The sequence below is a fragment of the Myxocyprinus asiaticus genome, chromosome 5 (genome assembly GCF_019703515.2).
Source record: "Myxocyprinus asiaticus isolate MX2 ecotype Aquarium Trade chromosome 5, UBuf_Myxa_2, whole genome shotgun sequence".
Taxonomy (NCBI): Eukaryota; Metazoa; Chordata; class Actinopteri; order Cypriniformes; family Catostomidae; genus Myxocyprinus; species Myxocyprinus asiaticus.
In genome coordinates this window covers 40,909,473-41,032,396 of record NC_059348.1, presented here as the reverse complement: position 1 = coordinate 41,032,396, position 122,924 = coordinate 40,909,473, and the positions used below count along the sequence as shown (strand labels likewise).

Sequence of the window (122,924 nt, the reverse complement as noted above, 5' to 3'; positions counted from 1 at the left end):
GAAGTGTTTTTGTGGCCGTGAAAGTTAATTCAGGTGAAGAGGCTTTTTGTGAGATGCCTCAGAAATTTGCATAAAGGGGAAAATTGCACTTCAGCTACAGACTGTTGGACAAAAGTATAGGGAATTTTAATTTCCCAGTCTGCTGGCGTCCATTGTATTTATGTAGTTGTACAGAAAGCTTCTCTGGGGCTTAAGCACTCATTTTATTACAAACCTTAACTTTCCTTAGAACATCAGTGATTCGGTATTTAGCGATTCAGAGACGGGATTTTTTTTCTTTTTTTAAAAGAAAACTTTAACCAAAACATATTGCCCTTATGAGATTTACTGTGTGGATCTTAGAGTGGGACTATAACTAGAGACCATACCCACTTACAAGGGAAGAACAAATTATAAATGAATGTGCCATTGTGTACATGTTCATTAAAAAAAAACAAAATTAGCTGCTTTGTCATCTAGCCCACATACCTCTCATTTCATGCTAATACCAGGCTGGCCAGTTGAAATATGGTTCAGCTCCCTTTCAGTTAAATGTAAATGTATTGCATCCATTTTTTTCCTCTTCTGTCTGGGAGATGCAGGGTTGGGAGGGTTACTTTTGAAATGTATTCCACTACATATTACAGAATACATGCTGTAATTTGCAACATTCCGTTAGATTACTCAAGGTCAGTAACTTATTCTAAATACTTTGGATTACTTCAGCACTGGTAGATTATTTATTTTCCCCACTTGTTTTGACTATTAAAAACTGCCAGTACAGTAAGACACATGTGAATACATTCTCTGAAAAACCTAAATATCTTATGCAGTGTTGTTTCTAAAACAAGATATCAAATTGATCTTAAGGATTTTTAGATATTTTTACAGGAAAACAACACAAAAAATTATCAAGAATACGATTTTTGCCCTAATATCAAAGGTCTTACTAGGAAACAAAAATGATCCAACGTGATGTTTCTTGATAAAATATGATAGTGCCTAGTAACGTGCATGTAAAATGGCTAGAAATAGCATTTTATCTTAGCGTAAAGCTGACAATTTACACAAGGTTTATTTCTATTTCTTCTGCTCCAATCTACTCTGTCTGCTTGCATGAATGTAACTCAACTTGTTTCACCGCTGTTCAAATGCACTTTGAATCACATCATTTATATGGATAAATATTTTCCCTATAAAAGGACTAAATATTAAATGAAACAAATGACAATAAAATGCAAAGCAATCTCTACAGTAATCAAAAATTTTTTTGAATGTAACTGTATTCTAATTACCAATTATTTAAGTTGTAACTGTAGTGGAATAGTTACTTATATTTTGTATTTTAAATACGTATTCCCGTTACATGTATTCCGTTACTCTCCAACCCTGGGGAGATGGTATATGGGAGATGGTATATGGAACCTTGGGTCCCAGCACTTTTACTGTTCTTATTGTATTTTGGCCTGTGTGCCCTAGGCGAGATCCGATGTGGTGCCCCCTTAACTTCGCAATCTTACAAAGCTGGGGGAGGGGTGGCACAATTTGGGGCACCTTTCTCCCATCGCGAGCCAGGGGCGGGATGGCACAATACGGGGCACCATGCGATCTCTGTGCAGGGGCGTTCGATCAGGTACCCTGTCCTGCCGCTCTAGGCGCCTGCCTATGACAGGCTACTCGCTACTGTGTATGTATTTCTAATGTAGTGTATGTATTTGTTATTGAGACTTTCATCAATGAAAACGTTCTACCCCCTGTGGGATAGACGAAGTGTTTTGAACTAAAATGAATAATAATTAAAAAAATATAATTATTTGAAATGTGATTATTCCTCTCTTTCATTCTTGTTTGCAACCTCCATTTGCTTGTACTGTTATAATGACCCAGAGTAAGACGCAAACGTAAACAAAGACAAAATATGCCCTCCTCAACCTTTTAGTTAAACATTCATTAAACTTCCTGTCATCAACTCCTTTCGCAAGTTTCCGCTATGCATTGTTTGTGGCGCCATCTACTGGCGGCTGTATTCAGTGACACCTAAACTCGCGATCGAATCTGCTAGATGTTCGAAACTGTTTGGGTACGTCACCCTATCTTCGAAAAACATACCGTTTGTTAAATTAAATAATTTGTACTAAGAAAGACGATACATATATATTTTGTTTCACCACGGAGCATGCAGCAGTTTGCTTAACATGAATTAGCATGAAACAACTGTAGATTTTGTAATGTGACGTGTCATTAGTTCCAGTATTAACCGTCTTTCGTTGATTAGTATCATCGTTTAATACTAGCTGGCTATTTTAGTCGCTCTGCTTTCTCTTACAGTGGTAAAATGGAGTGGCTTCACTGTAACAACTGTTTTCAGAGAGATGGAAAGACATTCGTAGTGTCCAGCTGTGGCCATATATTTTGTGAGAAGTGCATAAATACAAGTGAGTGCGAGATACACTGAACAATTTGGTGTTGTGATTTCCTCTCAGTTATATTTGAGTTGTGGCTAAGAAATTTATCTAAGAAAATGTATTGTCCTAAAGGTCAGTGCCGAGTCTGTCATGTCAGCTGTGACTACCTCCCAATATCCGACAAGGTAAGTCCGAAATGGGCTGAGTAGCAAACACCGGTTGTCAGTCCTGTTTGGAGAGCTAAATACGGTTCTGTCCATTCATACACAGTTCAGTTATGAAAGAGAGTGACAGCCGCATTCTATACAGCGACTACCTGAAAAATATTGGAGCTTGTTCCGTTTGTGTGGTGCGTAAACATAACTGCAGTCGACAAAGTGCTTTTCATGTTATTTATTTAGCTATCAATCAATAAACAACTATCAGCCACTCTAAGGTTATGCAAAATGGCACAAAATAGACATATGGTTGAAGTCAGAAGTTTACATACACCTTAGACAAATTCATTTAAACTCAGTTTTTCACAATTCCTGACATTTAATCGTAGAAAACATTCCTTGTCTTAGGTCAGTTAGGATCACTATTTTAAGAATGTGAAATATCCGAATAAAAGCAGAGAGAATTATTTCAGCTTTTATTTCTTTCATCACATTCCCAGTGGGTCAGAAGTTTACATACACTTTGTTAGTATTTGGTAGCATTGCCTTTAAATTGTTTAACTTAATATTTTGGGTAGCCTTCCACAAGCTTCTCACAGTAAGTTGCTGTAATTTTGGCCCATTCCTCCAGACATAACTGGTGTAACCGAGTCAGGTTTGTAGGCCTCCTCGCTCGCACACGCTTTTTCAGTTCTCCCCACAAATTTTCTACCAGATTGAGGTCAGGGCTTTGTGATGGCCACTCCAATACCTTGACTTTGTTGTGCTTTAGCCATTTTGCCACAACTTTGGAGGTATGCTTGGTGTCATTGTCCATTTGGAAGACCCATTTGCGACTGAGCTTTAACTTCCTGTCTGATGTCTTGAAATGTTGCTTCAATATATCCACATGATTTTCCTTCCTCATGATTCCATCTATTTTGTGAAGTGCACCAGTCCCTCCTGCAGCAAAGCACCCCCACAACATGATGCTGCTACCCCCATGCTTCACATTGGGATGGTGTTCTACGGCTTGCAAGACTCGCCCTTTTTCCTCCAAACATAACGATGGTCATTATGGCCAAACAGTTACATCTTTGTTTCATTAGATCAGAGGACATTTCTCCAAAAAGTAAGATCTTTGTCCCCATGTGCACTTGCAAACTGTAATCTGGCTTTTTTATGGCAGTTTTGGAGCAGTGGCTTCTTCCTTGCTGAGCAGCCTTTCAGGTTATGACAATATAGGACTCGATTTACTGTGGATATAGATACTTGTCTACCTGTTTCCTCCAGCATCTTCACAAAGTCCTTTGCTGTTATTCTGGGATTGATTTGCACTTTTCATACCAAACTACGTTCATCTCTAGGAGACAGAATGCATCTCCTTCCTGAACGGTATGAAGGCTGCGTGGTCCCATGGTGTTTATACTTGCGTACTATTGTTTGTACGTATAAACGTGGTACCTTAAGGCATTTGGAAATTGCTCCCAAGGATTAACTAGACTTATAGAAGTCCACAATTTTATTTCTGAGGTCTTGACTGATTTCTTTTGATTTTCCCATGATGTCAAGCAAAGAGGCACTGAGTTTGAAGGTAGGCCTTAAAATACATCCACAGGTACACCTCCAATTCAGTACATCTCCTATCAGAAGCTAATTGTCTAAAGGCTTGACATAATTTTCTGGAATTTTCCAAGCTGCTTAAAGGCACAGTTAACTTAGTGTATGTAAACTTCTGACCCACTGGAATTGTGATAGTCAATTAAAAGTGAAACAATCTGTCTGTAAACAATTGTTGGAAAAATTACTTGTCATGCACAAAGTAGATATCCTAAACGACTTTCCAAAACTATAGTTTGCTTCTATTAAATCTGTGGAGTGGTTAAAAAAAATTAGTTTTAATGACTTCAACCTAAGTGTATGTAAACTTCTGACTTCAATTGTATAATGCAAAGTTTGTGCTAATTCCTGTGAGAAGCAGTGGGAGATGCCTGAAATGGTTTCGAAAATAAGTTAAAACCCTAAAGGTGCAATGCAAATGATTGATATTTACTTAATGAAAACACATATTTTTATATGCCATAATGGTTACTGGAATAACTGTGGTTATGAGAATTGACTTTGGTTACATGTCCATACACAACAATATTTAATTTGCTTTTGTGTTCTGTTGTAGGCTATGATGAATAGGACAATTTCAGAATCACACCTAGTAAAAACGGTTGGCAATCTTGGTTCACCCAAAAATAATTCTCTCATCATTTACTCACCCTTGTGTCATCTCAAACATGTTATTTTTTTCATGGATCAATCCTAAAGTAGAAAACCTTGTCATATTCACTAATTTGAGTACATTTCAATGGTGAATAAAGTAAATTTTCCTTAAAGGGATAGCTCACCCAAAATTGAAAATTCTCTCATTATTTACTCACCCTCATGCCATCCCAGATGTGTACGACTTTCTTCTGCAGAACACAAATTAAGATTTTTAGAAGAATATTTCTTTTCTGTTGGTCCATACAATGCAAGTGAATGTGTGTGAAAATTGATGCTCCACAAAGCACATCGAGGCATCATAAAAGTAATCCATATGACTCCAGTGTTTTAATTCATATCTTCAGAAGTGATATGATAGGTGTTGTTGAGAAACAGATCAATATTTAAGTTATTTTTTGCTAGAAATTCTTCTCCTTGCCCAGTAGGGGGCGATAATCATGAAAAATGTGAATCACCAAAAACACAAGAAGAATTTGAAAGTTAAAGTGGAGATTGACTTAGTAGGGAGAAGAATTTAGAGTAAAAAAAGGACTTAAATATTGATCTGTTTCTCACCCACACCTATCATATTGCTTCTGAAGTCATAGATTTAACCACTGGAGTTTTATAGCTTACTTTTATACTGACTTATGTGATTTTTGAAGCTTCAATATTTTGGCACCAATTCACTTGCATTGTATGGACCAAAAGAGCTGAGCAGTTCTTCTAAAAATCTTGATTTGAGTTCAGCAGATGAAAGTCATATGTCTGGGATGGCATACGGGTGAGTAAATGAGAGAATTTTCATTTTTGGGTGAACTATTCCTTTAAGTTAAATTTACTCTCTCCAATCAATATTAAGTCATGAAATTAAGTATATTTTACTTAATTTTATATCTTTTAAAAAATGTGTTCAAAAACTTTGCTTAAATTAAAATTACTTGCGTATATATAATTTACTTGTGGAAGTAAATCTTACTCACCAATTTTTTTCCAGTGTGTCTTCTGAAGCACTCTAATTGACTTTTGGTGAGAACAGACCAAAATATAACTCCTTTTCATGATAAATGTTGACATCAGCAGTCTCTTTGGCAATAATTTCCTAGCGTCATCTAGCTCTCTGCCCATGTGTCAAGTGAAAGAAGGTCATACGAGTTTGCGATGACTTCTCTTTTTTGGGTGAACTATTCCTTAACACTGTGTGAACGTAGCCATTGTGTACTCTTTGTTTTTATGGTCCCATCAACTATTTTTCTTCTCACCTCTGTCTTTCCTACATATTCCTTTTATTTATTAATTTTTTGAAGATGAAACCTCAGGAAAAGATGTTTTTCGAAGATCCGATGAAACTAATTCAGACTCGGCTGGAACACATTGTGCAGGTCTCAGTCATATTCTGCATTTGAAATGCATTTTATCAGTCCCAATAAATTTGATCAACTAAACATGCTTTTGAACATTATTATTTGTAGGCTATTGTGAAAAAAAAAAAAAAAAACATTTGCTGGGGACTTATATGAAATCATGTCAAAGTGACATCAAGCCCTAAGCAAATGCAATTCTGCCAATTATAACTTTTAGGAGATGTTTGTTTCAGATTGCCATTTTTCAGAAAAGGCAGAAGGATCGAGCAATAGCTTTCTATAGAAGCAAGTCTATGGAGCTAGAACGAAGACTGAAAGAAGTCCGTGATCAATGCACCAGGTGGTCATTTGTAGCTCAAATTAGACACTTTTTTTTTTTTCCTACAAATGGGCTTTTTAGCTATTTGTGTCCTATTCAAGGCAAGTGTCTGAGCTCAAAAGAGAGAACGAAGAACTCAAGAAACCACTTTCTCAGAGAAGGGTGAGTTTCTTTGAAATTATGACCCACTATTGCCTTCTAAATTACATTTCTCTTTAATGTATTGCATTTCTCCCCCTGCACAGACGTCTCCTGGGACATATCAGATTAATGGGTAAATATAGACAATTGTCTTTGTGTGCATAGATGTGTGCCATAATACATTGTTTTATTTAATATTATAAGTTAACAGAACGCTCTTTCCATACACAGAGGTACTCCAAGAATGACACTTCCTGTGGCTGTCACATCACCAGGTACAAAGTTTTGTAGCTTGAGAATGGAATGCTGTAAAACTACACTGCCTGGCCAAAAAAAAAAAATTGCATACTCTAGTTGGACAGCCTTTAGCTGTGATTACGGCACGGACAAAACAATTGTCATTGTTTTGACAACCTTATGCAATGTCGCAAAATGTATTTCTGTCCAGAGTTGCATTAATTTTTGCCCAAGATCTTGTATTGACGACGGGAGAGTTGAACCACTCATCCCAAAGACTTTCAATGGGGTTAAGGTCAGGACTCTGTGGCAGCCAAATCATGTGTGAAAATGATTCCTCATACTCCCTGAACCACTCTATCACAATTTGAGCGCGATGAATCTTGGCATTGTCGTCCTGGAATATGCCTGTGCCGTCAGGGAAGAAAAAAATCCATTGATGGTATAATCTGGTCATTCAGGTAGTCAGCTGACTTCATTTCATTGCTGCATAATGTTGCTGAGCCTAGACCTGACCAATTGAAGCAACACCAGATCATAAAACTGCCTTAAATCCAAACGTCGACTTTTTTTTTTTTTTTGGCCAGGCAGTGTATACACTGTTTAATGTGTTCTCATATTTCCCATCATATTTCCACAGTCACACCTCGCTCTAGACCTGTCAGGTAAATGGTATTTCCTAATCCAAGTAATTTTACACAGTATAATTGCCATTACTGCACTGTTCATAATATTATTTATTTTTGCTCTCCTTTGTCACAAGTTCGAGTGATACTTTGGAGAGGTTTAGACATACCAGACTCGGCATGGCAGTGAGTTGGCTTCTCTACCATACTATTTATGTAGTTGGTGTTTATTTGTCAGTTGCAAAACCATATAGAATTAAGCAGTTCTTCTGTGACTCTGTGGTACCATTTGTATTTCCTAGACTCCACCAGGTTCATCTGTCTCTATGTCAAGCCCAAGTTCAGTACGCGAACATAATTTCCGTAAGTGACGTAGTAGTGACAGTTTATCTCTCAGATATCATTATTTTCTTTCATAAAGTAACCATGGTGTTATTCAAGGTGGATAACGATCACTGATTTTTAGAGACATTATATGCTTATTATGTTCTCCTTATCTTAAGGAACACCCAGCTCAGTTAACACCCCCACAAGGTAACTTGTCAATGTGTTTATCAAAATGAAAACAATCATTTCTAATGTCTCAAATTAGAAGTGCTAAGACATTTGGCTGTTTATCTTCCCTTCTCGTGATTTTAGGTCCCAACATACAACCCCAAACTTTCGGTTCCAGCTTTTGACTATACCTACACTCCAGTCACCACGATCAAGAAATGTTCAATAGTCATTTGTAGCTGTTTAATTCAGGGCATTAGAAAGCCACTATACAATCACTAATACATCAAAGGAACCCACATTACCCAATAGATGACAGGCTATTGCATCTTTTTTTAAATGGGTACAATTTTATTGCCATTATTTTTTATTTTATTCTTTTTGAAAAATGTTTATATCAGTTGATGCAAATTAAAGGCAATATGAGTCATAAATGTTTGTCATTTACTTTGCTGTCCTCCCCCTTCCCAACATTTTTACACATGCAATAGCTTTAATGCCTTTTGCTCATTCTCTTTGATGCTAGTTAGGCTATTCCTAGAGTTTCAAGTACACAAGCATAACAAGTAACCTGGTTTTATCTGGCTCACTTCAAAATGGAATTGAAAAAAGATTAAATGTGATAAAAAAAAAAATCTAAATTTTTATGATTGAGCCTCTCATGTGGCACAACAGAAAGGATGTCCAAAATAAATGAGATCTAATTAAAGTTTATTTTTTCGAATGTATTATTTAAAAGAAAAACTAGAACTTGAGAGACACTTTGAAAAAAAAAATGAGGAAGCGGAACATGCCTTTACAAATAACACATTAATTCACTGTATAATTAGATGGCTGTATTGTGCTCCCTTCTTTATTAGTGGAGTTTTATCAAAAAACTAAGACAAAAGAGATTGTATAATTCTACAAATCACGTGAAATCCTTCAGAGCTCGTTCAATACTTTGGATTTATGAAAATGATTTAAAGTCCAAGCAGTTTAATACCACATTCATTTCTAACAGTTCAAGGAATAGTTCACCCAAAAATGAAAAATCTGTAATTTACTCACCCTTGTGTTCTTTTAAACCATATTACTTTCTTATGGGAAGCACAAAAGGATATGTTAAATAGAATGTTAGTTTCAGTCACCATTCACTTTCATTAGTTATTTTTTCCTTAAGATGAAAATGAATGGTGACTGAGACTAACATTCTGTTTAACATTCCATTTGTGTTCCATGGAGTGAGTAAATGACAATATTCATTTTTGGGTGAACTATCCCTTCAATAAGACGTCATTTATAATGTTAAAATAGGTTATTCTGACAGTATGTAACTGAATACAGAATGTTATGATTTTTAATGCACAGATTTCTCCTCGCTATAACTAAAAGTTTACAGACTATATGGCGCACAGTTTTACAAAAAACTATAGCCTTTATTGTTAAATGCTGAGCACATTTGCAGTTGAGTAGGAAGGTTTTCAAATAAAATGTTTATTCACAATGAAGTAGCAAGATTAAAGAAATGCATCCATTAAAAACTAACTTTAAATGCAGAATGTTTAGGAAAAATAATTGGAGGGAAAAAGTATTTTGTAAACTTTATAACGTTAATTAGTTTGAGAGGGAAGTTGTTACACAGGGCCACATGGATCGCCTATGGATTAAAACACTAAAAATGCTTACTCTTTAGTAAGTGGTCCAAACAACTAAAACTATAGTATTTAATGAAGAACTGACCAAAGTTTCTGGAAAAATAACCTGTTTGAGCATTATGTCAGTTCTAAGAAGCAGCAATTAAAGCTCTAGAAGATTTGACTATTACAACAAAAACATAAGAAGTGGAGAAACAGCCAGTGTTTACAACTCACCTAACAGCGCAAGAACAATATTTGGTAGTGAATGTAGTCAAGTAGTTTGTAATCAACAAAAATACATTTTAGAACATCTGCATTTTTAATACTGCCTTTGTAACAGATCGAATTTAGCCTGCTTTTTAACATAGTAGTGGAAAAGGAATTGCATGAAACTGTAGTAATTTTATACTGTGCCTCAAAAAGAGTCTTTTGCATTTTCTCCAACCCCTGAAGATTATAGAAGTCACAGCAGGTTAACAGACAAACTACACGAGTACAAACAAGCTTTTCACTATATTATCAGTCAATAACATTGAGCTCTATGTCCAGTGTATTACTGTCCTTTGCAGCAAACCAATCTCGCACCTGTTGGTAGCTCATTTTTGACTTTCGGCAAAGACTATCAAGGTCCTTCTCTTGCAGTAGACCTGTCTGTCGATAATACAGCTCCAGAGGACCGATGTCTGTAGAATCTGTTGCTGACTTCTGCGTCTTTGGTATACTGTTCCCTTGTGACTTGCGTTTTTTGCTTCCTTCACTTCCTGGGGTTCCACTGGAGCCACTGCCATCACTTTGCAATACAATCTCTGCAAGAACTTGGTCTCGTGCATTAGCGTGCACCCAGCGCACATGACCATTTTTTACAGCATAGCGCGTGTCCCCAAACCACTGGATAATATCAGCACGAGGCAAAGATGTTACTTCCACTAGCTCCGTGTACACCTCACTCTTTGGCCACGGGCAGCGCTGGAAGTATTCCTTTAGGATTGCCAACTGCTCCTTTGTTTTCCTTTGTCGCCCAGCAGCTGTTAATACTGAAGGTGAAGAGTGGTCGGAAAGGTGTGGGGAGTTGGCCAAGGTGTTTGTTTTGACAGAGCGTGCAGATTTCAATGACTGTGGCTTGGCTGAGTGTTTTTTTGATGGGGTGATGCATGGAGAGGAGGAAGTGGGTGCAACTGGTGCACAATGTCCTTCACTGTCCAGTTCACTTCCAACGTCATCATTAATCTGAATCTCACCTAAACATTTTTCCTCATCCAATCCTGATGCTCCGTCTTCAAATGCCTCAAGAGTGTTAGACAGGAAATTCTGGAAAAATTCAGTGTCTTTTGACTGATTTTTTCGTGCACCTTTCGCACGAGCATTTTTCCTGCCTTGGCCATCAGTGTTCTGCATAGTTTTCAGTTTTTTAGTGGTGAGAGAAAGAGGTTGAATCTCCTCAGTCTGAGATAATAAATTGGACATAGATTCATTTTTTTCTCCTTCAGTAGCAGGCATGGGTGTTGAGGCTGATAACCCCCTACCATTTCGTAGCTGGTACCGACTGTCACTAAACCATTTTCGAATATCATTACGAGTTAGTCCCGTCTCCTCTTGAAGGCGTTGGAGCTCTGTCTCATCAGGCCAATTCTCCTGCAGAAAACTCTTACGCAAAGCAGCTAACTGGGCTTTGGACTTTTTGTAGCGGCTATGCCGAGGCTGCTCAGATCCAACAGGAGACTCCGTAGAAGTAGGTGATGTAGCTGCTTGAGGCATTTCTGCCATTTCTACTGGATGGCGGTAGTAGTACGAGTCCTGAGGCGGGGGGAGAGATGATCGGAAACGTGAAGCAGCTGGAGAGAGCTTTGCTGGTTCTTTACTTTCATTTTTATGTCTTTTGTGAGGCAAATGTGTGTGCCCTAGGCCTTCTACGTTATCTTCATGCTTCCTCTCTGCTTCCATTAAATCATCAAATCCATTTTTCCTCTTGGTCTTGCTCTCCTTTTGTTCCATCTCACTTATATGCACAGGCCTGGCCAGTTTGAGCCGTGTCTCTTCTATGTCCTCCGATGCCCAACTGATTCCATACTTGATGCGCTGCACCATGAACCAGACTTTGATTTTATCCAGTGGAAGAGCACAGATGCGGGCCAGGGTGCTGACCTCTTGAGATGTTGGGTAGGGAAAGACGTTGAAGGCCTGCACCAGTTCAGGAATAGTATCAAGCTCACGTGTTTGATCTGACTGGGTCCACACTAGCTTCAGTCCTTCAGATACCAGAGGAAGACATACTACAGAGTTATGATTAGTGCTGAAGCTTACTGAAGCACTGCTGTTGCTCTCTCGCTGCCTGCTCACATGTTCCTTTCCAGTGGAGTTGCGGCGGTGGGGTGACTTTTGCCGTAAGTTTCCATCTTGTCTCTTTGACGGCACCCCTTTTGGAGAGATAACCTTCAAGTCATGGTCACTGTTCGTTGCCATCAGAGATGTCACAACTCTATTACTGCAGAGACTGTAAGGACAACAAACATAATTGAGACAAACATCCCCATAAAAGTACGTTTTGCATAAAAAAAAAAATATTGGGCATTTTCATGTTTTTTCTAAGTGTATCTGTGTACAACAGTTGAAGTTGGAAGTTTATTGACCAGGTAAAATGGGTCAAAATATGATAGAGAGGGGGGCCAATGGGAAATGGCAGGAGTCGAATTTGAACTCCTGTTGCCGCATAAGTGCCAACGCACAACATATTGGAGCATGTGCGATACATGCCAGGCCACCTCTCTGACAATTTTTTGCCTTTTGAATAGTGTTTTATTATCCTGCTCGTTGTTTGTCAGCTGGATTTGCGAAGAGCAAAGAGGTTGGAATGCTGGGGGGTGGTGAGCTGTTGCTGTTTGTTGGCCGCTTGGATGGTGTTGTGGGGAGGGGGGTTAATGGGTGGGGTTCTGGTCAGTCTTTGGTTGATCAAATCTAAAATAGAATTTATTCAGATCATAAGCAATCTGTGGTGGAATTAACCCCAGGAATCGATGGTGTTATTCTTGGCTATCACAAAATGGACCAGAGACTCACAGTTAATGTTACTTTCTAAGGAGTGCATTCAACTCTCTGAAAGTCATTATACTGCTACTTTACAGCCAAATCAACAGTCTAGCCATTGACTTTCCTCTCAAGTTGAAAGAAGGACAGATGTCACCCCTACCCCCTGCCTTTTCTCTTCCACACATTAGCCTTTTATTAAAGCCTGTCATATACTCTACACCAGTGCACACCCAACCCCCACTATGGCAAACTTGGGCAAAAGAGGGAGCATGCCCTTCACAGTCCCTTTCCAGTGCACATAATGGTCCACTTCCCCCGTTTGTCTAAGCCTGTAGTCCGGTTAAACTTCCAACAGATGGCGAAGAGACAGTAGGAGCCCATCTCTGTTAAATCAAGATGACAAATGTTAGTGCAATTCGTCAAGCTGATTTGCTTGTCAGTTTCGCATTTTGCATACACAGCAGTCTGCAAAGCACATATTGGTCTTAAAGTACTCTTAAAATTACTAATGCCTAAATGCAGTGATGGGCAGTAGCTTCACTACAAATAGTGAAGCTATTAGCTTAACTACATTTCTGAGTAGCGAGGTGATAGCTTCGCTAGTTTTTAAATCAAGCAGCTTTTCAGTAGGGAAGCTATATTTTTGACTAGGCAGCAGCGTAGCGTTGAGAAAAGCTACACCAATACATAATGCCTTGTACCCGGTGTTTACTATCGCCAGTTTTAAATAAAAACTAAAGATGTCCAATCACAAATTAATCGCTCATCTGGGTCGGTTCTTTAAAATGAACTGGTCACGTGATGGGAAAGCAGTTTGAATCGGTTTGCGATTCAGTCTGAATGCCTCAAAGCTTGCGCGCATGCTGCTGAATCATTTGTGCACGCTCTCATTTGCCAATAAGCTCACGGAGAATTTTATAACACAGAAAATAAAGATAACGCTGGTTGCAATAGATCTACAATCAATGGAAATGAACCCTGCAAATGCGTACTATCGTTTACCAGTGATGAAGAAGGTCTTTATAAAGTTCAACACGTTTGCAGCTTGTAAACGACTTCTGCAGGTAAATACATTTTCCAACCAAAAGAGTATCAAAACACGTATTAGCCTAAACGAAAACACATAAGTACCATGCATTACCATGTTTTTTGGACATGTACCATTACCTGGATGCACTGTTAATACAATGGTAGGCTATATGAATATGGTAATCATATAATGAAGTACAATGGTATTTTTTTAATTACCGTGAAGCACCATGGAAATACAATAGTATAAGAATATGGTAATCATATATCAATTTACCATGGTAATAACATGGTATTCTTTGAAGTACTTTGAAGCACCATGCAAATACGGAATGGTACATAAATATGGTAATTGTATATCAAAGTACCATGGTATTACCATCTGATACCATCAGATATCACATTGTTATTGCCCAGATGTGCTCTCTAGCTGCTGTATTTCTGTATTGTATAGATGAATATATAGATGAATAGTATACTATATGTACGCAGAGTTTTTATATAGGAATGTGCAAATGAAATTGTTTAAATGGGTATGGGTTTGTAGAGGTAGTAGTCTAAATCTGAAAAATAAAATGTAAAAATAGTGATTTTTCATATTGAATGTGTTTCTAGAGGTAGTAGTATAAATATGAAAAATAACATTTAGAAAAAGTGACTTTAAATGTTGAACACATGGGTTTGTATAAGTAGCATGTCTAAATATGAATTTACATGTGCACATACCGGTACGTATTGCACTAAACTGTAGTATACTGTATCAGACTTTGATAAACATCATGTGAATAAGTCTTTTAGATGCTTTGTCTATGACGGTATGCTCCTTGCATCTGCAGTTGAAAAAAAAAAAATGAAGTAGCTTAAATGTTGCAAGCTACTTTTGGCGTGTAGCTTGTAGTGTAACTTGCTACTTTCTCTGAAGTGTAGCTTTTAGCTCAACTACTTTTTCTGTTGAGTAGTTTATAGCTTAGCTTGCTACATTTTTTGAGTAGCTTGCCCAACACTGCCTAAATGGCTACTAGACTTGCTTAAGTATTTTATTTTCAGAACTAATCACAAAATTGAGCCCATTTACATGCACACCAATATGCTGATTACTCCAAAAATCAGCGTATTTAAAAAACTGACAAAGAAATCCGCATTTACATGACATTTTAAATAATCCCATTATTCTATGTTTTTGATGCAAATCCACGTCTCCACGTGACAGTGAATCAGAGAGAGAGTCTCCATTATACCATTCTTAATCGGCAAGTGTGTCATACCTCCAACTGAAGAGAGCGAGGTCTCAGCAAAACAGTGTGCATTTGTGGCCCCCTCGGCCAAAATCGAGTGGTTTTGAGTCTGCTAGTGACACTGGCTTTGCTTGAGAGGCACCCTAGGAGTCCCCACTGAACTGTAAACATTAGAAATAAATATTGCCAATAGTCTATTTAGTTGGTGAAACAGGCCTACGTGAGCACACTGTTTGCCAATATAAGCAATTTAGGCCTACCACTACATGCAATAAGCTGGCCAGTCATCTACAAAATAAGTTGGAGGCGAACTTGATGGGATAAATTCCTGACCGTGTGTGGTGACCTCATGTATCAGATGATGACTTAGAATGACTCGACTGAGCGTAAAGTCCCTTGAAGTCTGGGTAGCCATTTCATCATACCAACAGTGGTAATGTAGGTACTATTTACAGTACATATTACAAATAAATGTAATTACAATAGCTACAACAGTAATAATGTGTGTAATTACAAAGTGTTCCAGACCAAACATTAGGCTACAAAATAACAAAAACTCCATAGCGCTTAACAAACTTGGCTAGACTTTTTGCAAAATTGCGTCAATGCCACGATGTTTGTCCATGGCCTCCTATAATCAGCTTATCTGGAGAACTTTTGACGAAGGTCGAAGGATGTGTGAGATCACAACTGTACATCCCACAAAAAAACAACACTAAGCATGTGTGAGGGGTCTATCATCACATGAATGCTTAAATAAACAAAGGTTTATCCATAACAATTTCCATAACCATGCAACAGCGTTTACATTAGCTTTTATTTGCTTTTTTTGTGGCGCATGAACTGCACAGGCGCACTCACTCGGACACGCATCAGTAACACATATAAACAAACTCCGGGTGTTAAATGGCCACACTATTGTCCCATTAAAACGTACATTTTCCAGTGAATCTTCTTCAAACTCAGTGCTTAAAATAATGTTAACAAGCGATACGAAGCAAAACAACATTGCCTGACCTCTTATGTTGCCAATAACGAGCTTCGGAAAGGAAGCATTAACTCAGTTTCGGCTCGAGCCTCGAATTAATTTTTGGACCGCTTTTAAAAACTTTACGGTTTTAAACTGTATATCAGTCCACGTGGAACATTTCAAACAACTCACCGCTATAATTTCCCACAAGGTTGTGTGTGGATACGCCACTTCAGCTGCTACGTGTTGTCCGTTGTCGCTTTTGTTCTGGAAATCCCGAAGTGTTTTTCGCCTGTCCGGTCAGACGTAGAGAGAGAGGATCAGGAAACTCCCGGACCAGCCCCCTCTTTCTCATGCAATGACGGTGCCGTGGCTGTGTAGGTCCAATCCGGGAAGGAGAGGGATGGGAGGAGGAGCACCGTTGAAACTCAACCGTGAATGCACTTCCCATCTAGAATGTGATTACCATGTGCATTGTACCACATGGTAAGTTGTAGGAGTCTCCAGGTAAGAATGCAAATATTTTTCTTTGAGTAAAAGTAAAAACACGTGAGAGATGGATCTCGGAGTGATCTAGTTAAAGGCATATTCCAGGGTCAATAAAAGTTAAAGGAACAGTTCACCCAAAAATGAAAATTCTCTCATTTACTCACCCACATGCCATACCAGATGTGTCTGACTTTCTTTCTTCTGCTGAACACAAACGAAGAGTTTTAGAAGAATATATCCACTCTGTTGGTTCAAGTGAATGGTGGCCACCAGAATGTGAAAGTGAAAGTGTAGATTTGCAGTTGAAAAAGGACTTAAATATTGATCTGTTTCTCACCCACGCCATCATATCGCATCAGAAGATATGGATTTAACCATTGGAGTCTTGTGGATTACTTTTATACTGCCTTTTGGGCCTTCAAAGTTCTGACCTCCATTCACTTGCAATGTGAGGACCAACAGAGCTGAAATATACTCCTAAAAATTCTACATAAAAAATTTAGTAATCAGCTGGTCATGTTATCCTAACATGGCTGCTCCCATGAGGGCGGCCCACCCCATGTAGAATAAAAGAGCTTTTATAAGGTGACATGATTGAGCTCTTCATCTCACATGAGTAGTCATGATTTCATACATTTATTTCAATATTACTATTGATTTCTTTAGATGTAAAACTTTTCAAATGAGGAAAAAGTTACTGAGTGCAACTTTAAGTCCTTTTTTACAAGAAACCTCGACTTTCACATTCTTTATTGGCATTTTGGAGCATCAATATTTTGGTCACCATTTACTGGCATTGTGTGGACCTACAGAGCTGAGATTTTCTTTTGAAAATCTTAATTTGTGTTCTGCAGAAGTCATACACCACTGGAATGGTATGAGATAATGAGAGGATTTTCATTTTTGGGTAACTGTTCCAATATACTCAGTCGACAGCATTTGCGGCATAATGTTGATTACCACAAAAAATAATTTTCACTTGTCCCTCCTTTTCTTAAAAAAAAAAAATAAAAAAGAGAAAAAATTCTGGGTAACAGTGAGGCACTTAGAATGGAAGTGAATGGGGCCAATCTGTAAATGTTAAAATACTCACCGTTTCAAGACGTAAACAATATGCATGTTATCATGATTCTAGTGTGATAAAAAATGCTTACAAAATTTTTCTGTGTAAAGTTATCCAATTTTACAACTTTGTTGCCATGACGATGTAATGAGAGGATTTTCAGAAAACGGAATGGGTTTTATCAACATAAATGTGCTCGTTAAGTTTGCAGCAACTACCCTGATACTCTTCCAACTGCATATATTTTGGTAGCATAGTAGATATTTTCAAAATTGTAAAGACTGACATTTACATGGCATACCTTTATTGACAAATGCTTAAAATTACAGAATACATGAACTGTACTTATGTTAAATCATACTATAGCCTTGTTCCTTGAACCGCTTAAAAATCCTCATCCAAATTTGCAATATAGCCTGTCTTTTTAATTACTGCATATCAAGTATGACAAGATTACAAAAAAAGAGAGACAAAAATCTTCCTTAGGCATCGTCTCTGCACTGAGGCATGTCAGAATTTGCCACTTGCAAGACTCAGCACGAAGTGAGGCATTCTGATGAATGAGGGAGTGATTATGGATAGCCAGGACATATAGGGTACCTGGGAAAGGATGAACTTCAGAGAGCTGTAGTCTCCTACACTGCGGCCTGGAAAGACAAGGAGTGTGTCAAAGACAAGTTGTAAAGGTTTTCATTTTGTAATGTTAAGGAACATCTACATTTATAGATCCACAAAATGCTTAAACATCTATCACTGTACCATCCACATCTTTTAATCTGTTGCGTCGAACCAGGTCACAAGTCATCAACACTTTCCCATTCATTGACATCAGATTTTTATCTGTTTATCAACATGAAACAGAAAATGACCCATCAGCAAACAGAGCATCCAAACAATTTATTTTCATTTATTTGGAATACATTTTCACCAATTCTCACAAAAACTACTTTATTTATTACCATGTTAACATAACTTAATCACTCAATCTTAAATATTCCTGGTTCAATAAAATTTAAGGACAGTTGACAGCATTTGTGGCATAATGTTGGTTATCACAAATTTATTTTGACTCGTCCCTCCCTTACTTTAAAATAAAGCAAAAATGTATGGTGCTTACAATGGAAGTGGAAGAAACTTTTATTTTAACTCGTCCCTCCTTTTCTACAATGGAATATTTTTTTGATTTTCTCCCCAATTTAGCATGCCCAATTCCCAATGCGCTCTAAGTCCTTGTGGTGGCGTAGTGACTCGCCTCAATCCGGGTGGCAGAGGACGAATCCCAGTTGCCTCCGCTTCTGAATCAGTCAATCCGCGCATCTTATCACATGGCTTGTTGAGCGCATTACTGCAGAGACCTAGCGTGTGTGGAGGCTCACACTATTCTCTGCGGCAACCACGCTCAACTCACCATGCGCCACGTGCCCCACCAAGAGCGAGAACCACATTATAGCAACTATGAGGAGGTTAACCCAATGTGACTCTACCCACCCTAGCAACAGGGCCAATTGGTTGCTTAGGAAGCCTAACTGGAGTCACTCAGCATGCCTGGATTCGAACTTGCGACTCAGGTGTGGTAGTCAGCGTCTTTACTTGCTGAGCTACCCAGGCCCTCCACATTTTTGTGGTAATCATCATTATGCCACAAATGCTGTCGATTTGAGCTTAGCTTGTATTAAACCTGGAATATTTATTTAAGAAATCCTACCTTTTGGCCAGCTCAGCTATGCATCTCCCACTAAGCTCCGTTGTCTCACCATTCTCGAAAATGTCCTTGAACTAAGAAAGACACATACTGTATTTATCAGGATGTATTTTGATATATTACAATCATATCTGCTTTTCATGCACTTGGTAAATGAAGGCTGAGACAAATAAGAATGGCCTGAGATACAAACTGAGAAATTACCTCAGTCTGAACTGCCCCTGGCCAAAGACTTATAGAAGCTACACCTCTCTTGTTCAGCTCTACTGCTCTATCTGCAGCCATTCTGTCACACTGAAGAACGCCCCCCAAAGAAGTTGAAGCATCTATTTTATGCTTTGAGAATAAAGAACAAGTACTCTTCAAACAGCAAATGGAACATTTATTGTAACAGAAGGTGTGGATTTTTGATTTTTTTTTAAATTTTATTAATTTACATAAGCAGTACAGAAAGGTTTGGATCCACTGTTTGTCATATATTGAATAGTACAGCAAATATAGAAATATAGAATTTACTGGTGTCACCAGTATAGCCTGTATCAAATACATACCTCCCACTCTCTAGTTATCCGTATTAACCATTGAAATACCAATATCAGTGATGTTTTGTGCATTGACTCACTGCAGCCTTAGCTACATTAAAAAGATAGCAGAGACCACCCATGGACGATATGAATACAATCAAGCCTTTGCCCTGAGCCACCATCAATCTTGCAGCATATACTGAGCAGAAATAGTGACCCCTAAAAACACAGTGATAATGACTTCAGATATGGCTAAATTATATTTGTGTCTTATCCATTGTTTATTTTTTTAGTAAAAAAAAAAAAAGTTATAAGCAACTGGTCTTGTTTAAAACAATTAATCTGTGAATCCCCAACCATTTAAACCTACTCAAAGGGCAGTTTCATGAGACTCGTTATATTTCAAATAACCATCACTATTAACACCAAACATCTGCTGGTGTTAATAGATGCGCAACTGCCAGTGTAAATGAAATGAGGATTTTTGTCAAGCTTGTGTCTGCTACACCATTTTATGACTATACAGTGCAGTCATAACTTTAAACCGGCAGTTGCACATCAGTTCTTATCTAAAGGTGAACAACATCAAACAAGTCTCGTCACATCGCTGGTTTCCACCCACATATTTGTATGTGAATTTTGGGATATCACATAAAAATTGTGGCAATGTTTTTCGCTGTCTCCTTCTGCATATCGCGCCACCTTTCATCATATCGCGGCTCTGTTTCGCAGCCAGCCCACCAAGAAAAGTCCTGGTTCTCCCGATGGCCAGTCTGCCTCTGCTTTCGGGCCTCCAATCTCTCCCCGGGCCCCAGTGTGGCTGCACACTCTGCACTGCCTGTAATTGCACCACTGATCATCAATCATTGCATTGCATCTGAAATGTTGCTCTGATTATTCTGAAAAACCAGAGCTAAAGCCTTTCATCAAAATGGCTAATATTTAGGCTTGGGAATGATGCCTGATTATCGATCTATATCAGCATTTTTTCCAGATATAAATAGGAACACTAGAAAATGTGAAGTTCGTCAGAGTTATGTCTGCGCTCTCTAAACCTCAAGTAATTCATTACATTTATTAAAAGGGCCACAGTGGCTTCAACTTCCATTTTCCTTTCTATTATGCGCCAATTTCACTTCTGGGGAAAGTGTTTTTGTGATATTCCGATTTTGCTCATACATTAAATTTGTAACTTGAATGGAAACATATCCACTGTGGTGAGGTGTGGTCAGGTGTCATCATAACTGACAATACCTCTTTAATAACTGTCAAATTTGTCCAGATTTATTCGAGAGGTTTATTCACATCTATTTATTCTTCCATCAATATTTAAATGACTTGTTCACCACTAAATCTGTACACTACCTGAGTCCTTTGTTGTTGATAGTATCCCAAATACCTGGATCCACTTCCCAGAACTTCTTTTCCATGTTGTCAAAAATAGCCTACGCACACAGAGAAAAACACAACACAATAGTGAATGTTATGAAACAATCAAGAGAGAGACTAAAATGTTTAAAAAAAAACAAAAAAAACACATAATTAAATATGCAAAAATAAATATAATACATCAATAAAAAAGAACTGCCACATGTTTGGTACTTTCGTAAACTGCAACTGACCTGTACACCAGCATAAGCATTGTTAACCAAGATGTCAAGCCTTCCATTTTGCTCGCGCAAGAGTCACAGGCCACTGGCAGACATTTGCCACCTCTCTCTGTCACCTGTGATCAAGACAATGAAAGGAGTATGTAACATAGACATACAATTCTTAAGACACAAGTTTTTTCAAATATTTGTTATCTAGTGATCAGAATCTAAGTGCAAATATCACTTTTTAAATATTCTGTATATTTATTAAATATATATTATATATTAATAATATATGATTCTGTATTATTATTATTATTAAAGAATAGGTCACCCAAAAATGAAAATTCTCATCATTTATTCACCTTATTGCCATCCTAGATGTGTATGACTTTCTTTCTTCTGCTGAACACAAAGATTTTTAGAGGAATATTTCAGCTCTGTTAGTCCATACAATGCAAGTGAATGGTGACCAGAACAGAAAAATCACAAAGTCAGCATAAAGTAATCCATATGACTCCAGTGGTTAAATCCATGTCTTCAGAAGCAAAATTATAGGTGTGGGTGAGAAACAGATAAATATTTCACATTTCACGTTGTTCTTTTGTTTTTTGGCGATTTGCAATCTTTGTGCATATTGCCACTTACTGGTCAGGGCTGATCAAAGATGGAGATTTATAGTAAAAAAGGACTTAAATATTTATCTGTTTCTCACCCACACCTATTGCATTGCCTCTGAAGACATGGATTTAACCAATGGATTCTTATGTATTACTTTTATGCTGACTTTATGTGCTTTTTTTTTTTTAACCTTAGAAACCTAAAAATCTTAATTTGTGTTCTGCAGAAGAAAGAAATTCACACATCTGGGCTGGCATGAGGGTGAGTAAATTATGAGACATTTTTTATTTTTGAAGTGAACTATCCCTTTAACTGTTGAAGAAACAAGTGGTCCGCTCCAAATATCAGCAGCTGCCTGCTTTAGAGTTAATTCCTGTCGACCAGTGATGTACACAGTGGCGCCAGCCTCAGATAACTGAAGGGCAATGCCTCTTCCAATTACTCTGGAAGCACCAGTCACCACACAAACCCATCCAGACAGTGCCATGTGACAAACACACAGAGAATCATCTAATGTCAGTATCTAAAGCCCGCCACCCTCTGGTCACATGTATGCATTGCACCCCTCTGCCTCGGCACATTTAATTCACCTGGAACGAAAGTTATGCAACAGTGATGCAGCATTCTCTTAAAAAAAATTACACAAATTCACCGAAAAGTCGCGCATATGCAAACATAAACTATAATATGCCACATCTTCAGCTGGTCTGTAACGCGCTGTGATGGATGCAAGCTGTATCCTAGCTGTAGGAGCCTAGTATGTATGGAGGACGAGGACTGCCGTTATTAAAAATAAATAAATATATAAATACATTTGCAAATAATTGTAAAAAATGAAAAGTGTTTATATAAATACATTAATAAATGTTAAAATCTGACATAAATTACATAAGCATTTATACTTTTTTCCTTATGTATAATTTTATTAATTGATTTACACAAATTATTTTCCACATTTATTTATTCGCTTATTTATTTCTACATTTATTTATTTTAATATATATTTATTTCTACATTTCTTTTTCCGTATGGTAATGAGGGGGGCATGCTTTATCCCTGAGGCACAGCAGTAGAACTCAGAGTGCTCCAGAGTGGAGCTTGGAGGCCACAGTGACATTTTGTGGTTGACAAAATTAAATACAATTGAAACATAGTCACAGATGGGTGTGGGCATGCATTAAGAGATTGTAAAATGTACCAGGCTGTGAGTTGAGCGAGTTGAACGGGAAATGAATATCTGTATTGAATGACTTGGAGGTCTTAAATTAAAATCTTATATCACTACTGTTTAACAAAATGTATATCTCTGTACAGACTCTATAAAAATTCCTGCAGGGATTTCTCAACTGACCGGGACTCTGCTGAGAATTTTGGCCGACAATCTGAACAAAAACTGCGACTGTAACAAATCTGATAACAGACACTTTTTACACTTTTTATTCTTTGTGATCATAGGTCAACATTTGAAATATTTTCATAAAAAAAAAAAATTCATAGAGAAATACAGTGGCTCCAGTATTTTGACACTTAAGCCACACTGTATAGATGTACACTGGTGGCCAAAAGTTTGAAATAATGTACAGATTTTGCTCTTATGGAAAGAAATTGGTACTTTCATTACCATTGGTACTTTTCAGTTGAAAGTGGCATTCAACTGATCACAATGTATAGTCAGAACATTAATAATGTGAAAAATTACTATTACAATTTGAAAAAATTAAACTACTTCAAAGAGTTCTTATAAAAAAAATCCTCCACGTGCAGCAATGAGAGCTTTTCAGATCCTTGGCATTCTGTCAGTTTGTCCAGATACTCAGGTGACATTTCACCCCACGCTTCCTGTAGCACTTGCCATAGATGTGGCTGTCTTGCGGGGTACTTCTCACGCACCTTACAGTCTAGCAGATCCCACAAAAGCTCAATTTGGTTAAGATCCATAACACTCTTTTCCAATTATCTGTTGTCCAATGCCTGTTTCTTTGCCTACTCTAACCTTTTCTTTTTGGTTTTCTGTTTCAAAAGTGGCTTTTTCTTTGCAATTCTTCCCATAAGGCCTGCACCCCTGAGTCTTCTCTTTACTGTTGTACATAAAACTGGTGTTGAGCAGGTAGAATTCAATGAAGCTGTCAGCTGAGGACATGTGAGACGTCTATTTCTCAAATGAGAAACTTTAGTTGTACTTTAGAAGACTGTAGTGTACACCTTTGTATGAAATCTTCAGTTTTTTTGGCAATTTCAAATATTGTATAGCCTTCATTCCTCAAAACAATGATTGACTGATGAGTTTCTAGAGAAAGCTGTTTCTTTTTTGCCATTTTTGACCTAATATTGACCTTAAGACATGCCAGTCTATTGCACGCTGTGGCAACTCAAAAACAAACACAAAGACAATGTTAAGCTTCATTTAACGAACCAAATAGCTTTCAGCAATGTTTGATTTAATGGCTAGTGATTTTCTAGTACCAAATTAGCAATTTAGCATGATTACTCAATGATAAGGTGTTGGAGTGATGGCTGCTGGAAATGGGGCCTGTCTAGAATTGATCGAAAATGACTTTTTTCAAATAGTGATGGTGCTGTTTTTTACATCAGTAATGTCCTGACTACACTTTGTGATCAGTTGAATGCCACTTAGGTGAATTAAAGTACCAGTTTCCTTCCGAAACAGCAAAATCTGTACATTATTCCAAATTTCCAATTTAATATCTAATTGTATTAGATAACAGCATATCAAAATGAAAGATAGACCAATTATACTTTTAAGCAAAAATTTCACAAAAAACAATATGTTCAAAATGAGGACAAAAAGTACTTGGACACTTAGTGGAACATGTCCATAGTTAATGTGATGAACTGCACCTGTGGTTACTCTGCTAGGAAATTAAGGTGAACAAGACAATACAGACTTCCTAAATTCACTAAAACTTGGGACCAGTTGGTTAAAAGTAAATGGGAAAAAAAGAAAAATGGTAAGAAAAGTGAAATTAGTTCTGAAAAAAGTTCTAGCATTATATGTTTGCAGATGCCACTTGGTTTGATATTTTGTTATCTACTTTCGTACATTTCTAAGTGTGGCTTAAGTGTCCAAATACTTTTTGGAGACACATTTAGTAAACTGACACCATGTTGCTTGTGATATAGGCTTTATGTACATCTGTCATCTGCCAAATCTGGTCTTTTTTGTAAAGTATTTAAGGTGTTTGCAAACAGACAGAATCCATGCTGATCCAAACAGATTTATTATATTACAAATGGTTGAAAATTTCTATCATACACTAGTGTGATTTACCATGCAGTCTTAGACATTCTCCAGAAGATTATTGACCTACAGGAGATGGAAGTTAATGCATACACTGAGAAAGACAGCACAAAGATTGCAAGTGTGTTCCAACATTCTGCTTTTTAACTTGAAAGCCTTCTTTAAATTTTTAGTTTACTGTATATACATTTCGTTCTTTAACCATCAACAGGGCTGGAAAAGTGCCAGAAGGATGCAGAAAAAGATCTAGTGGAAATTAAGAATTTTTTTTCAAGAAATGTTAAAATTTTAGAACGTGCAGGAACATGTGATGGAGCAATACCTCAATGGCATTGAATTTTAATCCAGTTGCTTAATTCTTGACCCTAGCAACTTAAAGGGACAGTTCACCCAAAAATGAAAATTGTCATCATTTACTCAAGTGAATGGGGCCAATTTTGTTAATGTTAAAATACTCACATTTGCAAAAGTATAGCCACAAGACACAAACAATATGTGCGTAAACATGATTTTAATGTGATAAAATTGCTTGCTAACCTTTTCTGTGTAAAGTTACAGCCAATTTTACAACTTCATTGCCTTGACCATGTAATGTCAACAAACTCTAAAACGACCGCTCAAATTGGACAACTTTACAGCTCAAATAATACATGAGTTTTAACAGAAGAATTAATGTAAGTGCTTTTATGAAAATGTAAGCTTCACATTTCTGCCTTTAATCCCTACAAATATTGGCCACATTCACTTCCTTTGTAAGTGCCTCATAACCTCGATTTTTGCTTTTTAAAAAGAAAAGGAGGGACAAATTGAAATTTTTTTTTTTTTTTTTTGTGGTAATAAACATTATGCCACAAATGCTATCGATTGAGCTTAACTTGTATTGAACCCGAGAAAGTCCTTTTAAGTATGATTTTGGAACACGAAAGGAGATGTTAGGCAGAATGTTAGGGACTGAAAGACTCAGTCACCATTCACTGTCATTGTATGGAATAAAAGGATGCAATCAAAGAGAAAGGTGACTGAAGCAGTCAAACCCTGGAAGAAATGGAAGAAAGTCATTCAGGTTTAAAATGACATGAGGGTGAGTAAATGATGACAGAATTTCCATCCCATTAAAGTAATTTTTATTTTTTCTGATGTAGGATCAACGATAGCTCAGGCTTTGAAAAGCAATAAGGCAGAATCATCTCCTCTCACTGGTATGTATATATGACAAAGTCAGGCTTACATAGATTTTTCAACTTTTGATTTATATGATCTCATATGCTTAAATTTCTATCAAATCGTAGGTTTATATGATTTACGTGAACTTAGTCCAACTGCGTTAAACTGTATCAGCAATAAATTTGTATGTAAATGATGATGTATCAATGTTACAGCATACTTTACAGTGAGTTGTGCACATGCTGTCTATCAATTTGCATCTAATCTACAGAATTAAAGAAATACTTGGAAGACAAGATCAAACAACCAGGGTGAGTTTAATGAGAATGAGAGCAATACAGCTTTTAGAATTGCATGAGGAGTACATTTTCTGATTGAGGATAATTGTGTCACTGCAGCATTGCAATATGATCTGATAGAGTTGAATTCATATAAAAGACTATAAAAGAATGGATTTTTTATTTATTTATTTTTTATTACAGATTGTTGCATTGCAAATTGAAGCAACGGAACGGTTGGAATATGTATCTGATAAATATAAGACACAAGCACAGATTGATAGTGAGTGTTCATTCTTTGATGTTCACAAAATATACAGTTGTTTCAGCACCAGTGTAACGGGTAAGGATGGGCAAGGAGGAGGCGGGAACCGGCTGAGCAGTCAATATAACTTTAATGACAAAAGAACTGAAACATAAAAAACACACTGACGTGCGTGCACACACACAGCGGCCGTGTGTGTCTCTCTCTCTCGAACTGATGTCCCCGGCTCCTCTTTATCCCTCTCCCGGCTGATTGGGCTAATTCAGCGCCGGGCGTCCATTGTTACGGCCCGACCACGCCCCCCTCCTCGTCACAATCTGATTTTTTTTTTTTATATCTTTAATAGTGTATTTTGATATCTGCTATATAATAGTGTCACCTTGAGCAGCATTTGTTGTATGAGAGGTGCTACACAAAGTTTATTTTATTTAAAAAATGAATATTATAACAGTCTATGTCTGTTTTGTGTTGTCATCTTTCTCTCAGTGCTGAAAATCATGGCCCTCCAGTCTGATGTAACCTGGATAAGGAAAATGCTTAAAACTGTGACCTACCAGGCTGAGATCCAGAAAACTGTATTGTGAAAATACTCTTACCTTTGAAGAGCTTAAAACAGTGCATTTCTTAATATTCCTTTTATCTAATAAATACATTAAGTGTCACACACAGAGAGATTGTAACCATTCAGGGTTGGATCATTGTTATAATACCACTGATTTCTGACAGAGCTTCAAAAGAAACTGAGCGACAAGGAGCAGATTAAAAAACAAAAGTGCTGGCAGCTACAAACAGTGATGTCAGTCAACTTAATGATTGTGAATGTTTTGTACAGTACAATCATCTTTTAGTTTTGAGAGGCTCGTTCATAGAACATGAGCAGAACCCAGTGTAACTGGATACTCAATTTTAAACATATTTTTCAAAAGTACTATTCATTTCTTTGGGGATAAAACCAGTTTAATGAGAAAAAATGATGTAAAGTGCACTTTAAAAAAAAGTTATATGAGAGCTAAACGTCAATTGAATGGGAATCTTAACTGTTCAAAAAAATGCTTTATTTGCAGAGAAAGAGATTACTGTTCTCAAGAAAGTGTCAATGCTGAAAATACAAATAGACAAAGCTCAAAAGAGGGCAAAGCAGAAAATTAAAGGTTCTACTCACCTTTTTCTCATCTATTTCATCAGTACCTGAGAGCAATTTTATCAACTGTGCTTTGTCACTGAGACTCCATGGATTCATTTTCAGTCTCTAGGGTGTTCTGAGTCATAGTCAATGTTTTTGTATCTAAATTATTCATTTAAACAATGCAATTTTCGTCTCTGTTTCAGATCTTGAAGAACAACTAAAAATGAATAATGGGGCACTGAATGACGCAACTAAAGAATTGAAAGAGAAGGATGCCAAAATAGCATCACAAAGTAAGTGGACAAGCACTGAAAAATACATTTGTCCAATTTGCCAATAATTAATTTGCCCAATTAGAAAACTGTCTGGTTGGATAACACATGCATTTGTGATCAATCAGAACTTCAGATCTTTGCTGTATAATTCTTTAACCTGATTTCCCTGCAGTAATGAAGATCAACAATCTCACTGACGAGGTGAGCATCATGAAACAGCAAGTCCAAGAAAACGAAGCACTAGTAAATGCCAGAATAGCAAGTGAGGTTTGTTCCATGCATCTGAACCATCCATCCATCCATCCATCCATATATACATACATACAAACATACATACAAAATGCTGAACAAAACTAAATGCCATTGTTCTTTCTAGAACTTGAAGACAACTTGAAGTTCGAATCCAGGGTGTGCTGAGTGACTCCATCCAGGTCTCCTAAGCAACCAAATTGGCCCGTTTGCTAGGGAGGGTAGAGTCACATGGGGTAACCTTCTTGTGGTCGCGATTAGGGGTTCTTGCTCTCAATGGGGTGCGTGGTAAGTTGTGCGTGGGTCGCAGGGAGTAGCATTAGCCTCCTATGCTGTGAGTCTCTGCGGTGTCATGCACAGTGAGCCACGTGATAAAATGCATGGATTGGCGTCTCAGAAACTGAGACTGAGGCAACTGAGACTCGTCCTCTGCCACCCGGATTGAGGTGAGTAACCGCGCCACCACGAGGACCTACAAAGTAGTGGGAATTGGGCATTCCAGATTGGGAGAAAAAAAGGGGATAAAAAAAAAGAAGAGAGAATTCAGCACATAGAAGGCTTAACTCATAACATCAGGACAGTTGTGTAAACAGGATATTTGCTGGCTGTGTGTTACAGAAATACAGGCTGAATATGACGATACAGTTTCTAAACTGAGCAATACCATCCTTCAGAAAGGTGAGTAAGACGCTGGTTTGTAACTGAATTTATGATGCCTTTCAACAACAACAAAATCATGTCAATTCATTTTTATTTGTATGCCGCTTTTCACAATACACTTTGATCAAAGTGGCTTTACCAAAAATATATTGACGATATATTGTCGAGTATTTTTTCTATTTAATGGTTTTTTTTTAATCATTAAAAGTCTAATTGATGAAGTGGAGGCCCTGGACATGTAAATTACAACAGGAGGCTCAGATAGCGAAGGTGCATGTCTATTGATTCTGACACTGAGTCGTGACTGATAGTACCATCGTGGGTCATTTGTAACGGAGCTGTATACAGGAGCTGATATTATGTGTTTGTGACACTTTTAGACTTAAAAACAAATTCGAACAAATACAGTTGTTTTATAAAAAAAATTAAAAAAAAACATATTGACAAGGGCACATAAATCTGCAGGGGCCATGTGGGAGTAAGGCTTTCCATAACATAACTTTTATGAATGCAACCAAAAATATCTCAAATAGAAAAAAAAAAAAAAAAATCTAATTCAGAAATAACATTTTCATTCCCCTATCAACAGTTGACTGTTATGGTGCTCACAATATCTAAAACAAAAAAATGTTAGTGACATTCACTAATTTGCTTTTTTCTTTATTTATCATAAAGCCACATACAAATAAGAATAATACAATCAAAAGAGTTTAATCCAAGGGCGAAAACAATGCAAGTAGTAAACGATCAACTAGTATAAGTTTCTTTATGCTTTTGTCCATTTCTGTTTATCTGCTTCTCAGCATTAATGGACAAATTAGAAGAAAATAAACAAGAACTGGAGGAGGCAGAGCAAAAATTTAAAGCCGAGGGATCAGTTTCAACCAAAAGTTAGTGCAGCACCATTTTGCAGAAAAACAATTTGTGAAGAGAGAAAATTGCTCACTTTCACATTGGTTTGTTATAGCTCTAGACGTATTTAACTTGCTAACTGAGATATGGAAAGTACAAGAGGATCCAAATGAAGAGAATTTAGCAAGGATTCGCCATGAGTTTAAACTTATCCATATGTACTCTTAATTTGGGTGAGTAATTGTACTCAGAGTTGCAAAACTCTGGCGAGCAGGGACTTGAACTGAGTGAGTTAAATTTCCATTTGACTGACATAACACTAAATAACCTGTGTACATGACAGTAAAACCTTGTTTCAAGTCGATCAGGGTCAACCAACAGAGAAATGACATTAGTTACAAAGTTTGCAGTACTTATGTTAGTTTGTTCAAGTAATGTTGTGTGATTAAATGATCTGTTATCTGTTTCTTGTGAATCTGTACAGCCTTGAATATGATTTATATAAAGGAATCAATGGCCAGACTAAAACAAAGCACAAGAGAAAATGCAAGAGGAATATACTAAAGAAAGCAATGGTATGACACATCGTAAATGTATTAATATTTTGCCTCTAAATCTGAAGAATGCTGGTTATTGAATGGAGTAAACGTACAAAGGCCAAACACATGATTTTTTTGTTTGTTTGTCAGGTCTAAATAAGGAAATAGAAGACAAGGAAAATTAGATTATGGTGTTGAAGGGTAACTGTGAACAGTCAGCTGAGCTAAGTAGCATTGCTTAAAGCTAAAGCTGTACTTTTTTTCTCAGTTTTTCAAAGCTGTACTTTTTTTGAGACAGTTAACTGTCTCAGTTAAATATGCAGAGACTACTATAACAAAGAAATATCTTGGTTGAAAGAGTGTGAACACTTTGTGGCACTAAACACTGCTGTTTGTTTGAACATCAAGACCAGCCTGACACAGCAACATTGGCTCAACCAATGGTGTGAGTTTGGGGTGGGACTATCTGTTTGACCAACCCATAGAAAAAAGGGGGGTGTTCTGAAAACCTGTTTGAAAACAGTCATTATTGTATACCATTTGATTTTGAAAGTGTCATCAAGTGTATTATAATTTAAGACCTCAAGTCCCCCATTCTCTTTTATATTACAAATGACCTCCTTTTTTAAATAATGTGGCTTTTTTTCTCCAAATGAAGTCATAAAGTATCTTGTCTAAATCCTTAATCACCTTAGGAGGCACATCTAATGACAAGGAAATATACACAGATCTAGATATTCCTTCCATCTTTGACAACAATACCCTATCAAATATTGATATACACTATATTGCCAAAAGTATTCGCTCATCTGCCTTTAGACGCATATGAACTTAAGTGACATCCCATTCTTAATCCATAGGGTTTAATATGACGTCAACCCACACTTTGCAGCTATAACAGCTTCAACTCTTCTGGGAAGGATTTCCACAAGGTTTAGGAGTGTGTTTATGGGAATTTTTGACCATTCTTCCAGAAGCGCATTTGTGAGGTCAGACACTGATGTTGGACGAGAAGGCCTGGCTCGCAGTCTTCGCTCTAATTCATCCCAAAGGTGCTCTATCGGGTTGAGGTCAGGACTCTGTGCAGGCCAGTCAAGTTCTTCCACACCAAACTCGCTCATCCATGTCTTTATGGACCTTGCTTTGTGCACTGGTGCGCAGTCATGTTGGAACAGGAAGAGGCCATCCCCAAACTGTTCCCACAAAGTTGGGAGCATGGAATTGTCCAAAATCTCTTGGTATGCTGAAGCATTCAGAGTTCCTTTCACTGGAACTAAGGGGCCAAGCTCAGCTCCTGAAAAACAACCCCACACCATAATCCCCCCTCCACCAAACTTCACAGTTGGCACAATGCAGTCAGACAAGTACCGTTCTCCTGGCAACCGCCAAACCCAGACTCGTCCATCAGATTGCCAGATGGAGAAGCGTGATTCGTCACTCCAGAGAATGCGTCTCCACTGCTCTAGAGTCCAGTGGCGGTGTGCTTTACACCACTGCATCTGACGCTTTGCATTGCACTTGATGTATGGCTTGGATGCAGCTGCTCGGCCATGGAAAGCCATTCCATGAAGCTCTCTACGCACTGTTCTTGAGCTAATCTGAAGGCCACATGAACTTTGGAGGTCTGTAGCGATTGACTCTGCAGAAAGTTGGTGACCTCTGCGCACTATGCGCCTCAGCATCCGCTGACACCGCTCTGTCATTTTACGTGGCCTACCACTTCGTGGCTGAGTTGCTGTCATTCCCAATCGCTTCCACTTTGTTATAATACCACTGACAGTTGACTGTGGAATATTTAGTAGTGAGGAAATTTCACGACTGGACTTGTTGCACAGGTGGCATCCTATCACAGTACCACGCTGGAATTCACTGAGCTCCTGAGAGCGGCCCATTCTTTCACAGATGTTTGTAGAAGCAGTCTGCATGCCTAGGTGCTTCATTTTATACACCTGTGGCCATGGAAGTGATTGGAACACCTGAATTCAATTATTTGGATGGGTGAGCGAATACTTTTGGCAATATAGTGTATCTCTCATTAACCACAAATTAAATTTATTTTTTATTTTTTCAATAATTGGATCAAAATGTAATTGGTTCCTTTGCTTTCCATTTTTACAAATTATTATACCAAGATATGTTAATTTTTGTTTAACTGGAATACTTTCTATTTCTGTAAAAGAACATTCTTTAAGGGGAAATAATACAGATTTATCCAAATTCATTTTTAGGCCTGAAACAGCAGTAAATGTCTCTAGATATCTAATTACATTTGGTACCTCAAATTTGTTTTTTAAGAATATTGCAGTGTCATCAGTAAACTGGCATATAAATTATTAATTTAAATTCTGTACCTAAAGCTGCGATACCACTAAAGTGATTTTTCTTTATATGCATTGCCAAAACTTGAGTGACTAACAGAAATAAAAAAGGAGAGAGAGGGCATCCTTGTCTATTACCTTGATTTATATCAAACCTTTAAGTACCGTAAACAAGTTTGACCGAACTATTACATCCACTGTATAATGTTTTAACTACTTTCAAAAACATATCTCCAAAACCTAATAACTTGATAGCTTTGAACATAAAATCATGATTCACTGTATCCAAAAGCTTTATAAAAATCAATAAATAAAATAAAACTATCTTCAATAAAATTATTATAACCAATAATATCTAAAACCAGTCTAATATTATTCCTAATATGACGGCCTTGCATAAAACCAGACTGTTCTTCATCAATTATTTTATCTAGACCTTGCTTCATTCGTCTAGCTAAAATCATTGCAAACAACTTACTGTCATTATTAAGCAAACTAATGTTCCTCCAATTTTCAATAAATAATTTGTCCTTATTAGGTTTGGGAATCAATGTTATAACTCCTAGGCGTTGAGAGGGTCCTCGCTGCAGACTGTAGCACGATGACGTAGTGGATCTCATCCTCTGTGTTGTGGATATTGGTGACGTGGTAGATGTTTTGGATTTTATGCATTACAGTGAATATATTTACTTAGTATTAAAGTATTACACTGAGACATTTGTTTAGCATAGCTTTTAAAAATGGTCATAACCATAGATTTCGTAAATTACTTTTCTGTGAGTGAAGAGGAAAAACAAGGAAAACAAATATCTGAATTAAGCAATACACTCATACTACTCACTATAATGTGCTCCTCAGCTGTACATAAATGCCATGGGGTGAATTATTTGTATTTTTATATTAACATGTAGTGGTCAAACATACTTGGAAGTATGCAAAAGTGAAATTAAAGTGAATCTGGAATGCTTTAAAAATGACGCGCTTAGCACACAGAACCGAATGGAGCTCATCTGTTACTCTGAGCACGAGATGGAGTTGTGGAGCACAGAACCACTCTGAATACACTGTAATAATGTTTATACACAATACAGACAGGACAGAGCAGCGTGCATAGACTTTGAGGTGAACTGCTTGATTTATTTATTAATTTAATTAAATCATCTTAGCCCTTTTTGGTTTAATAATCGCACAATATCTTATCTTGATTTTATTTTAATTATGCAGTCCTAATATATAAATGTGTGTGTGTGTGTTATATGAATATATACTTGTGAGGAGGAGGAGGGCGGGGCCCCCAATCGGGCTAATCAGTGGAGGAGAGGGATAAGGCCGAGCTAGATGCGCAGTTCGGGAGAGAGAGAGCTACGAGCAGCTGCCGTGTTTGTTTTATGTCTTTTTAAGCTTTCATTAAACATTATTTTGACTGTTCAGCCGGTTCCTGCCTCCACCTATATTAATAATCATTAAGTACGCTACAGTAATAAAACAAAACATTAAAATGTGAATACGCATGCGCATTAAAACATCCACTACGTCACTAAAATCTAAAATGCATCATCATGCTACAGTCTATGAGCAGTAGGGATAGGCGATACCATTTACTTTCTTTTCGATCCAATACCAAGTACTTTTAGGCCAATATCGCCGATATCGATACAATACCTCTATTAAATTGAATTTTTATGAATTCTTTGGATAAAATTAGTAACTTTATTATTAAATCTTTTTATATATTTATGGGCCTAAACAGAAAATTATTAGGCTGCTTTGTTTACCCTTTAAAAATGAGTTAGTATAAGCCACATATAAAATCTCAAATAACCATAGATATTATTAAATGGTTACTATTACTAAAACCAAGTTACCATATGGATACTACAGTAATGCTGTAGTAAAACCATAGTTAATTGTAACCTTGGTTACTGTCAAAAAAAAAAAACGTGGTTACTATGGTTAATACAATATTACTGCAGTAAATCCATTGTAAGTTTTCATAAGGGTATCATTTTTTTAACGAGGATTAAAGGTCATTATTAATGTTTTAACAACTCTGAATTTAAATAAACCTGTAAAAATTGTCACAAGCTCATAATAAATGCCACGTCTAGGTTTGTCATTATTTAGTGTGAATAATTTCAGATGCTGTTTTCCTGTCATTACCTCAGGAAAGCACTGCTCCCTCTTTGAACTAGCGCTATGACTGAAAGGATGAGCGTTTAGCATTTCTGTGCGTCAAGATGAGCGGAAGAAAAAATAGTTCCGGTGCCATGCAACTATTAGCTAATATAATTATTTTTTTCCACTTCGAAGCTTATGAGATGCATTAATATTCATGTAATCTAAATAAGATAAATTGTTAAACAAACAAACAAACAAAAAAACTTCAGAATCGATATTTTATGTGAGGATCGATATTCTTAATACCACATCAGTATCGGAAGTATCGATCCGCCCATCCCTAGCGAGGAGTACTTGGGAGGCGTTAGAGATTTCAGGCGTTGTGGTCCGCAAGAGCTACAGAACGAGCGAGAGGAATCAAGATGGCGGACCTCGAAGACGTTACGCTGAACGGGAGGCCGCTCCATTCGTTCCGAGTGGCGGATTTGAAAGCCGCACTGGAAGAGAGAGGGCTTCCGAAGAGCGGCCAGAAGAATGCTCTTATCAAGAGGCTCGAGGGGGTGAGTGGGAGCTGGTGTTTTCTCGGCCGTGCGTAATCCGAGGGCCGTGATTCGGAGGCCGAGGGTCGGTGGTCTCGCGTTAGCTGCTAGCGCGCACTAGCTGGGTTGCTCGTGCAGTTTATTGTGTCATCAAATCCACTCACTATGGCTTGTCTAATTGTGTTTGAGAGATGTGGAGGAGCCCCATGTAATTTCTGTGCATCTTTGTTTTTTGTGAGGGCAGGCTCCGCATTGAGTTCGGGGCGATGCGGTTGTGTTTACATGTCTCTGGGTGACTGTGAACTGAGGTTTTTTTTTAAGTTGTCGGCGGGTTCGCGCTTTGTTAGTGCATAAGGTGTTTGGAGGTAGGGGTAATGAGACGGGGACGAGCTTACCAACAAGTCTTTTAAATAAAAGGCTTCCGATAGATCAAATACCTGTTACCGAAACTGGTCGCTTAAATTCCTAGTGCTTTTTGAAATAAACACTGAAGTCGCATCGCAGTCGCTTTGCGTCGTTGTAAGGATTTGATTGATTGATGTGCAGAGCGCTTTGAAGTTTGAACTGAAGTTACTGATGCGAACAGATGTAAACAAATGTCTGTCGGTCTGCCTTTTAAGGGTCATCACTCTGCTATTTGAAATCGACTTATTAAAACAAGTTGCCAGAACATGATTTCTTTTGGAGTTACGTTGTCTGAAATATTAATTAATGGAAATCTCGTGTCTCTTTTTGCTTTCTCTATTTGCCTCTAATTAAACAACTTGAAACTGTTAAAGCGCTCGTGGCTTGCAGCACTGTTGTCCAGTTCAATACTTTGTTTTTAAAAAAAATTTTTTTTTACGTGTTTCAGTGGCAACCCTTTGCTAAAGTGAGTGTTAACACAAGCAAAAGCTGTTTTTCTCATTTGTATTTGCTTAGTATAAAAGCATGTGCTGAATAAATACATGTGAATCGAAGTACAACATTAGTGCATTTAATGAAATGTGTCTTTTACTCTGCATGGGCAACAGGCACTCATGTTGGAAAACCTTCAAAGAACCTCCACGCATCACATTGGCTTGCAGCCAAACTCCCGGGTGAGCTGAACTGTGAAGTATTTTTCGTAGAAACGAGCATGGTACTATTTGTTCTTGTTAGCAAAGCTTTCCTGCACTAAAACAACCATTCCATTTTGGCTTACACGTGTGTTTAGATCGGCGAGGAGATGAGTCAGAACAGCTTTATTAAACAGTACCTGGCCAAACAGCAAGAGCTCCTCAGGCAGCGCTTGGAGAGAGAGGCACGAGAGGCTGCAGAAACTGATGGTGAGTACATAGTATTTGGGCATCTTAGATGATAACTGTCCAAACGCCACGACTTGCCTCCCTTTAACCTACTAGCTGAAGCTGTATAGCAGGGCTGCTCAACACGTGGTCCTCGAGCGATCTTTTGCGGCCCGCGTTACGATATAATCATTAGAAATATATTTCTCAGCAGCCTATCAAATCTGTATGAATTGTGAGGTGTCCATTATAATGAGGGTTTACGCTAGTTATCTACATTGCTAAATCACGCTAGAGAGGGATTTCAACTGCAAGAGGATGTTACACAAATAAATAACAAATAATATCTGAGCATGGCTGATGTTATGAGAGCGGCGGTTGGTCTGCGCGCACGTTCAAATACGGTACATATGCGCTCACTTGCGGTCTGTCAGTCAAACATGCGCGCTCACAATCTCCCTTGAGAGTTATTCAACACTGCACGAATCTGTCCAATCTCTTGAATAGCTCATCAGAGACATGTACTCGTCATGATAGCAGTGTTTACAGAAAAAAAATAAGTTTTTCCTGCAGTGACAGCGTTAAGACGCCTTTTGGTGCTAATTTTGGATATATCGCTCTTGTTTTTGAACATATTTCTGGTGTATGTGATGTTGAACACTCATGGTGTTTGTTAGTTGGCAATCACAGTGACAACAGAACTGATCTATATCAGAAAATCGAACTGTTAAACCCCTTATGATTTAAAATAATTACTAAAAGGGCTAGTTCACCCCAAAAAAATGACAGTTCTCTCACCATTAACTCACCTTCATGCCATCCCAGATGTGTGCAGTTGTGCTCAAAAGTTTGCATACCCTTGGAAAATTGGTAATATATGTACCATTTTTAAAGAAAACATGAGTGAGCAGGCAAAACACATTTCTTTTATCTCTTATGGGATTCATATTCAGCTGTAGATTATAACAGAATGGCACAATCATAAAACAAAACATGGCAACAAAGAAAAAAATGAAATGACCCCTGTTCAAAAGTCTGCATACCCTTAGTTCTTAATACTGTGTATTGCCCCCTTTAGCATCAATGACAGCGTGCAGTCTTTTGTAATAGTTGTCTATGAGGCCCCAAATTCTTGCAGGTGTTATAGCTGCCCATTCATCTTGGCAAAATGCCTCCAGGTCATGCAAAGTCTTTGGTCGTCTTGCATGAACCGCACGTTTGAGATCTCCCCAGAGTGGCTCGATGATATTAAGGTCAGGAGACTGTGATGGCCACTCCAGAACCTTCACCTTTTTCTGCTGTAACCACTGGAGGGTCAACTTGGCCTTGTGCTTAGGGTTATTGTCGTGCTGGAAAGTCCAAGAGCATCCCATGCGCAGCTTTCGTGCAGAAGAATGCAAATTGTCTGCCAGTATTTTCTGATAACATGCTGCATTCATCTTGCCATCAGTTTTCACAAGATTTCCCGTGCCTTCAGAGCTCACACACCCCCAAAACATCAGTGAGCCACCACCATGCTTCACAGTGGGGATGGTATTCTTTTCACTATAGGCCTTGTTGACCCCTCTCCAAACATAGCGCTTATGGTTGTGACCATAAAGCTCCATTTTGGTCTCGTCACTCCAAATTACATTGTGCCAGAAGCTGTGAGGCGTGTCAAGGTGTTGTCGGGCAAATTGTAACTGGGCTTTTTTGTGGCATTGGCGCAGTAAAGGCTTCTTTCTGGCAACTCGACCATGCAGCTCATTTTTGTTCAAGAATCGTCGTATTGTACTCCTTGAAACAACCACACCGTCTTTTTCCAGAGCAGCCTGTATTTCTCCTGAGGTTACCTGTGGGTTTTTCTTTGTATCCCGAACAATTCTTCTGGCCGTTGTGGCTGAAACCTTTCTTGGTCTACCTGACCTTGGCTTGGTATCAAGAGATCCCCGAATTTTCCACTTCATAATAAGTGATTGAACAGTACTGACTGGCATTTTCAAGGCTTTGGCATTTAAACCTGTGTGTGTCACCTTGTGTGTCTGTAACAAGGCCAAACATTCAAGGGTATGTAAACTTTTGATCAGGGCCATTTGGGTGATTTCTGTTATCATTATGATTTAAAAAGGAGCCAAACAACTATGTGATGATAAATGGCTTCATATGATCACTATCCTTAAATAAAAGACAGTTTTTTGCATGATTAGTCATATTTTCAAAATCAATGCCAAAAATTTCACAGTTTCTGCCAGGGTATGCATACTTTTGAGCACAACTGTATTTTTATCTTCCTTTGAAAAGCTGTGAAAGTGCAATCGTTTGATATTTTCTTTTGCTGTTTTTGGAGCAAACGGGTGAGTAGAAATTACATTGGTTTTGGTCTCCCATTCATCGCCATTTAAGTTTACCAAACTATGATTCTACTTTCGCTCTGCAAACCCGGATATTTGGTCCATTTTAAGCACTAAATAAAGTTTCATGTGTGCTTGTATATTGTCCAGTAGGTCCCATTTAGACCATAAATGGTTGAGATTAGTGGTCGACCGATATATCGCCGATATTCTGACTTTTTTAATTATCTGCATCGGCTGATACATTTTCCCGTTTGGCCCATTTTTTTAATTTAATTTTTTTTCTTGAGGGTGCTGAAAATGGCCTGCTTACATGTGAAGCAGCTGAGACTTGTAAATGACCTGTCACGGTTCGTTTTGTTGTTACGTGCCATTGTGTTACAACAAAAATAGACCGGTGTGCAACACAGTGTCATTTAAACGGTCCACATATCAGAGCTGCGGCAGACACGTTTGAGCTCATAATGTTAAAGTGCTCGCCTGTTTCATTCTCCCTCTCTCTCTTCAACAGTTCCCTGTAACATTTAACTGTCTTGTCTAATGATAAAAAGCAAATATCAATAAAACTATTATCTTATACCTGCAAATATGCACTTATTTAGTTTAAACAGATGTAATAAAACAACCTCACACAACGTCAGCTGATCCAGCATCCTGTGGAGCACTCATTTATTTACCTCTAAAGCACATATTCTAACAGTCTCTCCTCAACAGTTCCCTGTAACTTTTCTAATGATAAAAGGCAAATATCAATAAAACTTCTATTAAATACCATTTGCAAATATGCAGATAAATCGTTTAAACAGATGTCATTCACAAACCTCATGAAAATCCAGCGTTTTCTTCCCATCGAGCGCTTATCTAATATCTTCCTCCTGAAATGCGTATTCTGTCAACCAGAATAAAAGACTTCAGGATCAAAAGTTCCCCTCATTCACAAATCATGACAGTCACTCCATAACAATCCAAGCAGGCGATCCAGGCTGTTTAAACTGCCAGGAGATTGAGGCTCGCACTGGATCTGCATGAGCGTTTGAGTGCAACTTCAAGGCTGCATCCGAAACCAGGAAAATGCTGCCTCCGGAGGCTGTATACGGAGGTACGATGAAAATAAGGTGCTTTTCAAATTGTTTGGAGACCAGTTTCCTTAAGAGTTCCATTCATTCAAAACAGCTGTCAGTTAAGCCATTAACTGATTAGGTAGCAAGTCAGCTGCCTACATTTTCAGATGCAGCCCAAGGTGAAAGTGCTGCATGTGTGCTATAAGTAAATGTCTTATTCACTATGCACTGTTTGTGCAATTGGTTTGATTCCGTATTTTTTGAGAAAATGCAATTGCTAACGTGGACATGCCATCCATGGTTGCTGGACTACTGTGTGTACTGTTATTTTCGTCTTCCTAATATATTAACAATTTCTTCATGTGCAAATAAATTGCTAAAATTTTATGACTAAACAGAAATCTGAAGAAACTGCTGTCTACCATTTAAAATACAATATTTTTTAGTTTTTTGTGAAATTGAGTAAATATAGTGCTAAATAAGAGTTTATTTTTTTTTTAGCAATTATGTTTATTTACTATATTTACTTATTTACTATCGGCCACCCTGCTTGCTGGATATCGGCATCGCCATTAAAAACCCCATATCAGTCGACCACTAGTTGATATTTTGTCTTATGATTAGTTTGACTACTTTTGCCTTTCTTAGGAACAGACCCGGAAGACCATACAGAGGCCAATGACAGCACAATGTCTCCTGCCCCTAACCAGGTTAGAAATATCATTAATAAACCTTTGCTTCCATAGTTTTTGTTCAGATTTAGGGTAAACCATGTGTGGTTGAAAATATGTAGGCTGTCTTTTTTTTGGATTTTTCCCCTTTTTCTCCCAATTTGGAATGCCCAATTCCCAATGTGCTTTTAAGTCCTCGTGGTCGCGTAGTGATTTGCCTCGGTCCGGGTGGCGGAGAACGAATCCCAGTTGCCTCCGTGTTGGAGACCGTCAACCCACGCATCTTATCACGTGGCTTGTTGAGCGCGTTGCCACGGAGACATAGCGCATGTAGAGGCTTCACGCCATCCACCGCGGCAACTACTCTCAACTCGCCACACGCCCCACTGAGAACGAACCACATTATAGCGACCACGAGGAGGTTACCCCATGTGACTCTACCCTCCCTAGCAACCGGGCCAATTTGGTTGCTTAGGTGACCTGGCTGGAGTCACTCAGCACGCAATGTAGGCTGTCTTTAAGTAATTTATTTGGCATCATTTAGTGCATGCTTTAGATTGTGTTAACTTTGAATCAAAAGAGACATTTTTGGTCCTGAATATTTCCTTCCTAGTCCAACACATTTCTCTCTCTACTAGGATGCTGCATCCTCATTAGTTGACCAACACAAACCTCTCACCACAGCAAGTGAGGGTGATGAGCTCAGAAAAGAGAAAGAGATGTCTGGGCAGCCATCCCACTCTGTGCCTGCCCCGCCTGCTGCAATAGCCTCTTTGTTAGTGCGGGTTGTTGGTGAAAGTGGGCCGACCTTAAGCCATGTACCGGTCGATAGCGACGATGACAGCAAAGGCGGCGGCGGCGACGACAATGATGATGAGTGGAAAAGAAAAGAAATCAGCCAAGACCTCAGAAAAAAAATCGTGGACCTCCACAAGTCTGGTTCATCCTTGGGAGCAATTTCCAAACGCCTGAAGGTACCACGTTCATCTGTACAAACAATAGTACGCAAGTATAAACACCATGGGACCACGCAGCCATCATACCGCTCAGGAAGGAGACGCATTCTGTCTCCTACAGATGAACGTAATTTAGTGCAAAAAGTGCAGATCAATCCCAGAACAACAGCAAAGGACCTTGTGAAGATGCTGGAGGAAACGGGTAGACAAGTATCTATATCCACAGTAAAACGAGTCCTATATCGACAACCTGTAAGTCTGCTCATCAAGGAAGAAGCCACTGTTCCAAAACCACCATAAAAAAAGCCAGACTGCAGTTTGCAAGTGCACATGGGGACAAAGATTGTACTTTTTGGAGAAATGCCCTCTGGTCTGATAAAACAAAAATGTAACTGTTTGGCCATAATGATCATTGTTATGTTTGAAGGAAAAAGGGTGAGGCTTGCAAGCCGATGAACACCATCCCAACTATGCATGGGGATGGCAGCATCATGTTGTGGGGGTGCTTTGCTGCAGGAGGGACTGGTGCACTTCACAAAATAGATGGAATCATGAGAAAGGAAAATTGTGTATATATTGAAGCTACATCTCAAGACATCAGTCAGGAAGTTAAAGCTCGGTCGCAAATGGGTCTTCTAAATGGACAATGGCTCCAAGCATACCTCCAAAGTTGTGGCAAAATGGCTTAAGGACAACAAAGTCAAGGTGTTGGAGTGGCCATCACAAAGCCCTGACCTCAATCCGATAGAAAATTTGTGGGCCGAACTGAAAAAGCATGTGCAAGCAAGGAGGCCTACAAACTTGTCTCAGTTACACCAGTTCTGTCTAGAGTAATGGGCCAAAATTCCAGCAACTTATAGTGAGAAGCTTGTGGAAGGCTACCCAAAACGTTTGACACAAGTTAAACAATTTAAAGGCAATTCTACCAAATATTAAAAGTATGTAAAATTCTGACCCACTGGAAATGTGATGAAAGTAATAAAAGATGAAATTATTCTCTCTACTATTATTCTGACATTTCACATTCTTAAAGTAGTGATCCTAACTGACCTAAGACAGGAGGTTTTCTACGATTAAATGTCAGGAAATGTGAAAACCGCATTTGGTACGTAAAAAAGTTTAAATGTATTTGGCTAAGGTGTATGTTAACTTCAACTGTCAACTGTACTTACATTAAATGTAGATGAATGAACTTTGAAATTACAAAAATCAAAAAGGCAGAATAAAAGTATTCCTCCAGTAAGACTCCAGTGTTTAAATATATGTCCTCAGAAGCAATCACTTTAACACCTGAATGGGAAACTAAACAGGTGCTGCTTAGGAAAGTGAAAGTGGAGATTTATAGTAAGCAGCTTAAACATTGATCTGTTCCTCACACACACCTATCATAACACATCTGAGGATATAGATTTATCCACTGGAGTTGTATGGATTACTTTTATGCAGACTTTGTGCTTTTTGACACTTTAAAGTTCTGGCCACCATTCACTTGCATTGTGTAGACCAACAGAGCTAAGATATTCTTCCAAATATCTTCATTTGTGTTCAGCAGAAGAAAGTTATGCACATCTGGGATGGCATGAGGGTGAGTAAATGATGAGAGAATTTTCATTTTTGGTGAACTATCCCTTTAAGGTAACCTTTTCCATTTTAGTAGTGTAGTCGGATAACTTTTAAAGCAAACCTCACCAAGCAAGGCATCACAGACATGCGCTCTCATGCTTAATGTGTTTCCTGTGTCCACATATACTGGGAAGGGCAGACGAGGCGAGCTCCAGGGCATTTATTCAGATGCCTTGTGTCCAGGATTTTGCAGTTGGTCTAGCATGTAATGCAAAAGTGCTAATGAGTGACATGTTATTGTATTTGTAAAGAAAATGCTTCTCGAACTGTGCCACCTTAATAATCTGGACTGTCGACATTTTTAAATTGTTTCAATTTCTGTGAGCCACTTGTACATTTTTTTACCTGTAGAAAAGATTTGGCAACTGTGGTGCCTTCCCTTTTAAATATGCTTTGTAATACATTTATTAAATATTCTACTGTGTTATAATGTTGTGAATAGATGGGTAATGGAAGATTTGATTGATGTAAAGATTTCATTTTACTTAAATTGCTTGCTAAAAAATAATGTAATTTACCCTCAGATTTCAAACTTATGACTTGCCTTAATTTGTTACATGTTAGGCAGGATGTAAGTCTGTCAGCATTCATTAAAGGAGAAAAATATGCATTATAGGTGAATTTTGATTGAGACTACATTTCTTAACATCTCATTTTGTGTTCCAAAGAGAATGTCATTAGTTTGGAAAACACGAGGGTGAGCAATTGATGATAAAATGCATACGTTTTAGGGTAAACTATCCATTCAACATTATTAATGCATGGGACAAAACTGTGAGCTTAGGTTAAAACAATTTTTTTAAACATTTCTCAGTAAATCATTGGCTTTTATGTAATTTACACATTCACCTCACTGAGTGTAGTTACATCTCGTTTTGATATGTTGCTTTCCAACTTGATACTAATTATTAATATTTAATATCAACCAAGTCTCCAGGTATATGCTTAAGGTTTTTCAGTTGTGTGACAAAAATATTACAACCTAATTGCTTTAATGAAATACCATCAACGTGTGCACATATGGCAAAAGATACAACTTCAGTGTTCAAACTGAGTTGCATTAGACAAACACACAAATCACGATTAATTTTTAATCGCTGTTTTTAATAGGGATTTCCGCCTACTTGCGGCATAAGCTCCACCCACTTGGAAGTCTTCGGTCTGCAGCTATACATGGTCATTTGACGTCTAAATATATCAATCACGGGAGTTGCCGGAATATGGCTGGGTGGGTGGGAAATAACGCCTGTAGCGCGATGACGTAGTGGATTTCATCTTCTGCGTTGTGGATATTGGTGACGTACTGGATGTTTTGGATTTTATGCATTACATTGAGTATATTTACTTAGTATTAAAGTATTACATTGAGACATTTGTTTAGCTTAGCTTTTAAAATGGTCATAACCATAGATTTCGTAAATTACTTTTCTGTGAGTGAAGAGGAAAAACAAGGAAAACAAATACCTGAATTAAGCAATATACTCGTACTATTCACTATAATGTGTTCCTCAGCTGTACATAAATGCCATGGGGTGAATTATTTGTATATTAACATGTAGTGGTCAAACATACTTGGAAGTATGCAAAAGTGAAATTAAAGTGAATCTGGAACGCTTTAAAAATGATGCGTTTAGCACACAGATCCGAATGGAGCTCATCTGTTACTCTGAGCACGAGATGGAGTTGTGGAGCACAGAACCACTCTGAATACACTGTAATAATGTTTATACACAATACAGAGAGGACAGAGCAGCGTGCATAGACTTTGAGGCGAACTGCTTGATTTATTTTTGAATTTAATTAAATCAAATTTAAATGTATTTTAATTAATTGTGCAGCCCTAATATATAAATGTGTGTGTGTTATATGAATATATACTATATTAATTACCGTTAAGTACGCTACAGTAATAAAACAAAACATTAAAATGTGAATACGCATGCGCATTAAAACATCCACAACGTCACTAAAATCCAAAACGCATGGGATCCACTACATCATCACGCTACAGTCTGCAGCGAGGAGTACTTGGGAGGCGTTAGAGACGTCAGGCGTTGCGGTCCGCGCGAGCTACAGAACGAGCGAGAGGAATCAAGATGGCGGATCTCGAAGACGTTACGCTGAACGGGAGGCCGCTCCATTCGCTCCGGGTGGCGGATTTGAAAGCCGCGCTGGAAGAGAGAGGGCTTGCGAAGAGCGGCCAGAAGAATGCTCTTATCAAGAGGCTCAAGGGGGTGAGTGGGAGCTGGTGGATTTCTCGGCCGCGCGGAGTCCGAGGGCCGTGATTCGGAGGCCGAGCGTCGGTGGTCTCGCGTTAGCTGCTAGCGCGCACTAGCTGGGTTGCTCGTGCAGTTTATTGTGTCATCAAATCCACTCACTATGGCTTGTCTAATTGTGTGTGAGAGATGTGGAGGAGCCCCATGTAATTTCTGTGCATCTTTGTTTTTTGTGAGGGCAGGCTCCGCATTGGGTTCGGGGCGATGCGGTTGTGTTTACATGTCTCTGGGTGACTGTGAACTGAGGTTTTTTTTTAAGTTGTCGGCGGGTTCGCGCTTTGTTAGTGCATAAGGTGTTTGGGGGTAGGGGTAATGAGACGGGGACGAGCTTACCAACAAGTCTTTTAAATAAAAGGCTTCCGATAGATCAAATACCTGTTACCGAAACTGGTCGCTTAAATTCCTAGTGCTTTTTGAAATAAACACTGAAGTCGCATCGCAGTCGCTTTGCGTCGTTGTAAGGATTTGATTGATTGATGTGCAGAGCGCTTTGAAGTTTGAACTGAAGTTACTGATGCGAACAGATGTAAACAAATGTCTGTCGGTCTGCCTTTTAAGGGTCATCACTCTGCTATTTGAAATCGACTTATTAAAACAAGTTGCCAGAACATGATTTCTTTTGGAGTTACGTTGTCTGAAATATTAATTAATGGAAATCTCGTGTCTCTTTTTGCTTTCTCTATTTGCCTCTAATTAAACAACTTGAAACTGTTAAAGCGCTCGTGGCTTGCAGCACTGTTGTCCAGTTCAATACTTTGTTTTTTTAAAAAACATTTTTTTTTACGTGTTTCAGTGGCAACCCTTTGCTAAAGTGAGTGTTAACACAAGCAAAAGCTGTTTTTCTCATTTGTATTTGCTTAGTATAAAAGCATGTGTTGAATGAATAAATGTGAATCGAAGTACAACATTAGTGCATTTAATGAAATGTGTCTTTTACTCTGCATGGGCAACAGGCTCTCATGTTGGAAAACCTTCAAAGAACCTCCACGCATCACATTGGCTTGCAGCCAAACTCCCGGGTGAGCTGAACTGTGAAGTATTTTTCGTAGAAACGAGCATGGTACTATTTGTTCTTGTTAGCAAAGCTTTCCTGCACTAAAACAACCATTCCATTTTGGCTTACACGTGTGTTTAGATCGGCGAGGAGATGAGTCAGAACAGCTTTATTAAACAGTACCTGGCCAAACAGCAAGAGCTCCTCAGGCAGCGCTTGGAGAGAGAGGCACGAGAGGCTGCAGAAACTGATGGTGAGTACATAGTATTTGGGCATCTTAGATGATAACTGTCCAAACGCCACGACTTGCCTCCCTTTAACCTACTAGCTGAAGCTGTATAGCAGAGCTGCTCAACACGTGGTCCTCGAGCGATCTTTTGCGGCCTGCGTTACGATATAATCATCAGAAATATATTTCTCAGCAGCCTATCAAATCTCCCTTGAGAGTTATTCAACACAGCACGAATCTGTCCAATCTCTTGAATAGCTCATCAGAGAGATGTACTCGTCATGACAATAGTATTTACAGGAAAAAATAACAGCTTTTCTTGCAGTGACAGCATTGAGACTCCTTCACGCAAATGCTTTTTAGCAATCTACTTTTGCGCAAAATGCTAAGGGACAAATCTTTATGACTTATCACTGAAGGACTTTTGGTGCTACTTTTGGATATATCGCTCTTGTTTTTGAACCTATCTCTGGTGAATGTGATGTTGAACACTCATGGTGTTTGTTAGTTGGCAATCACAGTGACAACAGAACTGATCTATATCAGAAAATCGAACTGTTACACCCCTTATGATTAAAATAATTACTAAAAGTGCTAGTTCACCCAAAAAAATAATTATCTTATTATTAACTCCCCCTCATGCCATCCCAGATGTGTATGACTTTCTTTCTTTTGCAGAACACAAATTTCTCTTTAAGAATATCTCAGCTGTGTTGGTCCATGAAGCTCCAAAAGGCAAATAAAGGCAGCATAAAAGTAATCTATGTCTTCAGAAGTTACATGATTGGTGTGGGTGAGAGACAGATCAATATTTAAGTCCTTTTTTTTAAAATTATAAATCTCCACTTTCTTTTTCACATCTGTAAGCCACATGTGGTGCCTGTTTAGTTTCACTTTTTACATCTGAAAGTGATAGTGGAGATTTGTAGTAAAAAAGCTTAAGGTCTTAAATATTGATCGGTGTCTCATCCACAGAGCTGAGATATTTTTTTTGTAAATTATCTTAATTTGTCTTCAGCAGAAGAAAGAAAGTTACAGTTGAAGTCAGAAGTTTACAGTCATTAAAACTCATTTTTTAACCACTCCACAGATTTAATATTAACAAACTATAGTTTTGGCAAGAGATTTAGGACATCTACTTTGTGCATGACACAAGTCATTTTTCCAACAATTGACACTGGTTTCTATATGCCTGAAGGTACCACATTCATCTGTACAAACAATAGTATGCATGTATAAACACCATGGGACCACGCAGCCATCATACTGCTCAGGAAGGAGATGCATTCTGTCTCCTAGAGATGAACGAAGTTTGGTGCGAAAAGTGCAAATCAATCCCAGAACAACAGTTAAGGACCTTGTAAAGATGCTGGAGCTATATCCATAGTAAAAATGAGTCCTATATTGACATAACCTGAAAAGCTTCTCGGCAAGGAAGAAGCGACTGGTCCAAAACTGCTATAAAAAGCCAGACTACAGTTTGCAAGTGCACATGGGGACAAAGATCTTACTATTTGGAGAAATGTCCTCTGGTCTAATGAAACAAAATTTTAACTGTTTGGCCATAATGACCATCGTTATGTTTGGAGGAAAAAGGGTGAGACTTGTAAGCCGAAGAACACCATCCCAACCGTGAAGCATGGGGGTGGCAGCATCATGTTGTGGGGATGCTTTGCTGCAGGAGGGACTGGTGCACTACACAAAATAGATGGCATCACGAGGAAGGAAAATCATGTGGATATATTGAAGCAATATCTCAAGACATCAGGCAGGAAGTTAACGCTTGGTTGCAAATGGATCTTCAAATGGACAATGACCCCAAGCATACCTCCAAAGTTGTGGCAAAATAGCTTAAGGACAACAAAGTCAAGGTATTGGAGTGGCCATCACAAAGCCCTGACCTCGATCTGATAGAAAATTTGTGGGCAGAACTGAAAAAGCGTGTGCGAGCAAGGAGGCCTACAAACCTGACTCAGTTACACCAGTTCTGTCTGGAGGAATGGGCCAAAATTCCAGCAACTTATTGTGAGAAACTTGTGGAAGGCTACCCAAAATATTTGACCCAAGTAAAACAATTTAAAGGTAATTCTAACAAATACTAACAAAGTGTATGTAAACTTCTGACCCACTGGGAATATGATGAAAGAAATAAAACTGAAATAAATAATTCTCTCTACTATTATTCTGACATTTCACATTCTTAAAAAAAAAAAAAAGTAGTGATCCTAACTGACCTAAGACAGGGAATGTTTTCTATGATGAAATGTCAGAAATTGGGATGGCATGAAGGTGAGAAAATGATGAGAATTTTCGTTTTTAGGTGAACTATCCTGTTAACTAACATTCCAACATTCTATAAAAAGTTAACCTATAATTAAAATATATACATATACATGCATACACTGATCAGCCAAAACATTAAAACCACCTGCCTAATAGGTACCCCACTCGTGCCGCCAAAACAGTCCCAACCTGCATCTCAGAATAGCATTCTGATATGATATTCTTCTCACCACAATACAGAGCGGTTATCTGAGTTACCATAGACTTTGTCAGTTCGACCCAGTCTGGCCATTCTCTGCTGACCTCTCTCACTGACAAGGCATTTCCGTCCACAAAACTGTCGCCGGATGTTTAGGGGTTGGCGCTGAATAATACAAGTTTGTTTATACAAATAAAATAAAATACATATTTAAATTTTCTTGAATCATCAGGTGGTTAAATACTGTAAAAGCCTATTTTACAATTTCCTAGTGTACTATAAATTTTACAAGAATTAAGTTCGTTCTTTTGAATGAAATAATGGTTTTTAGTTAATTGTGTGTTGTTTTAGTGAATTATGTATATGTACTGGTATATACCACTAATGGACCCTTTTCACAGACGTGTTATGATGCATTTCCACCTTATTTAACAATTACAATTTTACATGTAGCAAACTCTTTGTATATTTCCAATGTAAAATATATTCGAAAATATATAATATTCGGTATAAATTTATAACATTGAACTTTGTATTATATTAGTACGTTTTAAAATTGAGTTACCACAGCTGCTGAGGGAGTGACAGAAAATTTAGCCTATATCTGTCTTACTGCTGTTATCCAGCGCTATATATTTTTATCTTCCTTTGAAAAGCTGTGAAAGTGCAGTCGTTTGATATTTTTAATTTTTTTGCTGTTGGAACAAACGGGTGAGCAAAAATTACATTTGTTGTAGTCTCCCATTCACCGCCATTCAAGTTTACCAAACTATGATTCTACTTCCGCTCTGCAAACCCGGATATGTGAAAAGGGTCAATTTAAGCATTAAGATTCATGTGTGCTTGTAATTTGTCCAGTAGGTCCCATTTAGACCATAAATGGCTGAGATTAGTTGTCGACCGTTATATCGCCGAGGCCGATAAATCGGCCGATATTCTGAATTTTTTAATTATCGGCATTGGCCGATACGTTTTCCCGTTTGGCCGATTTTTTTTATTTATATTTTATTTTTTTTAATTTTTTTATTATTTTTTTTTTATTTAATTATTTTTCTTGAGGGTGCCGAATTCACCTGCTTGCATGTGAAGCAATTGATACTTGTAAACGACCAGTCACAGTTCGTTTTGTTGTTACATGCCATCATGTTACTACAATAATAGACCGGTGTGCAATACAGTGTCATTTAAACTGTCCGCATATCAGAGCTGTGGAAGATGCGTTAGAGCTCATAATGTTAAAGTGCTCTCCTTTTTCATTCTCTCTCTCCTCAACAGTTCCCTGTAACTTTTAACTGTCTTGTCTAATGATAAAAAGGCAAATATCAATAAAACTAATATCATATACCTGTAAATATGCGCATATCTCGTTTAAAAAGATGTTATAAACCAACCTCACACAACTTCAGCAGATCTAGCATCCTGTGGAGCACTCATTTATTTACCTCTAGGGCACATATTCTAACAGTCTCTCCTCAACGGTTCTCTAACTTTTCTAATGATAAAAGGCAATTATCAATAAAACTTCTATTATATGCCGTTTGCAAATATGCAGATATATTGTTTAAACAGATGTCATTCACGAACCTCACGAAAATCCAGCGTTTTCTTCCTGTCGAGCGCTCGTCTAATATCTTCCTCTGAAGTACGTACTTCAATCAGCCAGAATCAAAAACTTTGGGATCAAAAGTTCCTCTCATTCACAAATCATGAGTTACACTATAACAATCCAAGCAGGCGATCCAGGCCATTTAAACTGTCAGAAGATTGAGGCTTGCGCTAGATCCCACGAGAGCATGAGTGCAACTTCAAGGTTGCGTCCGAAACCAGGAAAATGCTGCCTCCAGAGGCTGTATATGGAGGTACGATGAAAATAAGGTGCTTTTCAAATTGTTTGGAGACCAGTTTCCTTAAGAGTTCCAATCATTCAAAACAGCTGTCAGTTAAGCCATTAACTGATTAGGTAGCAAGTCAGCTGCCTACATTTTCGGATGCAGCCCAAGGTAAAAGTGCTTCACGTGTGCTATATGTAAACGTCTTGTTCATTATGCACTGTATTTACAATTGGTTTGATTTGGTATTTTTTGAGAAAATGCAATTACTAACGTGGACATGCCATCCATGGTTGCTGGACTACTGTGTGTACTGTTATTTTCTTCTTCCTAATATTTTAACAATTTCTTCATGTGCAAATAAATTACTAAAATTTTATGATTAAACAGAAATCTGAAGAAACTGCTATTTACCATTTAAAATACAATATTTTTTTTAGTTTTTTGTGAAATTGAGTAAATATAGTGCTAAATAAGAGATTTTTTTTTTAAGTTTTTTTTTTTAGCAATTATATGTTTGTAATTTGCTATATTAAATTGTGTGATATATAGGCATTATATCAGCCTATCGGTCGCCCTGCTCGCTGGATATCGGCATCAGCCATTAAAAACCCCATATCAGTCAAGCACTAGTTGATATTTTGTCTTATGATTAGTTTGACTACTTTTGCCTTTCTTAGGAACAGACCCGGAAGACCATACAGAGGCCAATGACAGCACAATGTCTCCTACCCCTAACCAGGTTAGAAATATCATTAATAAACCTTTGCTTCAATAGTTTTTGTTCATATTTAGGGTAAACCATGTGTGGTTGAAAATATGTAGGCTGTCTTTAAGTAATTTAGTTGGCATCATTTGATGCATGCTTTAGATTGTGTTAACTCTGAATCAGAAGAGACATTTTTGGGTCTGAATTTTACCTTCTTAGTCCAACACAATTCTCTCTCTCTCTCTCTCTCTACTAGGATGCTGCATCCTCATTAGTTGATCAACACAAACCTCTCACCACAGCAAGTGAGGGTGATGAGCTCAGAAAAGAGAAAGAGATGCCCGGGCAGCCATCCTACTCTGCACCTGCCCTGCCTGCTGCAATAGCCTCTTTGTCAGTGCGGGTTGTTGGTGAAAGAGGGCCGACCTCAAGCCATGTACCAGTCGATAGCGACGATGACAGCGAAGGTGAGGAAGACAGTGATGAAGAGGATGAGGAGTGGAAAATGAATACTCGGCGGAGTCGCCGAGCAGAACCGGCAAAAAGCAAACCGGTGAGGGAAAGTTCTGGTGGCTCACAGCAACAGCAACAGCCACCCCCCCAACATATACCCTTACTATCACAGCAGCTCAGACAGCCCACTCCTCCCCCATCCCCACCTCCTGAACTCTCTTTCCCCCTCCCAGACACCCCTAAACAGAGCCCCCCAAGTCCAGGAGAGCCCCCTTCTAGGCAGTGCATGTCTAGCTCTTCCAGTTCTGGTAGTTCGAGTAGTGGCAGTCGTAGCAGTAGCCCTGAACCAGCAGGTGATTCTACAGGACGCAAACCAGGCCCACTGACTTTACTGGCACGAAAGATGGAGTCTGAAGGAGCTTTCTCTGGGACAGGAAAGCGAGAAAGGGAGGGGTTAGATGGACACGCAGGAAGAAGCCACCAACAGGGGGGTGTTTCTGCAATTACCCACACAGGTAATGCAGCATCAGTTTTGTCCTACCCTGGCTCTGTGATCTCCAACCAAGGAGTAATTGGTGCTTTACCACACAGTCAGACACCTGTTACTGTTGTCAGGACAGCAGTGATGGAGGAGGGTGATGCCACAGCGCAGGAGCAGGAAAAGTGGGAAAGACAACGAGAGAAAGAGAGGCTGATAGCCCTTGAAAAGGAGAGGGAGGAAAGGGAGAGGGCTTTGGAAGAAGAAAAAGCAAGAGTCTTGGAACGGGAAAGACAGGAACGTGAAGAAGCTCTGAAGCGGGAGAGGGAAGAGAAAGAGAGGGTTTTACAGCGGGAAAGGGATGAGAGAGAGAGGGCTTTAGAACAAGAGAGACTGGAGAGAGAACAAGCCCTGGAACGAGAGAGGCTAGAAAATGAGAGACTGGAGAAGGAAAGGCTTGAAAGAGAGCAAGATTTGGAGAGGAAGAGACAGGAGAAAGAAAGGCTAGAAAGAGAGCAAGCTTTGGAGAGGGAGAGACTGGAGAAAGAAAGGCTAGAAAGAGAGCAAGTTTTGGAGAGGGAGAGACTGGAAAAAGAGAGGCATGAGAAAGAAAGACTAGAAAGAGAGCAAGCTTTGGAGAGGGAGAGACTGGAGAAAGAAAGACTAGAAAGAGAGCATGCTTTGGAGAGGGAGAGACTGGAGAAAGAAAGGCTAGAAAGAGAGCAAGCTTTGGAGAGGGAGAGACTGGAAAAAGAGAGGCAGGAGAAAGAAAGGCTAGAAAGAGAGCAAGCTTTGGAGAGGGAGAGACTGGAAAAAGAGAGGCAGGAGAAAGAAAGGCTAGAAAGAGAGCAAGCTTTGGAGAGGGAGAGACTGGAAAAAGAGAGGCAGGAGAAAGAAAGGCTAGAAAGAGAGCAAGCTTTGGAGAGGGAGAGACTGGAAAAAGAGAGGCAGGAGAAAGAAAGGCTAGAAAGAGAGCAAGCTTTGGAGAGGGAGAGACTGGAGAAAGAGAGGCAAGAGCAAGAAAGACTGGAAAGAGAGCAGGCTTTAGAGAAAGAAAGACTGGAGAGAGAGAGACAAGATAAAGAAAGGATCGAAAGAGAGCGAGCTTTGGAGAGAGAAAGACTGGAGAAAGAAAAGCAAGAAAGAGAGCAAGCTTTGGAGAAAGAAAGGAAAGAAAGAGAGCAAGCTTTGGAGAGAGAAAGATTGGAGAAAGAAAGAGAGCAAGCTTTGGAGACAGAAAGATTGGAGAAAGAAAGGCAAGAAAAAGAGCAAGCTTTGGAGAAAGAAAGAGAGAAAGCTTTGGAGAAAGAAAGGCAAGAAAGAGAGCAAGCTCTAGAGAGAGAAAGATTGGAAGAAGAAAGGAAAGAAAGAGAGCAAGCTTTAGAGAGAGAAAGATTGGACAAAGAAAGGCGAGAAAGATTGGACAAAGAAAGGCGAGAAAGATTAGACAAAGAAAGGCAAGAAAGAGAGCAAGCTTTAGAAAGAGAAAAATTGAAGAAAGAAAGAGAACAAGTTTTAGAGAAGGAGAGACTGGAGAAGGAAGCTGCTTTCGAACGAAAACGACAAGAAATTGAGACAGCTAAGGAACATGAGAGGCTGGAAAGAGAAAAGACTTTGGAAAAAGAAAGAGAAATTGCTCTGGAACGTGAGATACAGGAGAGGGAGAGGCAGAAGAGAGACAGACTTGAGAAGGAGAAAGCTTTGGAACAAGAGAGGATGCAGAGAGAACAAGCTCTAGAGCGTGAGAGAGAGGCACAAAAGAAAGCAGAGGAGCAGAGGGAGCGACAGTTGGAAAAAGAGAGAGAAGAGAAGTCTTTAAAAAAAGAGAAGCTGAGGGCCCTGGAAGAGAAGGAAAGACTGCTGGAACAACAGAGTGTGCAGGAGGAAAAAGAAAATACTTTGAAACATGACAAAGAAGAGGAACGAGAGAGAGAAAGGGAGAGCCATCTTCCTCCATTGAAACGTGTTCGTGAGATCTGTGGTTTCTCCCATTCAGTTACCCATTCTCTTGAGAGTCAATCAGAGAAGCCTGATGAGGAGGCAGGGGAATCGCAAAGTGTCAGCAAAGATGCTCGATCTATAGAGCCTCTCTCACAACAGTCACCGACACCATTATTCATTCAGTCGTCCTATAAGAAGTCCCGATTCCTCAGAGATGCTCCAGGGACGACGACTCTCCCATCCTCTCCAACATCTGTGTTGAAGAGGCCTCGTACCTTCTCAGACAGCCCTAACCCACAAGCACCTTCTATTCCGTTTGCATCTAAGCCTGGGGAACCAGTGCAAAAAGATGCTGCTCAGGCCCCTCAAAAACCACCACAGACTGTGATGCAGGGAGTTCTTGTTTCAGCATCCCATGGCCTAGAGAGCAAGACACCAGAGTTGGCTTCCCAAGATCAAGAAGAACAGAAGACCGTGGTTTCAGAGTCTTGCAAAGGGCCAAATGATAATGAGGCAAGTCAAGACACTAAACGTCAGATGCTCAGAGTTGAGGATGATGGTAAACCTCCTCCAGCCCCACCAGAGGAGAAAAAAAGAGGAAGGGAAAGGGAAAAGGAGGTGGAGAAGAGAGGAAGAATATCATCATCCTCCAGTGATTCCTCCTCCTCTGACTCAGACTCTGGGTCTTCATCCTCCTCGCGATCCTCCAGTTCATCATCTTCCTCCCAGGAGAAAACTCGTTCCACTTCAGGTGGTAGGAGGGTGAGTGATTCAAAGGTTCCTCGTTTTTTCATCGGTCCCACTCGCTCTCTCTCTCTTTTTAAACACTTTTGAAACATTTCACATAACTGTATGATTATTTTAACCATCAGGCATCAATTAGGAAAGAGCCTAAATCTACATTAAAGTGCTCCTCAAAATATTTTTAGAAAACTCTTCAGCACAAATGAGCATTAGAGAGCTGGCATAGTTGCATAAACTTTGATGGCTTCAGCTCTTAAAAGCCCTGTTCACACCTCCAGCGACATTGTCTCTACTGTGAAGTTGCTAGTGGGCGTTCCTACTTTTGTTGCTCCAACGTTATTGGCTACAGACAAACGATACTGAATAGTGAAATCCCTTGCAACATTATAACTTCTCTGTCTTGCCTGAATTCGACACCAGTATGTCAAAGAAAATGAATGACGTGAGCTCCACTGCCTTCTCTCCCATTGAAAGTTGCTCCCGAATGTCGCTCGCCACACCCAAATGTTGTTACAAACAGTCGTTGTCGCTCGTGTCTCGTTTTCATTGAAAATAAATGAGATTGTGTCGCTTTGTGGCTGTGTGTTGTTTCTGGTGTGAATGGGGCTTAAAGAGTTTTTCCATCTCGTGATTCTACTTTTTACCCTTGACCGTTGTCTTTGACTTTTACTCTCCTCTGCGTGTTTAATTACATTCCTCTGCATGTTGACCTAATGCACTACAGTAGTGGGTCAAAATCTAAATTCAATAAGTAAGATGAATAAATCTTTTTTTTACTCCTACCGTTTCACTAGAACATTCATGCTCCCCTTTTCCTAATTTACAAAACGCGAATGTCTCACAAATGCACCTCAGCTATGGTTGATTATCATCATACATGCAACATTTGAATTGTTTTTAATTCACTTTTTCTCAGTTCGAATTGCATGGCACACTAGTTTCATGTGGGTCAATCTCATTCTCTTACTACAAAATGAATTGAAAAAGAAAATTTAAACTCACATGCACACTGATACAAACAAAAGCAGAGCTTAAAAGTTTACTTTCCATCCTCCTCAGTCCAAAGAAATACAGAAGGACAGCTCATCTCAGCACACTCAAAAAGATGGCCAAACTGTGGTCGTGACTGAAAAACCTTCTTTATCCAAGTGCAAAAAAAGAAGCTTCACAGAGCGGGAGGAGAAAGAAGTGAGCAATGAGGATGTCATCCAAACCAAGGTCAGTAATCAACCAGCTTTGGATAACAAAATTAGCTTGGTTCCCAGACTTGGATTAGGTCTTGTACCAGATTCTGTTTCAAAACCTAATGAGCTTCCTTGTTGTCTATTGCCCACATTCTGTAGTCAACTGTCTTTTAAGGCAACATCCTAACTGCAATGGAACCTTATAAGAGACTGATTTGAAATGCTTTACATATAGAGCAACTCTGTGCATCATGTAAATAGCACCTCAGGATGCACACAGGAGACACAGCACACACAAATATTGGTTAAAATAATAAATTGACTTTTGTTTTTGTTAAATTTTTATTTTTTATTATAAGCATATGCATATCAACATTTCTCTCGCTTTGTCCACCATCTTGCATTATTTTTCCACTGAGCTTGTCACAATACATTAAAGGAAGTGCCTCTTTCATGAAGGATACATGTGATGCTGCCAGAAAATTGGCCAATACAAGATATCATTGGAGGCACCATAATTAAGTTGCCTACCTTTGGAACAGCCTTCGCGTCTGGAGTATGCCTTAAAATGCTGCCTGGGTAGGCAGATCACCAGATTTGGAACAGAGAATTGATGTTTCTTTAAGCATCATCTACTTGGCTCAATCTGCGTCTGTGCAACCTAATTTTGCTTTAACGCAATGGCCAAACATCATTCATAACTATATTTCTGCACTGCACTTTCCCTTTACAACTTCAGAAGCCCTGCCTTGAACTGCAGGATGAGAAGAAAAAAAAGAGAGGAAGAAAAGAAGATATCGAGGAAGATGACACTAACAAAGACACTACGAGGTCTGTCCTAGGCTACTTTTTTATCACTGTCTGCTGCAATGTACCAGCAATAAAGGAGTGCATGAATAGCTTTTTTTATTAACTTGTTTTACTGAGGCAGTTAATGACGGAGAGACATTCAAGCATTTTGTGGTCAATTTTGAGGTTGGATAAGAATGAAGTATTTCATTTGTGTTCATGGTATACAATGTGACACTGGTGAAATATTTTGATTGCTTATTAAGCCATGTCAGTTGTGAACTGACATTTACAATTGACTGTTCATGAGCAGAGAGGAATCTACACTACTTGGAGGAACATTGTACTGAGAAAGAAACCTGCTGGAAACGCACAAAACCATATTTTATGGTTGTGTGCATCGTTCTAGCATGCTTAATTTTCAGGACAATGTTAGCAGTGATATCCATTGAAAATCATCAGATATTTAAAGGTCACTTAAAAATAGTTGCATAAACAGTAAGCAGATGCCAACAGCAGCTATAAAAATCATGCTGCCTTGTATAAACAGCATCTTGTAAATGACAACGAGACTATTAACTAGTTTACATATTGCTGACTATTTTCTCCACTTCAGACATGAAACAAGTAGCATGTAGCTACTTCAAACTGCATGCTTTTGGGGGACGATATTGAGTGGTACTAAGAATGGTAGTCAGGATCCTCCTGAATCCCTCATTTACCGAGTAATAAATGAGAATCTCTCATTTACTCATTGTACTCAGTAAAATGTGTCCGATCCATGCTACGTCCAAATATCCATACTTCCCTACTAGATCGTATGCCAAAAACAGTATGCCAATGGTATAGTATGTCAGAGTCCTCAGTATTCATAAAACAGTGAGCGAGAAATACCCGGAAGACCCATTAACTACGCGAAATTCTGAATCAAATGGACACTTTACTATCCCGTAATCCCTCAGGAGCTGAAGAGATGTCACATTCAAAACGTTGGATTTAAAAGTACAGCAGTGAGCCAGCCGTGAGTCGGACAGCTCTTTTCAACTAAGTACTATAAAAGCAAGCAACAAAGTTGTTTCTTGTGTTTAAATGGTACGTTTTTAACAAAACCAGAGTAGATTTATAATTCGGTTGTTTTTATTATGTCATATTTTCGGGTCACGAGTCATTACCCACATGCCCGAATGAAGTATGTCCGGTATCTGTTCATACTAGCATGCATGCAAAATTTTGGATGCAGGGCCAGTAAAAAATTTAAATGCATGTGAAAAGCCATGCCTTTTGTAGATGAGTACGTTTTTGTAATGAAAGTGTACTCTTTTTGTTGTATACAAATTGCAGTCCATTGACAAATACAAATGTTCTTGCATTTCATGATAAAATCTGCATGTAATTCATTGAACGTTCCATTCAGAAGTAGATCATATTTTCAGTGTTGGGTGTAATGCATTACTAATAATTAATTACTGTAGTTAAATTAATTTTTCATTGAAGAAGTAAGGGATTACTCTTAATTTTTTAGTAATTTAATTAGTTACTTCTGATGTAATTTTGTTAAATACTGTATAGACTATTGAACAATTCTATATAAAACAATAGTGAATTTAAAATGGAAATGTAATGTCTAATGTTAAAATGTATGTTTTCTTATTTAATGCAGCCCCCTTAAATTCTTTGGCCAGTTCATGAATAATTTATTTGATTTTTATATGATATTATTTGAAAGAATTAAAAGAACAGTTTCAAGAAAGTAATCAGTTATAAGTAATGCAATTACTTTTCAGACAGAGTAATTAGTACAGTAATCTAATTGCACTGTAGAAGATGTAATTAGTAGTTAGTAATTAATTACTTTTTTAGAGTAACTTACCCAACACTGCATATTTTCTTTATCCAGTTACAATAATTCATGCTGCTGCTTCACCATCTAAGTGTCCACACCTTTTGACCACTGAATTTCCATGACATTTCCAGTGGTTTGTGCTTATTGGACAAGTTTATTTTTTTATCATTTTCGAAAAATTGCACTTGCAAAGAGCAATTTCTATCGGATTAAATATTTTAAAGCTAAGCATAAATAGAAAAACTATTTTCACTGAAGAAATGTAATACAGTATAACTTAAATGGTGATCAATTTTTATTTTATTTATTTATTTTTGTATATTGTGTTTTGCTAATTATTTTTTTTAATCATTATTACAAATATTCACTTTAGAAATAATATAAAGATTTTATTAATTTCCATGACTTTCCTAAGCCTGGAAGTCACATTGTAACTAATAATAATTTTGTTGCCAATTATATGAGCCCGTGAAAATTCCAAGTACTCCTTGATGCAGACTGTAGTGCAGTGATTCAGTGGATCTAATCCCATGCATATTGGATTTTAGTGGTGCAGTGGATGTTTTAATGCTCATGCGTATTCAAATTTTTATGTTTTGTTTTATTACTGTAGCGTACTTAACTGTCATTAATACAGTTGAAGTCATAAGTTTACATACACCTTAGCCAAATACATTTAAACTCATTTCTTCACAATTCCTGACGTTTAACTGTAGAAAACATTTCATGTCTTAGGTCAGTTATGATTACTATTTTAAGAAATATCAGAATAATAGTAGAGAGAATGATTTATTTCAGCTTTTATTTCTTTCATCACACTCCCAGTGGGTCAGAAGTTTACATACACTTTGTTAGTATTTGGTAACATTGCCTTTAAATTGTTTTACTTGGGTCAAATATTTTGGGTAGCCTTCCACAAGCTTCTCACAATAAGCTGCTGGAATTTTGGCCCATTCCTCCAGACAGAACTGGTGTAACCAAGTCAGGTTTGTTGGCCTCCTTGATCGCACATGCTTTTTCAGTTCTGCCCACAAATTTCCTATCGGATTGAGGCCAGGGCTTTGTGATGACCACTCCAATACCTTGACTTTGTTGTCCTTAAGCCATTTTGCCACAACTTTGGAGGTATGCTTGGGGTCATTGTCCATTTGAAGACCCATTTGCGACCAAGCGTTAACTTCCTGGCTTTTGTCTTGAGATGTTGCTTCAATATATCCACATAATTTTCCTTCCTCATGATGCCATCTATTTTATGAAGTGCACCAGTCCCTCCTGCAGCAAAGCACCCCCACAACACGATACTGCCACCCCCATGCTTCATGGTTGGGATGGTGTTCTTCAGCTTGCAAGCCTCATCCATTTTCCTCCAAACATAACGATGGTCATTATGATCAAACAGTTCAATTTTTGTTTCATCAGACCAGAGGACATTTCTCCAAAAAGTAAGATCTTTGTCCCCATGTGCACTTGCAAACTGTAGTCTGGCTTTTTTATGGTGGTTTTGGAGCAGTGAATTCTTCCTTGCCGAGTAGCCTTTCAGGTTATATTGATATAGGACTTGTTTCACTGTGGATATAGATACTTGTCTACCTGTTTCCTCCAGCATCTTCACAAGGTCCTTTGCTGTTGTTCTGGGATTGATTTGCACTTTTCGCACCAAACTATGTTAATCTCTAGGAGACCAAATGCATCTCCTTCTTGAGCAGTATGATGGCTGCGTGGTCCCATAGTGTTTATACTTGCATACTATTGTTTGTACAGATGAACATGGTACCTTCAGGCCTTTGGAAATTGCTCCCAAGGATGAACCAGACTTGTGGAGGTCCACAATTTCTTTTCTGAGGTCTTGGCTGATTTCTTTTGACTTTCCCATAATGTCAAGCAAAGAGGCACTGAGTTTGAAGGTAGGCCTTAAAATACATCCACAGGTACACCTCCAATTGACTCCAATTAGCCTATCAGAAACTAATTGCCTAAAGGCTTGACATCAATATCTGATGTTAACTTAGTAACTTAGCACAGTTAACTTAGTGTATGTAAACTTCTGACCCACTGGAATTGTGATTATAGTCAATTAAAAGTGAAACAATCTGTCTGTAAACAATTGTTGGAAAAATTACTCGTGTCATGCACAAAGTAGATGTCCTAAATGACTTGCCAAACAATAGTTTGCTAATATGAAATCTGTGGAGTGGTTTAAAAAATGAGTTTTAATGACTTCAGCCTAAGTGTATGTAGACTTCTGACTTTAACTGTATATTCATATAACACACACACACATTTATATATTAGGGCTGCACAATTAATTAAAATAAAATCGTGGTATGACATTGTGTGATTATTTAATCACAAAGGGCTATGACGATTTAAATCAATGAATGGATAAATCAAGCTGTTTGCTTCAAAGTCTATGCATATTGTGTATAAGCATTATTAGTGTATTCAGAGTGGTTCTGTGCTCCACAACTTTATCTTGTGCTCAAAGTAACAGATGAGCTCCATTTGGTTCCATGTGTTGAGTGCATTATTTTTAAAGCGCTCCAGATTCACTTTAATTTCACTCTTGCATACTTCCAAGTGTGTTTGACCACTACATGTTAATATACAAATACAAATAATTCACCCCATGGCATTTATGTACAGCAGAGGAGATGTTAAAATGAGCAGCACATTATAGTGAGGAGCATATTGCTTAATTTATATATTGTTTTCTGTGGGTGAAGAGAAAAAACATGGAAAAGTAATTTACGAAATCCATGGTTATGACCAGCTTTAAAAGCTAAGCTATATTAAACAAATGTCTTGGTGCAATACTTTATTACTAAGTAATAACGTACCCAGTAATAATGTTCCCCACGCATAAAGCCTGGTTTATACTCGCCGAGTTCGCGAGGTTGCGCGTGGCAAAAATGACGTCATCGCGGTGTTGGCGGAATTACTTGTGTGAGGCAACATTGGCAATATTGTTAAACATGTTCAGATACAATGCAAACATACTAAAACAAACCAAAAATAACAAAAACACAATAAAAGTAGGTTAATAATAGTAATAAAATAAGAGGGGTTTCAAAAGAAAGATAATCTGTTAGATAAATCAGACATTTTAACATATCTTTTTGCTTTATTATTTTTTACAAAGTTCTACCATCTTATAATAACATTGCCGTTCTATCAAATACATAAAAAATATAAAAAAAAATAAAAAATTCTGACCATTTCATCTTATGAATAACGAATCTTCCATAAATAGAAATAGAAGTTTGTTGCTTTTTATTACAAAGGTTCTAATGACTTTTACATTGCCAAAAAACTTTAAGGGCATAAAAAAACAACACAGGTTAATGAAAATTAAGTAAATTTGCCTTATTCATGAAACATGAGCAGAACAAAATTGTGAGCAAATTGTTAGTAAAACAATTATAGTGTAAATTGTGGCATTTATTTAAATGGAACAATTTACACAAGCATGCATTTACACACACATTTGTTTTGCTTATGTTTCATGAATTAGGCACATTTACTGCTCAGTCATTACACTGCATGTTAGCATTTCTATAAGAGTTTGTGAATGAAAGCATTTCAGTGTACATTTTATGAGCATAAAATATAGTAGAGGTGCCTTCTACACGCATAGACTGTAGTATTGCTCTATAGATTTAAATTGTTTTGAATAGTTTGTGTGAATATTTTTAATAATTAAATAATGTATAAACTTATATTAGTAAGGTCAATAAATATTCTATTAGCATTTTTATTGCATGATACAACAATTTGTCTGGTGCCTTAATGTAGAATTAAAACAAAACCAAATTGAAATTTGATGCTTTTATTACAAATATTCTTGTACAAGTTTTAAGTAGTTGTGTCTGACTGAGGATTACATCCACCACGTCATCGCGCTACAGTCAGCAGCGAGGACCCTCTCGAAAATTACGAGCAGGCATTGAGTGCGGCTGCCTCTCAGCCGGTGGTAATGGGGTCCTGTTGCTGTGAGTGTATCGCGCACCTCCCTTTCTCTCATCCAAACATGGCAGTATTGCGCGTTTGTCTGGCCAATAATACGGGGCTCAATGTGGCCTGTTAGTTTTGAGTGAGAGGTGTTAAATGAATGCTCGAAATCCTGTCCGTTTCTAGTCATTAGAGGCGAAGATAGGTGCGTGGTCTCGCTGTGCATTATACTGCGCGCGGGTGAGGGAGGAGGACAGATGCTGCTCAGCGCTCATTTACTCCCATCCGACAGTGCGGCGTAGCGTGTTTTGTATTACGTCTCTTTGTGTGGTTACGATATGCTAGAATCACTTCGCACTTTATTTGTATCGATGCATATTTTTGCTTGTTTTGGCGGCCGTTTGAACGTTGTGAGGCGATGAAAGAGCCTCGCCACGCGTCACTCCACTCTTGAGAGATGAGCAGTGCATTTACTCCGCGTGTAGCCTGGAGCTTTAATTTGGAGGTCAATGTGAAACTGCAGTCGCAAGGTTATAGATATTGCATAGAGATACTGATGTTTTAATACTGCTTGAGCGGGTGTTTGATTTTGGATGATACTTATGTAGAAATAGGCCTGTAATTATTTGTGGCATTTACAGATTGATCAGTCTGTTTGGGAGACGGTGTTTATTGTTGATTTTTTTTTAGAGTGTTTTTGTTTCAGAGCTATTAACCAAACACTCAGTTTAAAGTGATCATACATAAATGAGCATGGTCTATTTTGTACCTCTGCCATCTGTAATTGACCATGAATCTGACTTTACCATACTGAGTACAGTTCCGCAGACCATTTTGGCTATTAATATTTGATCATCACTTAACTATAAAAATTGCTGATGCGAAATCAATTTATACTGTTGCAATTAAGTACAAATAATGAGTTTGACCCTCCTTCCTCTTCTATTTCTTCTATTCCTCAGTAGTGAGGTGAAGGGAGCTGTCATGGCCGAGGTTCCAGATAGCAGTGAGGAGGTAAGAGCACAGAGAAGTGCTGGGCCGACCTAAGTATACCATGCTCCAGGATAGGGTGCTATAGGCAACCTCCACATAAGAAAGCACCATATTTATTAAAGATGTCACCCATCCCCTTTTGACTTTATTTTGTGTGTGTGTGTATATATATATATATATATATATATATAAGCATAGCGGCCTCAAAGAAATTAATATTTGGCTTTATAACATTTCATCAAGCTCACCAAGCCCTCTTTTTTTCCAGGTTTTGCTCTCTGTTAGTGTAGAGATATAAACACATGCGGGCATACCAATTTGATGAGTTTAAAGGAATATTTCAGATGCAATACAAGTTAAGCTCAGTGGACAGTATTTAATTCTATTTATTACCACAAAAATTTATTTAGTCTTGTCCCTCCTTTTCTTAAAATAAAGCTCAATGGAAGTGAACGAAGCTAATCCGTAAACTAGAGTGACAATACATCCTCTTTTTCGGACCCGAAAAGAAGTGTCCGCCTGGAATAAAAAAAAAAACTGCCTAAAATATCTGGGATTTGGCTTTGCGTGGTTTATGAATAATTGTGCACTCTCTACATTAAGGTCTGTTATACATTGTATATTTGATACAGCGCATCAGTTTTTATTTTAAGTATCTTAAGATGTCCGTACATGATTTGTCTGGCTGAGACCTGCAGAACGCGCTCTCTCGCTTGATCGCTCTCTGCGTACTTGCTCTTGTAGAGAAAAAGATCACCAGAGCGATGTACTGCTTTCAGCAAGAAAAATCAGTAATGCAAAAATGTAAAAACACTTTTAAAAGTATGTTCCCCAACTCTGCAAATTGTGGGGGGGGGGGGGACAACAAGACCTGCGTCTCTATTTAAATAGCCTACTACTTATACATTTGTGACAAGCAAAAAACATCAACGGAGGGTAAAAAATGTTTTTTTTTTTTTTTTTTTTTTTATGGCATTTTTTGTTGTTTTGTTGTATTTTATTCCATGGACATTCATTAAATGTATTGAAGGTAAAGTTTTGGAGTACATCTAAAAATTGGCCCCATTCACTTCCATTTTGAGTGCGTTACAGTCACCTTGGTTTTTATTTTTTATGTAAAGGAGGCACGAGTAGATTTTGTAATTTTTTTTTTTTTTTTTTTTTTTTATCAACTTTATGCCACAAATGCTGTTGATTGAATTGAACCCAGAATATTCCTGTAACACTAGTTATCTTTGCTTGTATTATTATTCATATTCATTTGCATGTAGTTAAAGCCTAATTATCACAAGCTCAGCTGCTTAATTTGGTCATTTAGAAGCTCTTTGCTGCATTTGACTTCTTTTGTGGTGACATGATTTAGCTTTTCAATGAACCTTTGCTGATGCTGTCCTAGACAGAAGCAGCAGGGGGCACTCTCTTACTTTGGCTGATGTTTAAAACCCCCTTGATTGCTTTGTTGTAAAGGTGCTCATGCCTCTTCCATTGCCCTTATTGGTACCTGCATACTACTACTACTACCTCTACTACAGCATCTGTACCACTATCCCCAAGCACCATGGCTATACCTGATAGGCCCTTGAGTCTGCTCTGCAGTGGAACACACCAGGCAACAATGGCCGTATTGCCACAATGGAGTTGGCTTGACGCACCTGTTGATTGGACTGATAACGAGAGGCTGTGTAATGGGGTGTAGTCTATCGCCAAATATGACTGAGACAGCAGTCTAAAAAATGTGTAGCAGTCTACAAATGGACACTCAGTACTATTTCAAAACGAAGTCACCTTGAACAGCCCTGAATGGAAATTGAGGAGCGGTTCTTGAGTTTGTTTTCCAGCGATTGTTCCAGTTGCTCACAAAATCATGGGACTTGTTTCTCATGAGCTATGGCTGCATTACCTGCATCCTGCAAAGATGTTATGATGGGTGTTCTAGTATATTGATCCTGAGGGACATTTTGAACTCCGCTTTTATCGTTGCACTGGAGCCATGATTGGTGGACTTATTGGATTTTACGTTTTGTCCAAGTTTCTCATTTTCTATGGATTATTGCCATCAAATCCAACTCAGATTTGTCTGAAGCTCTTGAAAATGGACTTTCAGTTTTGTCTGTTTTGCTGCATTTTGACTTCTCAGTTGAGTCGTTTCAGACTTCCTGATTATCTAGAAGATTTTGCTCTCAACACGGACGTCTTTACAAATAAATCAGAAATATGAGTGAAGTGACTCAGAAAATAATAAATGATTGCTGTCTTCTGAAAAATCCCATCAATTTGCTGAAAGACTCCTTCCACCTTCCAGTTGCATGTGAATACAATGGACTGGACTCCTTCAAAAATGACACTCAAGGCCTCTCAAACTCCACCCACTTTGTTCCACATAAGAGCTCTTCTGCCAACCTGCTGTCAGATCTCTGCCCAAACCTCCCAGCCTTCTTTGATTGGACTGTTGTTGCCTAGATACAATACATGCAGACGTGCGATTGGGCCATTCCCAACCAAGTGAAGAACATGTGTCAATGGTACCGGGGAATAAGTAGTCACTCTCCATTTTCTACTTTACAAGTTTTACCTAGACAATGCAGATGTTTTGCCAAGTGTCCCTGGTAACCCTAAAATGGAGCTTTTGACTACATGATAAACAATAGATGTATGTTTAACCATAAGGCCAATAGAGTTGTGAAGTAAAATTTAAAACATTTCTCCCTTTTAGTTTTACACTGCTGTCTCTTGAATTCCCTACTGTAACTGCCCTCAATGGATACTTCAATACTTTAACCTGAGTGAATTCTCAGTGTGATAGCTATTAGGAATTTAAATAGCAGTATGGCCTTAAAGAAAGCATTTAAATATAGGAGAGGACAGACCACATCTTCAGGGCAGAGATTGACATTTGATTCCAGATATTAAAATTGGTCAAACTGATGTGCCTGAGCAGTGAGAGATTCACATTAGCATGCATTGTATATGAATAAAATTTAATTGATACACTGAAGAGGTGGTCTTTCCTAATAGATTTCTCTTCTCTCTGTACCCAATCCCTTTTTGGTGACTTTTAGTCTCTCTTTAGAAGTATCTCTTTAAGTATCTTTATCTATCAGTCTTCCAGTCATTATTTTCTCCCTCAGACATGCGCACACACTCTTTTGTCCCCACTGTGTTAAGCCTGCACTGCTTTCTATATTTGCCAGTCTCACCTTTTCGTCCTGGCTTGGGTGTGTTTATCTTTCAGAGCACCACGCCAAAGGCCTTCTCTGCCCGAAAGATCTCTCTCTGCAGTGAGTATCATTAGTATCAATAGTGATTGATTGGACAGATCTCATTGTAAATGCTTTTACAGTATTCTTTTACATGCACCCCTTTACAAAGTTTTTAAATCAAAATTCTTTAATCTCTGTTATCTGTCTTCAGGCAGCAAATCATCTCCTGGAGTGGTTGGTTCGGAAGGGGAAGCGGAGACCGCAAGCGGTGCTGGCACTGGCAGAAAGAGGCGATGGGGCTCTAGTACAGCTGTCACTTCCAAGAAACCCTCCATCAGTATCACAACAGACTCTTTGAAGGTCAGAGAAATGTAAAGTGAAAAATAGTTAGGGATAGCTCAGTCAAAAAAGATAATTTAGTCCCCCTCATTTTGTTCCAAACCCACATGACTGCCTTCCGTGGAACAAAAAAAATGTCAGGCAGTTAGGCATGTTTGTGACAGTCACCATTTGCTTTCATTGTATCTTTATTTCCACTCAATGAAAGTGAATGGTGACTGTGGTCATTCTGCTTAACATCTCCTTTTGTGTTTGAAGAGTAGAGTATATGATGGCATAATTTTCAGTTTTGGGTGCACTATTTCTTCTAAAAATTGTTGAATGAGTTGATTATCAGTTGTACTGTATGTGATTAGCCACAAGAAACATTCTGTGAAGAGCTCTAATAATTCGTTCTTCTCTCTGTATAGTCTTTAATTCCATACAACAAGCCTAGCTTGGGCCAGGAGGCTGTGCTAGACCTGCACCCAGAAGAGATGCATCTCTCTGGGGAAGAGGAAGGTGGAGAGAGGGATGACCAAGACCTGAAAATCAGGCGGACTGTAACACAGGTGCATGTTGTTTCTTTACTTGAGAAATGAAAGTGTAGTGGAATCTGCTGCTTGTTTTTATCAGTTAAGGAACATTTCCAAGGCTAGACATGTCTTGACATTTAGGGATATAGAGAAGCTTATACAGTCTTGCCTTGATTATTGTAATGCCCTGTTTTCAGCTTTAAATCAATGCACTTTTTATTAGTTACAATCAGTGCAAAATGCTGCAGTTAGACTTTTGACACAAACTAGGTCTTCAAATCATATCACTCTAGTTTTCGCTTATTTGCATTGTTTTCCTAATCATTTTAGGGTTGATTTTAAGAGTGTATTAATTGCATTTAAGGCATTACATGGTTTGGCAGCAGAATATTTAGCAGAACTTTTAAGACCTTACGAAACAGACCTCTTAGATCTTGTCGGGAACTGTTGGTCATTACAAGTGCCAGATGTAAAACTTAAAGTGACAGAGATTTTGTAGTGAAGGCCCCAAGATTATAGAACAGCCTGCCCTGGGATATTAGATCTGCTGAATCTGTGTCTGCTTTAAAGTCTAAGTCTTTAAGTCTGTTTGTATAGACTTGCTTTTATTACTATGTGAATGTGTTGTGTTTTATTGAGTGTGTTTTGATTTTATATTTTGTGAAACACTTTGTGCCTAATTGCTAAAAGGTGCTATAAAAATTTAGTTATTAAAAATAGTAAACAGTGGTTTTAATATTGTACATTTGTTGATAAACTTTTTTCCCCTTTACAGGTCGTTCCTTCTGACACGCAAGAGAATGGACAGAAGGAATCCAAAAGAAGTGAACATGAGGATGAGGAAAGAAGTGAAGGGCATGATCGACTAAGCCAGGAGTTGAAAACGGAAGGCCCCATTCAGATTTCCATGGAGACTGAGCCATCCTCCCCAGAGCGTGATGTTGATATAAAGACAGGTGAAAGTTCTGAAAGTAATACAATTCAGATTCTCTATGTAATGCTTTAAAATTTATGGGAATCATAAATGGGGTAAAATCTGAAAAACTTTCCTAGACAAGGTTTCATTGGTCATGTAAAACCTTGGAAATGTCGGGGAATTTAAAATTGTGATTTCCATAGAAATCGGAAAAAATCCTACGGTCATTGAAATTTCTATAATGAATAGATTTTTCTTATGCTCAGCTCTAAAATTGTTTTCATTTTATTTTGACTGAAAATTGCACTATTAATTGTGCTTTCAGTGTATTGTATATCATTTTTAAAATCATTCTCCAATACAGATGACTGCAAAAGTCATGGATTGGTCAACATGTAGGCACCCTGCTTAGAAAACTGTCTTAAAGGAATAGTTCACCCAAAAATGAAAATTTGCTGATAATTTACTCACCCACAGGCAATCCAAGATGTATCAGAGTTTCTTTCTTCATCAAAACAGAATTTAAGACTTTTAGGATTTCATTTCAGGCCTCTTCCTCTAAACAATAAGTGAATGTCCTCCATTTTTTGACTGTCCAAAATGCATATTTAGGGTGCATCAAAATAATCCACACGACACCAGTCGACAAAAAGTTCTTCTGAACCAAAATGTTTGATTATTTTTAGAAACAAAACAATACTTATATACTTTTTATCTACAAATGTTCGCTTTTACATCTCTGTGACGTGCGCTCGTGAGAGGGATGATGTCACGCGTCACGTGGAGGAGGAGTCAGGAAGTGCGTCATTGTTTACATTGTTTTTAAAAAAAATATTATTATTATTTGGAAATGATTTTTTTTATTTTATATTGTTTTTAAATTGTTTTGGACTGTTTTGGTTTGTGAACGGCACAAGTTTCTCTTGAAAACAACGACACGCTTCCTGACTCCTCCACGTGACGCGTGACCTTACCAACGAGCTTATGTCATCCCTCTCATGAGCGCACGTTTTTAGGAAAAAGGTTTTAGGAACATCAAGGTGTGTTTTGGCAAAATTCAGACGAGCCTTAGTGTTCTTTTCAAATCAGTCAAATCACTTTATTGTCACACAACCATATACACAAGTGCAATGGTGTGTGAAATTCTTGGGTGCAGTTCCGATCAACATAACAGTCGTGACAGTGATGAGACATATACCAATTTACAATAACATTAAATTAACACAACACAATTTAAACATCTGTTATACACATAATTACACTCAACAGTATACAAATAATAACATACACTGTACAATATACAATACACACTATATAGATACACATTATTCAATAAAAAATGAAAAATAAAAATATATAAAGAAGTGTGTATGTATGTATATATATATATATATATATATATATATATATATATATATATATATATATATATATATATATATATATATATGTATAGATTTTATACAGTATTGTACTGTATTGACATTCAGGCTGTCGGTTGATAGTCAGTTGTTAAGAGAGAATATAATAATAATATAATTTATGACAGTCCGGTGTGAGATATAAGAGTAAGGGTAATAAAGTGCAGTGCTGATGTATTTTGATCGTGGGAGATCAAGAGTTCAAAAGTCTGATTGCTTGGGGGAAGAAGCTATCATGGAGTCGGCTGGTGCGGGTCCTGATGCTGCGATACCGCCTACCTGATGGTAGCAGTGAGAACAGCCCATGGCTCGGGTGGCTGGAGTCTCTGATGATCCTCCGAGCTTTTTTCACACACCGCTTTGTATATATTTCCTGGAGGGAGGGAAGCTCACCTCCGATGATGTGTCTGGCAGTTCGCACCACCCTTTGCAGTGTTTTGTGGTTGTGGGCGGTGCTATTGCCGTACCAGGCGGAGATACAGCCAGTCAGGATGCTCTCCACAGTGCAGGTGTAGAACCGTGTGAGGATGTGGCGGTTCATTCCAAACTTCCTCAGCCATCTCAGGAAGAAGAGGCGCTGATGAGCCTTCTTCACAACGACTTCAGTGTGGATGGACCATGTGAGTTCCTCAGTGATGTGGACACCCAGGAACTTGAAGCTGCTGACTCTCTCCACTGGTGCTCCATTGATGGTGATGGGACTGTGTTCTCTGTCTTTTCTTCTGAAGTCCACCACAAGCTCCTTTGTCTTACTGACGTTGAGGGAGAGGTTGTGCTCCTGACACCAGTGTGTCAGAGTGTGCACCTCCTCTCTGTAGGCTGTTTCATCATTGTCAGTGATCAGACCTACCACCGTCGTGTCATCAGCAAACTTAATGATGGCATTGGAGCTATGTGTTGCCACACAGTCATGTGTGTACAAGGAATACAGTAGTGGGCTGAGAACACAGCCCTGCGGGGCTCCAGTGTTGAGGGTCAGTGATGAGATGTTGCTGCCTATTCTAACCACCTGGCGTCTGTTTGACAGGAAGTCCAGGATCCAGCTGCACAGCGAGCTGTTTAAGCCCAGAGCCTGGAGTTTCTCATCTAGCTTGGAGGGCACTATGGTGTTGAATGCTGAGCTGTAGTCTACAAACAGCATTCTCACATAAGTGTTCTTTTTTTCCAGGTGGGAGAGAGCAGTGTGTAGTGTAGATGCAATGGCATCATCAGTGGAGCGGTTGTTGCGGTAAGCAAACTGCAGTGGGTCAAGAGAGAGTGGCAATACAGAGCAGATGTAATCTCTGATTAGTCTCAAAACATTTGCTGATGATGGGGGTCAGAGCAACAGGACGCCAGTCATTTAAACAAGTTATTTTTGATTGTTTTGGAACAGGCACAATGGTGGATGATTTAATGCATGTGGGGACTACAGACAAAGAGAGGGAAAGGTTGAAAATGTCTGTAAAAACACCAGCCAGCTGGTTCGCACACGCTCCGATGACGCGGCCCGGAATGCCGTCTGTGCCCGCGGCTTTGCGGATATTCACCCGTCAGAAGGATCGGGTTACATCCGCTACAGAGACGGAGAGTGAACTAACCTCTGTAGCTTCAGCCGCGAGAGCTCTCTCCGCTGCTAACCCTTTTGGGTTAGCAGTTGTTTTTGCCTCGCCACTCTTCCATGGATGGCATTTTTGGCCAGTGTCTTTCTGTTAGTGGAGTTATGAACAGTGATCTTTATTAATGTGAGAAAGGCCTGCAGTTCCTTGAATGTTCACCTTGACTTTTTTGTGGCTTTCTGGATGAGTCGTCGTTGTGCTCTTGGAAGAATTTTGGAAGGTCAGACACTTCTGGGAAGGTTCACTACTGTGCCAAGTTTTCCCCATTTGGAGATAATGTCTCTCACTGTGGTTCTTTGGAGTCCCAGAGCCTTTGAAATAGCTTTGTAACCCTTCCCAGATGTATTTCAATCACCTTTTTCCTCATTTCTGGAATTTCTTTCAACCTTGGCATAGTGTGCTACTGGGTGAGACCTTTTAGCCAACTTCATGCTGCTGAAAAAGTTCTATCTAGGTGTTGATTTGATTGAACAGGGCTGGCAGTAATCAGGCCTGGGTGTGTCTAGTCCAGCTGAACTCCATTATGAATGCAGTTTCATAGATTTGGGGATTTAGTAACTAAGGGCAATTAATAAATCAATAAATAACATTATCATTTAAAAGCTGTATTTTGTGTTTACTCTGTTTTTTGCCTTTGTTTTATGTTAGATTTTGTTTGAATTTTTGAAACAATTTAGTAAGAAATTTACACAAAAACAGAAGAAATCTGGATGGGGCAAATACATTTTTCACAACACTGTATATATTTAATGGAATATTCTGTGTTCAATACAAGTTAAGCTCAATCAACAGCATTTGTGGCATAATGTTAATTACCACAAAAATTAATTTCAAATTATACCTCCTTAAAAAAAAAAAAAAAAAAGCACAAATCATTGTTACAGTGAGGCAGTTATAATGGAAGTGAATGGTGCCAATCAATAAATGTTAAAATACTCAGTTTCAAAAGTATAGCCACAAGACGTAAATGATATGCGAGCTAACTTGATTTTAGTGTGATAAAATCACTTACTAACCTTTTCAGTGTAAAGGTATATCCCATTTTAACTTTGTTGCCATGGTGGCGCCACATTTTGTAACCAAAATGTTTGCTTATTTAAAGAAAAGCAAGGGACAAGTCAAAATTATTTTTGTGGTAATTAATTAGGGCTGTGTATCGCCAGTCACCTCACAATTCGCATCACGATTTAATTATTAAATTCTGATTCACAAGCTTTCAATTCCAGTTCCAATTCAATTTGGTATATTTCAGTTATATTGTCCATTTTGCTTACAGTATGAAAAATTCAATTTCAGCTAATGATGTAACTAATCATAAAGGGGACCTTCTAACTTGGTAAATTACGGAAATATTAATTAGACAAATGTTATTAGTTTTTCATAATTTTTTTAGTTTCAGTCTCGCTTATCTTAAAAGCATCTCTGGCTGTACTGAGGAACACCGCTTTCAGAGTTTGCACTTATTTAGACAACCCAAAACAATACTTGTATACTTTTTATCTACAAATGTTCGCTTCCGTACATCTCTGTGACGTGTGCTCATGAGAGGGATGACGTAAGCTCGTTGGTAAGGTCACGCGTCACGTGGAGGTGGTGTCAGGAAGCGCGTCATTGTTTAAATTTATTTATTTTTTATTATTATTATTATTATTATTTGGAAATTATTTTTTGTATTTTATTTTGTTTTTAAATTATTTTGGTTTGTGAACGGCACAAGTTTCTCTTGTAAACAATGACACGCTTCCTGACTCCTCCACGTGACGCGTGACCTTACCAACGAGCTTATGTCATCCCTCTCATGAGCGCATGTCACAGAGATGTACAGAAGCGAACATTTGTAGTTAAAAAGTATATAAGTATTGTTTTGTTTCTAAAAATAATCAACCATTTGGGTTCAGAAGAACTTTTATTTGTCGACTGGAGTCGTGTGGATTATTTTGATGCACCCTAAATATGCATTTTGGACCGTTAAAAAATGGAGGACATTCACTTGCATTGTATAGAAGAGGAGGCCTGAAATGAAATCCTAAAAGTCTTAAATTCAGTTTTGATGAAGAAAGATACTCACATACATCTTGAATGGCCTGAGGGTGAGTAAATTATCAGCAAATTTTAATTTTTGGGTGAACTATTCCTTTAAATATTGGCAAGAACTTTCTCTTATGTTAACTAACATTGTTAACTCTAACTTGTTTCCCTAACTTAAGTGACTCCTAGAGACACATTGATCCGGCGTTCTATTAGCCAGCAGAAGTCTGGAGTGAGTATCACTATTGATGACCCAGTCCGCACAGCCAAGCAACCCTCTCCTCCTCGTGGCAAGCTGTCTAACATCATCCATGTCTGCAACCTGGTAAAATCACCATTTTGGAAATGTTCTAATAAACCAATGATGCCACACATGGGTATTGTAACTTTTCCTGGTAAACATACTTTTTGTTCTTGGGAGAGAACCTCTGACCTCAGAGGTGCTTTGTGATATGTTTGAAGGTGAGGCCATTTACCCTGGTGCAGTTGAAGGAGCTACTGAACCGCACAGGGACTGTAGTAGATGAAAGTTTTTGGATCGATAAGATTAAATCTCACTGCTACGTCACAGTAAGTCTCTTCCGTTTCTCTGCATCTCTCTGGTTCTGTCTTTATGAATTTAAGAAGACCATACTGACCAGCTTTGATAAAGATTTTGATTCAGCTTGTTCTTAACCCTCTCCACTCATTTTCCCTGGCTTTTTCTACACTTCTCTCAGTACTCCAGTGCGGAGGAGGCGATGGCCACACGGACAGCCCTACATGGGGTTAAATGGCCTCAGAGTAACCCTAAGTTCCTCAGTGTTGACTTCTGCACACAAGAGGAGGTAATATACTTATTGCAGCTCCCTCATGATGTTAGAAACAAAATTTTCTCCATGAACACTACATCTTTTTTTTTATTCACTACATCTGGTATGTCTCAGTTGGACTTCCACAGGGATCTAGGTCCAACAGGAGAAAAGCCAGCAGTGGAGGTCCATGGGGCAGCAGCCGCTGGATCTGGGCGTGCGGTCCCCCTGCCTCTTCTACCAGAGCGTGATCAGTGGACGGAACGAGAAAGGGAAATGGACAGGAGGGAGAGAACGCGTACAGAAAGGGAATGGGACCGGGATAAGGTGAGAGACTTCAGTAAACCTGGAGAGGAACGGGAGGCTGGGGCCAGACGATCGCGTTCCCGAGATCGTGAGAGGCGGCGTAAGGAGAGAGGGAAGAGTAAAGAGAGAAAGACTGACAAGAAGGGTGAGAAAAATTAGAAGTATACTGAAGTCATCAATAACTCGTGTACACTGAAGTCATTGTACACTGGACTTTTTAAATTCTGTCTTGTTAGAAAAAGGACCCGAGGAGCCACCCGCTAAATTGCTGGATGACCTGTTCTGCAAAACCAAAGCAGCACCATGCATATACTGGCTCCCACTTACTGAGGAACAGGTATATTTTTTTTTATATATATTTTAGTTATTATTAGGGCTGTCAATTTAACTCATGAATTTAGTACAATTATTTATATTTTTAAAAATGGCACAAAGAATGTGAGAAGAACATTCCATGTGAACAGCCCAGGTCAACCTTGGACAGATTGGCAACTTTATTGCAAAATGGATTGCTGTGGACTGTAGACCTGTGATAGGGTCATGTTCAATGATATGGAATAAAATAATTATTGATCTTAACACATTTTGTAATGTCTATTCAATAATTTACTTGTCTGCCACTATTGTAATATCTGAAATTATCATAATTTTGGAAACTCTAAACAAATATTGACAAGCATATGAGCAGATCCTGTCACTTATTTAATGGAAGTGTTTAATGGATTGATGACCCTTCTACTTACAGTGCTGTGAAAAAGTATTTGCCCCCTTCCTGATTTCTTCTATTTTTGTGCATTTTTCATACTAAATTGTTTTAGATCTTCAAACGAGATATAATACAAAGGCAACCCGAGTAAACACAAAATACAGTTTTCAAATATATATATATATATATATATATATATATATATATATATATATATATATATATATATATTTTATTGAAGCAAAAAAAGTTATCCAACACCTATATCACCCATGTGAAAAACTAACTGCCTCCTTAAACTTAATAGCTGTTTGTGCCACATTTAGCTGCAAAAACTGCAACCAAATGCTTCCGATAACTGGAGATCAGTCTTTCACAATGCTGTGATGAAATTCTGGCCCACTCTTTTTTGCAGAACTGCTTTAGTTCAGCCACATTGAAGGGTTTTCGAGCATGAACTGCCCGTTTAAGGTCTTGCCACAGCATCTCAATCGGGTTCAAGTCTGGACTTTGACTAGGCCACTCCAAAACTTTAACTTTGCTTCATTCAGAGATGGACTTACACCTATGCTTTGATCATTGTCTTGCTGCATAATCAAGTTGCGCTTGAGCTTCAACTCACGGACTGAAGACTGGATGTTCTCCTTTAGGATATTCTGGTAGCATCAAAGCATCCCCACACCATCACACTGCCACCACCATTTTTCAGCGGCCGCTCAAGCAAAATTTCGGGCAGCCGAAGCAAATTCAATGACTTTCTTCTCACGTTCTAAATATGCTTCTTATCTCACACACGCAGCTGTGTATCATGTGATTGTCACTCTCCAGCAGGCTTCCAGATTGTGCTCCACAGACAGGAGAACGCAGAGCGTGTGATCACTGGCGCTACTCAGTCTGATTTCTCTCTATCGTGGCACAAACCTTTAAACTTGCATGACCCATTTGAATTCTTCTGAGTTTTAAGTTTTTTAACTCAAAGCAATATGGAGGAAGTCAAACATCTCAAACGGCGAAAGAGCCTGACATTCTAACCAACACTGACGAGGAAAATAGCTAAAACAATATGTCATATGGATTTTAAACTACACATCAACACCCTTAATAAAATTCAGTTCAAATGATGTTAGATATGAGAAAACAAATCAGTTTTGCTTTCAGATATTCAAAGAGTTGATCTCAAAGAGATGACTTAAAATAGCTAAATTAAGTGTTTTTTTTATCAAGGATAGGAAGGATATTTTTTACCACCCCTAGTAGGTATGATGTTCTTTTGTGGAATTCTGTGTTTGATTTACACTAGATGTAACGGGACGCTTGTCTTGCAAACAGTTCCACTTTTGACTCATCAGTCCACAGCACATTCTCCCAAAAGGTTTTAGGAACATCAAGTTGTGTTTTGGCAAAATTCTGACGAGCCTTAATGTTCTTTTGGGTTAGCAGTTGTTTTTGCCTCGCCACTCTTCCATGGATGGCATTTTTGGCCAGTGTCTTTCTGATAGTGGAGTTATGAACAGTGATCTTTATTAATGTGAGAAAGGCCTGCAGTTCCTTGAATGTTCTCCTTGAGTTTTTTGTGGCTTTCTGGATGAGTCGTCGCTGTGCTCTTGGAAGAAGGTTGGACACTTCTGGGAAGGTTCACTGCTGTGCCAAGTTTTCCCCATTTGGAGATAATGTCTCTCACTGTGGTTCTTTGGAGTCCCAGAGCCTTTGAAATAGCTTTGTAACCCTTCCCAGATGTATTTCAATCACCTTTTTCCTCATCATTTCTGGAATTTCTTTCAACCTTGGCATAGTGTGCTACTGGGTGAGACCTTTTAGCCAACTTCATGCTGCTGAAAAAGTTCTATTTAGGTGTTGATTTGATTGAACAGGGCTGGCAGTAATCAGGCCTGGGTGTGTCTAGTCCAGCTGAACTCCATTATGTATGCAGTTTGATAGATTTGGGGATTTAGTAACTACAAATACTTTTTCACACAGGTCCAGTTGGTATTGGATAACTTTTTTGCTTCAATAAATAACATTATCATTTAAAAGCTGTATTTTGTGTTTACTCTGTTTTTTGCCTTTGTTTTATGTTGGATTTTGTTTGAATTTTTGAAACAATTTAGTAAGAAATTTACACAAAAACAGAAGAAATCTGGATGGGGCAAATACATTTTTCACAACACTGTATATATTTAATGGAATATTCTGTGTTTAATACAAGTTAAGCTCAATCAACAGCATTTGTGGCATAATGTTAATTACCACAAAAATTAATTTCAAATTATACCTCCTTAAAAAAAAAAAAAAAAAGCACAAATCATTGTTACAGTGAGGCAGTTATAATGGAAGTGAATTGTGCCAATCAATAAACGTTAAAATACTCAGTTTCAAAAGTATAGCCACAAGACGTAAATTATATGCGTGTTAACTTGATTTTAGTGTGATAAAATCACTTACTAACCTTTTCAGTGTAAAGGTATATCCCATTTTAACTTTGTTGCCATGGCGGCGCCACATTTTGTAACCAAAATGTTTGCTTATTTAAAGAAAAGCAAGGGACAAGTCAAAATTATTTTTGTGGTAATTAATTAGGGCTGTGTATCGCCAGTCACCTCACAATTTGCATCACGGTTTAATTATTAAATTCTGATTCACAAGCTTCCAATTCCAGTTCCAATTCAATTTGGTATATTTCAGTTATATTGTCCATTTTGCTTACAGTATGAAAAATTCAATTTCAGCTAATGATGTAACTAATCATAAAGGGGACCTTCTAACTTGGTAAATTACGGAAATATTAATTAGACAAATGTTTTTAGTTTTTCATAATTTTTTAGTTTCAGTCTCGCTTATCTTAAAAGCATCTCTGGCTGTACTGAGGAACACCGCTTTCAGAGTTTGCACTTATTTAGACAACCTGCTTCTATATTGAAATGCTTGACATGATATGAATACACAAGTATTTGGATATTAATAATGATTTATGGATCTAAAGAATCGATACAATATTGTGGGAGACTTTAGTTATTATATGCCACAAAAAACAAATGCTTTTGATTTGAGCTTAACTTGTATTGAACCTGGAATATTCCATCATTTTATTTTTATGATGGTATGCCATCAGTACTCAATACCCACCGTACTTTGCATTCCAGGCAGCACAGAGAGTAGCAGCTCGTGCGGAGCGCATGAGGGAACGCGAGAAGAGGAGGAAGGAGATGGAGGAAGAGGAGGATAAGAAATGCGAAGAGCAGCACAGGGAGCGGATGAAGACCAGTGGTGGTGCCAGAGGGGAAAATGAAAGGGAGCAAGACAGAGATCAAGACAGAGGTCGAGAGAGGGAGAGAGAGGGGAATAAACGAAAGGAGACGTTTCGCAGGCCCAGTGGAAACAGTGCAAGCGGGAGCAGGAGATCACGCAGCCGCAGTGACCCTCCACCCAGAGACCGACGACGCTAAAGAGTCTGGAACTGTCCAGTTTGTGACCCCGTTCCTGTATGTGCTGTTACAGCTCTATGCCTACCTTCCCGAGGACAAACTAAGACTCTATACAAATACACTCACAAATACTCAATATACATCTGGACCACGGTGGTGCTATGTCTCCATGTAGACTCTTGTCTCATTGTCTCTTAACTGGGCTTTAAGACTCCTGATGTTCAATTTCCCTTCTCAGTGTTGATGGACTTCTGGTACAAGTGAGCAGGACGGCAAGACATTGTCACCTTTGAAACTTCACCTGATGGTAGGCAGGGCTTTTTGTTCCTCCGAGATCTGTCTCAGAGCCCTAACCCACTGCATCTGCTTTCTGTCTTGTTTTTTGAGGCAGGTTTGGTGAAGTTCTCTTTCAGTGTAGTGTGAACACAGATGGAAGAGTGAAGCTGCCTTCTGAAAGAGATGCTCTGAAAGCTTTGGTGTGACTCTTGTCCAGATCTCGACCTTATGTGTTTTCTCTTTTGTTGCCCTCACATTCCTTGTATCCTTTTTTTGTTTTGTTTAATTCCATATTGTCTGCCTTTTACCACCCCTTTGCCATGGAGAATGGGATGCATATTTAACCTTTTCACATTTGGTTTTAAAAAATAAAATAAAAAAATAAAATGTAAGCATAAAAGCTGACATTTTGTTTTATTTTTACTCCTGTAAGTGCTGAATGTACAAATAATAAAAAGGTTACATCTAAGAACTGAAAACAATGGTTATTTCTTAGTTCTTGTGGAAGATCAGTAATAGGGGAGGCTTATAAAGATCATTCTGGAGTTGCAGGTTAAATTGTGTCTACACATGACATGCAGGGTGTGAACTGATTGCAAGACCTGTATATTTAAATAACTTCTAAGTCTTATATCAAACCCTGTTCATGATATTTCAGGTCTCTGGCCTGTTAATTCTAATGACATGTACTCACTTGTTTCTGTATTATAAAATAGCTTATACAAAGTCAGTGTATACCAATATATTTGTTGGAGAACTAGAAATTCACCCCATTTTAGTTACATCGAAATATTGTCTGGCCTCTGGCTTGCTAATTTAAATCCCATTTTGTTTCTAACAACATGTATGCACAGTTGCAAAATAATGTATAAAATTATTTCGCTATTCATTAATAGCCCATACAAAGTTTTTGTACCTATGTATCTGTCGAAAAAACTAGGCCTAGACATTCATCCATTTAAATTGCATCAAAGCTGCTTTATGAGATTCTAGCCTATGCCTGCTAATTTAAATCACATTTTTACTAACCACATGTGCAGTTGTAAAATTATGTATAATATTGTTTCATTATTAAAAAATAGCCCATACAAAATCAGTTTTTATACCAATATATTTCTCTTGAAAAACTAAAACTAGAAATTAACCCATTTTAGTTATACCAAAACCTTTTTGATTTCTCTGGGCTCTGGCCTGCTCATTTGAATCATGTTTTGCTTCTAACGACCAGTATAGGCATTAAAATGTCAAATGTAATTCTTCCAAAATAGCACATACAAAGTCAGTTTTTATACCAATATATATATAACCACTGGGAAAAACTAGAAATTCACACATTGTGTATCGGCTATATTCTAAAATAGCCGATTATTATTTTTATTTAATTATTTATATTATCATTATTTTTATTCCACAAGGAGGCAGACTCTCCACAAGCCTAAATTTTATGTCACATGACATGCTTCTCTTTCACTCAGACCTGCCTTTTCAGTTTATATGAAGGTTCAAAAAGCTCAACAACTTTGCCTCATCAAATTTCAAGCAGTAAAACCTTTCTGATGTATTTTCTGCCTGTCTGTATTGGCTGATTGCATTCCATGCAGTTAACCTCCTGCAGTTTATGATTGGTTGTGTGAAAAGGTAGGTAATGTGTTACAGCTCCAGTCCAGACTCAATTATCTCAAAGCTATTGTTGTTTGGTTACGTAGTGCATACAAGCAGGTAAATATAGTGACCCAGAAAATGTTCACAGCCTGTCTGCATCTTACTCCCACCCGTCGTCTATTTTTACTGCATTGTTAGCTGCTAAATGGCCCTTTCCTCTCACTAATGCTTTATCACCCATACACTCCTTTTCGCCCTCCCTCTCTGCTCTCTTGCCTCTTTCCCTCCATCCCCATACTAGGGCTTTGACGTCCTTCCTGGTGAGCTCAGCAGAGGTCCTCTGTAATTAGCGCCCTGGTGGCTGAGTGGAGCATTTTTCCAGCCTGATGCAACACTTTGCAGGGCAGCTGAACTGGGTTGACCCTCCCATGCCCACACACAGCCCAGCATCGCTCCTGTGACCCACAGTCTCTTACTGGAAGCTCACACACTGGATGCTTTCAGAGGCATTGCTTGATTTGAGTTAGCAGTCTGTTGCATTTCTTACAGTACTTGTTGAAGAATCACTCTTTCTTTCTAATACTTACAATCCATTACCCAGAGTTAATTTTTGCAGGGGTGTGTGTGTGTGTGTGTTACACAGTTTCGGATTAGGGAGCACATGTTGCATCATTCTTTTTGGAAATTCAAAATCCAAGTTGCTTTTTGGGCTGATAAAAGGGTACATCAGAAGTTTGGTTGGCAGTGCAGCACCAAATGGTAAATGGATATACCAAAATGGTATATTCACAGACCACATGCCAGTCAGACAATGCATAGAGGACGTGGGATCCAGTCCTAAAATAATCTTCCTGGTTCAAGATACAAGTTAAGCTCTGATTACAGCACCTGTGGAATGCTGTCGATTACTGCAGAAAATTACTTGGAGTCTTCCCTCTCAATATAAATACAAGCAAAAATGGTTTACAATAATGAGCATATAATAGAAGTCTATTGGACAAGGATTTGTACTGGTATAAACTATAAGTTCCATTTCTTAAGTATAGTTATAAGACAAACTCTGTTATAGGCTAACATGAGACTAGTGTGATAAAATTGGGGTGACATGTACCCCCAACTTTTTTGTAGTTGAAACTATCTGGTGGCCACTTAGTATTCTCATGATGTCATCCATCAGCACCAGAGAAACGCTGGGAAGGACTTTTCATTCCTTCTCTCTCTGCACTGTTAAAATATGTTAAACAAATCTAGCTTTAATTTAGCTGATACTGGAGAAATCAGCTCTTCGATCCTTTTTTTATTTTTTTTGACTGAGAACCATTAATGATAAAAAAAAAAAAAACGGCTCTACTTGATTAAAGCCTATGATTGTTCAGCACGGAGGAGACGATAGGTATAACACGCAGCAAACATTTTCCCTGATAATGCTGTGATCAGCAATCATGTGTGATGGTACAGAATTGAAGAGTTTTCTCCAGTCATCTAGGAAAAAGAATCAGTACTGAACTGATGAGTGCCAAGTAGCAAGACCATGAGACACCACAGGAGTTCCTGTACCAAATGATTGGCCTAAAGCAGAAGGTACTGTTGTGTTCTACACAGGCGAACACGGATACTGGATATGAAACCCACACAGTTCAGAATGTGTTATTTCATACTGTTTCACAAGGCATTGGCCTAAAGCACAGTGACATTCGTAGAGAGTTGAGACCTCTTCTCTCAGACAACAGTATTTCCAATGAAACCCTACTGAGGCATGTCATAAAGATCGGCAATGCCGCTGTCAATATACACGTCATAAAATAGTGCATGCATACAGTGCCCAGTTTGAGCCTGACAGTGGGGCAAAAGAAGTGACAAGAGCTGATGAGGCAACAAAAGATGACCTATCAGCAGCTTAAAGTGTAAATAGAAGCCTTACCTAATGATGTTGATTCCCTAAAATAGCCCCTGTAGACAGAAAATCCTCATTCATGGTGTGATTACAGTGAGCAACAGCATCAAAGGCTGTCACAACTACAGCAACCACCCTAGCAGTCCATGGTGCAGTTCCAGCAGCCCACTTTACAATTCCAGCGTCCAACACAGTTCGCACCATCTGCCATGCCTCTGTACCAGAAAAACACACAGGTGCAGTCTTAGACCCAGTATCAGTCACCACTTCATCCAGGCCCACAGCATCAATACAGGTCAAAATCACAGCCACAGTCAACATCTAATAGATGGCCTCAGAGAAGAGACAAGCAGTCGAGGTGCCCAAACCGCAGAGAGAAAAATATGATCACCTGTTGCCATTGTTTTGTATGTGACGAAGAGGAACACAGAGCTGTTGGTTGCCTTAGGAAGCTAAAAGTTCAGGGAAATCGTTGCAGGGGGAACCAATGATCAAAGCAAAGCCACTGTCCCAGTTTGAAATGACACATGCTGCTACACCCATACCAACTTTGCCCAAACCAAATCCAAAATATTACCTCTCCATATTTATCTGATCAGCTTGTAGGGGACAGGTGCTTGCTGAAACATAGTATGAATTGTTATCCTGTCCATGTTTTATAAGACACAGGAGCCCAGGTGAGCATTACAGACCCTTACTGGAAAAATGTACTTGCCTCACATAGAGTTTCGTCCCCTCACTGAGATTATTGATCCACAGTAACTGGAAGTCATGTCCAGACCACGCTGAAAGTTGAACCACAGGATGTTGATATCCACTTGTCAAGTGTTGTTTTCCGGACAGCTTTGATCTTACCAGCTCTGTAGTTCTGTTTGAACCTGTCATTGAGTGCTCCCAGTTGGACCAGTTGGCGAGGGTCTTCTGAAAATTCACAACCCACAGAATCCAGTTGTTCAAATTCCTGTTGGCAATCCAGCATGCATAACATCACACTGCCTCGTAAGACCATATTGGGGAGCATTCAGACAGTCAGCAAAGTAATTGACATAGACCAAACACTGGCTTTTGAAGTAAACAGTATGGACTCCCTGGCTAATACCAAAGATGAAGAAAGGAACCCTACAGCACTTTGGCATCCTCCAGTTGATCTCAGTCATTTAAAGAAGGAACAGCAGGAGCTGGTAAAGAAAATGCTTTATGAAGAGCCAGCAGCCTTTGCACATGGAGAAGATGATATAGGATGCATTCCTAGCCTGCAGATGACTATTTTGATAAAGGATGACATACCTGTCCGAAGATAATATGCCTCAGTCCCTTAGCCGCTCTACAAGGAGATTAAGGAATACATTCAAGAACTGTTGGCTAGAGGGTGGATCGTAAAGTCCGAGTCTCCCTCCTCTGCTCCTGTCGTATGTGTAAAGAAGAAAGATGGCTCACTTCAGCTGTGTATTGATTATTGTTCACTTAACCAGAAGACAGTACCTGACAGACATCCTTTACCTCGTGTACAAGATCTCACAAACATGTTAGGGGGCTACAGCTAGTTTTACATTCTTGATGAAGAGAAAGCATATCACCAAGGGTTTGTGGTTGAGAAATCCAGATATCTGACAGCCTTCATCATACCTTGGGGGTTGTATGAGTGACTAAGTATTCCCTTTGGGCTGAACAACACACCTGCTGCTTTTCAGAAAAGCATGGAAGAGATTCTGGACTCCCTATGAGATAATTGCTACATACCTCACCTTGATGATATACTTTGCTATGCCAAGACTTTTGAGGACCATTTTGAGAGACTTAGAAGCATCTTAAAAGCACTGCAATGTCATGGGGTGAAACTCAGACCAACCAAAAGTGAGTTCTTCAAAAGAGATGTCCGCTTTGTGGGACATCTTGTTTCCGCTGAAGGTGTCCGTGTTGGTCCCAAAGATCTTAATGCCATTTTGTCCTTGAGAGTTAAGTCACCAAGCACCATTGGGGAAGTACGAAGATTGATAGGATTCTTAAGTTACTACAGAATGTATATCCAGGACTTCTCCAGAATTGCAAAACCGATCTATGATCTTCTGCAAGTAAAAGCTAATAACACAGCTTCCATCAAGAACACTGGTGGTCTGGACTGAAGAGCACAAGAACACCATGGGAATACTGACTGACTGTAGAGCCGAGGAGGGCAGGGCCGGGCTGGATTAACGCATGCCCGGTCCCCAATCAGCCTGATGGGGCACGCGAGGGATAAAGGCGGCCGGGGACGACAGTTCGAGAGAGAGAGAATTACAGGCAGCTGTACTGTGTGGTTTTTGGTTGTGTGTTTTTGGTTAAGTTTATTATTAAACTATTATTTAAGTTGTCAAGCCGGTTCTTGCTGCCTCCTTTCACTGAGAAGTATTACACTGGTGCCAAAACCCAGGAAGGAGGAGGGATTCCCATCGCAGGGTCCTCGACACTTCTGTTCACCCAGGGGAGCGCCGCTGTCATCCGACGGGGGACGGAGTAGCCCGACCACCTGGACTCGGGGAACGGCCGCCGTTCGCGAGGCGAGTGTGGACGGGACTCCCCGACTGCCTGGAGTGAGGGAGCTGGGGGCGGAGGAGTGCCCTGCCGTCCCCTGGGAACGTGGAGGGGTCGAGAGAAGACCGCCATCCGCGGGAGTGGTAGGGCGCTGACGGGCGGAGGAGTGTTCCCCACGGGACGCCGGGACGGAGGAGTGTTCCCCATGGGACGCCAGGAATGCGGAGGGGTGTTCTGTCCGCTGGGGGTCGGAAGTCTGACTCCGGTCCGCCCGGGGATGAGCGGCTGCCGTCCGCCTGAGAGGGTGGAGGAGTGATCGAGGACCACGCGATGGCGTATCAGAGAACGGTGAGTTTCTCTCTCTCCTCTCTCCTCGCTCCGTGTTGGCCTTTCCCTCGCCTATTTTGTTTTGTTGTTTTTCCCCTCCTGTCTCCTCCCAGGTCGCGGAAGGCGGGGATGACCCGCCGGCAATCGGGGCGCAAGGCCCCCCCCCAGAGAGGAAGGGGGGGATGTACTTCATACCGGGGGCTCCCCGGCCTGAGGCAACACCGGGAGGAGTGTAGAGCGGAGGAGGGCAGGGCCGGGCTGGAATAATGCACGCCCGGTCCCCAATCAGCCTGATGGGGCGCGCGAGGGATAAAGGTGGCCGGGGACGACAGTTCAAGAGAGAGAGAATTACAGGCAGCTGTACTGTGTGGTTTTTGGTTGTGTGTTTTTGGTTAAGTTTATTATTAAACTATTATTTAAGTTGTCAAGCCGGTTCTCGCCTCCTCCTTTCCACTGAACCCCCTTACACTGACATACTTACCCATCCACCTGTATTGGCTTATCCTGATTTTAACTTCCTATTCACTCTACATACTGATGCATCTGAAAAGGGTCATTGCATATGGATCAAGATTCCTTAATAATTCCTGAAAATAATTACAACCTTCATTCCAGCAAGCTTGAATTCCTAGCTTTGAATTGGGCCATATGTGAGAAATTTAGAGATTGTCTGTTTTATGTTCCTCACTTCACGGTGTATACTGACAACAACTCCTTGACCTATGTGATGAGTAATTCCAAGCTGCATGCAGAGGCTCATCAATGGGTTGGAGAACTATCAGATTTCCATTTTGATATCAGGTACTGGTCAGGAAAGTAGAATATTGATGGTGACTTACTCTCTCATTGTCCCTTGGACATTGAACATTATGTAGCTTCATGTTCAGAGGAGATGTCTGATGATGCAGTCCATGTAACCTGGAAAGGAAGCCAAGTAGAAATGAAGAGAGATGTGGCCTGGATAGCTACTCTTGACACAGCCCAAAGCCCAAATACTAGCAGCATGTCCACAGAATTTACTTTTCATGGCTTTCTGTCAGCAGTTGATCACAGTGAATTAGAAGATCTTGCTGTTGGAAAAGTATTCAAACTTAAAGAAAACAACCATACTCTCACCTATGAAGTCAGAAAAGGGTTATGTAGCCCAGCCAAGAAATCATTGCATGAGTGGGAAAACTGCATTATGAAAAGGGCTTGCTGTACCGCAAGACCACTCATCAGAAACAAATAGACTTGCCTTCTGAATTCAGGAAGAAGGTCCTGAAGCATTTTCATGAGAAAATGGGTGATGTTGTCACAGAGAGGGTAAAACATCTGGGCAGAGAGAAATTTTATTGGCCATACATGAAAAGGGACATTGAAGATTATGTTACCAGAAGATATTCATGCATCAGGCTATACAAATAAAAATGACTTGACATCAAGCAAAAGATTGTAACCCATGAGAAGGCTCTCATTGGAAGCATTACCACCACTTTACCCCTCAAACTAGTCTCTATAGACTATCTTAACTTAAAGTAAGTAAAGTAAAGTAAAGGTGGCTTTGAGTACATACTGGTTGTAGTCGACCATTTTACCAGTCTGGAAGAACAGCAGCAGAAAAGATATTTAATGACTTCATTCCATACTTTTGATTTCCCAGTAAGCTACATCATGACCAAGGAAGAAAGTCTGAGAATTAACTGTTCAAAACCTTGAGAAATCTGTCTGGAGTTGGATTTTTAAGAACCACCTCCTACGATCCCCAATGCAATCCTGCTGAGCAGTTCAATAGGACTCTACTGAAAATGTTGAGAACACTTAAGGAGAAAGAAAATGAGAACTGGAAAGAGCATCTAGCATGTGCTGTCCATGCATATAACTGCACAAGACATGGGGCAACTGGATTTTCACCCTTCTACGTAGTGTTTGGTCACTCTTCTCGCTTGCCAGTTGACTTACTGTTTGGACTGAACTCTGAAGAAACAGATGAGTCTCCGAAAAGATATGCTGACAAATGGGCCACATGAATAAAAGAAGCATACAGAATTGCAAGTAAAAACAGTAAGTTGTCTAGTGAAAAGAGAAAGAAATATTATGGTCATCAGTCAAGAGGAATCATACTACACCCTGGAGACAGAGTCCTTGTCCAGAACATGGTGAGAAAAGGTGGAACAGGTAAACTGAGGTCTTATTGGGAGAAACAAATCTAAATTGTTAGGGAGCAACTAAACAACAATCTAGACTACAGAGTCAGTCCAGAGAATGATGCTTTACAAACCTGTACTCTGCATAGAAATCTTTTACAACGTGTGAATGACTTACCTATTGACTTTCCTGTACCACCTTTGCCAATGTCACCTACAGAGGGAAGGGAAAAGAACAGAGTGATCAAACAGAGTGAAAGATTTCAATGAACAGTGACACAACTGATTTTGAAGTGCACATTACTGGCTGAGATTATTAGAGAGAAGAGTGGAAAGAATTGAAAACAGACAACCTACCTGGTCCAAGGAGAGAGATCCAACTCGCCAACAATAAACTGAAGAACCGACACCTTCCAGCCTCAGGAAGCCTGTAAGAGAAAAGAGACAAAGCAAACAAGAGAAGCAACTTAGGGAAAGAGAAACAGATGGACACTTACCTGTAGACGAAGAGATGTCCATTCCAGAGGGCATCCATGAAGGTGAAGACAGCATTCCACTGGTTAACACCTGTCTCAATGAATTCCCCTTCTACTGACCCATCAATTCATCTCAGAAAATCTACAAGAGACCAAATACCTACACAGAGACTTACCTACCCACATTTAGGCCAGCCCATATTACAGTCATATGCAGCAGTAAACACTGTAGTTTTTTTTACAAGGAACCAGCTATGCCAGTGGGGTCCACACTGGTCAGGTTAAAACTTGTGTTTAATTTATTGCATTGCGTCCAGCTTTTTTTTTTTTTTTTAGCATGTGTCAACAAAAAAGACCAATGAGCCAAACAGTTTCATCCAAAGTGATTTACAACTGAGGAACATTAGCAATTTGTTATACAAGCGTTAAAAATATCTTCAGTATCGCACTGCCAAGTTCTCAAAGTGGCTAGAGTAGTATAGATGCTAGCACAGAAGAAAGAGACAGACAAGGATTATTTTTAAATTGTTAAATAGTAAGTGCATTTAGTGTGGAGTAGTTAAGTGCTTGTAGAACAAATGTGTTTTCAGATGGTTCTTGAATGCTGAGATGGAATCAGCTTGATCATGTGGAGGTTGGAAGCTCATTCCAATACAGAGGAACAGAGAAAGTCAATGATCATGAAATAGACTTTGCGCCTCTTTGCGACGGGACCACCAGGTGCTGCTCGTTCACTGAACACAGAGAGCGAGTTGGGACATAGACCTGGAGGAGTGAATTGAAGTAAGAGGGTGTTGTTCCATTGGCTATCCTGAAGGCCAGAGTCAAAGCTTTGAATTTGATGTGGGCAGCTACTGGTCGTAAGTGGAGTGAAATCAAGAGTGGGGTGACGTGAGCCCTCTTTGGCTGATTGAAGACCAGACACACTGCAGCATTCTGGACCATCTGCAGTGGCTTAATCATGCTAGCTGGGAGGCTGGCCAACAGGGTAGTACAGCAGTCCAGTCTTGAAATGACCAGAGCTTGGACCAGGAGCTGTGTAGCATATACAGACAGGAAAGGGTTGATTTTCCTGATATTGTCAGTGAGTGTGAACCTGCAAGACCGGGCAGTTGATGAGATGTTGACAGTGAAGTTAAGCTGGTCATCCACCAACCTTCCCATGTTCCGGGCTGTCCTGGTTGGCGTTAGCGCAGTTGAACCAAGATGAATAGAGAGGTTGTGGTCAACAGATGGCTGGGATCACAAGGAGTTCTGCCTTGACAAGGTTAAGCTGAAGGTGACGCTCCTTCATCTAGGCTGAGATCTTCAAGAGGCAGGCAGAGATACAAGCTGAGATGGTGGGGTCGTCAGGCTGGAACGACAGGTAGAGCTGCATACAGAGCCGTGGGATGTAGGGGTGCAGGGGGTGCTGCAACACCCCCTGTCGGCATTGCAGCACCCCTGTTAAGTGCTGTCAAACCATTGTATTCTGTGTTAATCTCGTTAACAAAAGTAATGACGAAAATGTTAAGGGGTATTTTTGTTATTTTCTCAGCAGCGGCCAACCCTAAACCCCCCAGCACCAATCAAAAATCCCCCCAACCCCACGTCCATCGGTCTGTAGCACCCTCTGTTCAAAATCTGTTCCCATGGGCTTGTTACCACTGTTAGTAACGGTTCCAGTAGTTCCCACTTCAGTATGGTTCAATGCTCCAATAAAATACAGCCTACTGCAACAAATTTACTTGGAGAAGAAATTATAAAGAGAGTGAAATCAATTTTGATTTCATGATAAAATTTGTCTTGGGGACAGGCCGGGTTTCAGGTTTCAACTGAAAGAAATAGTTCACCCAAAAATGTTAATTCTCCCATCATTTACTCACCCTCATGCCATCCCATATGTGATTTTCTTTCTTCTTCTGAACACAAAGATTTTTTAGAAGAGTATCTCAACAACATAGGTCCATACAAGGCTAGTCAACAGGGTGTAAAACTTGAAGCTCAAAAAAGTACATAAAGGCAGCAAAAAAGTAATTAATACGAATCCAGTTGTTTAATCCATGTCTTCTGAAGAAATATGATAGGTGTGGGTGAGAAACAGATCAATATTTAAGTTCTTTTTTACTATAAATCCTCCTCCCTGACCAGTAGGTGGCGATATGCAAAAAAAAAAATTGCAAATCACTAAAAACTAATGAAGAAGAACTCTCAGGGGAGAAGAGCGATATAGGAGGGCTGGAGTGGAGACTTATAGTAAAAAAGGACTTAAATATTGATCTTTTTCTCACCACACCTATCATATCACTCTTTTTATGCCCATGCTTCTATTGAGAATAAAAAAATTTTAATAAGAAACTGAGTGATTTTTGTTTTTTTGTTTTTTTTGTCTGTTGTTTTGAACTTGAAACACTGAAACAAACAAGGGAGCAGGGAGAAACCCACAGAACATTTAAAACCACTTGTACAGGTGGAAGTCTGGTAATGTAAGTGTGGTCATACTACCCCAGCCCTTAGATCAGGCTTACCATACCACATCCTGTCCATTCTGTGTGATAACTGCTGATGAATGAGCAATGTAAACAGATTTTAACCCTAGTAAGCAACCTTCGGCAGACATCCCCTGCCCTCCTCCATCCTACCGCATTGTCTTTTGTGTCCAGCAGTCTGAGAATCTGACCACAAGACTCCCATCTCCTTTTTCAAAGCCCACCTCTGATGTGGCTTCTCAGAAGTCTTTCTAACCCTCTTTATTTCTCTCGCTACCCCAAATAGTTCAAGCTGTAAAAACTTAGATTCTTTATAGAAATAGAGTCAGATTTGGCAGTTCTGCTTATCACAAAAAAGCTGGAAATCACTGCCTTTTAGCAGGGCCATTTCCACCATAGAAATTAAAACAAATGGTTCTCAGAATAAAGGTTGATTAATATGGATTTTTCAATGACCACTTCTTAAGCTTTATATGAGGTTCCACCAGTCTTAAATATGTGATTATTACGCTGCCTTTTAGACACTTTATGGACACATTGTTTAAAAAAAAGAAAGTAGTATTTGTTGTTCTTCTTATGCACCATTTTACACCTTGTTTTCCATGTTTCTTTTACTTTGAGTTAGACCTTGAGATGATGACATGGATTTATACAGTATATGAGAACCATATGTGGTTTAGTGTTGTAAAGTGGAGGAGGGGCAAAGGATCATAATGCAACACAACTTCACGAGAAAAGAGGGACCCCTGGGAAAAGGAAATATTAAAGACAGAGACCAGGGGAACATATACCTCATGCTTCTGATGTGGCAGTACAGTCATTAAAGTCATAAGGTGAAGAAAAATTGCAGTGAACTATTGGAGGTCCGATTTGAAGCAGGGGGGTTTCCTGGAGGATGTGACTGGGTTAGAGTGAGGGAAGTTGGGTTTGGTGAGGCAGAGGGGGAAGGGTAAAAGACTGATTCAGCAGCTCCTGGTGGGGAGTCTTTTCCTCCCGCTTTGAAAATGTTTACCTTTAAAGAGTAGGAAAAAAAACCAAAGCTATGAGTTAAGAGATGTTGTTTGTTTTACTTCCTACAATATGTTTTTTCACAATGCCTCATCTGGCATTGTGGAAAAAACAATCCTCTGCTCATACCACACCCTGTCTTAAATGTTGACTGTATGTTTCCCATAGCTCAACAAATGTGTTCAGGTGCCTCTAGTCTTTTATGTGCATTTCCAGCTTATTCAGCATTACCAAATAGATTTATTCTATACCAGCACTTAACAAAAATATGCAAAGCCCCATGTAAAGATATGCTTACTCCTTAATGTCAGCCTTTGACTGTAAAAGCACGCACACTTACTATACTGTATATCTGATGTGTAAGCTGGAATGATTATGTTCTTGTGAGGAATATATCTGTCACACATAAAGACCACAGAAATGCAACTGTGATAACACATTGTGCACATACTAAAGCAAATGAAAGATATCAACAGAGGACGCAGAAATTTTTTTTGCCATTGTCTATCTATTGTTTAAATCTATTTTTCTGTCTGGAAATGTACTAGACTCAACTAGAGAGCACCAATTGTTGGCTAAATACAATGTAGCTGTTTACTAGGTGTTAGAAAGTCTTCTGAGTCTGATCCGTTGGTGAATTTGTGGCTTGAAACTAAAACCATGTGTAACCTACATTAAGACTTTGTAAATTTGACTGCATCAGTGATGTACAATTACATCCTTTACAGGCCTGATCATATAAAAATGTGTTTCCTTTTAGGAGTGTCATGTGTGCATGTATTGAGCAAACATGTTAAAGAAATTATTATAATAAAATCACTAACACAATTTTCTTTCTAAAACATTTATATTTTCTCTTTATACATATAATCCTCTCTCTTCATTTAGACAGTTACAGTATCTGACTTATAAATAGTTGATTTTTGGTTAAATAGCTAATTCCTCAAAATGGTAACGTTTAATGGCTTTTCTTTCACACATTCCTTCAAACTCCTTTATTTGACATTTTAAAGTCTGTACTTTTTATCTTTAGTCTAGGAAAGACAGGAATTTTCTGGCTAATGAAACGTGGACAGAACCTCTGTGAAGTAATGGTGTTAAATAGCATGAAACTGACTTTCAAAAAGCACAGCAGTGTCAGGAGGTAAAACAGATAACAAAAAGCAGGCAATAAAAAAGTGTGCAAAGTGTGTTCTGAGAGAGAGAGAGACTTTAAATGTTTGTGGCGCTGCTTAATTTTTTCAGTTAAGCCAGTTTAGTGAGTTAAAAAAAAGTCACTGAGCAGAAACTGAGGAAACTCAGATCTACTTGCCTGGAGAAAAGAGAGAGAGAGAGAAATTGAGGGAATTGTGGGCAGCTCAGAAAGTGCTGAGGTTGTTTTTCATACTGCAGAATCAGCTGGGAAAAGATTGAACTTGCTTAAAACCCGCACAGGGTGAAAAATACTTGTGTAGGGGGATACGGTCGGACTGAAATATATACAAAAGACAGCCTTTAAGAGCAACAGTTCACAATTCGATGAGACATAGGATATTTCATCCAAAAATTCTAATTATGTCATCATCAGCCTCATGTTATTTCCAAACTTGTATGACTTTCTCTATGGAACACAAAAGTCAAGTTTTGAAGAAACTCTTGCAAATGCAAATAAAATGAATGGGGACTGTGGCTAACATTCTAATTTTGTGTTCCATGAAAAAGAGTCATATAGGTTTAAAACAAGATAAGGGTGAGTGAATGATGACAGCATTTTTATTTTTGGGTGAACTATCCCTTTAAACAGTCTTTGAAGGTCTATCCCAATTCTTGCTTTCTTGTTTAATCACACTTCACATGTTTAGACAGATGTTTGATCAGGAACAAAAAAAGGTTTTCATTTTAATGATCTGAAAAGAACAGTGTTTGTGGAGGGCATCCAGTGCCAATGCAATCTTATAGGTCCTTTCATTTATATTACATCAACAGTATGTAATCAGACAAGCCCTGTTTGCCTCTCTTTGTCCTGCAGTTGAAGCAGTTTGGATTCCAGATGTTGCTGATGGAATTCTTTTTCAGTGTTGGCCTCCATATGTCCATCCCCCTTGCCTCCCTTAAGCCTCGTGACTGGCCTCTGAGAGCCAAAATGAACTATTTCACAAAGACTCTTATATCTAACAGTAAGTGCACTGCAAAAAGATAATTTTCGTAATCAGTTTTCAGATGAAAATATCTCAACATCTTGAAAACAACATACATTTCCTTGAAAAGTAAAACTGCATAAGAAATTAAGACTCAAGATTTTCTATTAACATTAATCTAACTCAATTTAATTAGATTTATGCTTAAAACAAGAAGACTGTTTTTTTTTTTTTTTTTTGCACTATACATTCCACTGTACTGGATCTATCTTCATTATGTGAATACCAACACATATGGAACTGCGAAAGTCATCTCTATCTTAGACACACATATGATTTTGCCTCAATCATTATCTGGAAGTGTAATTATTCTCAATGACACACACACACTTGTATTATAACTGAGAAATGTTTCCTTATGAACTGTGCCAAAGGGTTTGCAAAATTATAATCATTCCTGGTTTCACTTAATCCTTGGACATAACCTGCTTTTTCCATCCCACTTATATGGCCAAGTGTTTCCGAGTGCCAGCAAGAGGGAAGAGAAAGAAGTATGGACAAAAATGACAAGAGAGAAATGCATTTCTATGCAAAAAAAAAAAAAAAAATCATGTAGTTGTTTTGCAGGAAGTTTGTCTTATTGTGTGGTAATTATTTATGGCATTGGATGAGATTCCCTAATTTGAGGTCTTATTTTAAAGGGGATTTAGGGAGGTAAAGAGAAGTTTGGAAAATATAGCTAAGGAAAGTTTGAAGTCTTGGACTGGGATGCAGGTTAAGAGGAACAGCTGGAGAATAGGATAGAGAGAACTGCATTTCCTTTCAAATCAGTGTTGAACAGGAAAGTGAATGGGAAAAAGGGCTTAACAAATCTAGGTTTTGGAAAAACATGTTAAACAACATTTTTAAAATATTGCAGAAAGTAACAAGCCTAAAGAAAGAAAAATCTGACAGGAAAGAAAACACAAAATATTTTATTTCTGACTTTATAAACATAAAAAAGGTTTGAAAGAAAAGCACAATTAATTTTTTAGATAATGATCATCATCATTCAATTATTATTATTATTATTGTTTTCCCCGCTAATTTTATATTCCAAACTAAAAAAAATAGCACCACAAGTTTTGAATAATTGTAAACACAAGCAGTGAAAATTCATATTTTAAATTTATTTCAGTTCAAAAATATAAAACCCACCCATTCACTTACCCCAAAATTAAGGCCACTTCATAAGACATACATTATTGCCTGTCCAGCAGGACATTTTAATGACAATTGTTAATAATAATAATAATAATAATAATAATAAAAACACATTCTTGTCATGGTGAACAATAACAATACTAATAGTCATAATGATAATGACATCATCATTATCAATAATAGTAATTATTTAAAATACAGTACAATATAAAGCTATACTACTTGAGGACACAGACAGACAGCACAGCTTTGCAGACTTCTAAAGGCACTGTTAGTGGGTTAAGTATCAATATCTTTGAAATGGTAGTTCTTTGGTTCTTTAAACTGTTGCATGGGGTGGGAAGGGCACAGAGACTGCAGCCCTTTGCTATTTTAGTGTTTAATGGGATAGTTCAGGATTTGGAAGAACAAGAAGGTGAGTAAATGATGACAGAATTTTTGGATGAACAATCCCTTTTGAACTGTGCATCTGGGAACCATTACAAATAGTACTGCTGTGGCACCATGGTACAGTGATGTTATCTGATAATACCATGGTAATGAATGGTTATGATATTGATGTTCCATGGTAACATGAATATGGTAATCAAAGAATACGACTTCAAAGAATATCATGGTATTGTCATGGTACATGTCCAGTACCATCAGGGTTCCCATTCCTTTTGACCAATGAAGGATGTTGAAAAATATGTAAAATATTTTTGTGAAATTACACTTACAAAGATCAATTTCTTGCCAATAGAATATTGCAGAGCACAAACAGAAAAATGGTATCCTCAATATAGAGATTACTACAACTTTTCTAAATCTAGAAATCACAATTTTAAAATTCCCTGACATTTTCAGGTTTTCCATGACTCTGAGAACTACGAACCATGGTACCACATGAGAATATCCATGATAGTACCATGGTTCTTTTTGGTTCTTGATTTGTAAGTGAGGTTGCATCAACCTGAGATAAGTACAAAGTCTACTGAAAATCTGTCAACATCTGGACAAAACACTGTTTTTGACAGAGGGTAAGAATTCACAATGAGTCAGACATACAACAACCACAACTACAAAATTACATTTTAAAAAAGGCTAAACAAACAGCGATAAGCTGGCGTCATGGACTACACCAGAAGGGAAAGAAGAGAAAAACAGTAAGAGAAGAGGGGAGAGATGAAGTAAAAGTGAAACAGGTGAAAAAGTGAAAAAATCAAGTACTATATGCCTTTTTAGAGCTTGCAGGAAGAGCTTGGCACAGGTGTAAAAGCAAAATGTTTAAAGGGATAGTTCACCCAAAACAGAAATGTTTGTTATTTATTTTCCCTTTTGTCGTTGCAAAGCCATATGACTTTCTTTCTTCTGTGCAACACAAAATGAGATATAAGGCTAACATTCTGCTTAAGATCTCACATTGGGTTTCACGGATAAAAAGAAACACAAACAGGTATGAACAACATTAAATCAGTAAATGATGACAGAAATTAAATTTTTGGGTGAACCAACCCTTTAAGACCACTATTTACAAAATATTAAAAAAAGGAGTGGCATAATTTTTAAAGTAAACAATAAAGGGTCCCTTTTTGACTTGTGCTTCTCTTTTTGCTCTGCTTCTATAAACCCCTTCTTGCATTCTCCTAATTCTCTCCTCTCCTCCACTTTTTTCCTCTGTTCTCCCTTCTTTAAACCTTTAAACCTTGTCCAATAGGGAGCGTTGGCAGTAGAGCAAGCGTCTCGGTGTGCCATACCTACGGAAGAAAAGCAGCGCTCCGAGCGTGAAGATCACGCATACCAGGAGCATGAGTGGCACCACGACAGCTGCCACCCCTCCACGGCTGCTGGGTGCATCTTCAACCTCAAGTATGATCACCTCTGTCTCCTCCTTTGTGCCCTCATCCTCAGTCTTGTCTTCCTCACGTCCACGCTCACGTTCACGCTCGCGTTCGCGCTCGCGCTCGCGTTCGCGCTCACGGTCACGGTCACTTCCTCCATCACCGCCGGTTTTGGGCTCTTCATCAGGACAACCCATCCAATCTTTAAGTGCAGACTTGGGGTATCCAGGCTCCACTCTTAATAACTGGTTATTAAACTTCCAGTACTTATTGGCTTTGTAGAAGTAGGTGTAACCTGTGAATTTTGGAAAGCAAAGATCAGGTTAGGGTTAGGGTTAAGAACCACCACAGTTCCTATGCATTGCAAGAATGCACACTACTATAAAGAGCAACAGTCTGGTTCTCTAAATCCAATTCATGTTCTCTATAGGCGAACTGATTTGTAAGGATAACTTATAAACAATTAAAGACAGACCAACCATGACCTCTAAGATTGTTAATCGATGGTACTGTATATGCTTCAACTGACGTCATCAGTTAGTTATTTCAACTTCATAAAAATAAAATAAAAAAAAATAAACTAGCTGTGAATCCTGAAGAGAAAGATCCACCAATCAGAGAATAGCAGTGAACAAAGTGCACCAAAGTGAGCTCTGTAGCGACTGCCCACTTCCATAAAGCACTATGAATGACGTAATCAAATCGGTCTCCCTACAGTCTAAAACGACTTATATATTTGTGTATGTCTGAATATTTTGCAATAGAATTAACACCAATTAACAACTTGAAATCAATAGTTTTTCAATCGTTTTTATTTCTATTAAGTCATTTGCAATTCTTCATGGGATTATAGTTTGTGCCCTCGTAAAAGACGGTAAGTCTTGTACCTTTGCTTTTTGCCCAATTTTCAAATACTTTTTTGATTCAAATCAAAGTTTGTAATGTTGTGTTTTCGCCCTTGGTTTGGTTCATGCCTTAGAACTCTTATGATGGATTGTACTAAATCCCTAAGGGAAAAATGAATGGAAAAAACACCAAGATGGCTGAAAAAGTGGGCGCTCTATTATTCCATGGCTCAGACAAAAAAGCATTAGCTTAATGTGTCTGCACTACTTATGTTAATTTTACAAGTGATTTGAAATCGTTTTCCGCAACACTTCCTCTTCAATCTGTTTTTTCTTTTTTCTTTTTTTTTATAAACAAAAAAGGTCTTTAAATTTTAGTCTTTGATTGCCCAAAAAGAAAAATAACAGATCATCACTTTTACTCTGTCAATACTTGTACTCTTAAAGGGATAGTTCACCCAAAAATGAAAACTATCTTATCATTTACTCACCCTCATGCCATCCCAATGTGTATGACTTACTTTCTTCAGCAGAACACAACAAAGATTTTTAGAAGAATATCTCAGCTCTGTACTGTACTGTAGGTCCATACAATGCAAAAGTATATATATATATATAGAGAGAGAGAGAGAGAGAGAGAGTAAAAAAGGACATAAATATTGTTCTGTTTCTCACCTAGACCTATTATATTGCTACTGATGATATGGATTTAAACACAGGAGTCTTATGGACAACTTTTATGTTTCCTTTATGTGATTTTTGGAGCAACAAAGGTCTGATCACCATTCAATTGCATTGTATGGACCTACGGAGCTGAAATATTCTTCTAAAAATCTTCGTTTGTGTTCTGATGAAGAAAGAAAGTCACACCCATCTGGGATGGCATGAGGGTGAGTAAATGATGAAAGAAATTTCATTTTTGGGTGAACTATCCCTTTAAAGGCAAGCTCTCCGAAAGCTTTATGACAGCACATGTGTGGACATTGTCAATGTGAATAGGTGTTTATTTGAGTTAATGCAGAGTTTTTTGTGCATGTGTCTGTCTTAAAGTATACATATTAAGATAAAGAATGAGCAAAGAACACCTATTTTAGAATAAAAAGAAAAAATGTTATGCATGAAAATGAAACCTTAAAGCAACAGTTCACCCAAAAAGGATATTCTGACCTCAAATGCATAGTCTGGAGATAGTAAAAAAAAAAAAAAGAATAAAAATAAAGAGACGAAAGACTCACTTTGATCTCGACTCATGAAGGCAGCCTTGATGTTGTCTGGAACGCCTTGCCATTTACTCATAGGTTTGGGGTAGTCTGAATCCACTGACTGCATTTCTTCATTGTAACGATAATATCTGATTGAAGATAAGAAATATACAGGTAAGTGTTTCATATACAGGTACATTTCCTCTGTGCTCAACTGAGTCATGCTTCACACTGTATTATGGGATATCAAGCAATACTGACTTGTTTCCTCTGAAGAAGTACGTGTTGCCAGTTGGGGTGTATAAGAGGGCTGCATCCAGTCTGTCCTTAGGGAGACCATTGCCCATCTCTCTTAGGGTCTTCGGGTATCCTGACTCCAAGTTTGACTCCTCAAACACCCAATGCCTGTCCCCTGAAAACAAGAGAAGACAAATGTATTTATTTTGGAAACTGGAGCAATAAGCAGGCCTTTTAAAGATGATGGACAAGTTTTTCCCACTTCTTTCCAATGAAATCAGAGGACAGAATAGGACCACTACCTTTGAAGAAGACAAATTTTCCATCTTCTCTTTCATAGGCAGCATTAATAGTTGTCGGCAGACCTCTCCAGAAATGTCCAATTGGCATGGGGTAATTTTCCATAACTCGATTATTACGGACACGCCAAAACCACTTATCCTAAAACATAGAGACAGAGCTATTGATGAATACATATACAATACATGCACATACAATATGTAATCCAACTCAATATGTTCACAAATATTCCATTAGTACCTTAAATACAAACATTTCTCCTCTGAAAATGGCAATGGTGTCAAAATGGCCCTCACAGATATCAGGGCCAAAGCTAGGTCCTCCTGGCCTGTGTGGTGTGGGGTATGGGGTGTGGTGGGGGGTCTGAGGGGTGACGGGTGGTCGTGGACGGCCTCCGGTGTTTGGACCTACAGAGCACAAAAATATGAAAATGTTTAATGTTATCTACAACTAGCAAATGTCTTCATTATGGTTATTCTATATACTGCTTGCAAATATTTGTACTAGCTCTTCATAGTGGTCGACCGATATATCGCTGAGGCCGATAAATCGTCTGATATTCTGACTTTTTTTAATTATCGCATCGGCCGATAAATTTTCCTGTTTGGACGATTTGTTTCTTGAGGGAGCCAAAAATCATCTGCTTGCATGTGAAGCGACTGAGACATGTAAACGACCAGTCACGGTTCGTTTTATTGTTATGTGCCATCGTGTTACAACAATAATAGACCGGTGTGCAACACAGTCTCATTTAAATGGTCTGCATATCAGAGCCATGGCAGACACGTTAGAGCTCATAATGTTAAAGTGCTTGCCTGTTTCATTCTCCCTCTCTCTCCAAGTAACATTTAACTGTCTTGTCTAATGATAAAAAGGCAAACATTAATAAAACTAATATCATATACCGTCTGCAAATATGCACATATCTCTTTTAAACTGATGTAATAAACAAACCTCACAAAACTTGAGCAGATCCAACATTCTGTGGAGCACTCAAAAGTTATCTAACCCTAACCCTTCTATCAGCCTCTCCTCAGCAATTCCTTGTCACTTTTAACTTTCTTTTCTAATGATAAAAGGCAAATATAAAAAACATCTATTATATACCATCTGCAAATATGCAGATATCTCGTTTAAACATATATAATTCACAAACCTCACGAAAATCCAGCATTTTCTTCCCATCGAGCGCTCATCAAATATCTTCCTTTGAAGCGCATATTCTATCAGCCAGAATCAAAAACTTAAAGATCAGGATCAAAAGTTTCTCTGATTCACAAATCATGACGGTCACACCATGACAATCCAAGCAGGTGATCCAGGCCATTTAAAATATCAGGAGAATGCTGCTCGCGCTGGATCCGCAAGAGCACGTGAGAGCAACTTCAAAGTAAAAGCACTTCACATGTGCTACAAGTAAATGTCTTATTCACTATGCACTGAATGTGCAATTGGTTTGATTATGTAATTTTTTGAGAAATTGCGATTGCTAACGTGGACATGCCATCTATGGTTGCTGGTGTACTATGTGTACTGTTATTTCCTTTTTCCTAATATATTAACATTTCTTCATGTGCAAATAAATGACTAAAATTTTATGACTAAACAGAAATCAGAAGAAACTGCTATCTACCATTTAAAATACAATATTATTTTTTTTAGATTCTTTTTTACAAAGTTAAAGTTTTGAGTGAAATTGAGTAAATATAGTGCTAAATAAGAGTTTATAATTTTTTTAGCAATTTTATGTTTATGTTATTTACTATATTAAATTGTGTCATATATCAGCATTGTATCTGCCTATCGGCCACCCTGCTCTCTGGATATCGGCATCAGCCATTAAAAAACCCATTTCGGTCGACCACTAGCTCTTTACTACATCATAATTTTCTAGCAATTCTGGAACTTTTTATTGCAGCACTTTTCATGATACTGTCTCCCTAGGATGAATTGCTTTTTTAGTTTGTTGTAACATTCAAGACACATGGATAAAAGCATCTACTACATTGATAAATGTAAATGTGATGAGGAAGAGGGCGTGGCCAGGACGAGAGGATTCACGCCTGGCGCTGTTTTGTCCAATCAGCGGGAGAGAGAGTCGTACAAAGCTGTCTGTGTGTTAAACGCTGGAAAGCTATTTTAAGTTGTTATTAAAGACTGACCTTTTTGAGTTGAAGTCACGTTTCCCATTTCCTCCTCTACACCACAAATGAACCCCGTTACACTAGTGCCGAAACCCATAAATTTGGAAGAAATATACGTCGGCATGGAGTCCTCACCATTGGTGGAAGTTATCCAGTCCCTCGCCAGCATGCATCATGCTCAACATCAGGCCCTGATTGAACTGCGCCAGGACCAGGATCACAAATTTCAGGAGGTGCTTCGGCTCAAGCAGAGGACTGGCAGGCGATCCAGAGCTGCACTGGGAGAAAGCCCCGCCCGTGACCCTGGACACAACAGCCTCCATGCCTCCGGTCGCCCTCATGAAAATGGGGGCAGAAGATGATCCGGAGGCGTTCCTAGACCTCTTCCAGAGAACGGCCGAGATATGGAGCTGGACGCATGCTCAGTGGGCGGACAGATTCATCCCACTGTCGTCCGGGGAAGTCCAGCTCGCGGCGCAGCAACTACCGCCGGCGAGTATCCTGGTGTACAATAACCTGAAATCCATCTTGCAGCGATTTGGTCGCAGCCCCAAACAGCACCGACAACTCTTGTGTTCGATGAAGATGGACACGCGCGTCTGCCCTTTGCCTTCATGCAACAGCTCTGTGACGCCTGCCCGGAGGAACTGCTGCCATCCGCCAGGGGACGGAGGAGCCGCTGCCAACCACCAGGAGGCGTAATGCAGTGTCATTGCCCAGCGCTGCAGAGGATCGCTGGACAGCTGGCTGAGGACCGAATGGTGGCGTTTTCAGGAACCAGAGGTTTTTTTTTATTTTCTCTGTCTTTCCCGCTATCTTTCTCTCTCCCCTCCCCTCATCCTACCCAGGTACCCATGAAGCGGGTTAGACCAGCCGGCGACGGAATGGCCGAAGGGGCAATTTCTCCCCTCCAGGAAGGGAGGGAGGGGGGAGTAAGTCAGACCAGAGGTTTCCCCTGAATCGGGCGGTGGGGGTATGTGACGAGGAGGAGGGCGTGGCCGGGCCGAGAGGATTCACACCCGGCGCTGAGTTGCCCAATCAGCGTGAGAGAGATAAAAGGAGGAGCCGGGGATGCCAGAGAGAGAGAGATAGACGCACGCAGTGTTTTGTGTGTGCACTTTTGTTATGTTTCAGTTCAGTGTTTTATGTTGAATTAAACATAAAAATAAAATATCAATAAATTATCTGTAATATCTGTAATATCTACACATCTTCAAAAGAACTATAGTGTGGTGGAACTATTTAAAGTTGTAAAGACATTGCCTTCCTTACCATAAAGCTGCTGAATGCCTCTACGGTCATCTTCAGGAAGTTCAAAGTTCTCTGTGTCCATCCACTGGTAAAAGGGAGCCATGATGGCAGAGGGGTCATTGGAGTGTTCCAAACCCAGGGCGTGACCCAGTTCATGCACAGCCACCAGGAACACGTCATTACCTGCGTGAAATTAAGAGATAACCATGTTAGGTTAAAGGAATAGTTCACCCAAAAATTTAAATTCTCATATCATTTACTCACAGTAGTGTCACTTGTAGTGTAGTCTACAATAAAACTTTTTGAATATTAGCATTTAGGTCAAAGCAGGAAAATTCAGAGAATAAAAAAAAGCTTTTCAGACAAAGATGTTCCAAACAATCTCATGAAAAGGTAAGGCTGAGTCAAGGCCTGGGGCCAAACCCAGTGCAACAAAAGCATGCACATATCCAGCAAACACACCTGCTTTGGCATGCCTTTTGCTTTCTTACACAAATATTCAAAGCAGGCCATTCTAAGTTTATCTACGCTCTTTTATGCATGTTTTAACAAGAACCACCAACCATACTGACATATTTGTCAAACAAATGAGAACCCTAGGGGATCCAGAGTATTCCTTAATTTCTACTGATATTTGCACTCTTTACCCAACAGATCACGGTTGCCGATTGTCCAAGGTTCTGCTGCATCAAAATGTGTGTCCCCTCCTATGCCATTGCCTGGGAAGTAGGCATGGGCCAAGAAGCCTCCTTCACCATCAAATGGACTGGCATCACCATGGAAACCATCAGCAAAGAAGAGCATGATGTCTGCAAAGTTTTCAACCTTGTCTCTGATGTCACTGTAAGGGATCTCTCTGAATCGCAGAGGTGTAACACTTTCCCACACTTTGAAGGCTTTTCTGATTGCCTCAAAGGTCTCGTACTCCCCAACCTTTGGTGTGTAATTCTGTATACTGAGAAGGAGAAAAAGATGATAAAAAAGGGTGAATTGGTGAGGCAATCAGAGAAAAGTAGGCCTTAGGAAAAAGAGGAATAAAGGCAGGAGAGGGGAGAAAACAGTGATTTACATTACAGACAAGTCACACAGGAATTTTGGCCCAGGTTGCAGTGGAGTCTTATAGCAGGGCTGAAGATGACTTTTCCATAAGTGTGGTGTGTATTTACTGAAGAATTCCCACTGCCAAATCTAAACGTTTATGACAGCAAACCTCAATTAATCGGTAATGGTTCGGTCTGAGTATTTGGGCCTAAAATGACCTAAATACAGTTTAAAATTCACTTTTCCTTTATTGATCGAGCAGAATTAATTTAAAGGGATAGTTCACACAAAAATGAAAATTTTGGAGTGACATGAGGGTGAGTAAATGATGCCAGAATGTTCTTTTTTTGGGTTGTCCCTTACCAAAATGTGACGTCATTTTTATCCCACTTCAGTCCCTGGATCGCATAGCGCTTCTTTCTCAGGTTGCTCTTCAGTTCTGTTCCAAACTTGTCTGGGACGCCACAGCGGGGCCTCTTCATTGCCCTGGCAATCACCATCCAACACATTAGATCATCCACCGCACAATAGATTTAATTTAAGTTTGAGTTTGGACAGGATGTTAATTTCTGTCCTCATATATTCTACATCTTCCATGCACCATTGCACACCAGTGGTAGATTGCTGACACAATATACAAAGTTTTCCATTCCACATATTTATTTATTTATTAGCTCTTTAATCTTCTGAACTGGCCACAGGTGATCAGTAAAGCACAGCTCCCATGAAGGGAGAAAGGTATCACCTAACTGAAAATTTATTTTTTTGACATGAAGGATGCATAGACTTTTTAAAAACATGCAACTGTCAGCTTTTACAGAAATGCAACCCTAGACATGACAACACTTGTTAACACAATAGTAAAATGTATTCTAAAAATGATCACTTAAAACCACTATGTATACAGTATGCAAGCAGCTGACTTACGTAAGAGTAGCGGGATCCATATTGCCAGTGATTTTCAGGCCGTAGAATCTCTGCATGGCAGCAATGGCAGAGGAGACAGAGTGTGGAGAGCGAGCAGTGTGTGTCCGGAGATCACCGGGTGGCAAGTAACCATATTGCTGTAGCCATGCCTAGAACAAGAGAGGTAGGTAACAAAAGTAACAAAAACTTTTCTTTAACAAATTTATCTTACAAGTTTAATGGATGTTGAAATATTTTATTTGTTTTTTCCGTTTTTGAGTTTAGGATAACATAAGGGCATATTTTGACAGTGTCATCCATGATAGTTTCTGTTATGTGACTTCATTTTAGAAAATAAGCACTTTGGTTGTAATAATTTCCCCTTCCATTAGCACAATTATACATTTGGTGCTGCATAAGTTTGATACATGAAAGTGAGTCATTTTTATTGAGTTGGGGTACTAAATGGATAGTTGTGCCCCTGATATTGACACATTGGGCGCTATTTTAAGAGCAGCATGCGCTAAGTCTAGGTTCAAGTGGGTTTGGCAAACTGTCTGCAAAGCACTAATGGGCTGGGTGCAATTTATTTCTGAAGTTCTTGCACTGTCTGCGTCTTATTATATACTCCATTCCCTGACAAACATCAGTGATATAAATAAAGACAGCACATTTACAAGAATTTGGTAGTGTGTATGGACTGTATATAATGGATTAGAAGAATAGAAATATGGACTTATGCTCTTTTGTGCATTAACTGTGTCCTTGTTGAATGTCAGGCATATTTCTATGACAGTAAGATGCACCTTTTATAGACAGGGAAAATGTGATTCTCGTCAGGATTTGGATGTACACTCTGTTTAATTGTATATTTATTGTATACAGTCTTCTTATTTTGTGTATACTGTATATAATTTTTTTTTCGTATACAGTCTTATTTTGTGTATACTGTATATTGTATATTATTAGGTGTATATTGAATTTTGTTTTGTGTAACAAGATGTGTAAACTGTGTTATGTGTAAATCAGATGTTTATTGTAATTGTCATACTGCTATGTTGAACCGCACCCAAGACTTTCATCCACTGTTGCACTTGTGTATATGGTTGAGTGACAATAAAGTGATTTTATTTTATTGTTTTATTTTTTTTGAGGATTGTTCTCCCTTCAAAGCTCCCTTCGGAGCGTGTTTATTCAATTCAGATTTCAGGAGCAATCATGCAACAAACAAACTCTTTCCAAATGACCGCTACTCTAATTAAAACATCTTCTCAAATCAATCAGACATTTTAGCGCGAGCTCGATGCCACAGCAGCACCTGCTCTGACATACATTTCGCCTTTTCACAGCACCCGAGCTCATTAGAGAAAACTCCTTAGTCACCGGAGCTTGAGGAGCTCAGCGCAAAAGCTGGAGGAGCTGAACATGCAGTGCCAGCTAAAGCCTGGGCTCTGATTCTCCAGGGGTGGAGTGGAGCATTTCTTCCTCACTAAACTATTGGTAAGCAACGCTTCACCTAAGCAAGACGTACATCGTACAGCAGGTGGTGGTCATACTTTTCCATAGGCAATGCAGCGGCAAAGCTCTTTTATTCTAATGACTATTCTACACCGTTATTCACTTCGTTTCTAAGCATTAACAGTCTCTCTAATTGAAATAATTCTAATTACAACATCTTCTCAAATCAATCAGACACTTTAGCGCGAGCTCGATCTCACAGCAGCACCTGCTCTGACATACGTTTCGCCTCTTCGCAGCACCCGAGCTCATTGGAGAAAACTCCTTACTCACCGGAGCTTGAGGAGCTCAGAGTGAAAGCTGGAGGAGCAGAACACGCAGCGCCAGCTGAAGGCTGGGCTCCAATTCTCCGGGGGTCAAGTGGAGCATTCCCTCCTCACAAAAATATTTATATGCAACACTTCACCTTTGCAAGACGTACAGCAGGTGGCGGTCATACTCCTAAAGAATGAATGGCCACAAGTGATGGTATATATCTGGATATGTAGTTTCAGATGCCTTCTAATTTCACAACAAACCAACCTTAAATGACATTGTATGTACACACACGCTAGCATATTCCCTGACATTGCTTCACACATGCTCCCGACATTTAATCTAGCAAAAAGTTACGTTCAGGCATCCGCAGACGCAACATTTACTATGTTACCTTGTTTACTATTGGCTCAATACATCCGTAACCAGCACAATGTGCCGTCCAGGTGCCGCAACCGCAGCGTCTTTTGGGCCACGGGACTAAACCTCCCACTATATTGCAAACAGCGCAAACGCGCTGTCCAAGCGCAGCAACCATGGCATCTTTAGGGCCATGCGACAAACTCCCACTACACTGCAAACAGCACAATGCGCCGTTCATGGGCCACAACCGCGGCACGTCTTTCAAGCCATGTTTAACGGTGGCCAGCTGATAGATAGCTGTGCAATGTGTATAAACCTCACTCTCCTGACCTCAAGAGGTACACTAGGGACTGACGCTAGAGGCTATAGCCTTTAGCCTCCTTGTTAGAGCACCCGCCTTCCACACCGGAGAGGCCGGTTAGAGTCCCATACAGAGCGGGTAGAACAGGAGCATCACACATGCGTATAAGCATCTGAAGCCCCGTAACTACATTGTGCCACCCATACCAAACGAACCATTACCCACCTAGCGTTCGACACAATCGGATAGTTTTAGGTCTTCCCTAAACATTTAAACAAAAACTCGCACCTCTGCACCAATCAATTTCATTCGAACATAGCCTACCATACACCCTCACGTCAAATGCCGTGCTTGATGACTTAACCCATTCGTATTGCAGAGTGAGTTCTATGCAGCATAAACTTTTCACACGAAAACACCAGTGATCCGATGCTCGAGGATTCAGCCTGTTTCGCTTCGCACAGGGAGCTCCTTTAAAATACAGCATATATTCACTCAAGTACCAAGTGTTCAACCCTCCAATGCCGTGTGGGCCTGCACCCGTTGCTGTTTTTCCACGCAACCTATTTTTATGCCAACAAATGATGTGCGGGCACACGCTTGCGGTTTCAGCCGCTCGCAGCAATGTGCAAGCTCAGAAAAATGCAGCATAAACCATTCTCACATGAAATTGTGCAGTCCCGTGCTTGAGGATTCAGCCCATTCAAATCGCAAAGAGGGGAGGGCTCTTGTTTAAAATAACTCTACTTACTTCATTTGAATGCAGCAAGAGCTCTCCCGTTCGAATGCAGCGAGAGTCAGCACGTCCAGGCCGTGGGCTCTCCCATTCGATTCACAGTCCAGCCCTCCCGTTTTATGATGTTTTAAGTTGAGTTTTACATTAAACTTTATGTTGACTGTTCAGCAGGTTCCCGCCTCCTCCTTGCCCGTCATTTAACTGTTACAAAGGTGCCAAAACCCAGGAGGGAGGAAGGATGTGCTGTCGCGGAGTCCTCGCAGTTACTTTTGAAATGTATTCCACTACAGATTACAGAATACATGCTGTAAAATGTAATTTGTAATGTATTCCATTAGATTCCTCAAGGTCAGTAACATATTCTAAATACTTTGGATTACTTCTTCAGCACTGGTAGATTTTTTCACTTGTTTTGACTGTTAAAAATCTGCCAATACAGTAAGACAAAATACACATGTTAAAAATACATTCTCTGAAAAACCTAAATATCTTATGCAGTGTTGTTTCTAAAACAAGATAAATCTAATTGATCTTGTTTTAAGGATTTTTAGATATTTTTACAGGAAAACAATACAAAAATTATTATCAAGAATAAGATTTTTGCCCTAATATCAAAGGTCTTACTAGAAAAAAGAAATTATGATCCAACGTGAATTTTCTTGATAAAAAAATATGATCGTGCCTGGTAACGTGCATGTAAAATGGCTAGAAATAGCATTTTAGCTTAGCGTAAAGCTGACAATTTACACAAGGTTTATTTCTATTTCTTCTGCACCAAACTTACTTCAAACTTACTTCTCTCTCTGCTCGTATGAATGTAACACATCATAAGAAAGCGGTTCTGTTCAAACGCTCTTTAAATCGCATCATTTATATTGATAAATGTTTTCCATCTGAAAGGACTAAATATTAAATGAAACAAATGACAATAAAATGCAAAGTAATCTCTTCAGTAATCAAAATACTTTTTGAATGTAACTGTATTCTAATTACCAATTATTTAAATTGTAACTGTAGTGTAATACAATTACTTATATTTTGTATTTTAAATACGTAATCCCGTTACATGTATTCCGTGTAACGTTGTTGCTGGCACTGGCAATGACAAAGACGATGAAGTAAAGAATCCAAGTGCAAATTTATTAACAAAAGTGAAATCCAAAAACCCTAACTACAAATGTAAACAAAAACCATGAACTTGGCTTTAACTTGACATAAACTTGAAACCACAACACTCAACAATACCTGCCCATGGACCATGGAAAACATGAGGGTTAAATACATGACATGGGAGAACACATGACAAAGATAACCAATAAACACAAAGAACTCTAAACAAGATAACAAGACAATCAACCAATGAAAACAAGACACATGAACATGGAGGGAAACATGAAATCACATGACAAGGGAAACACATGACATGAAACAGGAACTAGAAATTTCAAAATAAAAGACATGAAAAACATGAATCAACAAAATACACATGATATTCCGTTACTCCCCAACCCTGGCCTGGGGACGGAGGGGTCACTGCCGGCCTCTGAGAGCTGGAGGAACCACTGCCATCTGGCGAGAAGGGGAGGAGCGAGCTGTCATCTGCCAGGGGTCAGAGGGCTCGCTGCCATCCGCCGGGGGAGGAGCAAGCTGTCGTCCACCAGAGGGCAGAGGAGCGGGCGAGGGCCGGACATCAGCGTGTCCGGAGAGCAAGCTTTTCTCTCTCTCTCCTCTCTCTATCTCTGTGTGTCTCCTGCTCGCCCTTTCCCTCTCCCCACGCCTCCCTTCGTCTCTCCCCAGGTTTCCAGGAGCCGGGGTGGACCACTGGCTGACAGAACGGCCGGAAGGGCAGCATCTCCCCTCCAGAGATGGTGGGGGGGGGGGGGAGTCAGTGTGGTGGCGCCCTGGCCTGCATCAGGCGGGGGAGGAATGTGACGAGGAGGAGGGCGTGGCCGGGCCGTGAGGGTGCAATGAATCAGATGGTAAGCGGGAGAGCGAGATAAAGGGGAGCCGGAGATGCAAGTTCGGGAAAGTGAGAGACGCATGCGGCCGTGCTGCATGTGTGTGTGTTTGTTTTATGTTGTTTTAAGTTGAGTTTTACATTAAACTTTATGTTGATTGTTCAGCCGGTTCTCGCCTCCTCCTTGCCCACCCTTTTACTGTTACAATCAAGTGAAGTGTGGGTCTATATTGATTCTAAAATGTATGACCTTGCTTTCCTTTGAGGCAAAATAATGAAGCTGCATTCTCTCTTTGTAGAACAGGGAAAGTCAGATCTCTCTCAGGGACAGCACAAAAATATGTCTAGTCACAGTGTTATAGAATGATGATGGATCAAAATGATAATAAGGAATATCTGTCTGTGACTCCCTCCAAGAGACAGTCAATGTCTCCATTTAAACCACACTGTCAGTCAGTAATTTCCCAGGGAATTTCTGTTTAATTCCATTTAAACCTCAGAGATGGAGCTCTTATGCAGTAATCCCGCCTTCTCTACCTCCTCAACCACTGTTACTCTAACGGTTCTGCAGGAATGAAGGTCAACATGCCCAGCGGGGCCTCAGTACAGCCTCGTTCAGCTGTTGCTTGTATTAAGAAAAACGTGGATCACATGAGATTGTGCGGCCTTTTGTCTCATGGTTTCCCCCCCATGTGAATAAAGTGTCAACAACAGAGAGTCTCCTTGGCGTGATTAGCATTTTTTTATGTCTATTATGGTCCTTTTTGGCTGAATGTGTTTTTGTGTGTATTTTTTGGAAGCAGATATGATTACGTCCCAAGTTAGATGCTTTAGGGCATGGATTCCAAGTTGATGCAATCCTGGAAAATTTGTTTTTCAAAAGAAGGACTTCCTGTTTCTCTCACACTCTATTCCTTCCTTCTGCAGTCTATTTTTCATTTGTTCCTTCCTCTCAAAGAATCTTTTCTCATCTTTGTGATTTCATCTTTGTTGAAGGAACAGTTCATCCAAAAATGAGAATTCTGTCATAATTTACTCACTCTTATGCCATTGCAATCCTGTATGGCTTTCTTTCTTCTGCTGAACAGAAAAGGAGATGCTTTGAAGAAACTCTTTTTCATGCATTTACAATGAATGGGGACTGGAGCTTTCAAGCTTCAAAAAGGACACAAAAGCACCATAAAGGATAATAAAAGTGGTCCATATGACTTGTGTGGTATCTTTCAAGTCTTCCAAAGTCATGTCATATCTTTTAGTGTGAAACAGACCAAAATTTTAGTTGTTATTCACTAATAAATCTTCCCCTCCAATGACCTGTTAACACAGGAACCGCTGTCACCAGATCACTGAACTTGAGAACCTGATCAGTTCGATTCATGAACAAATCATTTAGATTGGTTTTGTGAACCAGATCACTTGATTAATTGAAAAGATCCAACTCAAAACAAAGATTTGTTCAGAAATCAGACATGGCTACTTTTGTAATAAAAGCTCATGAATGGTGAATGTGAAGGTTTTAGTGGTTGTATGAAGTGAACCACAATTAAAATTTTTTAGTTGTACAGACCACTTTTGTAACACTTTTATGGCTTTTTGTCATTTTGAAGCTTAACAGCTCCAGTCCTCATTTGCTTTTATTAAAAAAAAAATTAAAAAAAATTCACCTTTTGTGCAATGAAAAAACAATTAGTTCAGTTTGTGACAACTTGAGGGTGAGCAAATGATGAAAAAATATAAATCTTTGGGTGAACTATTCCTTTAAATCCCTGTTAAGCCTTCTCAATTCATTTCTATCATTATCCATTGCTTTGCACAGTTTCTCTGGCTGTATCACTCTCAGTACTCCATGGCACAAACAAAGGTTCACTGTTATATCCATATGAGGAAAAGAAGGCTTGTTATGGGATATGAGATGGTGGGGGATGGTTAAGAGTGTGATAGATGAAAATAATGCGAAGTGAAGAGTGTTTTGGCGAAGAACAGGTATTTGTCAGCTGAAACGGGAAAAAACATCATGTGTAATGTCCTGGTGTTGTGCAACGTTTCTTGCATTTCTTAAAAACAAGTTGTAAAATCTAACTAAACCCATCTGAGCAGAGTCCAACTCTCTCTGCCAGTACTTCCTGTCCTCCTCATAGACCTGTCCACAAAAAAAGAGCACCCTTACACTTTCATAGTACAGTTAACTCATTCTTCACCAAAGTCCTACATGCTATTAGGACACATATCAGTCACATGCATGACTAGCTGTGTACCATCCTTTTCTGCTGTGCTTTGCAATAGTGGTGGTGCCAGTGTAACGGTAGCTAGCTGGTACGTGCTGTGCAGTGTGTGTAAATCTCACTCCCCTTTTCTCAAGAGGTGCACTAGCGACTGATGCTAGAGGCTGTAGCCTTTAGCCTCCTCATTAGTGTGCCCACCTCCCATGTCGGAGACAAAAATCCCGCTCGGAGCGGGTTGAGCAGGAGCGGTTACACCAGCTTCACAAGATGGCCAGTCTATGAATATGTAATTATACTAAGAATCAAGGCCAAGTTTCTGGGACTGGGAAAAGCTTACATTTTCATATTCTCTTAATCAACTGTCCACTTTTGACTTTCTGATGTATATTGCACACAAAAATGCAAAGAACTGGTAAAAATCACAAGCTCCAATCAGATTGCCCTACTGCAATGCAACTTCCAAGAGTTTGGGGCTCACAGGTTTTTATCAGTTCACTGATAAAACAAAACGGTGAACTAGGTTGATATTATGAGCACTTGTAAGCAAGAGCTAATCACTAGTTTAGCTCATTTGAATGGTTTGTGGCTTCAGCTTCAGGTTTTGTGTGATGCAATTAAGTAGCAAGCAGAACTGTATATTTCGCTTTTGTTTTCTGTCCATGAAAATATAAGTACTTATTACTTGTGGATGGACAGAAATTCTGATCACTAAGTCTACTCATATTTCTGCTAATTATGTCACTGTTTCTTTTACAAACATTAATGGAGATTGCTGTGCCATATATTGAAGATTTTGAGTTTTTTTGGCACTGGCTATTATTGTTGTATCATCAATTTAATATTTACCCTGGCCTAAATTGCACAGAAAAACTAAACAAACTGTGGTTGGTTGTTTCACATGTCGGTCAGACGGTCTCTTCCTGTCCAGGAGGTGTGTCTCCTGGTCAGAATAAGCTGCAAAAAAGGACCAGAATGTATGCCACAAGTCAAAAGTCTGGCTATGCAATACTTACATTTCCAGAGATTTATACATTTAAGTATCCAAAAGAGCACATGTTCGCTCATTTGCAAATGACTAATTTGGTAATATTTTTGTCATTGCCATTTAGACCATTGACAGCCTGACACAGTGATATTATACATACCAAGGCACATTTTGCATTCATAAAATAAATTGCAATCTACAAAAAGAAGCAATACATTAAGTACCTTTGTGAGTGTCTGTAATTGCGGACATATGCACAGCAATATCAGAGACACTATGTGAAAGACATGCAATTTTCAGGGAAAAATTATTCACAACTTGCATTTATTTTGGGCCAGTTGAATAAAACAAAATCCATCTTAGCCTCAATAAACAATGCAGTTCAGCCACTCGAGTTACGTTAATGAACCTCAACAACTGGCTAAATGTATCAACACTGCATCAACATTAGGACTCTCATTTTCCAAAAGGGTTGTCTAATGTGATCACAACCAAGCAGATTTATACACAACAGCATTAGGATCTCTGTGACAGCCTTACATCCCTAATATTTAATTCATTTAAACTTGGAATTTAATTAGTAGTTCTATTAGGGAAAATGTTCCCCAATTATTATGATGTTAAAATCACAATCAAAAATGTTTTCAATGAATACTAGTGGATGGACTCTGAAAGGGTCTGAAGATACCAGTAAATATTCAACTTTCCAATGTGCACACATTCACCAGCTGACAGTTGTCAAACAGGTCCTTGCCCATTTAACTGTAAGATAGGACAGAAAAAAAAATTAATTTACCTGGAAAATGGGTAGTCAATCTAAAACTATTTTTAGATTATTATTATTTTTATTTTATTTTTTTAAAGAATTGGCATTTTACCAATGCTTTTATAGTTATTATGCATGCAGTTTTTTTAAACTCATTTGACTTGAGAGGCTACGTGGAATATTTGTACTTAACATTCAATTGTTACACCCCAGGACCACATCAAATGAGCTAGTGAAGGCAAAAATTTAATTAAAAATGGTGAAAAACCTAAAAGAAATGTTGACCAGTTTGACCTAAGATATACAATTTCCAGTACACATTAATGTCCGTTTTTACCTAAAATCTTGAATATAAAATATAAATATTTATATAATATATAAAATATAATATAAAAAAGTCCATGGACACATTATGCGTCACCATACCAAAGTGTATAATAGGAAGATTGGGGATCTTACATAGGAAGGGAAGACTTTTTCATACTTGATGCAATGGTCTGTGGGTTGTTTGGCATTAAGCGCCACCGGAAATGGACAATTTGCCGTCCACTTTCGCCTTTCATACTATTATTCTATTATTTCTGAAATGACATCACAGCCTACAATAACTTCTATTCTTTATGCAGACTTGCATCATTTACACCCCACATTTCCTGTCTGAACAGATCAATCCCCCTTCTTTCCCATCTCTTTGTGTCTCTTTTCTGAAACATGCCACCCCCATTAATATCCTGCTTCCTTCCCTACACTTTGCCACTACCTCTTACGGTTGGCACCATCTCACATCTGTTCTAAAGAGCAGTGTGGTCAAGCCCATAAAGGGGAAAATCCCCTGCCCATTTCCTCTGGTTCTGTTCTATCCAGGATGTGACTAGCCATCTGTGGCCAAATGCACCATCCAATAAAACACTATGATGCTACACATACTGTTAAACTCACAATTCCCTGGAAGTGCTGCATAAATATTTGTATCACTCATCATCAGGTTACTTATCCATGACAGTCACTAACGAGAAATGTACCAGAAATAATGATTGTCTGTGTGGGAGTATAAATATAGTTGACTTTTTCCTCCAACTTTCACAACAAAAGCTGGAGGATATAGATACTAATAGAATTCAAAATCACAGGTGTGCATGGGTCTGTCGCATAAGGATATCCTTTAGGAAACAGGAGAACTTCCTGCAGGATTGTGATGACTTCCTGCTAGCCAAAGCTGACCAGAGAGAGAGAAAGAAAACAGCCCATATGAAGTTAAAACATCAAAACCCCTCTTCTCATTTCTGACCAAAATTAAAGACAGATGTCAACCATTATACCTCTCTGCTTATGGGTGCAAAAAAAGCCCTCTCCCCCTAAACACATCCTCAGCATATCAATTTCACACTCTCCACAACATTACAGTCATGACTTTTCTTTACTGTTTTCCTGTGGTGATTGGTCGTCCCTTATTTCTTTTTATTTTTAATTGTTTTGCTTCCTCAGCATCTTTCAAACTCTGTGGTCTCTCACATGACCTAAATTCAGAATTGTGTACTCCTCCCCTAGTTTCTAAGTGTTTACTTTGATCACTGAGCAGAGAGATCACAGATTCTCAATGCTAAACCCTGAGGCAAAACATCTGCACTGATTAATACTGACTGGCAGCTAATGAAGTCTTCCACGTTTAACGATTTCATTTTATTTCAAATCCTGTAAATAACACATCCATAACCTTGCCTAATATTTCCTGATTTTCATTATTACACTGTGAGTTAAAATGGAAATTATAGTGCTATAAAGTGATCTATAAAATTAAACTAGTTTTATTATTTTAAATGTATTATTGGTGAATCTCAGGAAAACATGTCAAGGTCACATTTCACACCAAAATCAAACAGAAAAAAATAATAATAATTATATTGTGCTTAAAGAAAACAAGGCATTTGTTTTTTTTTTTGCATAGGGAGACTTTTGTCATGACAATTGAACTCATTTCCCCTCCAAATTCTCATGACTGTAATGTGTCTAGATGTTTTACTTTTGAAATTTCTCTAAGTCTTATTATTCTCAACTAGTGATAGACCGATATATCATGCCAGGCCCATTTTGCAATTATTGGCATAGGCCGATACCTGCATGTGCTTAGCAGATTAACAGAAGTGTTGACTTAGATTTGTCAATGGATAGTCAACACTTTCTGTTTTCAAGGTTTTTAGCTTTTCAAGTTTATGCAAGTTTGAATAAATCTTACATGAAATCTGATTTGCTGTTGTTAAATTGCATTATGTTTATCAGCATGTATATCGGCCATCCTGCTCTCTAGATATTGTATAGGCACTGGCCATTGAAAAACTCATATCGGTAGATCACTGTTCCCAACGGTGATTCTCATTAGATTCTCATTACTGTACAACCGTATTTCTTTTTTCGTATTACAGTTCAAAATAACTGTACTACAATGATTTTATTTAAATCATAAAAATTAAAGGTAATACAACAAATCCTACCATTATATATATAAATAAATCAAAATGATATAATGTTTTATTCGCATTACAGTTATAATAATTAGATTTGTGCATAACTAATAAGAATTTGGAGGAAAATTGTCATGATAATGTCACAATGCAAAAAATTATAATAATAATCTTAAAGGTCTGAGGGAATTTTGGGGTGAAATATGATACGGATATGTTTTGACAGGTTTAGTGAAATTCATCCTATTAACTTAAAAGGAAGGACACTTTAATGATCAGTCTTATCTTGTCAAGTCTGAACCACATGAGTGGCTCTTTCATATCATAATCTGGATCTGTGTTTACAAGTGAAGCATTTCATTGAAGGTCATGCGTGTTGTGGCATGCATATATAAGTAGTGTTTTTTGTATTGTCCAGAAGGTTTTACCTTTGATGTATGCGTTTGTTTAAAAAGTGTTGTCTTTTATATATTTTGGTATAGACATAGGTCCGTCATATGGATGTTAGCACGTCATGAATTATATGTAGTTATAATTTGAAATCCTAATATAGGCTACAAGATAAACCAAACTCTTATCTATCTATACTTCGCGCATAAAATGTTCCTCTACTTAGAAAATGGATTGAAAATTAAATCTCAACATCTGCATTTTTCACACAAGATAACATCTGCCACAGCACAATCTAGATTTAAATGTGTTATCAGTAAAAAATTCAAGTCTCAAACAGAATGAAAGATACTCACCTCGGGTTTCATGTCTTGTTTTGAGGTCGCTTTGTGCAGGCACAGAAAGCCCAAGAATATGAGCGACAGCTCCGTAAACCCGCTCCAAATCATTCTTCAGTGGATGAGTCCTTTCGATGAAAATACGTGTATTACTCTCAGTTAAGTTTGGTTGATCTTTGTAACTGTCAAAACATATCCAAAAAAGCGCCTACTACTTTTGTGGTACAAAATTCACGGGAACTGGACAATACTGAAGTTTATCGAAATGTTAACAAATTCTACATGGATTAATGGTGCAACGCAATGACTGTTTCTTTATAGGTCATCGATTATTTTTTATTCGCTAATCTTTGGAAATATTGCACTGAGAGACCGGTGTCCAAATCTTGTTCTCTTTGTCCTATTTCTCTTTCATTGCGCTAGTTGGTTCAGATTTCAGTCCTCGTTCTCATATGCACAGCTGCCCCTTTCTCTGGGATGTAGACGTGGTCGCTCGATAGGTGTTGTCAAAAAAACTGATCCTAAAAACCCAAAGCCCTCCCTCCTCAGCATTAGCCCATCCCGTTCCCTTCTCAACTGCTCGAAATTAATGGCCTTGCTGACGACCTTTTTCTGCTTTGGTTGGCTCGACCTTGTGGACAGAGAAAATACTTCATCTGCCAGCAAAAAAAAAAAAGTATTATTTAGATTTTAGCGAATTTCATTCATGGGTTTTCTTTACATTCAGTTGGTGTTTACCATCTGTCTGTTCCTTATAGTTTCCACAGTTAGCCTACTACAATTATTGTCATTACAGTGAAACTGTGGTAACGATGTAACACTGTCATGACAATAGATAAATAAATAGATAAAGAAATAGCCTAAGTAAATTAAAATAAATGAATTACTGCTATTTGAAGGGGATCACATACTAATGTATTATGATTTTACAGTAGTAGGATAGGCTATAAATAATAATAACTATTTTTGTATTTTGACCAAAAAAAAAAAAAAAAAAAATGTAATGTAATTATTAAAAAATGTTCCCTTTAACTACAAGTCACTCATGTTTTGAATAGGCAGTGTTGGATGTAAACTTATTACAAAGCAATTAGTTACTGTAACTACTTTTAAAGTGAAAAAGTAGTGTACATTACATTTTAAATTCTTGTAATCAGATTACAATCAGGTTACGGACTTTCAATGAATCCAATTACTTTTAAATTACTTGGATTACAAAAATAATGTAAACTCAGCAAAAAAGAAACGTCCTCTCACTTTCAACTGCTTTTATTTTCAGCAAACTTAACATGTGTAAATATTTGTATGAACATAAAAAGATTCAACAACTAAGACATAAACTGAACAAATTTCACAGACATGTGACTAACAGAAATGGAATAATGTGTCAAAATCAAAAGTAACAGTTAGTATCTGGTGTGGCCACCAGCTGCATTAAGTACTGCAGTGCATCTCCTCCTCATGGACTGCACCAGATATGCCAGTTCTTGCTGTGAGATGTTACCCCACTCTTCCACCAAGGCACTTGCAAGTTCCCGGACAATGGCCCTAGCCCTCACCCTCCAATCCAACAGGTCCCAGATGTGCTCAATGGGATTGAGATCCGGGCTCTTCACTGGCCATGGCAGAACACTGACGTTCCTGTCTTGCAGGAAATCACGCACAGAACGAGCAGTATGGCTGGTGGCATTGTCATGCTGGTGGGTCAGGTCAGGATGAACTGCAGGAAGGTTACCACATGAGGGAGGAGGATGTCTTCCCTGTAACGCACAGCATTTAGATTGCCTGCAGTGACAACAAGCTCAGTCCGATGATGCTGTGACACACCGACCCAGACCATGACGGATCCTCCACATCCAAATAGATCCTGCTCCAGAGTACAGGCCTCGGTGTAACGCTCATTCCTTCGACGATAAACGCAAGTCCGACCATCACCCCTGGTAAGACAAAACCGCAACTCGTCAGTGAAGAGCACTTTTTGCCAGTCCTGTCTGGTCCAGCGAAGGTGGGGTTTGTGCCCATAGGCGACGTTGTTGCCGGTGATGTCTGGTAAGGACCTGCCTTACAACAGACCTACAAGCCCTCAGTCTAGCCTCTCTCAGCCTATTGCGGACAGTCTGAGCACTGATGGAGGGATTGTGCATTCCTGATGTAACTCGGGCAGTTGTTGTTGCCATCCTGTACCTGTCCCGCATGTGTGATATTCGGATGTACCGACCTGTACAGGTGTTTTTACACGTGGTCTGCCACTGCGAGGACGATCAGTTGTCCTTCCTGTCTCCCTGTAATGCTATCTTAGGCATCTCATAGTACAGACATTGCAATTTATTGCCCTGGCCACATCTGCAGTCCTCATGCCTCCATGCAGCATGCCTAAGGCACGTTCACGCAAATGAGCAGGGACCCTGGGCATCTTTCTTTTGGTGTTTTTCAGAGTCAGTAGAAAGGTCTCTTTAGTGTCCTAAGTTTTTATAACTGTGACCTTAATTGCCTACCGTCTGTAAGCTGTTAGTGTCTGAACGAATTTTCCACAGGTGCATGTTCATTAATTGTTTATGGTTCATTGAACAAGCATGGAAAACACTGTGTAAACCCTTTACAATAAAGATCTGTAAAGTTATTTGGATTTGTACAAAATTAACTTTAAAATACAGTGTCCTGAAAAAGGGACGTTTCTTTTTTTGCTGAGTTCATATGTATAAAACACAAATTATGTTCTTAAGTACAGTATGTCTGTTTGCATTTGTGTAACAGCTGAAGAGTCACCAACGAGTCATTGTAAGGGAGAAACGTATGGTTCTGAGTGCATGACTTGATGCCACACTGAACAAGAAGGAAATATAGACATAAATTTGAATTTGTTGACTAGGAAAAGCAAAGTTTTTTTGCAATGTATTTTAGAAAGTAACTTAAAAGTAAAGTAATTAGTCATATGATTACTTTTCCGATCAAGTCATGTGATTACAATTAGATTTTATTTAGATTTTTTAGACACTTTTTTGAATAACTTACCCAACACTGTGTATAAGTCATATACAAAATCCATAGATAAGCTTATAAATGCTAATTGGCTACATTTATGCTACTCACTGTTGAATCAAATTTTATTTTTGTCTTGTGTTGGAAAGGACTGTTGTTTTGGAATATTTTAATGTTTAATCAATTTTAGGGACAACTTTGAGAAAAATATGGTTTAGAAACACTTTGTGTATTTCTTACCAGCCCCTAAAAGAGATCAGTACACAAACAAGCTTTCCCACAGTCCATTAGTGAAGGATTTAACAGCCTTCCTCGCTCAACAACACCATGACTTACATAAAGCTTAATTTGTACAAAATTACAAACTTGCTGTTGTCAATATTTAAATGTTACAGTTCAGCACTCTCACCCACTGTTGCAATCCTATCAGTGCACGCTGTATTCCATTTAGCCTAATGGTCAAGACAAAGAATTGAATTGTAAGGAACGTGGAAATAGAGACTCCAGACACCATTGTTAAATACATTTCGTGGGCTCGGGCATCTGACATCAGATCAAATTTACAAGTCTGGCTAATGCTAAATGTAGATTTTCTAAAATTGTTATTCATGTCGGCACAAACGATGTTTGGCTTTGCCAGTCTGAGATCACTAGAGATAATGTTAAAGAGATATGTGAACTTGCAAAAACGATGTCAGACCCTGTAATATGCTCTGGCATCTCCCTGCATGTCGTGACGACGAGGTTTATAGTAGATTATTGTCACTGAATGGCTGGATGTCTGAGTGGTGTCCGGAGAATAGCATAGGATTTATAGACAATTGGAAGAGTTTTTGGGGTAGACCTGACCTGCTTAAGAGAGACGGACTCCATCCCTCCAGGAAAAGTGCTTCTCTCATCTCTAGTAATTTGGCTCATAGACTTAATAGTGATAGTATTTGACTAACTGGGGCCCAGGTCAGGAAGCAGACAAACTGGTTAATCCGAATATCTGCTAGCTGCCTTGAAACGTCACACAGGTCACATAAACTACAACAATAGAGACTGCATCACCTAGATATAATATAGAGACTGTGTTTGTTCCCCGAACTACCAAACACAAAACTCTCACTAAATTATTAAAAAAAAATTTGGTTAAGGTAAAATAAAAAAAAAAAAAATAAAATAAATAAAGATAGACATCATATAAAGGTAGGGCTACTAAACATTAGATCTCTTTCAACCAAAGCACTAATTGTGAATGAAATTATTACAGATCATAATTTGAATGTGCTCTGTTTGACTGAAACCTGGATGAATATATTGGTTTAAATGAGTCTACTCCCCCATGTTATAGTTATAAACATGAGCCTCGTCTGAAGGTTCAAGGAGGTGTTGCTACAAGTTTTTGGTGTTACTCAGAGGACAGGATATAAGTTTAAGTCTTTTGAACTAATAATGCTTAATGTGATGCCATCAGATACAAGTAAAAACTGCCAACTTTTGCCCTTGCTACGGTATATAGATAATCTGGGCCGTACTCAGAATTCCTTGGTGAATTTGCAAATTTTCTATGAGATCAAGTAGTTGCTGTGGATAGAGCTTTAATTGTTGGTGACTTCAACATTCACATAGATAATGAAAATGACACATTGGGATTAGCATTTATTGATATTCTAAACTCACTTGGAGTCAGACAAAATATGACAGGATCAACTCATCGCCATAATCATACGCTAGATTTAATTCTGTCATATGGAGTTGATGTTGATACTATAAAAATTCTGCCGCAGAGCGATGATATCTCAGATCATTACCAGGTCTCTTGTATGCTGCGATCAGCTAATATTACTCAATCTACACCACGCTATCGTTCATGTAGAACTATTCTTTCGAACACTAAAGATAGCTTCACTAATAATCTTCCAGATTTATCTCATATACTCAGTAAGCCACGAAGTCTAGGAGAACTTGATGTAATAACAGAAAATTTAAATACAGTCTTCTCTAGCACTCTTGATAGTGCCGCCCCCCTTTGATTAAAGCAAATTAAAAAAAAAAGCCCCAAACCATGGGACAAAGATCATACTCATGCTCTCAAGAAAGCAGCTTGGAAAATGGAGTGCAAGTGGAAGAATACAAAATTATAGGTATTTTACTGTGCTTGGAGGTATAGTGTCTGTAGTTACAGACAGGCACTAAAAGCTGCCAGGTCAGCATATTTGAGCAAACTCATAGAAAATAACCACAACAGTCCTAGGTGTTTATTCAGTACTGTGGCTAAATTGGATAGGAATAAAGCCTCAGCTGAACCAGATATTCCGTCGCAGCACAAAAGTAATGACTTCATTAATTTCTTTACTGATAAAATTGAAATAACCAGAAATAAAATTGGAATGATCAGAATCAGAAG

At 38.8% G+C, this 122,924-nt stretch overlaps 4 protein-coding genes, 1 long non-coding RNA gene and 1 pseudogene across 16 annotated transcripts; 3 read left to right on the top strand and 3 right to left on the bottom strand.

Annotated features, from left to right (window-relative positions):
* Nucleotides 1-2,312: 2,312 nt before the first annotated feature.
* LOC127440657 (RING finger protein 212B-like) lies at nt 2,313-8,235 on the top strand. Its single transcript, XM_051697382.1, has 12 exons — nt 2,313-2,414; nt 2,517-2,569; nt 6,085-6,159; nt 6,375-6,481; nt 6,562-6,622; nt 6,706-6,734; nt 6,833-6,876; nt 7,479-7,503; nt 7,602-7,650; nt 7,767-7,827; nt 7,968-7,998; nt 8,104-8,235. Exons 1-12 carry the CDS (start codon nt 2,315-2,317, stop codon nt 8,186-8,188), a joined length of 720 nt encoding a protein of 239 aa, XP_051553342.1. The 5' UTR covers nt 2,313-2,314; the 3' UTR covers nt 8,189-8,235.
* A 43-nt stretch (nt 8,236-8,278) lies between these two features.
* Nucleotides 8,279-16,183, bottom strand: LOC127440631 (zinc fingers and homeoboxes protein 1-like). Of its 3 annotated transcripts, XM_051697350.1 has the most exons (3): nt 16,029-16,182; nt 14,897-15,027; nt 8,279-12,060 (listed from the first exon to the last, which is right to left on the bottom strand). In XM_051697350.1, exon 3 carries the CDS (start codon nt 12,036-12,038, stop codon nt 10,098-10,100), a length of 1,941 nt encoding a protein of 646 aa, XP_051553310.1. In that variant the 5' UTR covers nt 12,039-12,060; nt 14,897-15,027; nt 16,029-16,182; the 3' UTR covers nt 8,279-10,097. The 3 variants fall into 3 exon arrangements, with proteins under 3 accessions (XP_051553310.1, XP_051553311.1, XP_051553308.1); XM_051697351.1 differs by lacking the exon at nt 14,897-15,027 and having other exon boundaries at nt 16,029-16,163; XM_051697348.1 differs by lacking the exon at nt 14,897-15,027 and having other exon boundaries at nt 8,281-12,069; nt 16,029-16,183.
* A 30-nt stretch (nt 16,184-16,213) lies between these two features.
* Nucleotides 16,214-28,348, top strand: LOC127440664 (uncharacterized). Its single transcript, XR_007897172.1, has 5 exons — nt 16,214-16,343; nt 26,229-26,285; nt 26,522-26,561; nt 26,733-26,811; nt 27,280-28,348. It is a non-coding gene; the product is annotated as an uncharacterized LOC127440664 (long non-coding RNA).
* LOC127440656 (dehydrogenase/reductase SDR family member 1-like) lies at nt 17,899-22,314 on the bottom strand (annotated as a pseudogene).
* A 706-nt stretch (nt 28,349-29,054) lies between the features above and the next one.
* LOC127440625 (apoptotic chromatin condensation inducer in the nucleus-like) lies at nt 29,055-80,885 on the top strand. Of its 10 annotated transcripts, XR_007897168.1 has the most exons (19): nt 35,099-35,490; nt 36,483-36,548; nt 36,665-36,776; nt 51,866-51,927; nt 52,151-55,528; nt 56,570-56,728; nt 57,434-57,525; nt 64,237-64,288; nt 67,500-67,545; nt 67,679-67,827; nt 68,217-68,357; nt 69,097-69,277; nt 74,464-74,609; nt 74,747-74,854; nt 75,004-75,111; nt 75,211-75,526; nt 75,618-75,718; nt 79,228-79,816; nt 79,901-80,885. XR_007897168.1 is itself a non-coding variant. In XM_051697337.1 (18 exons), the coding sequence occupies exons 2-18, from the start codon at nt 36,489-36,491 to the stop codon at nt 79,528-79,530; spliced, it is 5,514 nt and encodes a 1,837-aa protein (XP_051553297.1). In that variant the 5' UTR covers nt 29,055-29,121; nt 36,483-36,488; the 3' UTR covers nt 79,531-80,884. The 10 variants fall into 10 exon arrangements, 9 of the variants coding, with proteins under 9 accessions (XP_051553297.1, XP_051553295.1, XP_051553293.1 ...); XM_051697337.1 differs by lacking the exon at nt 35,099-35,490 and adding an exon at nt 29,055-29,121 and having other exon boundaries at nt 79,228-80,884; XM_051697335.1 differs by lacking the exons at nt 35,099-35,490; nt 36,665-36,776 and adding exons at nt 29,071-29,121; nt 46,787-46,898 and having other exon boundaries at nt 79,228-80,884.
* Nucleotides 80,886-95,272: 14,387 nt separating this feature from the next.
* Nucleotides 95,273-118,061, bottom strand: LOC127440633 (matrix metalloproteinase-14-like). Its single transcript, XM_051697353.1, has 10 exons — nt 117,572-118,061; nt 105,285-105,433; nt 104,721-104,843; nt 103,964-104,271; nt 103,338-103,499; nt 100,162-100,328; nt 99,924-100,062; nt 99,646-99,796; nt 99,418-99,533; nt 95,273-97,632 (listed from the first exon to the last, which is right to left on the bottom strand). Exons 1-10 carry the CDS (start codon nt 117,662-117,664, stop codon nt 97,196-97,198), a joined length of 1,845 nt encoding a protein of 614 aa, XP_051553313.1. The 5' UTR covers nt 117,665-118,061; the 3' UTR covers nt 95,273-97,195.
* Between the last annotated feature and the right edge of the window lie 4,863 nt (nt 118,062-122,924).

Coding starts and splice junctions, on each gene's coding strand:
- LOC127440657 (XM_051697382.1), top strand. CDS start 2,315: ATGGAGTGGCTTCACTGTAACAACTGTTTTCAGAGAGATGGAAAGACA. Junction 6,160..6,374: donor GGCTGGAACACATTGTGCAG/GTCTCAGTCATA, acceptor TGTTTGTTTCAG/ATTGCCATTTTTCAGAAAAG. Junction 6,482..6,561: donor GTCCGTGATCAATGCACCAG/GTGGTCATTTGT, acceptor GTCCTATTCAAG/GCAAGTGTCTGAGCTCAAAA.
- LOC127440631 (XM_051697348.1), bottom strand. CDS start 12,038: ATGGCAACGAACAGTGACCATGACTTGAAGGTTATCTCTCCAAAAGGG.
- LOC127440625 (XM_051697331.1), top strand. CDS start 35,353: ATGGCGGACCTCGAAGACGTTACGCTGAACGGGAGGCCGCTCCATTCG. Junction 69,278..74,463: donor TGATGTTGATATAAAGACAG/GTGAAAGTTCTG, acceptor CCCTAACTTAAG/TGACTCCTAGAGACACATTG. Junction 74,610..74,746: donor TCATCCATGTCTGCAACCTG/GTAAAATCACCA, acceptor ATATGTTTGAAG/GTGAGGCCATTTACCCTGGT.
- LOC127440633 (XM_051697353.1), bottom strand. CDS start 117,664: ATGATTTGGAGCGGGTTTACGGAGCTGTCGCTCATATTCTTGGGCTTT. Junction 104,844..105,284: donor ATGGATCCCGCTACTCTTAC/GTAAGTCAGCTG, acceptor GGTGATTGCCAG/GGCAATGAAGAGGCCCCGCT. Junction 97,633..99,417: donor CTTCATGAGTCGAGATCAAA/GTGAGTCTTTCG, acceptor CAAAATTCACAG/GTTACACCTACTTCTACAAA.